Genomic DNA, 120,227 nt, shown 5'->3' with positions numbered 1-120,227 from the left:
TGCTGGCAGCTCAGCAGCTTCCCCCTCGGTGTGTGGCATCCTTGGTGCCCAGGTCTCCTGTTCCCAGGCAATCCAGCCCAGGACACAGCAGTGCCCCACTGGCCACGCAGGAGGTGTCCGGACCCCTGGCACTGCCCGAAGGGGCACCCTCTGGTCCTGGTGAGGGTGCAGCCCTTGCTCCAAGGGGGGAGATATGAGCCAAGGCAGGTGCCAGGAGCCTGCAATGGTTGGAATAACATGGAACAGGAGAGGAATAAATGTGGAGAAGGTAGGTGGGGAAAGAGAGGGAATGAAAGGAGGAGGGGAGGGGGAAGGAAGGAAAGGATGGTACCCAATTCCCTGTCATTGGTCTCTGGGGACAGCAGGGCAGGAGAGACCCCAGGGGAGCTGTGTCCCTTTAGCAGGCATCCAGGACCAGGGTCTGAGATGCTGGCACATGCCAGCCCATGACTGCAGCAGCCTTGGGGCTAAAAACACCTATCACCCAATGTACAACCTGGTCCTCCAGCAGCGGGGGAGCACAGAGAGGACCACAGGCTGGAGCTGGGCACGCCACAGCAGGGGTGAGATGGGGAGAACAGGGATGGCAGGGGCAGAGAGGAAAAGGAGAGAAGGAAAGCAACAAAAAAAAGAGTGCCAGGAAGGAGGCGGGTAGCTGAAGGGATGTCACAGACTTAAAGCGTTCACCTTGATGGGCCATGACAGGTTTAATTTCCAGAGTACAACCATTAAAGTGATGGATGGGAGGCGTTCATCTCTCGCCTGGCGCATACGGGCCCTTCGTGGCTGCAAAAGCGTTTGTTTTGTTGCTGTTATTTATGAGGTTGTTTCTGCAGGAGCCAGGCACTCATCCAGTGCTGGGGGGACAGAGGAGGGGACGCGATTGATGCCGGAGGAGTTGGGGTGCTGATTTATGGCTGCTTAGCCGGATGAGTCATGCTGTAAACATCGACAAATGCCATTAAAGCTGCATCTCCTTCCTGCCTCTGCCCTGGCACCCTCCCCACCCTGCGGGACGTGGCCAGCCCTGCTCTCCGCCACGCTGCTGCCTGTGCACCCCAGAGGGGATCTCCAGGGACACGAGGGTCCCCCTGTCCCTGAGGGACATCCAGGGCACTGGGAAGACGCAGGAGTGACCCACTGCTGTGGTGGTGCCCCATGGGGATGATACCCGGGATACACGATGGGCTCGTGCAGCCGGGGCTCCCCGGCCTGTGTCCCTCTGCCCCTTTGCCGGTCTTGGCCCCATAACTTCTTTTGGCAACGATCACAACTTGTTATTTGTGTCACCGATGCTCCAAGGAGCTCGGGGTGACCTGGCCCCATTAAAGTGCCACCCCATCCCTATGCCAGTCCTCTCCAGCCTGCTGCACCCCACACCCGCTCACACCCCACCCCCCCCAGCATCCCCACCTCTTAGCCCCACAGCCTCCTCACCCACCCATCCTGCGTACCCACGAACTTCACGGCACCCCATCTGCCCATGAAGCTTTGTGCCTGTCTCCCTCCCCTACAACCATCCTCATCACCCCTCTCCCCCATGCTCTCTCCTGCACCCCTGCATCCCCTGCACCCCTTTGTCTGCCACTTGCTCCTCTCCATCTCCCTGCCCCTGAAATCCCCCATCTCCTCCTGGTCCCAATATACCCCTGCACTGCTTCCCACACCACCATCTAACCCCTGCATCCCTCCATCTGCCCCCTGCACCCCTTTCATTTTGACCCCTCGTCCCCTGAGCCCCTCCGTCTGTCCCTTGCAACCCTCCATCTCACCCCTGCACCCCCTGAGCTCCTCCATCTGCTCCCTGCACACCTCCATCTTGACCCTGAACTCCTCTGAGCCCCTCCATCTTTCCCCCTGCATCCCTTCACTTACCCCTGCATCCCGAGCACCTCCATCGGCCCTCTGCACCCCTCCATCTTGCCCCTTGCAGCCCTCCATCTTACTCCTGCATACCCTGAGCCCCTCCATCTACCCCCTGCACCCCGCCATCTTGACCCTGCATCCCCTGAGCCCCTCCATCTGACCCTTGCACCTCTAAGAACTCCCCACCTGCCTTCCGTACCCCTCCATCTGCCACTTGCAGCCCTCCATCTTACCCCTGCATCCCCTGAGCCCCTCCATTTGCCCTCTGCACCCCTGAGAACTCCCCACCTGCCTTGTGTACCCCTCCATCTGCCACTTGCAGCCCTCCATCCTACCCCTGCACCCCCTGAGCCCCTCCATTTGCCCCCTGCACCCCTGAGAACTCCCCACCTGCCTTGTGTACCCCTCCATCTGCCACTTGCAGCCCTCCATCCTACCCCTGCACCCCCTGAGCCCCTCCATTTGCCCCCTGCACCCCTGAGAACTCCCCACCTGCCTTGTGTACCCCTCCATCTGCCACTTGCAGGCCTCCATCCTACCCCTGCACCCCCTGCGCCCCTCCATTTGCCCCCTGCACCCCTGAGAACTCCCCACCTGCCTCCTGCACCCCTCCACCTGCATCCTGAACGCCCCCATCCGCCCCCTGCCCCCCTTTCACTTGTCCCCCGCCCCTCTTCCCTTGCCCCCCGCCGCCCCGCGTCGTCTTCCCCGCTCTGCGCGTCCCTCTGCTGCCCCCTGGCGGCGGCCGCCGGCAGCCCCCGCCGCCGCCCGCGCGCGGACTGACCCCAGCCGGCCACCGTTGTTGCTCCAGGCGCCGCCGCCGCGTCCGGGTCTCCATGGCAACACGGGCCGGGGCCCCGGGGCGCTGAGCGGGCGGGACCGGGCCGGGCTGGGGCCTGCCAGGACCCGAGGTGGGCCGGGCTGTGCTATAGGGAGCTGAGCAGGGCTTGAGGGAGCCGGGCAGGCCCGGGGGGCAGCGGTGGCGCAGGGCCCAGGCTCTGCCCGGGGGGCCGTGTGGGGTTATAAAGGACTGGGCCTTGCCCCAGGCAGCTGTAGGGAACAGGGCCGTGCCATACAGGGTTTTAGAGGGCCAGGCAAGGCTACAGGGCTCTGCTATAGTGGTCTCTGTGGGGCTATGGTGGGCTGAGCTATAAAGGCCCAAGGAGAGCTCTGCCACAGGGGGCTGCGCTGTGAGCGAGGTGGGGGTCATGGTGGGTGCCAAGGGAACTGCTGAGCACAGGGCTGTGGCAGCCTGGGGGCAGTGTGGTCTGTGGCAAGGGGTGGACTCAGCTGGCAAAATGGGGACGCTGCTAGGGACACCGCAGCCCCTGAAAGGAGGTTTGGCACCCTGAGCCCGAAGAGGAGTTGTCGGATATCTGGGAGCACCCAGGTCTCAGCAGCAAAGACTGTCTGGGTGCAGGAGCAGCATGCATGAGGACTTTTTCCACTTGTTTTTCAGATGCTCGCTCAGGCACATGGTGAGCCCCAAAGCCCTGAGGCTTTTCGGAAGCTGTGCTGTGGCTGTGTCAGGAAGGTGAGCGGTGGAGCAAAGGGTGATATTGTCATGGGTGGATTTACTGGCAGTGCAGGAAGAGGAGAAAAACAAAAAAAACCACCTTAGCCTGTGCTTCCCTCGTTCATGACATCCTTTGGTATCTGTTGTTTGGGCTGTGGCCAGGAGATGTCCCCTCTGGACTCCTGGAGCAGGGCTTTTAGTGAATCCTGGAGCTTTGCCGCAGGGTGGCTCCTCCCGCCTTTTTGCCGGAGTCAGAGATTTTTAGCTTAGAGAAACAGCTGTTTGAGTGATTTCTCCTCCCCCCTCCGCTCTCAAAGTGCTAATGTCCTCGTTGCAATTTCCTCAGCTGTCTGCAAGAAAGGCAAAGAAGAAAGGCGTATTCTGGGGCATTGAAGTGGCTGAGACACTCAGGTGGCATGGCTGGGAGCTTGGAAAAGAGATGATCAAACACCTGATCTTGAAAAATGTTCATGAGAAAACCCAGAAGCTGAGCTACAGGTGCGTGGGAAGTTTCTTTCTTCTTTGTACTCCTCATGCTTTCACTGCACACTTCTTCATCCCTCCTGCTGTATCAGTTACATTAGCTCCTTTCCTTGGATTCATCTGCCCCCTCTCCCCTTGGGCTATGTGCTGGACACAGCACATGCACACTTGTGTAGCAGCACAGAAACCTGCTAATTCAGAAGCACAACCCTTGTTCCTGGCAGAAGTATTTTAAATGAAATGCCTTTTTGTAAATTCTGTTTTGCTGATACCTCTGTCTGTGAGGCATTTCCAGTCTAGTGAGATTTTAATTGTGGATGTATGCCAGCCAGTCACTAGTGCGTCCTAAAACCATTGCTCCCGGGAGTCCCACTGGATGTTGAGCCACTCCAGCACTCCCTGTGACCCTCCCTGCTCTGAAACTCAGATGTTTCTGTGCAATGTGTTTTGCTTATGCTGCATGGCCTGGGAACGTAAAATATTGTTCAAGGAAGGGATAGGTACTTAGAGCTGGGAACGGGGGTCCAGGACGCCTGGGTTCTGCCCCTGTTTCTGCTGATTTGCTACCAAGGTACCCTTAGGGTCAGGCACGTAAAGCGTTTCTAATTGTGGGGTTTGGAGTTTTTGATTCTTTATTCTCTTTTCTGCTGTCTAACATAACAACAGCTGTATGCCCTCAGACAAAATTCTCTTGTTTTGATTTCATTATCTAGATGTCCTTCCACGCGATTCTTCCTCACTGTTTTTCCACAGCAGATCACTCTGAGCCCTGGTATGTCCTTAACTCTGCCCATCATTTTCCGGCCCACTGAAAAGGTAATGTGGCAACATTAAACCAGCTCTCAGTGTTCATGAGGGAAGGTTCTAGCACAGAAAGACTGGACAGCGTGACGTCCCTGCTCTCCCCACATCTTCATCACCTGAGGGAGCCCTAACCCCTGACTTCTCTGCAGAGTTTGCTGGTAGTTCCCAGAGCAATCCTCACAAAAAGTATTCCCAGGTTATTCCCTGGCCGTGAGATCAGTAAGACAAAGTGCTTGATCTGTCCACACCTGGTTTGATCCCAGGGAACCTCAGCTGGGTGGTTTTAGTGCAGAAACTTGGGTTGAGGGACTCACTCTCTGCTTTTTTACAGAAGACCCCAAAGCCTGTACGTTGAAGGGCTACTAATTTTCTGTAAGATATATCTCAAGGGCCTGCCTTCTTTTGGATGGGGTGGGTTTCTTTAAGCTTTATTTTTAACAGCAATGGTTCTTTTTACCCAGCCCCTTTTCTTGGTTTTCAGCTTGTTCCTCGTGTCTGTTTTGGCTGAGTGTTGATCTCTGGCTTTTGTCCACAGCTGTATGTCTTTGATGTGTATTTCAGTCCTATTCATAGAGCGTGATCATCGGGCGGATGATCTCTCTGCTCTCTTAGTATCATGGTTTTCTGATGACTGTTCAGTGTTCCCTTTATGAAATAAGCTGCTGGCCTTGTTCCATTTTCAGTGAATAGTTTGTCTGCAGCACATCAGTCCCTAGACCAGGAGGCTCCCTTTCTTAGAGAGAGCAAGGACTGTGTGTGCTGCAGTGCCCAAGGTCTCTCCTTACCTGTATAAGTGGTACACAGGAGACGTGACAATTGGGGAGCACAGAAGACACATATCTTGCAATTCCTTCTATCTTAGCTGGTTAAGCAGATGTCCCGGGGCTCTTCGTACACAGTGCTGTCAACGCTGCATCTTTAAGTTGTGTGTTATCCGCTTAGGCCTCTAGCTGACAAAGCACTTAATCAAAGACTAATATTTCTGTGCCTGTGGAGCTCAAGGAGAGGTTGTACATGCTTCACTTAAGCTGAATTGGGATCTTGAAAACACTGAAAGAAATCTATCTGCGTCAAAACAAATCACCTGAAACAAACGTGGTCTTCAACTGCTCTCCCTGAGGGTATTTGTGTGTTCCCTGACAGAGTGAGGAGTATGCCTGAGTACCTTATTCACTGCCTTACTCAGCCTTTTCTGGGTGCTTCATATGCTCTCCCCTGCACAGAAGCCTTCCTTTGTGCCTCTGTCACTGATTTTTTTTTTTTTTTCTAGCACTCTTGCAGAGGTGAAGGTGGTGGATGTTCATGAGTGGAGTTGCAGTACCTACAAGATGGAGCCAATCTAACTGCTGTCTTTGCTTGCTTTTCTGTGCAGAGGGAGTACAAAGACAGCATCTGCTTTAAGAAGGCTGAGGGTGAGTTCTCTGTCACCCTGCATGCTACGCTTCCAGTTTCCTGTCTGTCCTTCCCATCCGCTGTCCAGTTGCCCATCTGTGCTGTCCACAATGTCACGGAGACAACATTCCCTATGCGCAATATTGGGTGAGTGAGACATGGCCAGGCAGACGCTCTGTTTTGTCAGGTATTTTGGTACCTTCTTGGACTCTCCGATAAATGCAGCTCATCATTAGAACTGATGTCTGCCTTAGCAGGCAGCAGACCTCTGCCTCCTCTGAGGTGACAGCAGAAATGGTAGTACAGGTCAGATCTCACTGTGGGCATGCCTTGGCACCTCACATCTGTCTGTTTCCAGTATATGCTGAGAAACATTCATACACAGGAAATAGGTGAGGATCAGCATGGTGTCCCACTGAGAACATCCACAGGAGAGGCCTGGGCTTCCAAAGGCAGCCTGCCCCGTGTGAGCAGGGAAGGATGAGCTACCAGCTGGAAACATTTTAGTCTTTCTGTGACTTGGCCTCTCTTCCCTCGGCACAGGAATGCCATAGGGATGGCAGTGGAGTTGCCAATGCTCGAGCTGACCTCTTTGGTTGGGAGGCTGGCAATGTAGAAGTTGGAGAGTCTCTCCAATGCCTGCTCTTAGGTTCATGGAGCTGCCCAAAGCAGTGTCAGTATTCCATGGCTTGGAGTCATCATTTAGGAGCAAAGATGCTCCCAGTTACCAAGGACTGTCTTATTTTAATAAGGGTAAGGACAGTAATTCAGGCAGTATTGTAGAAAGGAGTGCAGGGAAGAAGTTCCCAGGCAAGGAGGAGGTATACTTCCAACCATTTACAGGGAGAGCTAAAAAACCTTTACTAGTTGGAAAATGGCCTGTGCTCCCCAAAGCAGTCAGCTGATGCAGTAGGAGGGTGGAAAGGACAGAGGGCACATGTACCTTAAGCAGAGCAAGGTATCAGCTAGAAACCATGTCAAGTGATCAATTCTCCCCTTAGAGAAATCACTTGTGCTGACTGAGAGGGTGGTGGAGGATATGGATGGTAAGACACAGCTTGGAAAGAATAAAATATAAAAAAATTAGTGGTATGTCATGTTCTTTGCACAAATCAAACAAGCAAAAGGAGTTCTGGAGAGCTGAATGAGGTATTAGGAAAATAGCTCAGTCCTCTCTTCTCACCTGGGCATATAACAGAGGAACAGATGTTCATTTGGAATTGAGAGGCAGCAAATTTAGACACAGGAAAAGCAAATACTTCATTCTGAAGCTGATTTGTTTGCTATCCCATGTTGAAGCTGAGAAATTTTATGGCCATTAATACAGTTCTTAGCTATTACATCTAAGATTCATTAAAGTGTGAACAGAGCATTTGCAGAGACTAGAGACAAATTTCTTCCCAGCATGGCATATTTGGCCAGGCGCATTGGGGATTCTGCCATTCAACATTGCTTGCTTCACATCCTAACTGAATAACCCATTGGGAAAGGTCCAGCCTATGCATGATTGCACAGGCAGCAAAGGATCCATTCATCTACTTAAAACGTATCTCCATTTCCCAGTGATCTTGTTACTGTGTTTGCCTGGGAGACACCAAGCCCTTTCTACATGACTCCTGACTGCGGCATGCTGAACCCAGGTGCTGAGTGCGTGGTCAAGGTGGTCTTCCAACCCAAGGAGGCTCTGATGTATGATGTGGCAGCAACGTGCTGGTTTGGAGGTGAAGAGAAACAAAAGAGGACTATCCAGCTAAAAGCCCTCTGTGAGTCTTTCTTACATTTAACACTCAAAGAAGTGTGTATCGTCCCTAACTGTGGAATAGCATTCCACAGAGATGCATGGAGGTGCTGTGCTCTTAAGCTGTGCCACAGATGGTTCGACCCACTGATGAGCAAGTGAACCCCACGGTTTAAAAGTAGCCTGTGAAATCCTCTAATGTACTTTTGTCAATTTGGAAGTGTGATCGGTATGCCCTGTGATATTCTTTGGCCAAACCAGCATTTCTGGAGCCTGCTTAAGTTGGCAGAGAGGAAAAAGTGAAAGGAGTTCATCAGCACAATGCAAAAACCTCCAGAAACTCCTGGTCTTTTCTGCACTCAGTCTTTCCTGTCTGTTCCTGCTAGACAGAAAGCCTGAGGGAAATTTCTAAAACTTGCTGGATGCAAGCTAGAATAAGCAATGTTTTCATTAGCGAGTCCTTGCCTAAAGTGCCTTGTATAGCCACTGACAAACAAAAGATGTGACTCTGAGTTTAGTAAATTAGGACTGTAAGGGAGCTTATTTGGCCCAAAGTAGGGCCAAATTTGAAGGCAGACCCAACTTCAGAGTTATCTGAGGTTTTTCAGAGGCCTGTCCAGTTGAGCATTGAATATTCAAGGATGGAGATTCCACCTCTCTTTCTTAACCCAGTATATTATTCCCTTTAACAGCCAAATACCCCTTCCTGCGGGTGTGTGTGACAACAGAAGAGGATGAAAGCATACAGCCTGGAGAGTTTCGGGATGTGCTGTGCTTTGGATCAGTGCCAGTGGGGACAACGGTGGAGAAGTGTGTAGAAATCTTCAACTTGTCTGTGGTATGTGGAGAGGGAGATGACTACTTGTGAGAAGTTGGCATGCTGGCACATTTCCCTGGGATATGTCGTCCAGAGTATTTCCCTTAATGCTGTGAAAATAACCCAAGTGGAAATGTGAATAAAACAGAGATGATGGGCCTTCCCGTACCAACCAGGCCATTCACCTTTGCCCCTGCCTTCCAGCTACAGTGCTAGCAACTCATCCATTTGCAGCATGGTGTGGCAGTTCCTGCCTTCTTCCTGCTGCGCTTGGTCCAGATCAGGCAGCCGTTGTTGTCTTTCACATCCTGCAGCTCTCCCGCTCACCCTGGACAAGCCCATCAGTCCTATGTGGCAGTTGTGGCAGTCTCAAATTGGCATGCATTTGTCCCAGGCAGCTGATGGATCTTTTGCTGTCCTCAGTGGACTGCAGCTTGGTGAATTGCTCCCAAAGTCAAGCAGGCTGCATTTGAGAACCTTGTTCTCTGTGCCAGCTCAGCCCATCCCAGCCCCCTTAAAAGTTGGATGTACTCAGAGATTGCTGACATGGATGTCGCAGTGCTGGCTCATCCACAGGCTCTGAAACTTCAGAGTGGGGAAGACATACTCGTTTGTTGTACTGTTGTTATTCATACTGCAATGGTGCTCAGCATCCCCAGGCAAGAATGAGGGTCTACTTTGGCCCTTGGGGACACGTTGAGCCATCCTCCCACCTACCAGGAGGAACGCTGCAACCCCAGAGATCATCAGGACATTTTGCTGTAGCCCACTGACATCTGAGCATATGGTGGGAGCTTGCCGCTGGCAGTGCCCCAGCAGGACAGGGTTGCAGAGGTTTGCGTAGCATTTCTCTCCTGGGCCGTAGTAGCTTTGCTGTTCTTGGTGGTGTGCAGCTCTCCTGAAAATTGCAGTTCTTCACTGATGAGTGGTCCTGCATTCAGAGCTATCCTGGCTCCTCTGTTTACCGGTTTCTTTTCTGTTTGGAGGTTGATGCACCATGTAGGATAGAAAGAGCAAAAGATCCTCTGCCTCGAGATCATGTTTTCTCCTGTGATGTGGCCCATGGTGTTGTCCCTGCCAACGGGAAGCTGGTCTTGTGCATACGATTTCAGCCTCAGACTGTAGGAGAGCACAGTACTGACTATTTCACTATCGTATCTGCTGGATGCCTACTGCAGACCGTCCTGAAGGTGGTTGGCTTATGTAAAGGTACCAGACTGAAAGACTTCCCTGTTTCTCCCTGTCTTCGTCTTAGTACTGTAGGGGAAGGGCTAGTGCTTGGGGAAGGAGTAGGGACTGTCACAGTCCTCAGTCATAGACTTACCTTCTGCTGGGATCCGGGTTGTCTCTGGTGCACCGTTTGGGGTTTATACTTGTTTGAGACCAATGTTAGACTGTTGGAAGTGAATGTCCAGCTGTTTGCTAGGACTGGTGTGTTTGCTGATGAGGTGATTCTGGTTGGGGAAGATCGGTTCCAGTGGCTTGTGACATGTTGACAGAAAGAGTCATGACAGGTCCAGGATCTATCTTGCATGTTGTTGTGCTAGGTCCTTTGGTGTCCCTGCACCAATATTCTGTGGACTTCGACTGGATCAATCTCGGGGAAAGTTTGATGCAGACACTGAAAATCAGCAACATCTCGGATGTCCCTGCCTATTACCAGTTTGATATTGATAGCAGAGGGAGTGTGTTCTCCTTGGATCGTCCCTGTGGAGTCTTGGAAGGCACAACAACACTAGCGCTGAAGGTGACCTTTCGACCTACTCAGCCCATCAGCTATCACCGCAGAGTGGTGTGTCTTGTCCACCATCAGGTATGAGAGGCAAAGGGTGATTTCACCACTATGATAGCTCAGAGGGCTGTTCCAATGTAATCCACCAAGGCTGGCCTCTCTCGTTAAGTAGCCCCCAGAAATCTCTTCCCACTGCATTTCTATTGACATCTGTCCTGGGCTCTTGCTGAGTAGAATCCCCATGGTGCAGGTTCCTATCAGCAGTAGACACCTGATGTGGCCAGCCAGCCAGTAATGCCTATGGGTAGGGTAAGGAGCATCCTCAGTGGTTTCTGTCTATTTAGGTCTCTAAATTAAATTTAGCTGCACTTCTGTGCACTGAGTGCCTTTCACACGAGTTTCAAGAAAGTTCTTGGGCTCCATCAAGACATAAAGTAAATGGCAGCCTAACATTGCAGATTCTAAGCCTTTCTCAGGCATGGTTTTAGAAGTGATGTACTAGAGTGGTGTAACTCTCCAAGCAATCACAGAAAGGCAGTTTATTTCTTATAATCCTTTCTGGTGTTTTCCCAGGAACCCATGTATGTGGACTTTTTTGGTACCTGCCATTCAGACACAGCTAAGCCAGCCATTCTTCAGGCAAGACACCTCTCATGGTACCGAACCAACATAGTGAGGGGACTGACCTTCTACCCCCCTGATATCCTGAATGCGATGCTGAAAGATGGGAAGTTGCAGGTGGACGAAAAGGGAGCCCTCATGCTGCCCCCCGAGGTATGAGCTGCCCTCCCTGGTATCTAAGATACTCCTGTGCTGTTCTCTGCAGATGCTGGGCTTCTGTTGCACAGGCCAGACAGATCTAGAATGACTTGTAGGTGCCAGACTGATGGTTTGGGTTTTTTAGTATCTTTGCTATTAACGTTCCCAGCATGCACCAACACTACCTGGGTCTTAATCGAGCTCAGCCACTAAGCCACTTTCTGGCTCTAGCTCAATCACAGGGTCTTCTTTTGCTTCATGTAGCTTCAGATTGAGGACTGGCTTACAAACCAGAGTCTCCTTGAAGCCTAAACTTTGAACTGTCCTGGGAATTGTTAGTGAAAAGTGTCTTGCACACCCTCTTGCTTGTGAAAGCAATCAGGACTGTAGCGCCTGGTGTCTCCCACAGGAACACTTTCCCTTCTCACACTGAGATGTTTCCATCCTGTAGATCCCTCAAGACAAACCTCCCAAGGAATACCTTGAAGCCGACTCCATAACTGAATATTTCCATGATGGTGTAAGCAGCGACCTGGCCTTGTTTCCCCCTCATGTTAGTGTCAGCCCCACGGAGTATGATTTTGGTTGCTGCATGCCGCTCCACAAGGTTGAACCGCTTCCTCTCTGTGTGACCAACCACACCAAAGGAAAGATCACTGTTGCCTGGACTCCAAGCCATGGCAGTGCCTTCCGAGTGAGCCCCGAAATCTGTGACATCCCACCTTTGAAGTCTTCAGCCTTCCGTGTCCTTTTCCAGCCCACTCAACTCAACAGTCTCTATGCAGCGGAGCTGGAAGGTTTTGCCTTCTACAAGGTTAGTAGTAATTACTAGGACCAGTTTCTAGAAAGGACCTGGCAAGAGACTGCAGGCTAAAGGCTTTTGGGGGAGTTAAAATTCTAATGGAAGCTTTTATTTTGAGTTTGGCAAACTGTCATCTTTACTAACTTCTTTGACTGTTGTTTTGATAAACTGGTGGGTTAAAATTTCTTATTCACCTGTGTCTTGGCAAAGATAAATCAGGAAAGCAAGCCACAGCTCATGCATATGGACAGTAACAGTTCCTCTTACCCTCAGCGAATGTGAAATAATGTACACCTCACCAAAAGAGGAATAACTGAATTACTGCACTATTAGCATGGATGGGAGCCTGCACAAGGGTGGTTGTTGTGGCCTGGGCGATGGGCAATAAATTGTTTTTTCTGTTTGGCTCTCCACAAGTAAAGCTGGTGAGGGCACTGTGTATCACTGCAGCCTCTCCTCCCTTGTGGTAAGGGATTCGCATCACACAAGGCTGCAATTACAGGAGGTTTAGCACCCAGAAACTTCCTGGTAGGTGAGAGAGATCTTGATTACACTGTTGATTACTCTTGTTGCATTTTTTTTTTCCCTTCTAAGGCAATGTGGAGGATATCTGGGAGTAACATTAGAGTCAGGAGTTCCTTAGGCTCAGGTAAAGGATAGATGATTATTTTCAGTGACTCACTGTTAAATGCTAACTTTAGCACCTGCAATTATCTCAAACTGCACTAGAGTGTCTGCAGACCCTCCTTCCCTAAGGCAGCTCTTGTAGTATCACAGAATAGCTTGGGTAGGTCCTTCTGCTTGAAAATCGTTCAGTGGTCTCTAGGGTCTGAAATGTAGCTATTTGGGAAAGCAGCGCTCATGTTCCTCATCTGGCACTGGTCAGTCCTTCTTCCCTGAAAAAGTCAATTCCTCAGTCCCAGGGATGCCATTGAAACGAACTGCTGCTTTTGATGACACGTGCACTTGAGGACGCCTTGCCACGCTCCCTTCCTGCATGCACTCTGTTCTGTCTCTTGTGTGCCTGCAGGTGCTGAGGCACTACAGCAATATTGAGGAGGATGCCACCATCTGTCCATCCTGGTGCTTGACTGTGAGGCTGAGAGCGCACACGTATGAAGCAGGACGGGAACACTTCATTCCACAGTACATCCTGGATGTTCCCAAGGTGTGTAACTGTTGACATTTGGATCTTTACAGAGATGCTCAGTGCTTACCTCTGAAGTTTTTACCTTGTCTCCCACTGCACCATCCTGAGATGTGGCTTAGGTGGTTTCTGATGGTGTGAAGACTACTGCTTTGGTAGAGAAGTAGGATGCCCTTTCTCCTGCATTAGCTTCCCAGCCTCCAGTTTGTCAGGTTGCACTGAGGATCTCATTAGTTCTGAGAGGAAAGCTGTTGGGATCTCCTTCCTTTCTGTTTAAGCGGATGTAGGCACTGACAAGGGTGCTTTGTCCCCTCCCAGGTGCCTCAGACACTCTGCATGCACTTAGATAAATGGAGGGCAGCACACAGAATCCACACTTATGGAAGAGAGGTGGTTGCAAGGTAGAGTGGAATTTTCCCGAACTGTCCCTGCTGTTCCTGTAGCACAGGAAAGTATTGTTCCAATGAGGTTAAGTGAGATCAGACCCTCGGAAGTAAGAATTGTCTTGAGAACCTCTTGGAAAATCTCCTCAGCTAGTTCAGGACATGCAGCCTGTATCTGATATGCATGAACTGGAGCAAATTCCAGCCTGTTGAAATTCTTAATCCAGGAGGTCACTATCCATACAGAGACTGCACGTCCCAGCAAACAGCTTGCTTACTGGATGAACAGAAAGCATTGCATAAGTAAAGTACTTTCATTGGTCCCATGAGCCTATGAAAGGTGAGAGCCACTGTGGGAAGGTAGAAGACCATACACACACTGAAGAGAGGCAGTTACAGTGTTCTCCATAGGCTCAGGGTAGTGCTTGGTGGAATCTGGAATTCAACAAATCAAAGGCTTTTTCTTTAAACTGGTTTTCTAAACCCAATGCAAACAACCCTTCTTGCTTGTCTTCCCCAGACTTTTCCTCCTGTGGCTCTTAACACTGATACCTACTGCAGTATGCTGCTCTTGAACACGGGCACCTCATTGATAACCTTCAGTGTGAACGAAGCTGCTTGTCCCTCTGTTTTGGTCAAGCCCCGCACAGGACACATCATGCCAGGAGGCCAACAGATTTTCTTTCTCTTCACTCACCCAGTTAACACAGTCTCACAGCAGCATGTCCTACCTTTGCAGCTGAACTCTTGTCCTGGATACACCAAGGTAGGGAGAGGGAAGCAGAAGATGGTGAGAAAAGTTTGTTCTCTTGTAGTATTTCCTTTTCACAGTGACTTGCGCTGTGACCCCCGTTATATCTCCTAACGGTTAGTTTGGATTTTTCCCTTTGGAAATGGGAACAAAATAACATTTTCAGCATTTAAGATGGGGTCAACACTGCAGATAGAAGGTGCTTGTGGTGCCAGATATCCTGTACCCCTTGTTCCCTTGGGTTTCCATCTTCTGGAATGCACTATTCTATGCCCAGGGCCCTCTTTGACAGCACAACCTAGAGTCCTTCCCGTCCTCCTTCTGACTCAGTTGCTCTTGCTTCTCTCTTGGAAGGAGCAACATCTTTGCAAGGTCCCTCCAGGGGTCAACTGAGACTTCTAACTAATGTCCATCACTTTTCCCTTAATGCCACAGGAGATTGCTCTCTGGAGCTGTGGGGAGTCCCTTCGCTTGCTCTTAGAAGGTGATGGGAATCTGTACTTCAAGCCTGTCTATATAGGGACCTCCTCTACGCGAATGTATACCATAAAAAACTGCACAAGGCTACCCATGGTTTTCACATGGAAGATCCATCAGTCTGACCGCAAGATCCTGTCTGTAAGCCCAACTGCGGGGATCCTCCAGCCCTATGAAGCCATGGTAAGTTCAGGTTCTACCAAACTTGTATTTTGCTCTCTACAATACAGCTGTGGAGTGTTTAGAGTAGAAATGTGAGGACTGCCAATCATTTGGTCATTAATACCAAAGTTGGAGAATGCCAGTCGGTGTCTTAGCTTGGGTTGCTAGCCAGCATCTGCAGTCGTGCTTGTTCCTACAATGTGGATTTGCCCACGCATGATCACATCCTCCTTGATTACAGGACCAAATGGGTCATAAACAGGCACTAGATAATGATACCTCGGTGGGACTGGGCATTAACACAGAAGCAACTTTGTTGTGCACCAGATGTTAATAGATGGAGAACAAATGGGAGCACAAGAGAGTTTATGATGATGTTCTGCTGTTCTTCCACTTGTAAATTCAGGTTCTAAACTTTTACTGTATTCTCTGAGTACTCTTAAAGAGTGGCAAGGACTAGCACATCTCCATAGCCTGGCTTTGAATGTGCATTCCTAAAACGAACCTTTGACATAGGCAGAGATGATGGAGGATTGGAGTGCCTCTGGAGCTGTCTGTCGAGGATTAGGTTAGCTGTAATGGAGGAAAAGGTGGTGCATTGAATGCAGTCATTACGGAATCACGGAATCTTCAGAGTTGGAAGGGACCTCTAGAGATCATCTAGTCCAACTCCCCTGCTAGAGCAGGATTACCTAATTGTGGTGTATGGGCTTGGCTCTGGCCTAAAGCTCCTGTGAGTGCTTTCCTTCCCTCTTGTGATTTCAGGCTCAGGCATGGACTTTTACTCCTGACAAGGAGACCAAGTATCTGCTGCAAGCTATGGTGTTTGTGAGGAGGAAAAACCCAGAAGCTGTGTCTCCTGAAGGTGTCTGTTATGCCTTACAGATTGTTGGAGAGGGGGCACTGGGCACCATCAGGGTAAGGAACTGGAACCCACTGGGTAGTAGGAGTGGGATGGGGGTCTTGGGCTTCTCTTTTTTGCACAACCTCTACTGGAGACAACCAATAAGGATTTACAGAAAAATTCTCAGACATTGCTAACAGTGGAGATGACAGAGATGATTCTGGCAGCCTAATGGCACCAGCATGATGTAAACATGCTGCCAGTTCAAACGTGACCTGCCTGAATCCTCTGAGGTCACTCTCGAATCCTCTGAGGTCACTCTCGAATCCTCTGTTCCAGACTGAACTGAGCAAGCCATTTGGCTCGTTGGGATGCCCAACTTTCTCCTCTCATTCTGTCCGCTCTCCTTCTCCATTTGTTCTGCTATCAGTCTGATTTTTAAGTGTAGTGGACCTAACTGTTAAAGTGGTGCAGCCAGCACACATCCATCTGGCTTTATCTGCAGATCTGTGCAGCCACCTTCATTTGCTGGCAGGTTTCTCAAGGAACCAGAGCTAAATAAAATAATACTCTGTAAGCCATTGCCCCATGTCAATCACATTGTACAGATGCGTGGGAATGTCTTAGAGGTATTTAGTCACTATAAATTGTATGCAAGTGGATGAGCAGTCAAGAGAGAGGGGGACTGATTGCAGTCATGGAGGGACCGGCAGACATATCTCAGCCCTTGTCCCAAGTGCAGCTGACCAGCTATTGTCTTCACAGCCCTGAATGTGCTGCATCCTACCCAGCAAGAAGCCTAAATAACAGCAGGAAAAAGCATTTGGAGGAGGGATTGAGCCCCTTGCAGCCCTGTTCCAATATCTCCCAGGGCGTGCCAGATCCTACACAAAGTAGGGAGCCCTTTGCACTGCACTGTTGTCGATCAACACTCGACCACTACACTCGACGTGTAACAGTGACCTTTGCACGGTGGGTTTGAATTCCAGGCACAAAAGGAGCACCTGGACCTTGGAAATATTCTAGTTGGTGACCTGCAAAGCTGCAGCATTGTGCTGCTAAATGATGGGATCTGTTCTCTGAAGTACATCCTCAGCGTGGAACAACTGATCACCAGGCCTTGTGACCCCGAGGAGGTCTGCAGTGATCCACTGGGTACTGTAAGGAAATTAGCATAGGATGGGGCCTTGGCCTTCTCCTCTTTTCTGCAAAATCGTCATAGCATGAACTCAGAGGTTGGGCTGCTTGCTGGCTAGCTTGCATTGATTCTCGTAAGTGCCTTAAGGTGTCTGTTCCTTTGCTTAGGGATTTGCTACAGGTGATTCTTCTATCTCACTGGAAAAAACGTAATGCAAAGCCTGACAATTGAAGTTAGACCAATTTGGACCTTGAAATAAGATGCAATTTCCCAGCAGAGGAGGGAGCTGAATAAAGCTTTCCGGAAGAAATGGTGGCGTGCACCCTTAGCGGCCTTTCTAGAGGACCTCCTCTGGGGAAGCTCCCTGCTCTTTTCTTGCCAAAGGCAAGCTGGGTAATCCCAATGAGCTGCCTTATGGTTGTAGTCTGGGAACCCCAACTTCAACACCTGGAGCTGATCCTAGTGATTAGGCACGGGAAGGGGGGGAGGGAGCAGGCAGTGCAGGTAGGCTTGGGAAGCTGTGTGCTGAACGCACATGTAGCGTAAGAGAGATCAGTGGTGCCAAGAGCTCATACCATCTCTTTTCTCCTACAGCTCTAGAGCTGGAACACTCCAGAGGAACAGTTGCCGCAAGGTCAAAAGCTTTTGTCCGAATAACTGTCAGGCCAGCCCGTCGGCTGCATTATACCTGGTCAATCAAATATGCTATTTGCACCCCTACAGGTGAGAGATGAGTATTTTGGGAAAATCATTCCCTCCCAACCAAATAAACCATGCTGTAACAGGCTGAGCTGCACAGTGCCCAGTGTATGAGTCCTGCCTGAAGAAATCCCTGTGCTAAACAATTCACCAGAGCCAGATCCTATGTGCTGTCTCCTTTTTGCTGCACCTTTTGGGGTTAGATATGATTGAGCCATGAGGCACAGACAGAGCGAGCTCCAAGTTTCCTGTTGCTGTGGTCACAAGATTCCCTGCTCCTCTGCATGGTCATGGCCTTTTACGATGTGTCCTGAAACGTATTCTGAGAACTTCATGCAACCAGTCCCATGCAATTGGGGTCCTTTTTGCAGATCCGGATTGGTCCCTGTCTGAGAAAGAATGCAGTGGAACTAGAAAAGCATGGAGAGGAATAATAGGGATGTTCAGAGGTGAGGAACAGTATTTGTACAAGAGAAGACTAGGTAGATGAGGAGTTTCCAGCTTGGAAAGGTCAGAATGGCAATGCCACATGAATGGTATGGAAAAGACAAGATATAAAGAACTATTTGTGATTTTTCAGTGTGAAAACAAGGGGCAATTCATAAAATGGCTAGGCTGTAGCCTTAAGTCAAAAAATGGTGTTTTCACATTGTGCAGAAGTAAACTCTGTAAATACACTGCTTAAAAGCACCACATTCATAGTCTTTTGGTGATCGCTAAATGCAGGAGTCAAGGTACAACTAGAAGTCAGTGGTTTAGAGGTTTTCAGAAGCTGCCAAAAAAAAAGACTGTTTACAGGTCCTGTTCTTTCTTTCTTTGGTCTGGGTAGGGCTCTCTCTATTTTGCTGGCCCAGACAGCTGCCCCTTAATGGTGTGTGACTACTTTTTGGTGTTTCTTTCACTCCCAAGCCACAGATCTTGTGAGCACAAAAGAGGAGCAGCAGCCCCTCTGCTGCATCGTAGCAACAGGCGTCTACCCAACTTTCTGCGTCGCAGATGCCTGTTCAGCAGGCAGCGCCAGCGGTATCAGCAAGTTGCACCTCTGGAGACTCTTTTCCTTGGACACACTGAATGAATACTTGGAGCAAGACCCAACTCCCAGTGAGCTCACCTACAGAGTTCCCACAAGGCACAGGTGAGATGAGGAGGTGGCTCAGAGGATCTTTCAGTCCCTCACACAAGCCAGCTTCTCTGCTTACCCTCACTAGAGAGGAGTCACAGAAACGAAGAATCATCTAATTGCATAGGATCTCTAAAAGTCTCTGGTGTAACCCCTTGCACAAAGCAGGGACAATTAGATCAGGTTGCTCAGGTCCTTAATTTCCAATTCAATGATGAATATCTCCAAGGATGAAGAAACTACAGCTTATCTGGACACCTGATTCCAGTGTTTGGCCACTTCGTGGTAAAAACTTTTTTGCCTAGTATCTAATTGGAATACTTTGTGTTTCCACTTTTGCAGTTGCCTTCTCTGAGCCCTTGCTTCATAAGGATGAGAAAACCCAGGTCTCTTAGTTGCTCCTTTTAAAGAAAGTGCTACAGCCCTCCGCTGTCTTGTTGACCCTCCACTAGACCTGCTCCAGTATGTCAGTGACTTCCTTGTACTAGGGAGCTGAAAAGAGGCCTCAGCTAAGCAGGACTCTCAGAGCCTCCATCTATGCCACTAACTCTCACTAGGCATATATAAAAAAACCATACAAAATCCAAAAGCCTTCCTTACACCCAAAAGGGCCGACAACATAAGGTCAGAGAAGAACTATAAAGAAGAGAGCCAGCGTAGAATGACCCTTTCTCCCTTCAAGCCCTGCCAACCCTTCCTCCTGTCTAAATTTAATCTCTTCTTTCTCTTCTGTGACCAGCACATGCCTGATCCCTCCAGTGTACACCCCGCTCCTCCTGGACTTCAACTTTGGAGCTGCCCCAATAGGCTCAGAACCTACCCTTGTGATGCTCCTGCTGGTGAACAAGGGTGTTGTGCCTGTGGAGTGGTAAGTGGTGCTTGCTGGAGCACAGCCTTCTTTCTGGGGATATGAAAATGCTCACAGGGGCCATGAGACGTTTGTAAATTAATAGGGTGGATTTTGTAGGTGCAGCTTGTGTTGTGGAGCTGCGACTGAGATCTGTTGGTCGGTCTGAGGGAGAAACAAGCAAGGGATGGCAGACAGTTCTGCAGATCAGATCTAATGAAACATGATGTGTCCACCAGCTGGGCTAAGCCTGGCTGGACTGAACATGCTGGCCATGGCCCTGGGAAAGTTGTGTGTCCCGGTTGCTGACCAGCTGACTGGTTCCCTAGGGCCTTCTTATTTCCTTCTGATCAGAAGATGGACATTGAGCACTGGGCAGAGGATGCTGAGTTTACTCCCTATGAGCTGCATCAGATGAGAATTCAAGATAACCAGCTCTTCAGTGTTTCCCCAAAGTCAGGGAAACTTCTTCCAGGACAGGAGGAATCAGTCCAGCTCTCACACAGGTGACATCAACTACCTGTATTTCGGGGCCTCATGCTGCATGCCGGGACAGCACATGCCATCAGTCCCCTGTGTTTCCATGCTGGATCCTTTCCTTTCACATGGCCCTTGCCCAGCAGAGATTGGGCAAGTAAAAAGTTCCTAAGTATGCCCAGTTTCTGGACCCCCGCAAAGCTTGTCTTCCTTAAGGGTATGTTGTTAGTGTGCTTTAAAACTGCAGCGCAAGAGACATTTAGTGTGACATGCTGGGGAGACAAACAAGATGCTGCACTTCCCATGTTTTTGGCTATAGAGTGATATTCTTATTTTTGTCATCTACTAGAGCTGTTAGCCCTTGTGTGCCTGTGGAGGTTATGAAGAAAGCTGAACACAACCCCTTTCATAGCAGGTCTGATCTGTGAAGTACTGGCATTTCAAATGGTGTTGGCCTAGAAACTTGGGTCCCTAAATTGGTGTATGAGTAAATTAACATTGCATCAATTGTTCCCGCCCAAACACAACTGTCCCCCTCCCTCTCTCAGTGGCCCTTACGCAACAGTGACTCTTTAGCTGGGAAGTGAGTTGTCTCTAATGTATCGTGTGACCCTGATTCTATCATCCTGGGCACAAGGTGCATTTCTAATGTTTTCCTCTCTCTCCTCTTTCCCTGCTAGACATGATTTCATTGGCACTGATCACCTCCCTGTCCTGCTGAAGATTTCCTACGGCCATGAGATTCTGGTAAGATACCTGCTATCTCTTGCTTCTGTTTGCAGAACAGCAGCAGGTAGGAACTGAATTACAAGGGGTTTTCCCCAGGAGCTGCAAGATGTGCAGGGGCTGTGGCCTTCCCCTGGAATCTACACTGGCCAGACAGACACAGGGCCAAGCAGAGACATAAAACCAGCATCCTGACAAACTCATGGTTCCAGCATGGTGTGATGTGGCACTGCATTGGCTAAATGGCCCTTGGATGTAGCATCTGCTGGTTTTCCCAGCAAGGTGGTTCGGTTTTTTTATTGTTATTATTAACCTTTTTATTTTATTGGTGGTGTTAGTGCAGAATTGCTTCCTCCTCCAAGTCCAAAACAGCCCTCCTGGGTTTTACAGTCCCTGTGTGCTTTCCACACTCAAGTATATCTCATGGACACGATTTCTGTGCTTGCTTCCCTGCATTTCACCTGCCTCACCATGAGTTCTTCCTCACAGTGATCCGGGAGTTCAGCTCTGCAGCCCATCCGATTTCTCTCATATGCAGCTTTCCTGAATCTCTTCATCTCATCAGCTCTCTATGCTCATCAAAACCCCCTGGAAAGCGCTTTTCCCAAAAGTACCACATAGGGACATACATGCTAGCAAAGCATTGGCAGAGCATCCTCCACCTCTGGAGGTATGGAGGCAGCTGCTTCCCCAGGCCCAGAAGGTACTCCCTGCGTTCCTGGTTGGCTGTTCCCGCTGCAGCCCTGATGCCTTTGTCTACACACCTATTTCTCCTTGAGGAGGTTCCTACTCATTCTTCCTGCTTCGCTGCTTGCTAAGATCCCAGATCCCAGAGCTGATCTGTGGTGTGTTTTCCCTGAGTATTTCCTCAGGCTTGGAACTAATTTCTCTCTCTCCCCCTCTCTAAAACTGTCAGTTAGAGTCAAAGTCACCTTGTGCTCTGCCGGGCACAGCTCATGCCCGGCTGAGCTGTCCAGTCTGTCTCTGAAGTTTCCTATGAGACCATTGTGTTCACACATCTCTTTTATTTTTCTTTTCTTTCAGGACTGTTGTCAGCTGAAAATCCAACCCTTTGACCAAGCTGTTCAAACAGTGGCTTAACTGTGCCTTCCCTCAAAGCCCTTGGACAGGCTCCCTGTGCTCTGCCTGCCTGGCACAATACTGAGAGTGGATGTGAGCGTTTCACCAGCTGGCCAGGGAGGGAATAATAGGCTTTGGAGCACCAGCAGCCTATAGGGCACACATCCTCTCTTGCCATATAGCTTTGGTGGCTATGAGAAACCACCACCCTATCCTCACACTGTCACTGCAGAGGGGGCTGAAATAGCACAAGAGGCCCTTGGGACAATAAAAGCCCCCTGGGTGCATTAGAGCTCTGGCAATAGGAGGCCAATCCAGAGACCTGGAGCAGTGTAGGTGGTCACAACCTGCAGGGATGCACAGTGCCAGTACAGAACCGCTAATATCAGAAAGTAAAAATGTCAGAGGCTCCCTTTCTGCAGAGAGGGCAGTGGGTGGGGGGCTGAACGCAGTGTGCCTTCATTCCTTTCAGTCATGGCACACAGAGAGCAGGGCCACCAACCCCCGTGGAAGAGACTGCTCTAGGTGCGCTCATGTGCCGGAGTTGAACAGATCCTCACCTGAGAATCTGGGGAAACGTGCGGAACATATGCTAACCTTAAGGGAAGTAAATGCCATCATGTCACCCCAAAAGTTAAGCTTTGGAAATTTGAGATGGCAACAATAAGCAGAGGTGGAGACCATAGGACTGGGATATTGTCTGGTTATTCTGTTAAATTTCAAATTGCCCGGCTTCGGAGTGGTGATGTTAGCCAGCTGCAGGCCAATGCATGATCTTTTGGGGCGTCCAAACACACCTCTCTGATGGCTTTACCCGTGTGGACAGATTTTGACCTCCCGCTCCTCTGCTTCCCCAACAGAGTCTGTCTGCTTCATCTTCAGGAAGAGCTCCCTCTCCATTACGCCTTCCCCACTCAGTGCCCACCTTTCAGTCCCAAGATGACTAGATTTATAGGTGCTCTGAAGGACCCAGACTGATTTCCTGTTGGCAATTTTTTCTGACTGCGGGATGAAAGTTCTGTAGACTTGTGTGTTACCTACTCCCTTGTGCAGGAGGGAAACGGGGCCTCCCACTGCCTTATGCTCTCACAGGTTGTCCTTTGCCTCATCGCCATAGCCTGCCTTTAAGAGTGCAGCTGTGACCTTGTTCTCAGAGCTCTGGGATAGTTTGGCCAGGCAGAACCTGCAGCCCTCAGCAGTTTTAGTTGGAAAAGCCCAGCTGGCTGCAGGTGTTGCAGGATGAGGTAGGCTGGTTCCCAGAACTCTTTGGAGAGAAAGGCTGAATCCCAGAGAGAATCCCTGAACACACACGATCCATAACCAGGAATTGTTTGCACTTTCCTTCACATCTGCTAATTAGGTGTCATGAGATGTCACCTGCAGCACGTGTTCTCCAGGGAGCTCTCCTCCCTGGGGAATCTGGTGTCTCTGTCCCCTCGTGCTCTAACTCATTGCTGTGGGACAAAGTCTATGCACTCTGCAAGGAGAATGGATTGCAGCAGGTCTTCACGTTTCTCCATTTGTCCCTTTAACTGAGACACCACTAATTGTCGCATCCTGTGTCTATGGAAACTGATGACAGTTTTAACTCGGCAGTTGTGGTCTGGTGCAATCCAAGTTGGCTTTTTGACCCAAGTAATATAAATGGGTGTTTTACTCCCAAAGCTCAGGAAGGCTCCTGTCACTTTTTCCGTTGCAGTTTGAAAGTGCCAGCTTTTGTCGTCCTCCTATTTTGCATTGCATCTGGCTTGCTGAGGCCCTCAGGAGGCTGAATGCTCATATAGTGCCTTAAAAAGTTCCCACGTGGGACTTTGTTAGCATTGTATTTCTAGTCTTCTCTCCCTCCTCCCTTTGCGTACGGAGCTGAACTGGAATGTGTTGTTTGTAGGAATTGGCATTCTCTGCTCTCGTTTAAGCAACTGATACAGTATCTCCTGCAGGTGTCTGTCCAAGGCATCCGCCTGCCATTGCAAACATCCTCTCCATCTTCTGCATATGCACTTAAAAAATAGCCATACTTTAGGCTTAGCTAATTATGAATTGCAGCAACTTATCTCCCTTTGGCCCGTGCAGAAACATTACTAGTTCTGTGGCTGCTTTACAACCTCTATCTCTAGGTAGACAGCTCAGGGTTGCTTTGTAGTGATCCTGCCCAAAATTATTCATCATGACTCATCTCTAGCTTGATTGCAGTTTTCTAAAGTTGCAGAATCCTGTGTCCCTTCCTTCCATGCAATAGCTCTATAAATCTCTCTGCTTTGCTTGCTGTGCCCGGCAGCTGCTCTGCTTAGTAGGATACTGTTGATCATTACTTGATGACTTAAAATTCATCTGGGATCTTGCAGCTTTTGGACTGTTAGACACGTTCTTGGAGCAGGATGTCCTCCAGAGAGAGGACATCCAGATGGTCCTTTCCAAGAGGAGGCCATTACTTACCTAAAATCCTGTCTTTCCAAAGCATTGGCTGTCACACCTGCACACTCTCCTATGTACAGTCCAGACACTTTCATTCATGGAGAATTTCTACCATGTAATTGCAAAAAGAAGCACTGAGTCTGGTACCTGACACAGCAGGGAGAAAAGTGCCACCTTCTCTGAAACAAGATGCAAGTCTTTCAGAGAAGAGCCAACAGTTGAGCAGGCTCCCCATCTCCTGGCTTTTTTCTTTGGACACGCTGTCCTGGTGTTACCAATTTAAATCTGGAGCTGTGTTGGCCTCACATTGCAAAACCCTTCAGAGTCCTTGTGCGGTTGCTGGTGATGAGGCCAAGGCCCTGTGAGAAAGTGACTACATTTCTTTCCACTGTAGCTGAACTTCAGCGGCGTGACGGTGGAACAGGACCAGCGGTACATTCATTTTGCATCCACTAAGCACCTCTTCGCACCCGTTGCCATTGGGACCTCCCAACCCCCCACGCAGGTGAGTATCCTGGGGCCAAACGCAGCAGCAGTGGAGGGAAGGAGCTAGTTTTACTGTGTCCCAAGGATAGGCAGTGTCTGAGACGTTTCCCAGGAATGGCCCCACAGGAAAGCAGCACAGCAGAACAACAGACTAGTAGTAGGCAGAGCCTGGAAGTGGCTGCTGAGATGGCAGCAGGGAAAGTACCTCTCACCATCTCCAGTTTGACAAGATTTAGCTTTCACTCTAGCCGGAATGCCTATGAGGTGTGTTGGGCTGTTCCGCTATTCTCTCATATGGGATCTGAGTGAAAACTTGTCCAGCTGCTCCAGGCACTCTGGAAATAAATCCTAATTAGTTTTTTAGTAAATTAATTAAAGTTCCTTAAACACTTATTCAGCAAAAAGGCATCTTTCATTCTGTTCTGCCTAATTTACTTGGGAAATTAACAAGTCTGAGTTGAATTAAGATCACTTTAATATGAGTGGTTTTGCATTTCAAGTAATCGGCTTTACAGTGATCCCTTTAGCTAATTTGTATTAATTTTCTCTTAGACTGATTTTGCAGGGCACCACTTGGAGAGGCACTGTAGTTATCAATGTACGTGTGTGGCGATAAACCTTCAGCACAGTCTCCTATAAGAACTTCAGTGATAAATCCTGACACTATGAGGTCTCCTCGTTCTTAGGAGACAAGCCGACTAATTAATTATTAATGCTTATCATAGTTCTCTGGGGAAGTGTTAACTAGTTCAACCTGTGCATGGTATAACAGCCACTGCTCGCTCTGACTCGCTTCAGATATATGAACTCTACAATGGCGGTTCTATGCTAGTGATGTTTGAGGTTCAGCTGGACAACGTTGTGAGGACCCAGGAGAATTTTTGGCATCCTGTGTTTCTCTGCCTAACTCCTAGAGGAGAAATCCCCCCTGGCACAACAGGCCACATTGAGTGGATCTTCTCACCACTGGAAGCTAAAACGTACTTGGTAAGACCCTCGTCATGACTGCCAGAAACAGTTTCTTTCTGTTGTTATATGCCTAAAATTCTTTAGATCTCTTATTGATGGTTGGTCCATGTCATGCTACAGCTGAATTCAGCTTCATTCCTCCAAGAAGCAAAGAGACTTGAGAGCAAATGAGTGGCTCATCTGGTCAGGAAACAGAGCAGATAAATTGTTATCTCCTAAGTTTCTTCTTCCCAAAGATCATATTTCTTCCCTAACCAGAGTCATCCCAGTATATGTTTTTTCAAGGATTAAACAGTGAGCAGGGATATAAACAGTGTCTGATCAGATTTGTGGTTCATTATTTGCCTCCAATAACTTCCACCAAAGAGATTGAAGTCAGTATCTTTTATCATTGTGATGCACACTGCTGCAGCCCTCTGGAAACAGCCTTCCCAAAGACCTCTGTCCTAAGCTGCAGCAGGCAGGCAGGGCCAGCGCTGGAGCACTACTTATTGCCCGACTCTGTGACGGATGCATGGAAAAATAAATAAATTAAATTTTAAAACTCCAACTTTTTGCTCCAAGAAGGAGTCCCTGTCCATCTTATACAGTAACTGGCTAATGGAATACTTAACCAACTTTCCTGGGTTAGCAGGGAAGATCAAGGCCTGAAAGAGCAAAAGAGACTGGATTTCTCTTCATACACGCGTGTGGTGTATTTAGACCCATCCATTAGCAAGTACACTAGCTTCTTGCATATCTCTCCCAAATATGACTCTGGACTTAAAACTCTTATCTTGTCCAAGGCAGGTTGATGTTCTCATCCATGTCCTGGGGGGAGAATCAGCTCTGATCACCTTCCAGGGAGAAGGCTATGATCCGAATACCATAGGAGAGACTGACACACCCAGTGAAATTTTGTCTCCTTCAGTCTTTCCAGGTTCTACCCAGCTAAATTTGCCTGGACAGGTAAGTCCAGGTGTGCTGATATGAGCAATATGATTAGTCCATTTCTGGACATTTCTGTGTGAGAGAGACTGAAATATGCAAGTGGCCCCATCTAGCAGTAGGCTGTGTTGCAGGAGAATTCATTTGCCACGAGACAGAGCAAGATGTTTCCCTTTCAGCAGATCATCCAGAGCCTGACTCATAAAAGCAGTTGTTCTTAGAGGTGCTTTCCTTCCAGCTTGCTGCTTTCACTGCCATTAGAACCAAAAAGCCTTTAGAGTTTGCTCATGTTCTGAATTTTCTATTAAAAGTTACCCCACCACCACAGCTACTTCTCTTGTTTGCAGCTACACCATCTTTTTCTTTGGTAATTTATTCACAAAAAGAGCATCATACTCCTGCCATACCCTGTCAGGGCCTGGCTGCCACCATTTCACAGCCAAATGCAGGTGGCACATAACCTGAATGCAGACTGCAGGACAGTCACTAATTCTGGCGCATCCCAAGAAATGCACTTGTTTGACCTGTCGCTGGCTCAGCAGGAGCTTGTTTGGCCTGGCTAGAGCTGGCCTGCCAGCCTGGACAATCTGTTGTTAAACTCAGCCACAGATCCCAGCGTAGTGAATCAGCGTTAAGCAGCATCAGCAGAGGCACACTCCAGGCAGGTAAAGGATTCATCCTGTGCAACATTAGCATGCCTACCTTGGAGCCCAGCCACAGCTACATATGCTCTTTGGCTTCCAGCAGGACCATTGCATTCCTGGGTAAAGCAAAGAGAAGATGATTAAAAATCTGTCTCAGGCTGCCAACGAAGATGCCGTTCCACAGGGCTCTGTTGTCTGTAACCAAGAGTCATTAGCTTCTCTAATGATCAGTGTAATTAATTAGAGTTTGCACCATGCCTGGAGAATGAGACAGACTAGTAGCATACTAGTAGCAAGGTGCAGTAGGAAGCACTTCCCCAAAACTCGCATTCGGGTTCAAGAGGATTTTGCACAAGCACACTCCTCACGCACTTGCTAACTGAAGCAAGAAAAAGCCTGGATTGCAACTGCTGCAGACTGAATCTTGGTGTCACTGGTCCTTTGTGCTCCTGAGATCCTCTCCTCCCCCAGCACCAGCATTACTGTCCATTGCTCACTCAATCCCACTGCAACAGGGCTGTCCTCTTGCTGCAAAGAGTCAGTGTAACCATAGCAAAAATTGGAGAAATACAATACTCCCTCAAGTTGTTAAGATAAAAATAACTAGCTAACGTTATCTATGAATTGCTGGATAACTTAAAGATGACTGTGTGACTGCCCTTCTTCAATGGCCACATCCCATCTTCCCTCACTACTGTTCCTCCTGGTTTCACATTGCTTCCTGCAGGTAGCCACCTTGTCACACCACAGGATTTGCCTTGGAAATATCCCAGACTACACCAAAGCCACTCAACTTGTCTTTCTCAACAATATCTTGGAGTGTAAGGCTGTTGTGTTTGCCTGGCGGATAAACACCTGTAAAGACAAGAAGGTGAGTCCTTCCTCCTCTTTCCTCTACAGCCTTCTTGCCTATCTCTATTATACCACAAAAGAACTTTCCACTCCATTCACAACCAGACAATCAGAAAAGAGCCTAGGTAGCTAGCTTTTGTACTAGCTGATAAAAGGAAAGGGGACAGAAAAGTGAAGGCAAGGGTTAGGATAGCGGGGGAAAGACAGGAATTCAGAAGGGGAATCTGAAGACTTCAGTGAGGATACATGAACCTGGATGCAATAATGAGCCTCGGGACCCTGTCCACCAGCAAAGTCCATGGTCGTTCTTTGAATATATCAGCCACACCTCTCTCGTGCCACATACCTCTGAGAAGGGGAGGGAATTCCCACAATCCTCTCTTTTCTGCGAAGAGAAAGCATATAGGAAGGTCCCAGGACAGTGAAACAGCTCCTCTGTCGCTTTTCTTTTTTCCCCCAGGTGTTGCAGATTTCTCCGGAGTCAGGGGTTGTGCAGCCCGGAGAGAGCATCCCTTGCTTCATCACCCTGCAACCTTCAGGGAGTGTTTCCTTCTACAGCATAGATCTGGTGTGTGAGGTGAGACCCAAGAGGTACCTGTGTATTACCATCACCTGCGCATGTCACTGCAGTTCCCAAATGGCTGGCCCCAGCAGTCAGCTGCCTGCTGCTTCCAGCTGAAGGAATCCTTCTTTGCTCCGTAATGCCAGCCAGCAATTCTTGTTACTGAAGATACTGAGCTTCATCTCTCCTGATGCTTAACGTGTCTCTCTGTCTGCGTGGCTCACTAGATGAGGTGTAATTTTGCAATGTGTGGCTTTGTGAGTTGAACCCAGCTACTAGAAGTCATGGTTTGAATGGGAGTAGCTTTCAGTGGGTGTCAGAGACTTAAATATCTGCAAAAATCAAATCTTGCTTCCTTAGTACTAGTCAGGGCACAGACCTGCAAGTAGTGTCCCTCTGGACACTTCCCAGGTGTCCTTTGGCAAGAGATTGTGTCTTCTCTCTATAAGTCGTATAATAGCACTGTTCTCTCCCCTTCCTGTCAGTGGAAGACATGAAAAGGGAGTGGGCTCTGTCTGGGACCTCCTGGAAGGGAGGAATGGGTGACAGGCATGGACTTGAACCATAAACTGTTATTTGCATCTCCTTTCTAGCCCTCCTCCCTCCAACCGTGGTTTACTTCATAGGTATACATCCAGGAGTCCCTGGTTCAGTACGAGAGGGACCTGCAGGAGTGGGAAAGGGAGAAGGAACGGCAGGCTGTGGAATTCACCATCACAGAGAAGGACCTTGGGACTAAGAAGAAGCCAAAGTCACCTACAGTGGTAAGTGCTGCCAGAACTTTACACCAGCTTAGCTCAGCTCAGAAAGAGCAGCCAGGTGTCATCAAGAAGCATTGTTTAAGAAAATCTAAGCAAGTTGATAAGAGGACATGAGGCTCTGTTCTACTCAAGATCTCATAGCTGGTCTGTGGACAGTGGAAAATGAGATCTTGGTTTCTAGCCAAGAACCCTCTTGCACGCTCTTTAACATTGAGAGAGGGAATAGCAGTAGGAAACTAGGAATTACAATTATTTTTCTGATCACCTTACAAGCTCTGAATTTGCAAACAATCATCTGAAATTTGGAAGTGTATGAGAAGCCTTAAGAAAAAAAAAAAAGAAACAACAAAACAGTGGCTGTGGAAACAGATGGTTGGATTTTTAACTATGAATAAACACTGGAGAGAAATGTGTAACACTGGAGAGAAATGTGTGTGAAGAATGGGAGGATGAGATCACTGACTCTCAGCTGGAGCAAAGTAAAACAAAATCCTGGAGTCTTGTTCTACTCCGTATCTTTCCTACACTGTGATTTCTCTTCCTTTTTTTCTTCTCCCCCCCACACCCCTTTTTAGAAGTCATCAGATTCTGCTGAGACAGAAAATCTCCCTGAATCCTCAGCTGTGATCAGGAAATACAAGGTAAGTCAGGACTGTCTCACCCATAGTAGAATCAAACTGACTGCTTTAGAAAAGATGCAGATGCTGGATATCACAGCGTGGGAGCCTGGACAGAGAGCACAGCAGGATTATTTGTAGCTTCAAGGATTTGGGAGACAGACTGTTTGGAGGAGCCAGAAGAATCAGACTGGCTGTGTCCTGTGTGCAGTAACTTTCCAGCTGAGGTGAATGGGAAGTGAAATTGGAACCAACGTATACCCGTGACTGGAAAAAAGAGGGAAAGCTTTTGAATAAGCAGAGATGATGTGCATAGGCAGGGCAGTCGGTACCTGGACTGGTTTCACACTGGGGCCAGAATGGGATGTATCCCATGATGGAAAGTGGCAGGACCCTGGCATGACGTGGTGCAGACTTTGCCCTGGCCGATAGAAGGGCTGTGCTCTGTGCCTCAGGAGAAGCTGCAGGCAGGAACTGCCTTTATTTAAGTGTGCAGAAAGCTTTAAAGCTCAATTTGTATGGTTCATCTCGGTTTCCCCTCAAGTTTGCCCAACTGTGTGCGCTGCTGGAAAAGACAGTTTTTCCAGCAGGGGTACGAAGTCCCAGTGAATGCTCTGCAGAACTGCCTGGGCCCAAAGGGAGAGCCACGCTGCGTCTACAGCCATCGGCAGCACGTGCTGTGGGAATGAGAGGGCTTGTGGACAACCAGTTAACCCAAGGTGTGGAAGGGTTAAGAGGAGCTGACATGAGGCTGGGCCTGAGCACATTGACGCAGGTAGGAGGCATAACTTGTTATCTCAGGACTGCCACCATAGTAAGGCTGTAGCAGTGCGCGTGGGACACTGCAGAGTGCCTCTGCGTGCCCTACACTGTCCTGTGTGAGGGTATCAGCTCAGGGCAGCTCTAGCTTGGACTGTCTGCCCTGTGCTGTTAGGTGTGATCAGTGATGCAGGTCGAGACATTCACTGGGATGAACATAAGGATTGTTGGGGAAAAGTAAAAAGTTTCTTTTAGTCCTCTAGGGTTTTGGCTCCTAGTGACAATTTGGAGCCTGTAATAACCTGCTGTGTCTGTGTCAGGAGCGGTGAAGGCCTCTGGCCTTATTCCCAGGGGCTGGACAACTATATCTCAAAGGTCACTGAAGTCCTGTGATGCCTGAGGGCTTCTTCAGAACTGGGTGGTGTCCTTCTGGCCCAGGCTCCTGGACTACTCCTGTCTTAAGAAACTTCCCCCAGACTGACTTCTGGTAATGCAACCCCAAACTGGCCCATGTAGTGTGGATGGAGTCAATTCCAGATTGCCGTCTGGGCTCAGAGGGCAATTTCCACATGCATTCCTGCACATCCCTTCTCCCACAGCCTTTCCAGTGTGCTCAGAAGAGCAGAGATGATCTCCCGGAGTTCCTCAGGGATGGATTGGAGTTCAGCAGCCCTGAGTGCCCTGGGGAGACCCTGAAGCCTTGCTGACACTCGGGGCTGTCACATTAGGCAGTGAGGGAATGGACCTGATTTCCAGTATGGCCACTCCTGCCTGATAGCGGTACTGCAGCGCCAAGATTATTTTGACGCTGTCTCCTGTCTGGGGTCTGGTGTCTCTGGCTGCTGTGCTTTCCAGTTCTCATGCCAGTGCTCACACCTACACCAGCCTACCTGTAGCCAGAGAAACAACCAACTACCTGCCATTTCTTTCTCTCCAACAGACATTACCCCCTATTAAAAACCACCCTATGCCCAATCAGCCAGCTGGGCACTTTCAGAGGAGGCTGCTGGTGGACAAAGAAGCCAGCCTGGTGTGGGTCAAACCAGAGCCTCCCAAGCCCATCCTCTTATACCTTGCTGTGACAGCCAGGTCCTACTCTACCGAGGACTTCCTCAGCAACTTCACCTCAGAATTCCCCAAATACTTCTTGTCCCGGTAAGACATCCAGCTTTTTGGATTGGCATCTTCATCTGAGCCAGGGCTGCCCATGCTGTGATATGCATTGTACTTAGACCTCTGCTCTGCTCCTCTCCAGTGCCTCAGTATTAGGCAAGAGGTGCCTCGCTTTCCCCAGCATTAGTTGACATGACCTGTTTCTCTCCCCACTTCAAATGGGAGATGCTGTCAGAGCTCAGTGCTCCTCTCTTATGACAGTGTCCCTGCTGCTGTCACAAATACAGCAGCTCCCACTCTCCGTTGGCCTGTAGTGCTGCTGCTCAGCCAGGGAAGTGCAGGTCTTTGGTAGTTCAGTTCAGTAGTGCTTCCACTGATGGAAAAACTCCTTCTTTCCCAGCCCCTTCAGCAACCAACCCTTGGAGAGCAAGTTTGTGCATGGGAGTAGGGATGGAGACAGGATGGACATGGACCCCAAATGGCTGTCTCTGGCTGCTGCTTCCAAACAGGAGTTGCAGATAGCGACTGATGTACTCACAGGTGTCATCAGGTGCGTGTCCCTTCACCCTCACCTCGTTTGGACCCCACATCCTCCAGGGAAGTGCATGCAGCGTGGCCAGCCCTCTGCTAATCCCAGAGGACTCTGTGCACTCCTGCTGCAACAGAATGGGGGATCCAGCTGCCAAAGGCTGCCCTGGAGACTGGGAGCTCAGGAGTCCTGGTGTGACAGTCAAAGGCAGGGTCCTACTCCCCACCTAGGGGCTGAGCCCATCTCTGCATAGTGAACAGTGTCACTGCCCAGGAACCAGGGCACCCTGCCTGCCATGATCTTGGGAACAGGCTGCATTTGGATTCACCTATTTTCTCTGTCACCTGCAGGAACGTAAAGAACCAGTGCTGGGGGGGTGAAGGTAGTTTTCTTAGCTCAAGCCAGCTTGCTGCCTCCCTTAGGCCCAGAAAGCAAGAAGGGACAGACTAAACATTGACATCAGTCAGGGTTTTCCTCTGATTTGTACTCTCTGGGTCTGTATTGGGACCAGTACTGTTCAATATCTTCATCGATGACAGAGACAGTGGGATCAAGTGCACTCTTGCAGACAACACTAAGCTGACTGGTGCAGTTGACATGCCTGAGGGACAGGATGCCATCCAGAGGGACCTGGACAGCCTTGAGAAATGGGCCTGTGTGAACCTCGTGAGGTTCAACAAGGCCAAGTACACTTGGGTTGAGGCAACCCCTGGTATCAACATTGGTTGGGGGATGAAGAAATTGAGAGTAGCCCTGTCAAGAAGGACTTGGGGATACTGGTGAATGAAAAGCTGGACATGAGCCAACAATGTGTGCTCGCAGTCTAGAAAGCCAACTGTATCCTGGGCTGCATCGAAAGAAGCGTGGCCAGCAGATCAAGGGAGGGGATTGTGCCCCTCTGCTCCACTCAGGTGAGACCCCTCCTGGAGTACTGCATACAGCTCTGGAGCCCTCAGTACAGGAAAGACATGGACCTGTTGAAGCGAGTCCAGAAGAGGGCCACCAAAATGATCATAGGGCTGGAGCACCTCTGCTATGAGGACAGGCTTAGAGAGTTGGGTTCGTTCAGCCTGGAGAAGGGAAGGCTCTGGGGAGACCTTATTGCAGCCTTTCAGTACTTAAAGGGGGCCTACAGGAGAGATGGGGACAAACTTTTTAGCAGGGCCTGTTGCGACAAGACAAGGGGTGATGGCTTTAAACTAAAAGATGGAAGATTTAGACTAGATATAAGGAAGACATTTTTTACTATGAGGGTGGTGAAGCACTGGCACAGGTTTCCCAGAGAGGTGGTAGATGTCCCATTCCTGGAAACATTCACGGTCAGGTTGGACGGGGCTCTGAGCAACCTGGTCTAGTTGAAGATGTCCCTCCTTGTTGCAGGGGAGGTTGAACTATATAACCTTTAAAGGTCCCTTCCAACCCAAACTATTCTATGATCCTCTGAGGTCATTACAGATATCTGATTTGGTGGGACTCATCCCTTATTTTCTTCCTCCCAGAGGCCTCTTGGAGAGCACCCAGTTCCACGACATAGTGAGAAGAAGCCTGGATGAGCCCATTCCATATTTCTCCCAGTTCTGGTGTGAAGAATCAGCAGAGCTCCAGGACGGGAGACAGTGGTCCACAGTTCCCTCCAGGGTCTCTGCTTCTCAAGATCTTTACCCTGAGAAAGATGGAGAGAGGAAAGAGATGAGGCAGGAAAACTCCCCCAGCAATGATTTGCTGGAATGTTCGGAGAAGATGAGTGAGATTTTGCACCACGAGCAGTTGAGGGTGCAGGAGATGATGAGAAGGTGAGAAAGAGCTGACATGTAAAAGAGCTGCACAGGCAGGAAAGCCATGGCAGCACACCACCTGGCCAGAAACCCATTTCTGCTTCTGCCTCATAGCATTTCTGGTGGGGTTTTCTGTGTGCTCCGGGTGGAAATTGATGCTAGCCCACCTAGCCACCCTCTCCTGAGCCTGACTTGTGAAGAGTGCAGGTTTGCTGTGTCTTGGGGCTGAGCCCTGGGCAGTGATGCTGGTGGTGAGTCAAGTCTGCTTTGTGCTCAGACACTCCTGGCTGTATGAGACGTTGGAGTGCAGTGGGTGCTTGCCTTACCTTTTATTTTTACTCCAGTATTTCATCACCTTCCATTTGCTGTGGCTACGCCCCTGCACACTGATACAGGCCATGAGCGTAAGCACAAATACTAACTACAGCACAGCTTGGAGGGAGAAATCAGTAAAACCGCAGTCACCCAGTTCTGTCTGAGGTCAGGGCCTGACGGCAGCTGGTGGCAGTTCTGGGAGAAGGGTCAGCACCCCATTGCTCAAGCCGTTGGTTCATTGGCCCCAGTGTGTAGGAAACAGTGTGTGCTCCACTGCTGTGTCTGATGTGTCCTGGGAGGAGTCACAGCAAGCAGCCTGCCTTATCTGCTTTCTGATAGCTGTCCTCTGCTTGTACTTTTGTCCCTCCAGGCAGCCGGCCTTTGGGACCCTGGTGGTGCAGGTCCTGGAAAACACGCTGCAGAACATCCTGATCGAAGCCAGCCGCGGGGAGGTGGTGCTGACAGCCCGGCCCAGGGTCATTGCTCTACCCCCCAGCCCTTCCCGAAGGTAGCAGAGTGTATCTGTGCTGTGGCAGGGGACAGGACCTGTCCTTAATATCTCAGGCTGAAGCACAGCCCATTTTCTAGACGACGTGGATTAGCTGGATCACTGCCTATCACTGCCAAGGCTGCCTGTGCAAAAGGGGGAATCCACCCCCAAAGCCTCTGTCCCTTCTTGGCTTGTCCTGAGCCACAGAGTAGAGGTGGTAAAGCTACAGCCTTTCTGTGGACCCGAGACCGTCAGGCAGCTCTGGGGCAGGGCCCTGTGATTGAATGGCTGGCAGATGGGGCTGGCCTGAAGCCCTGGAGGGTGTCTTGGGAAAAGGGGTCCAGAAGCAGGCAACACAGTCCCTGATAACAGAAAGGGGGCAAAGCTTTTATGGGCCATGATGGTGGGTGTGGGACCTAGTTAGGTTGAGGGAATCGCCACTGGTGGGGAGGCGGATTTGGAGCTGAGAGCAAAGCATGCGGATTTGCCCCAGCTTGGGGAGAAGTGCAGGGAGATAGGATTAGGGAGGATAGGAGAGAGTTCTTGGATGGAGACATCATCTCCAGAGCTATCTTGTCTAGATCGACAATAGGTGTTCCCTGTGATCCCTCAGGGAGGAATGATTCCCTGGGGGGAGGTGGCAGCAGGCTGCACTCTCCCCACCCCAAATGCAATCTCTTCCTCTTCAGAATTGCCAATCCAGCATCACCACCCTCAAGAGCATAGCTGCTGGGTACTGTGCTGCTTGAGTTCTTCAAGCACATCAACTGACTCCACTCTTCACCCTGTCCTGTGATGGCCAGAGCAACCCTGATCTTCCCACACCATGACCTGAGCTCAGCATGCTGTCTGCCTCTGAGGAGGTACATCCTATTTGTGTCCTCAGCTCCATTTTGAATCCTCTGGCAACTCCACAGCAGAGTTCATGAGATCTCTCCTCTCTGTGGCTGGCCACATCATCGGAGAAGAGCCTCCCTGCGCAACAGGGAACATGTGGACAACCTCTGTGACTGTTCCCACTGCCCCCAGTCTGTACCAGCTGGGAGAGGAGTGGAATGTGCTTTGAAATGTAGCTAAAGAAGGACTAACAGCTGGGCATTGAGGTGCTGAGCCCCTGCTAACATTGGTAGGGGACAGAGTCCTTCTCCCTTCCTTGCTCTGATGGTGGCTGCAGCACCGTCTAGCACACTTGACAGCCTAATAAAAGGAGTTTGGCCTCTGGGCACACGGACACCGGCATGTAACGTATGTAATCTATGTATCTGGGTTTGGGAGCACCCTGGAGGAGCTCTCCCCTTTGCAAACTGCAAGGCTGTCACCTGGGGAAGGGGATGTCTAGGGCTCGGGCAGGCTGCGGAAGGGTGTCTCTGTGAAGGAGCGGGGGTTGTCACAGCCGGGAGGTGGCAGTGTTAGTTGTGAGAAACGGCAGGTGCCAGCGCGGAGCCGCCTGCTCCCTGGCAGAGGCTGCGGGCCAGGCAGCGGGGCTGGGCTTGCAGCATATCCCCTCTTCTGCTACGGTCTCTCCTATGCGGGGCTCACCCAGCCACCCTGTTCTGGTGGGGGTGCAGCTGGTGGCCCCCTCCAAACCCTCCTGCCTGTGTTCCCAGTGCTAGCACCCAGCCAACACTGGAGCTGCACCTTCTCCCCTTGCAGCCCAAGAGAAGACCATGCACAAGGACCTGTGGGGGGCTTTTGCCCTGCTGAGCAGAGGGCTGGTACCTGCTGTGCCCGGGGGTGCTGCAGCTCTCCCAGCGCCGCCCCAGTGCTCCCCTCTGTGCAGGAGCCCTGCGTGCGTAACTGTTACTAAGCCCCAGGGCTGAGCTGTTCCTGTTGTCTGAGATACAGCAAGGCACTGCCAGCTCCTGAGCTCAGCCTGTGCCCCTGGATCCTTCTCAGAAGTGCAGACCCTCTCCTCCGTTCTCAGCTCTCTGGGTGCCAGGTGTCCGATGTCACAGCAGCTTTTCTGTCTTCTTCTGGGCTTTGGCTGAGGCTGAACAGGTGATGGGGTACCACCTCCTTCCTACCCAGCTCAAGGCAGCATCGCGGCAGCTCAGCCTACTTGGGGTGACTCTGCCTGGTCCCGACTCCTCACTAGGATTTGCTCACTACAAATGCTCTGTAGTCCTGTGACAGGCTTCCCAAAGGGGTAACACAGACAGCGACAAGAGCCTTGCCCTTGTCCTAAAGCAGTTTGAATCTATCTGCCTGCAGGAACGCAAGAGCAGCCTGCAGCAGTGCAGATAGGGTCAGTGAGTCTGTCCATCCTCAGACCTGCTCCATGATCTGATGCTCTCTGGACTGCATCACCATTAACTCCTCTGCCTTGTGGGACAGATGGGTCAACGTGGGCAACGCTGGGTGTTGGTCAGGTGTAATACCCAAGAGCAAATAGATGGAGCCTGAGTGCAGACACATGTGAAGGGAATGATTTTTTTTTGTCATTAAAGCACCTGTCCTCTGTCGTGGTTTGGGCTGGACTGGTCCAATGAAACAACCAACACTCCCCACGCTCCTGTGCTGAACACAGACTGGACCTGGAAGAAGCGGAACTCACGCTGTTCTTGCCTGTTGGAGCACTGTCAGTCGTAAACTCATTTCTCTCATTAGCATCTCTCTAGTGGGGGAGAGCCCTGAGGCAGTGCCTTCTGCATCAGGTGAGTCAGGGAACAAGAAGTTTGAGACCTACCTACACATCTCAGAGAGTAATCTTTCTTCTCCCAGCTCTCTGCAGGGGGTGTGAGATGGTGGTGTGTCACCTCTCTTCTAGGTCCCCTCTGGTGCCTGTCGACCAGAACAGCTCAGCATGCACTAAGCGAAGCCATTAGCAGCCGTCACACACTTTTCCTCTTTTATCTTCATCCTAAATTTAAAATACACCAGGGACAGCCCCTTTCCTGGGTTGGGGAAATTCCTGCTTCCTCTTTGCAAGCTGGGAACTAGTTTAGCTCCCAGAGGAGGGGAGAAGCCCTGTCTCTGCTAACCGCATTTGGATCTCAGGCAGAAGGAAGTCTGAGCTTGTCGTACTGGTTTCCAGGGCTGGATTTGGCCCCTGCCACACCACCAGCCACGTTTCTAACGCACATCTCTCTAATGGAGATATCGTAGATATGGGTCCTGCTCCTTCCCACTGGTGTTTGGAATGGGGTGATGTTCCCATGGGGCTGGGGCTGGTGGCCAGGCTGGCCAAAACGGGCTGCCAGCAGGTATATGACCAGAGTGACGATGGCGAAGCGTGAACTTGGCAAGCTAACGGGGCTCCCCTCCTCCTTGTGCTAGTTATCAGGAGTGCTCAGTCATCAGGCAGTTAATGCAACGCACAACAGGCCTTTTCTTCTTGGCTGTTAGTCCTGGCTCCTAGGGAGGGGTGAAATGGCCTTGGGGCAGGTGGGCAACAGAAGCTATCCTGAATCCCATTAAAACATTTAACACCTGCTGAATCGTGCCATTGTCTGGGAGATAAAGGCAAGGGAACAAAGCTGCTCTTGGTCTTCCCTGCCAGAGTGTCTGCAAGGCTCTGCTGTCCGGTCGCAGCTAGGGAGCCTGAATCCCCTGCGAAGACCCGCTTGGCATGGCTCCATGTCCATGTGGGGAAGGTGGCAGTGCTAGGGGACAGTCCCCTGAACACCCTGCTGCAGGTGTACACAGCCCCTGGTTGGAATCAGCCCCTTTTCCCCCCATACTGAGTATTAGGTAGGAACCTGGAAAGGTCCTGCCCCAACTAGCCTGCAGTGTCTGCGCAGGCAGGGCAAAGTCTGGAGAACAAAAACATGAAGGCGATCCTCCCGAAACCCTTGGCAGAGCTAGGCAGAGACCCTTCACCCCTGGCATCCCATGTCTGAGACACCAGGCTTCACTGGCTCAGCTGTGTTGCTTTGGTATTTGGGAATGGGAACTTTCTAGTCCATGCTCAGGTGAGGCCAGGACGCAATGGTGGCTCCCTGGACAGGAGAGGTGCTCCAATGTGGGCTGGTCGGTCTTCATGGGACAGTGAGGCAGCACAAGCCCTTGGCTGCTGCGAGAGGAGGCTGAGGCTGCCTGTGCCAGGGCCAGCCATGTTGAGTGCATGGGCAGGAGCTTGGTCCCAATGCTGCCAGTCTGCCACGGAAGAGCACACACCAGTAGATGCTGCCTTGGAGACGCCAGGGCAGGTGGAAGGTGTTCTCCAAGATAGCTGTCTGGCGCAGGGCTCTCTGCAAGCTCAAGGGACCCACTTTTCTCCCATTTTCCTTAGGGCAGCCCTGCAAGGGCAGTCTTTGCTGTTATTTGGTGCACGGTGGGGCCCTGGGAGAGAGGTTGGGGCGAGAGGGCATTTCTGACAGAGCACATAGCACTGCCCTGGAGATGTCTGCTGGAGCCACAGCAGCAACAGTGTGGTGTTTTTTGGGGGGGTTCTGGCTTCTCCAGGAAGGGGGAGCACAGCCGGGCAGCCAAGGCCAGGAGCTGCTGCTCCGCTCTGCCAGTGTGTGGCCCAGCAGGGAGAGGCAAGAGTCCTGCCCAGCACGTTGTCCACACTGGGAAAAGGAGAAGTGGGCAAGCCTAAGCATCAGGGCCTGTATAGCGCCAAAAGGAGAGAGGACTTCACATTTCCTCTTAGCACCGCAAACCAAGGCAGCGGCGGTTCTGCATTTCCTTTGCTGGCAAAACTACCAGAAAGGAGGATCAGGGCGACCAAGGCCAGCAGGTTGGCATCGCTCCAGCCCCTCTCCATGCCAGGCTCTGCTGGGCTGGGAGCCTGCAGGACCCCAGCCCCAGAGGCAGCAGCAGGCAGGAGGGATGGAGCATCCTGACTTTGAGAGGGACAAGTCCCCAAGGAAGAAGAGCTGGATGGCAGTGGCTGATAAGGATTTGCAACTATCCACTTATATTTGGGAATCCATTTACTGCAAGCTGCAGGCGCACTCCAGCTCTGGAAAGAGCAATGGTGGCAGTTTCTAAAGCACACCCAGGACCAGGATACCGCAGGTGTCCGCCATGGGGGTTAAAGAAGCGTTACCCACTTCCCCACCCGCAAACACACCCATCTACACAAACAAACACGCCAGTGCACTTGCACAAAGGAGCTTCTCCTGCCACCACAGCTGCACTTCATGCTCTGTTATCCAGGGAGCTGCGGGTGCCAGAGTAACCCAGAGAGATAGCCCAGCTCCTGCTGGCTCCGGCTGAGATCAGCTGAGGACTGTCGGGGCTCAGCAACGTGGCTGGGTGCTGCAGGAGAGCGGATGAACAACTTCTGGCCCACACGGGCTCTGGACGCTGCTCTCAGAGCCAGCATGGGGATGACTGCACAGGTGACACCACTGGGCAGTGGCACAGCCTGGATGCGGGAGAGTGGTGTGACTCTGGGATGCAGTGACCCCACGGGAAGGCATGTGCACATGGAGCGAAACACATCCTGTTCCTGCGGCTGCGTTAGGAGAGCTGGCTCCTGGCCCGCGCGGCCGTGCTGGAAACGCTCCCAAAGAGAGCCAGCAGAGGTGGTTTTGTCGAGCTCTGCTTTGCTGCCCGGGCTCAGAGGTCTGTGGGCTCCTCTACATGAAGCGTCCATCGCCCTGGTGTGCCCAAGGGGTCCTCAGCATGAGCTGGGGGGGTTGGCGTAGGGGCAAAGCAGTCCTTGCCATCAACCGGCACCCAGTGTCAGGCTGCTTGGGGTTTTTCTTTCCATCCCTGGGAGCTTACTGCTCCCTCACCTTTCAGCAGCCCAAAGCCTCGCAAGCAAGCAGCCCCCACCCCAGAGCTGCCCAGGTCAGGTACCCCCACACCTGCCTCCCCCAGCCCCCGCTCTCCCCTCAATCCTGGCTGCAAAGTGAGCCAGGCAGGTGGGTGGAAAAGTGACAGCTGGTGTTGTTCCAGTGCAGGTTAATGAATGTCTCCTCCTTTCCCCCCCCCCACCCCCGCCCCCAACCTCCTCCTCCCCACCACCCGACCCAGCACCCAGGCTCCTGGCTCCTATCAGCCCATCAGGCTCCCATTAACAAAGGCAGCCCTGGAGAGTTTGCATAGAGACCTGCTCTGCCTCTAATCTAGGTGGGCTAATCGCCTCCCTTGCCCAGCCTGCCTTCCCTGGGTCAATATTTGCTCTGAGCAAACACAGAGCCGTGACAGGTGTGCTGGGGAGAAGGCTCGCCGCCGCCAGCCCAGCCCTCTCGCCTGTCTCTGCTCAGTCACATCTCTCCGGCCCCCCGAATCACCGGCCAGCCAGCGCTATTTTTATCAGGGCTATAAAAGCCCCATCCAGCCGGCGTCACCCTCATTTTCTGCTCGTGAGCCGGCGGGGGAAGGCGAAGCCGCTCACCTGCCAGCTGCCAGCGTGTCACCGGAGCCAGGTGAGCTGCTGCAGCCCGGCACACCTGGGCTGGGGTCCTGCCTGCCCGGCTGGAAGCAAGGTGCTGGGCATGGGGGACACCCCAGGGGCTCCCTCTGGACAAACATTGGGATCCTGGTAGCATCCCCAAACTCCCAGGAGGGAAGGGGATGGGCTCGGGGGACACTGTCCCGGCTGTTCCTTTCCCTTAGCTCTTCCCTTCTCTCTCACCTGTATTTTCCAGTCCTTTCTGTTCCCCTCCCTTCCTCCATTTAGTTTCTTCCTTCCTTCTTTCTTTCTTTCCCGGTTTTTCCACTCTCCCTCCCCACCCCGCTGTGCCAGTTTAACCTGCCCCTGCTCTGTTTGGCTTTCCCAGGCAGCAGGTGTCAAGCATCCAACCTTCCGGACTTTACCCCCTGGAGGAGCTGGTTTGGAGCAGCAAGTGCAGCAAGGACACCAGCTCCCAGCCTGGAGGGACCTGGCTCGGGAGCAAGGATGGGGAAGAAGCTGCCGGCAGCCCACGGCAGAGCAACCCCTCCAGCCCACGCCATCCAAGCCCGGAGCAACTCTGCACTTGCCTGGCGTCGAGCCCCACGTGCAAGACCTGACCTGAACGTTTTGTTCGTTCGGCTCGCGTTAGGCAGGTCCAGCCCGTCTGCAAGCGGTGCTGCGTATCCCCGCGACCCGCAGCCCGCCTCGGGAGCGCGCACGCTGGCTTGCAACTCCTGCGGGACACACAGCCTGGTCTGGCAGCATACACGCCGGGACCAACGTACGGCCCCATGCATGGGGCTGCACAAGGGACACGCGTCCAACGCGCAACCTTCACCCAAACACATGTGCGCGGCACAGGCGTGAAGCTGTGCACACGTGGTACAATCCGCACGCAGCGCCGTGGGACCTGCACACGCACGGGACATGGGACACGGGACCCGCGTGGCATCGCTACACGCGGCATTTCTGACACTTCAGCTTTGCAGGCTGTGACGTGCAGGACCCGTGCCCATGTGCCCATGGCATGACGGGCACATGTAACATGCTAGGCACACGCATCCCACCCGCCCATTGCTGCTGGGAAAGGGCAGCCTGGCCCCTGCACCCCGGCAGCGCTGCCGAGATGTGGCAGGCGTGGGGAGCCCTGGCAGCGCCACCCTGCCCTGGCACAGCACCGGCCCAGGGTGGAGCTCGCCGGGCTCTGCCAGATGCCCAGGTAGGTCTCAACGGTCTGCTGGCACCAAGGGAAGCTTTAGCTGCTGACACAGCGCAGGCAGCAGGGAAGGGAAGGCAGGAGCAGGCAAGGGGGGAGCAGGGCAGAGGATGCGGGGGGGGTGTTGCATCCTTTCCCGCACACCTCTGCCCAGGTTCTCTCCCAGGAGCTGCACATCCCAGCCCTTCCAGGGTCTGTCTCCCTGGGGAGGTGTTGCCTGCTGCTCTCCCTCACCTTGTGGGCTGGGTACCGGCTCCTGCTGCTGTCAGTCCCTCTGCCTAAGCATGTGGGAGGGTATGGGGGGGTGGATCTGGCAGGCTGAGGGGGTCTCTTCCAGGACAGCCCCACTCCTGAAGCACAGTGCAGCGCTTGATCTGGACTCCTGTCCCATCCCACGTCCTATCCTGTCCACATCCTGGCCAGCACAGTGACATTCAGAGCCCAGGGTGGCTCCTAGCCCCATGGAGACAGCAGGGAGTCACAGAGACCTAGGAGATGGGACAGCAGTGGACCCGCTTTCCTCCCACCCCAGGATGTTCTCTGGGGGGTGTAAAATGCCCCATCCCTCCCTGCCTGGCCATGTCTGCAATTTCCCTGACAGCCCCAAGCACGCTTCTGCCCTGCCCGAGGGATGCTTCTCCCAGGCTCTCCCCAGCAGGAACAGGCGCTTCTCTTTAGCACAGGATCCAGCTCCAGCCCTGCTGTGCTCAGGGATGCTCTGAGTTTACAGGTGGGTCCTGAGCCCTTACAATCGGAGTCACAGAATGGTTTGGGTTGCAAGGGACCTTAAAGATCATGTGGTTCCAACCCCACTTCCTTCAGCCTCTCCACAAATGCCGCCAAGGCTGAGCCCAGCCCCGCAGTGTGGATGGAGCAGAGGCTGGAGGCGAAGGAGCCCAGGAGTGTGCCAAGGGACAGGATGATTCCTGCTGCTTTCCCTCATCCCCATCTGATCCACGCACAGGACAAGACTCACCAAGGCTCCCTGGAGCAGGAGAGCACTGCTCCCTCCCTGGAGCAACCCTGCAAGGGATGGAGATAAGGCACCTCCTGGGCTCCCTGTCTGGGCAGATGCTCGGAAAGTTTCCAACAGGTGGTGTGGGACAGCACCAAAATCAAAGAGCATCTCCAGGGGTGCCGAGCTCCCCCTGTCTCTCCAGAGCCGAGTGTTTGTCCTAGCCTGGGAACAGCCACCACACAGTGGGGTGACTGGTCATCACAGTGACCACGTCTCCAGGGTCTGTCTCCTGCCATTAAGCCTGGCAAAGTTGAAAAGCCGAGAAAGCACAACACACGCCCTGACACACACAAACCCCCTGCAGCCGCCCCGCTCAGGCTGGGATCAAACGGAGTACGATTAATTACACTGAGCAAAGCCAGACCCTGCTGCCTGCGGTGCTTCAGCCGCCGCACGTGCGTCCCCACGGGGGCAGAGCCCGGCGGAGATGGTATCTGGCAGAGCAGGACTGTGGAGATGCTGCCTGGCCACCTGGCTCTCCCTCGGTGACTCCATGCACCGCTGGGCTGCCTTGTGCCCTGGCACAACCCTGCACCCCATGGGACCCGTGTTGCACCCTGTACATGGCACTGATGCTCCAGAAAAGCATTTTTTGGTTTTTCAGAGTATCTGGGCAGCAGTCGGTGAGCCAGACCCTGTGCTGGCACTGGCAGCAGGTCGGCGCTCAGAGTGTGTATCCCCAGCAGGACAAGGGGACACCCACAAGTGGCAGCACTAGAAATTGCTCCCCCTGCATCTTCCCAGTCTGCTCTCCATGTCCCAGCTCTTCCAGCCCAATGGCAATGGGAAGCCGGGACGCCCTTCAAAGCTGGGGGTGGCCCCGGGAAGCCACGTTACCCTATGGGCTGTGTTGCCCGGGGAATGTCCCTTTGGCAGGTTAGCACCCCAGGGTGAGCTGACCCCTGCGCTGGGCACAGCTGGGGACCTTAAACACCCACGTCGCCCACGTCAGAGCTGGCAGCGGTGACAAGGGCTGTGCCAGGCTGGCAGGGGACGAGGCGCAGGGGGGATGCCACTGCCTGTGCTGTGCAGTGCTGTCCCCCCTCACCCTGCATGGCCATTTGCATGGCGCTGGGGACCTGGGGACCTGGGCTGGGGATTTGCATGGTGCAGCTCTGCACGGGGAGGATTTGCATGGGGAGGGCGGGGGGCAGGAGGAGCGCTGAGGAGACGCGAGTGCCCGTGTCTGCATTTGCGTAGAGGTGTAGTCGCGTACGGGTGTGTGTGTGCATATATGTGTGTGTGTGTGTGCGTTTACCTATATGTGTTTATGTGTGTGCCTGCGCGTGTGCGCGCTCCTGCTGAGCTAAACGTGTGCGCTGGCCGTGCCCCTGCCACGCGTGCTGCTCCATGTCCTGGGGGGGGGTGGTGCGTGCACCGTAGGGAGGTGAGGGTGTGAGCAGCGGTGTGCACCGCCGGTGGCTGCCCGCCGGGGTGTTGCCTGCGGGCTGTGCGTCCTGCCCGGCCCGGATGGGGTGCACCATCCATGGGAAGGCACCGTTTCGCCGCAGGAGGTGGCAGAGGCGGATGGCTGCCCTCCGCACCCCAGCACCCCGGGGGGGATCAGGGCCGGGAGATGCTGCTGCACGCAGGGCTGCGTGGGCACCCCAAGGTGGTGTGGGCACCCCAAGGTGGTGTGGACACCCCAAGCCCCCACCTTTCCCCCACCCAGCTGATTCACCATGGCTCTGTCGTGCCTGGAGGAGATTGCCTGGGCTGAGCTGGAGCTCCCTGCCCCAGGAAGGTCACTCTGCCCCAGCACTGCTGTGGGTACCCAGCCGGTTTGACCCCCGTCTGGGCTAAGGAGGCTGAGGCTACTTGTGTCCCTGGGGCTGGGCTAATGTTGGAGGTCGGGGTGCTGCTGACCGCCCTCGATTCTCTCCAGCCCCCCCAACCAGCTCCTGGCCAAGGCAAGAACGAGGGCAGGGAGCACAGGGGACTGTCCCGGCTCTGCTGGGGTCCTGCACTCCCCATGGTCGGGGTATAGATTCAGATACCATTCCCAGACAATGGGTTCATCCCACACATCTCCCCCTCCCAACTCAAGTCCATGGGGATAAGCAGACTTTGGCCCAAGTGGCTCCAGGACAAGCTTATTGCTCTTTGGCAGGCAGGGTGGAGGGAAGGAGTGGATTCCAGGCACGGAGCTGCATCATGCCACAGTCAAACAACAGGCAGCTCTGCCCACCCCCAGCCCGTTCCTGGCCATGGGGAACATCGGGCACAAGGTGGGTCCCCGCCTGGCTTCCCCCTTCCCTGTATCCACAGGCCATAAGGGTGAGGGGACGGGTTTTTCCATTGCCTCAGGAAAGGGCTCTGGACCTAAGGGGATAAGGGGGGGCCCTGCTGAAAGTCTCAAGGTGCTGGGGGGAAAACCCCAGGGCTTGCACCAGTCCTGAATCTTGTAGGGCTTCAGCCCCATCCTCCCATGGGGCCTCCAGGGAAGGGGTGAGCAATGGGGGTCCTCTCTCCCAGGCCAGCTGGTGGCACCGGGGAGCGTGTGGGCAGCCTGCCCAGGGGATGGACATTGAGCAGGATGCCAGGGCAGCTGCTTGTGGTCCAGTTGTTGCCGGCTTCAGGAGCCCTGAGGCAGGATGTTCTGTTCCGGCCCCAGCGGCTGGCTCGGCCCCCACCTGCGCTGCCTCCTTGGAGCTGCTGGAGGAGGGGAGCTGCCGCTGCCAGGCTTTTCATCTGCCTCCTGGACAAGCGTCACCCTGGCTCGGGGCGCCTGGCGCTACAGATGTTGCCGACAGGGGAGTGGAAGAGCACCGGGGTGGAGTGGGACCTTGGCCAGGCGCTGGTTGAGCTGGCATCCCCCGGCTATGGGGGCTGAGGGAGCTGGGGAGGGGAGGTCCAAGGACCACCCCACCTTCCCCAGCACTGTCCTTTCACCCTGCACCCCCATAGCAACACCCCGGGTGCTACAGGTAAGGCTGGGACCTGGGAAGCTGTGCTCATCCCATGATGCCCCTCCAAATATGAGATGAAGCACTGGAAGAGGTGCACCTGCAACTGAATCCAGGGTGGGCTGGGTGCAGGGTGGGACATGCTCCCCCTGTCTCCATCACCGCTCCCCTGGGACTGGTCCGTGCTGGGCACTGTGTGGGGACAGGCATGTTTCTCCAGGACACAGTAGCTATGGGGTGCCCTGGGGGTGCCAGGCCGGGGTCTTCTCGGGTAACAGGCAGGAGGTCGCAGTTGCTGGCACCAGCGGGCTCCATTTCAGGTCAGAATTTGGACCCGAGGACCAGATACCATCTCCTCTGCCCCAGTGCCTGGCATCCCCATCTGGGTAGGGTATGACGGATGGGGGACATACCAGAGGCTGTGAGGACCTGCCACCCTGGCACCCCTTTCAGAGCAGCCCATCTGGATTTTGTCCTGCCGTCAGTCCCACGCAACGGCTGGGCCAGCCTGGGGACACATCAGTTGCCACCTGCTCACACCCAGGCTGTAATCCACAGGCAGGAGTTGAGCAGCTGGTGAAGCCTCCCTGACCTTCAGGTGGGATTAGTCCCCATGGGAACAGTGGGGAGCAGGCAGGTGAGGCCACAACTCCCCCAGCATCTCCTGGGGACCGAGCAAGGCTGGCAGAGCCGAGGGACTGAACAAGCCCCCATGCTGGGGGCAGCCCGCCGCCAGGGCCAGGCAGGGACCAGGCAGGAGAGGTCCTGGACGGGTGGCAGGGGTTGAACATGTGTCCCCTGGGAGTATCCTTGTCTTTGCGGCTCTTTGCGGGTGCATCTCTGGAGCTGTGGGTGCCATGGGGCAGCGTGAGCACTCACGGTTCTGCAGGGAGGGCGTGAGAAGGGTGCCCAGGGGTGGCCAGGGTGCCGGTGGGGTCAGCGGGTGGGCAGGTCTGGAGGGCAGGTCCCAGCAGGGGTACTGGTGTCTGGCTGAGGGCCACGGGTGCGTGGGGGGAGCGGAGGCTGGTGCTGTGGGTGTGCTGTGTAAAAAAACACCTCAGCAGGATGTTTGCAAGACCCGGCTGTGAGCGGGCACACGTGGGTACCCCTTGCACTGCAGGTGGCTGTGGTCTCCACCGTGTCCCTGCCCTTCTCCGGTCATTGGAAACGGTACCCAGAGACCAGTCAGCATCTCGGTCCCCATGGGGGACCTGTCCTGTCCCCATGGGCATCCCCTGTCCCTGTGGGGGCTCCTGTCCCACTGCCTGCTCACCGCGGGGACTCATCCTGCCATGGCTGCAGCAGGGGCTGGGGCAGGTACCCGCCGAGCTCTGCCTCGGGGAGAGCCCCAGTGCCTGGGACCTCTCCATCGCCTCCAGGCACGGAGCGGCTGGCAGCCCCCAGCGTGCGCGTGTGCCTGTGTGGGAGCTAATCCCGGCAACATCTGCCAGGCTGTTTGCGATGCCGGGAGTTTCCGGCTGCGTGGAGGGGACGGCCGGGTGCGCGGGGGACACGTGTGTGCGGGGCGGCTGGCGTGTGCCGGGGCTCCCTGTGCAAGGCAGCACCTGTGCAAGGAGGCTTCTGCGGCCGGTGTGTGCCTGCACACGTGTGTCCTCTGCGGCTAGTGAGGCCCCGGGAGGGGACAAGTGGCACTGGGGACTCCAGCGAGCCCCTCAGCTCTGGGATTTGGGGAGCCGGCAGGTGAAAGTGGGGGTTTTGGCTGGGATTTACCCGTTCTGGTGTGGCCATGTTCAAAGCAGCACCGAAGGGGAGATGCCTGGGGAGGAAAGGGGGGTGTTTGCATCCTTGCCGGGGAGGATGATTTCCCAGGGAAATGATGCTGGGGGAGAAAGGGGAGGAAAACGGAGCTGTGGGGCTGGGTGGGGGGAATGACATGCTGCCCCTGATCTAATCAGCCAGACCCTGCAAATAAAAGCCACCTGTTTCGGCCCTGGCAGCAGGAAGCCATCTCCAGAACAAACAGAGCACCAGGCAACTGGGAGAAAGACAAACAGGATCCGGCACCAGCCTCCATCTGCTCCCACTCGGCCCAGCCTCTAGACCTCCAGCCCACTGGGGTGATGGTGCAGCCCCCAGCAGGGCTAGGGGCAAGAAGAAAGGGGCTAGAGGGGCTCGGGGAGGTGGTCAGGGCTCAGACCACAGTGTCAGCCAGGCGCAGGACCACACACAGCTGTGCCGACCCTGTCGGCTAGCCTGGGTACTCATAACAGCAGTGGGAAAAAACAGCATGCTGCCATGAGCCCCAGATGTGACCCAGATGTGGCATCAGCATCAGGATGCCCCGGGCCACGCCTGCCTCGCCTCCCTCAGTGCTGCCTTTCAGCTCGCTCAGCTCCCTGAGCCGTGCACCGTCCCGGTACCACTGCCTGCACAGGGGTACAACCCCACAGCCAGGGACCATGGATGGCAAGGTCTGGGCTTGGCACGGAGCACTTGGGCGACCCTGTTCTCCCGTCGTGCCTCGGGGGCTGCCGGCCGCCCGCGCTGTGCCCAGTGGCACTGAGAAACCCGATCTGTTTTGCTAGCACAGGGAACAGGCTGAGCTGGGAGCGATGCAGGGCCCTTATTAAATTAGACTATGCAGGAGGCCCTGGGCGAGCGTTAACCAGCTCCCAGAGCCAATATTAGCAGCTGCCCTTGAGCAGAGTGGCTGCCTGCCCCCGCACCAGCCTCCCCCTGCCCGTGTCCCCAGCTGGGGGCTGGCAGGTGACCCAGCCACGGGGATGCTGGCTGGTGACAGGGACTGCCTGGAGGTGCTGGGAGATGCTACAGGGAGGACAGGCTGCGTCAGCGCCCTGGGGTGCAGTGGGGAAGGGCCCTCGGCACAGCCCCATGTGGGTGACCCCCCTGATCCACCGTCCCCAAATGCGGCTGTGGCTCCCATGTGGCTGCCCCGAACGTGCCGTGCTGGAGGCGAAGCACATCCCAGCGTGTGGGACATGCTGAGAAGCGAGGAAGGGGCACAGGCTGTGTCTGGGGGTGGGTTTCTCCCCTACACCTCCCCCGCAATGCTTTTATCCAAAGGGTTGTAGGGGGATGACTGAGCCACCTGCGTGTCCCTCGCGGCACAGCACCAGTGCCCCATAGATCCTGTGGCACACTATGCAGCACCCCACGCCCCCCATACGCACACCCCATAACAGCCCGCAGCATCCCACATATCCTGCAGCGCCCCACACGCCCTGGGGCTCTGTGATACACCCCATAGTGTATCCCCCTGCATCCCATAACCCCAGACTGCCCTCACACCTCATAGCGCCCCAATCTAACCAGTGCCCCATGCCTCTGCTCACACAGCCCAGGTGAGGGGCAGCAGTGGTGGTGGGGGGGACACTGGCTCTGCATCTTCCCCCACCTTCCCCAAGGTGTTGGGGCTGCCCAAACCTGTCCCCCGGCATTTTGAGAGATGTCCCCAGGCCACCCTGAACAAGCACCTCCCTGGCCAGCAAGCAGGACAGTGTCACCATACCATGGCCCACACAGAGGAGTCACGCTCCCGGGACTCAAGCGTCATTTGTGCATCCAAAAAAAGAGTCCATGGCAATGCCACAGCACACAACTGGTAGCGATGGGGACACATGGGGTCATACAGGTGGACAGGTGGGCAGAAGGGTGACAGGACAGGGGGGCGGACAGAAGGGGGATGTGTGGGGAGCTGGATGTGCCCTCTCCAACCCCATCGAGGTGGGGTTGGGTCTTGAATGCTGCATCCCGGGGTCTGCTTAACCCCATGCATCCCCTTCCCTCCCTGGGGAACATCCCCATCCCTCCCCCCATCCTCTGCTCCCCCAGGCAGCTCCCACGGGCCCTCCTCCCTTGCTAGGAGCTCCCAGGGCGTCGCAAATGGGGGGTCCCCTCCCCAGCGCCTGTCCCCGGCCAGGGCCACCAATGTCCCTTAGCTGGAGCCAGCTCCAACCGCTGCCAGGCTGCACCCTCTGCTGGGATCTGCAGGCATTGGCGCAGCCCCGCAACGAGCCCAAGGGCTGGGAGAGAAATGCTGCCCGGTGCCTTCTCGAGCGGTGCGGGGGGGGTCACGAAAAGCACCCACGAGTCCTACCCCCAACCCATCCCTGCTGTCACCCCTCAGTCCCCAATTCTTGCTGAGAGTGGGGCAGAAATGCCGGGCGTCCTAACACCCCCCTGCAGCTGCCCACACTGCACCCTCCATCACTGGCACTGCCGGCCTCCCTTGGGATGCTGACCTTGTGTGCTCAGGACACCCAGGAAGGCTGGGATCTTCCTGGGAAAGTTTGGGGTGCTCTGGGCCAGCCCTTGCCCGGAGGCCAGCGTGGCTCCTGAAGATGGGGAGCGCCTGGCCTCACCACAGGTTGCGCAGGGTTGCTGCAAAAAATGCTGCTGGCCAAGAGACCTGGGATTTCATGGCTGAGCTGGGCACCCTTCTCCCTTTCCAGCCTGCGTTGGGCTCATCCAGCTCAGGTGCTGGTCGGGGACATTGGGGATGTCTGCATGGCACAGTGCAGTCCCAGGCAGGGCTGGTCCTGCTGCCCAGGTGAAGGACAGAGCTGTGCCCCAGAGCTGGTCCCCTCCCGCTGTGCACGGTGTCCCCTCCCGGGGTGGGAGGTGTGCGGGGAGCACGGGGGGCCCTTTGCCAGGCCAGGGGACATGCCCAGGGCATTGCAAGCGAGGAGCATGTAACACGCTGGGGTCCATCAGTGCCTGGTCTGCAGCCAACAGGGACCTCCACAGGGTGTTGCACATCTCCCAGAGCTTGGACTGACCAAGCTGTGGCTGTGCCAACATGTCCTCCACCCCTCTCGCTCTCCCCATACCTTCTCCCACCCCACATGGATCTCTGCCTGTGGAGCCCGAGTCCCTGCCCTGCCAGCTCGGGACATGCAAGGCAGAGCCTGGCCGGAGGAGGGACCCGTGGTGGCAGCCCCACAGGCGGAGGGGGCAAATGCAGCCCCAGATGAGCCCTGCATCCCAGTCCCAGGACATCAGTGCTCAGCGGCTCCCAGCTGGCAAATCCCCGCTTTGCCCTGGCACCTCCTTCCCACCAGCCTCAACCCCTGGCAAAGGCTGCGGGTGCCCTGGGAAAGGCTGGCTCCCTAATCCCTGGGCCAAGCGGGGACATTGTCCGGGGGCAGAAAGGAAAGCAGTGCGTCAGGCCCTTTGCCCATTGTGCCCTGAGCCCCTGCGCAAACACAGCCCAGCACTTTCATTGTCAGCCCCACGGGGTGCGGGGGGGCCGCTCTCGCCACACTGCCTAACTGGAATGGACAGCCGGAGTCTGGGGTGGGTGCCCACCCCCGCCACCCCCCCCATCCCCTGCCTGCTGACACAGCTCCCTGCCCGCCTGCACCATCGGCACTTCGGCACCCGCCTATAAAGGGCGAGGGGAGAAGCCGGCGTCGGCACCGCCACCTTCGCCTCTGTGCCCTGCCGACCAAGTAAGTACCAGGCTGTGAGCCCCCAAGCCCCGCCACTGCACAGGCTCTGCCACGCTCCCTTCAGCCCCCCCCACACCAAGCTCCCCCACCCAACGCACACTCTGGGGAAGGGCAGGCCACAGGGTGCTGCGTGGCACAGCCCGGGTACCCTGTGTGGGCAGGGGGATGCTGGCACCCATCTATGCAAGAGCTGGGCTGCTCTGCCCCAGGGCTACACCCCACACCCATGTCTGAGTGGGGGTCACTGCTGGCCCCCCACTCCGGGTATGGTGCTACTGCACCTGGCCGACCCCAGAAGTCATCGCAGGGAGCTTTGGGAGCAGAGAAACTGAGGCAGCCCCCAGGATATTGCATGGAGAGATGGGGAATCGCAAATGCCCCCTGCAACTTGGGGGTCAACAGATGGACATCCCACAGCACCGAGGGAAGGGGAATGGGAAGCGTCCCCCGTGCCAGCCTGGGAGGGTGAGAGGCCGGTGGCATGGGATGTGTGAGGGCAGGACCACTGGTGCCCCAGGCTGGTGGGAGGCAGTGGGGACGGTGGGGGCTGATGGTGGGCACCTTCCTGGTGTGATACGTGGGGGTCTACCAGCAGCTGAGCGACCTGCATGACCAGCAGTGAAGCCATGGACACCCTGGGGCAGTACAAGATCACGGTGTGGGAGGAGGAGAGCTTCCAGGGCAAGCGCTGCGAGTTCCTCATGGAGTGCCCCAGCATCATGGAGCGTGGCTTCCGCAAGATCCGCTCCATTAAGGTGGAGTCTGGCCCGTAAGTGCCCCGCCAGCCCCGCGAACCCACTGCTCCCAGGGGACTGTCAGGAGCTGCCAGGGAGCCAGGACACCCGGGTCCTTCCTCAGCTCCGACGCAGCCTCATCGTGCGACCTCCCTCCCTGCGCTCTTTGTATGGTGCCTCAGTTTCCCCATCTGCAAAGCAGGGAGACCCTGCCGAGTCGAGGTGCGGGTCGGAGGCAACGGTATGGCCCTGGGCAGAGGGGTCCCGCTCTCAAATGGGACATTTGCTGCTAGCAAGGACCCCAGCCTCCATGACAGACCCATACCCTGCCAGGACATCTCCATCCCCTGCGCGGGGCAGAAGCTGGTCCCGGGCTGAGCCCCGGGGCCGTGCTGCACATCCCTGAGGGTTTTCCTCCTCTCCCCTCCAGCTGGGTGGGCTTCGAGTACCCTGAGTACCAGGGGCAGCAGTTTATCCTGGAGAAGGGTGACTACCCCCGGTGGGAGGCCTGGAGCGGGAACAGCGGCTACCGGACCGAGCACCTCCTCTCCTTCCGCCCCGTCAAGTGTGCGGTGAGTTTTGGGGACCCCACTGCAGGCAGAGCCTCCCCCCAGCAGCCCAGCACGGAGGGAGAGCTGGGATGGAGGGAGGATGAGGGACAGACAGGAGAGCCTGTTAGGTGGGATGGGGGATGGAGGGGTGAGGAGTGCACGGAGGTGCCGTGGGGTAAAGGGGTAGCTGCACCCACTGGCTCCCACCTCCCTGCAAGGATCCTGGGATGCCTCTCAGGCTTAAAATTTATCCTGAAACACTGCCCCAGCTCCTTCTGCTTTGTGCGTTGCAGACCCACCTCCCAGGCCTTGTACCCCTCCAGCCTGGATACCCGGGGATGGGGTGAGCTGAGCGGAGCCGGCAGGACCGTAGGGATGCTTGGGGTGCGGCGTGCGTCCCCCTCCCGCCTGGAGTACCCGAGCGAGCAGTGCCCAGGCAGATGCAGCCTCTATCGCTCCATCTGCAGAGACGCTGGTGCTCGCAATAGCGGCACGTCTGCGCCTCCGAGCGGGGGGTCCCCCCCCAACTTTTAATAATCACCAGGCAGATATGCTTGGGCTTTAATAAAGGGGATGCGATAAGATCACTCCTTACTGGCAGGACTGCTCCTCGGTGCAGATAGATGCGTGTGGGGGCTGGGCACGGGGGACAGTGCCGCATCGCTCAGTGTCCCAGCAATTAACCCCTCGGTGCCCAGCACCCAGCAAAGCCCCGCAGAGCCCGGGGGACCGCTCTCAGCAGGCTGCGTTGCCCTGCGACCCTCCTGCAGCCTCGGGAAGCGCAAGGATGCTGAGGGCAGGAGCCCGAGTAGGTGCAGAGGATGGGGCCGTTGTCACCCTCCCTGCAGCTGTGCATGGGGACCACAGGGACATGAGAGCAGCATCCTCTGGGCAGCCCTGGGGTGTACCGGTGAGGGGGTTCCAGGCTGAAGGACACCCCCAAGCCTTGCTCCAAAGCGTGGCACGGCCCCAGGCCTCCCACTGTGCCTTGGCATGTGTCCCCATGATGCGACATCCCCTATCCCTGCCCTAGCTCTCCGTCCCTGCTGACCCCCATCCCTCTCCCTCCACAGAACCACAACGACAGCAAAGCCATCCTCTACGAGGCGGAGAACTTCCAGGGCCACAAGTTTGAGCTGAGTGACGACTACCCCTCGCTGCAGGCCATGGGCTGGGGCAACAAGGAGGTGGCATCCATCAAAGTGAACTCCGGAGCGTGAGTCCCACCAGCAGGGAGGGGGGCATTGGGGGCCAAGAGCAAGGGTTCAGCGAGCACTTCCCTCCGGCATAGCCCCAGGGATGGGGAAGGGGGACCCTAGAAAGGAGACGTGCCTGCCTGTTCCCCTTCCCTTGAAAATCCAAGCCATGGGGTGTTTTCTTTCCCCCCACCTCCCAGGCCAAGCAATGGGATGGGATGGGATGGGATGGGATGGGGTGGGAGGGGGTGGGAGGGGGGTTTTTGGCTTGGGGGTCTGAGCCAGGGGTCTGCCTGCAGGTGGGTGGCATACCAGTACCCAGGATACAGGGGCTACCAGTACGTGCTGGAGCGGGACAGACAGAACGGCGAGTTCAAGAAGTACAACGAATACAGCAGCCAGGCCCACACCAACCAGATCCAATCCATCCGCCGCGTCCAGCACTGAGCAGGGGCCGTGCGCCCCGCAGCCTCCAAGCTGCTGTGCAATAGACCTCTGTCTGGTAGCAAATAAAGGCATTTGTCAAAAAAAGGGGGGACTCCTGCCTCTGCTCTGCTACTCGGGGGGCTGCCAGGCCCAGGGGACCCACTGTGGGGTGGGAGGTAGGGTGCCATCTCTCGGCAGCTGGAAGGAGTTTCCCCTTCCCTAGTCGGGTTTGGACCCACGGCCATCTCCACGCTGGGCTGAGCTCTCTGCACCCCACCTTGGGTCCATGCATGGCGAGTAGAGGGGATGCAGGACAGTTCCCACCCCCACGATGTTCCACCTGGGGTGATGGAAACTTACTGGGAACTTACTGGCCTTACTGGGCAGAGAAGGGGCTAGAGACGGGAGGGGGCATCCAGAGGGGGTTGTGCCCTGGGTCCTCCTCCCAGTCTGCATGCTAGGAAAGCTGATTGCCACAGAGCCTGTGAACACGAGATCCCCTCTCTCCGCACCCCAGTTTGGAAGAGAGAGGGGGGTCCCTGCCCACTGTGGGCCTGGGGAGGAGGCAGAGCATCGGGGAGGGGGGACCACAGGCTGCCACAAATGGGATGGCCACAGTCGGGACAGGCTTGGGGGCACTGGCTTATAGAAGGGGTGTACAGGGGGTGTGTGGGGGTGCTGGGGGTAGGGGCAGCAGGTCCTCAGGGCAGTGTCCCACAGCTGGCAGGGGGCTCGGCTTGCTGCTTCCAGCACCCTTAGGGTCCGTGCCCCATCGTCCGTCCCCCCCCCCCGCCAAAGCCTGGCCACGCCAGCACATCCGTGCCAGCATCCGGCTCCGGCTCCACCCGGGCACACCAGGAGCCCCACCTAACTTCCTCCTCCTCCTCCTCCTCCTCCTCCTCCTCCAGCACCCTTTCCCGACCTCCTTCTCCATCCTGCTCTGGCACCTCGAGCCCTCCTGGGGCACAGGCCTCCGGTCGGTCCGCCGAGGTGCTCCCCGCACCCAGGACATCCCCTGTAGAGCCGCAGGATGGTGGAACAGTGCTGGGTGGCTTGGATGCCGGGGTGCCCGCCTGCCCACCCTGCTACAAGCACGCATGGCTGTGGGGCTGCGGGTGCCCCACAGCACAGAAGGGTGCTGGGACACTGGGAAGGACTGGGCTGGGGGGGTCAGTGTGTGCATGTCCTGCACCCAGAGCTGCGCAGAGACCCCAGCCCTGGCGTGTGCGCGAGCGTGCGAGTACGTGCGCTGCACACAGGGGCTTGCACACACACGTGCACACAAGCGTGCCCATGCACATCCCCACTGTCTCCCTCCTCGCACCCCTCCAAACCCCCCCAGCCCCTTGTGCCACCCCATCCCGCTGCACCCCAGCCCTCCCCTTGTCCCCTCCATGTCCCCGCTGGCCCCACCCCGCCACGGCCCCACGGAAGCCGGCCTCTCCCCCTGCACAAACACATTCCTGCACACCCGGCCGGGCTGCAGCCAGCGCAAGGCCACGTCAGCCTCGGCTCTTCTCCACGCCACCCCGCCGGCACGCACAGGTGAAGTTGTCCCGGCCACCTGCGCCCAGGGCTGCGATGTGGGGGGGAGATATGGGGGTCACAGCTAGATGTGGGGTCCTTATTGCTGCATTTTGGGGGAGGTGGGAGGATAGCGCTGGGTTGGTGGGTGGAAGGCAAACTGCCTGCTTGCAGCCGGGGGGACCTTATGCTGCTGCCAGCTGGGTGCTCCATGTGTCCGGTCTCTGTCCCCTGGAGCCCCATGGAGCTGAACCCTCATCTCCCAGATCCTCCATGGACCCAAAACCCCATTCCCTGGCTCCCCCATGGACCTGGGCCCCCATTCCCTGGATTCCTCGTGTACCCTACCCCCCCATGCTGTGGGTCTGCCCCAGCTCCCCCATGTCCCAGCTCCCCCATGAACCTGGGATCACATCGCTCACGTCCCCAGAGCTCCCCACGGGCACAGGGCTCCCCAGCCCCTTGGACCCCACACTTCCCGCCCCTCTGCACCCCTCAGCCCCCAGGGTCACCCAAAGCCCCCAGTCCCCTCACACCCCACTGCAACACCCCCCACACCCACTGGCTTTCCCAAGGACCCAGCAGTCCCCATCCCCAGTGCCCCCCGCAGCCCCCCCTCCCACCATCTCCAGCTCCCGCAGCCCTAACCCTGCTTCTCAAGCTGATCTCAAACTGCCCCCCCCCCCTCTGGGCTGATGCATTGTCCCTCAGCCCACAGCCCCCATCCTCCTGTGCAGGTTTCCTGGAGGAGAATCCCGGTCACCTGGACTGCTGGGGGAGAGGAGCTCGGCGGGTCTGGCCCCCTCCCCACCTCACCCCACTGTCTCCGGGGCTTGTTTTCTGTTGCCTGCGGTTTGTTTCAGTGACTCAGGCAGCGAAAGCAAGTCTGGGAGGCTGCGGAGCCGCTGCCGGGAGGGCTGCACTTGGGGGGCTGGGGAGGAGAGGGATGGGGGGAGCAGCCAGGGCTGTTGGGCTGTATCGAGTTGGAACACCCCGTGATGGGGTACAGGGGAGCTCAGGGCACAAGTTGGGGAAGAGAAGCTTTTGAAGGGCTGTTACATCCAAACAGGATTGGTGGGCTCTGCTTGTGTCTTCCCCCCACCAGCGTCAGCCCTCTGTTCCCGATGGAGATGGGCAGCGGGGTGGAGCACTCGGAGCCCAGCTCAGCACCCATGGGACCCCCTCTTTCCTAAACCCTTTGAACACCCCACCCAGGAGGAGCCACCAGCCCCTTAGGGCTGTGAGATCCCAAGGCACCTGGCTGAGCGTTGCTCCCCATGGGATGCAACTTCTTATGTAGGGCACATTTCGGCTGCAGTATAAACAATATCCATGGGTCTGGTGCGACCGTATACTGGTTTCTATTGGATTCATGACTTGTGATGACCACTTTCAAGAAATTCATCTAAGTCCGTCGTGAGAGCTCATCCTTTTACTAGGCATCAACGCAACACCACAGGAGAGGTCGTGGGACGGTGGACGGCTTGGCTGTATGGCATTGGACTCGTGGAGCAGAGCTGGTGCCCGCTGCTGGCATGCTGCCTGGCTGCCTGCAGCTGTGGGGTGCCAGCGGAGGGTGCACTCTTGGCCGCCCAGACAGAGACATCTTCAATGGCTCTGTCCCCTTGCCAAGAGCAGACCCTCCACCTGCACCCTGCAGCTGCATGTAGATGCTGGAGCCATGGCTGATGAGGAAAACCTGGCCAGATGTGTCTTTTGGGATCCAAGATCACCCCAGACCCTTTCCCTGTTACAAGTTTCTCCTCGAATCGCGCTCCCTTCTTCACAACACCCAAGGCTGCCCAGGACAAGCTGGTGGAGATGGGGCCATGCAGGTTTGGGTGGGTGTTGGTGGGGTCACCCAACTTCTAATAAAGATGGGGACAGGGCTGGGGATCCCAGGATGGTCACAGGCTTAACCCTCCCCAAGGCAGGGACTGTCCAGCAAAGCACTGAGAAGCCAGGGAGGTGGCAGAGCTGTGGTACGTCCTGGTGCCACCAATCGCTGGTGCTGCACTTACCCACCCCGGAGCTCTGGGCACTGCAAAGTGACCTCAGCATCGGGGTCCGGGAGCTGGAGGGATGTGGTGGGGACACAACTGACCCACCCAGAGCTCCAAGGAGACCCGAGAACTACGCTGAGGACCCTGCAGCTGGGGAAGGGGCTGGCCAGGACCCCCACGGCCAGCAGTGTGGGTGGCTCAGGGGGATGGAGGCAGGTGGGACAGTGCCGATGCTGTGCGGTGAGATGCAGAAGGCCCAGGCGATGCATGGGGACCACAGTGCCGCCGGCCGTGCGAGCGGTCGGGGAGCGGGATGCTGGTGGTGGGGGTGGAAGGCTGGGCCCGGGCGGTCTCCAGGCAGTGTCCGAGCCCCGCTCCCAGCTGGGATGTGGGATGGCAGCGCCGTGTTTGCGAAGAGTTAAGGAGGCGGAAGAGGCAGGAAGCGGCCCGAGCTGCTCTCCATAGAAACCCGCGGCCGTGATTAAAGTCTGATGCGGCCCGATAGCGGGGGGGAGAGCTGAGGCGGGGAGGGGGGGACATTGCCCGCTTTAATTACAGCGGAGGAAATTGCTGGAGCCGGGGCCCCGAGCCCCTGCGAGTTGCCTGGAAACTCCCCCCCCGCCGCCCCCGCCTCCCCCGTCCCCTGCCCGTCCCCTGCCCGTCCCGCTGCCATTTATTCGCCATCAGCTGCTCCCTGATAAAGTGGAATAATAATAATAATAATAGGGGCAGGAATATTAAAACATGCAGCCCGCGGGCCGCCCCCACAGCTGCCATGAGACACGGCGCCGGAGCGGTGCCACTGCTGCTCAACATGTACCTGCCAGGTACGGGCGGACCCCCCCGGCCGCTGCTCCGCACAGCACCGGCCCCCGCCCGCCCTGCCCCGCCGCTGCCCGGGGCCCTTCTCTGCCCCGTCTCCCTCCAGCACCCACCCTGCCTTCCCCGCTTCCTCCGTCCATCCTCCCTTCCTGCCTTCCAGCTCCCCAGCCATCCCTTCCTCCTTCCTTCCACGCCCGCACACCCGTCCTCCCTTCCATCCTTCATCCACCCACTGCCCCCCTGTCCTTCCATCCCTCCATCCACCTTTCTGTCCTTCCAACCCATCCTTCCACCAACCCACGCATCCCTTGTGCTTGCATCCATCCTTCCACCCCACCCACCTGTCCCTCCGTCCCTCTTTCTGTCCCGGCTACCAGCCATCCCCTCCATCTACCCTCTGTCCCTTCCATCAGCCCATTCTTCTATTGCCTTACCCATTATCTGCCCTTCCTTACATCCATCCACCTCTCGCTCATCCTTCCCTCCTTCTTATCCATCCATCCATCCATCCTTCTGTCCTTCCATCCACCCACCCATCTCTCCTTCCTTCTTTCCACCCACCCACCCATCGATCCATCCATTGATCCATCCATCCATCCATCCATCCATCCATCCATCCATCCATCCATCCGTCTCTCCTTTCTCCAGCTGTCCGCTCCCCAAACACCACCACTTGTCCTTCTTTCCACCCACCGCTCCTGCCACCCATCCTTCCACCCCACCTGCCTCCTCTCCCTCTCCCCTGCCCCGCACCTCTCTCCCTCTCTCCCTCTCTCCTCCCTACCCCAGCCCGCGGGATTTTCTATTCCTATTTAAAAGCTTCCCCGGCTCCGTCGGAAATCGGATTTCCTTTTTCCTGGACGCGTTTCCTGGCTTCGCCGCCGCGGCGGCGGGGCAGGCGAGGGGGAGCGGCCGGGGGCTGCGGGGAGGCTGCCCGCGGGTGGGCGCCGGGGGGTCGCGGTCCCGCCTGGCTCCAGCCCCCCCCCTCCCCGCCTCCACTTCCACCCGCGCCCCTTTTTCCCCCCCAGATCCAGTCGGGGAAACTTTGTTCAAAGACGGCAAGAGCCAGGCGTGGGGGTCCCTCAGTCCGGGCGTGCAGAAAGGTAAGAGCACCGCTGCTCCTTCCCCGGGACCGGCCCCACTCCCCCCCTGCCCGCCCGGAGCGGGGACTCTCCCGGGGCACAGGCATCCCCCCCCGTCCCCCCCGCAGCCATCGGGGACCCCTTCCCGTCCGTGTGCCAGGCACTGCCCACCTGGGACACGGCGACCGCCGGGCCCCGCTCCCCGCTGCTGCGGGCGGCTCGGGGTGTGAGCACCCCGCCGCCAAAACCCACCGGGAAAGCGGCCGAGCCCCGACGGCCGGGCGCCGCCGTCGGAGGAGAGCGGGGTGCCCAGCGCTCCCGGTCCCCCCCGAGCCCCGCAATGGGGCCAGGCGGGTGCGACGTTCCCCCGGCGCTCCGGGGACATCCGACGGGGAGGGAGCTGCCAGCCAGCCCGGGAGCTGGGGGGGCTAAGCCAGGCTCGGGGGACCCGTTCCTGGGAACAGAGGAATGAGGTGAGATACCACCGGGAGGGAGCTGCAGATGAAGGGCTGGCGCTCGTGCAGAGTGTGGGTCGGCTGGGATATCATGGATCCCCGGGGAGCCGGAGCCATGCATCCAGGGAAAACCATCCAGGGTCCCGAAGATGGGTCAAGAGCCTGGAACCTGATGGGGAGTGCAGCAGCACAGGTCATTGGGCAGCTGCGGGGCCAGTGCTGTGGTGTTTGGGCCATGTAGCTTGCCTGTGTGGCAAGGAGACAGGGGCCAGGGCGTGCTCTGAGCGGGACAAGGGGAGCCCTGGTTTAGGGGTGGGAGCAGGGGCAAAGCTGGGACTGGGGGGAGACCTTTCGCCTCTGCACTGCGGATTCTCCCTGAGCCATAGTCTGCGCACTGCGCTGCGGTGAGAAGGACCTTTTTTGCGTCCCTGGAGGTTTCCTCGGGGAGCTGCCGCTCGCTGCAGCACAGCACCCTGCGGCAGGCAGGACTGAGCCTCGCCACCCCACCCCGCTGCACCCCCAACACCTCCCTGCCCTCCTTACATGGAGTGGGGCACCCCATGGGGCAGGAGCCCAGCATGGGGGCTGAGGGATGGAGAAGAGGCAAGGGCTGTGGATGTACCCTACGTAGGAGAGATCCCCTCCTTGGTCCCAGGATGGGGGTTTTGGAAATACAATACTTCGGAAAGATCTGTGCTCTTCTGCCTGGGTTGGGATCTCTGACTGGGGTTTGGTGGAATGGGGATGGATGGGGAGCAGCTGTTCCCTGCTTCTTCCAGAGCAAGAATTGGGGGGCATCAGATGAAATGGGGGGTGCAAAAAAAGCAGGAAAAGGTGGTTCTTTGTGGGAAACGTAGTGGAGCTCTGGGACTTCCTGCTGCAGGGCTCGTGGGTGCTAAGCCTCTATATGGGATCCAAGCACCATTAGACAAAATAGTGGCAGAAGAGCACAGAGAGGAGGATGAAATGCAAAGACACTTCCTCTGCCGTGGGAAGAGCCCGTGCCGAAGGGCTGGGGTCAGGAGAAGGGAGGTGCAGGGGATGCTGCTTGGGAGGGAGTGGGGGGGTGGGGTGGGGGGCTGGGTAAGTGCAGGGCTGCTCTGCACAGTGGCTGGGTCCCAGAGGTGGGACTGATTGCTCATCACCCTAAGGTCCAGTGGTTGTCTCCTCTCGTGACCTCTGGCTGGACTCAGTGGAGCCTGTCCTTGTGCCTCACCATGAGCATGTCCAGGTGTGTGCCAGGCTCCTCTGTGTGCACAGCCTGGCACTGGGGCATCTTGGGCACCTGCCAAGGGTGCTCCTCGGTGCAAGCTGCGGGTGCAATGGCTGTGGCTCAGAGAGGATTGTTTTCCTCCAGAAACAAGAAACACTGGTGCCTGATTCAGGCAGGTTCTGCCCTGTCCTGGTCTCTCCTTTCCCTATACCTGCCTGCGCCTGCCAGGGGTGCAGGTCAGAGCAGTGTTGCACCCCAACTTCATCTCACCGTGGAGACACCCCTCCAGGGCACAGTGCCCCTAGAGATGGGCAAGGGCTGTGCTGTGACACCAGCCCAGCTTCAAGCAGAGCTGGCAGTGGGGAATATTGGTGCTGGGATGGATCTGGGCACTTGCCAAGATACCTCCTTCTTCGGGCTGCAGATGAAAGAACCAGGCCAGATCCTCACACCAAAGCAAATGAGCAGGTATTCAGCTTCAGTGGGGTATGAAGGAGGGCAGGAGGGCTGTGGAGATCCTGGATCCAGACCTACTGCAGCCAGCATTGATCTCTGACCACTCCTACCCCTGTCCAGAGGTGCAGAGGTGTCCTCTTCTCCTCTTCCTTGGGAGACAGGATGGGGTAGGGATGCTGCAAAGGAGACATGACCTCATTACCATCTTCTGTGTCTCTAGAGCAGGGAAAATGCAATGAGATGCATCTGAAACCTGGGTCTGATGGGGTGGGGGCAACATAGCGGGGGAAGGGGGGTGGTCAAGGAGATTGGGGCACATCCTGCCCCACTTCTTGTGTCATGAGAGGGAGCTTTAACCTCTCCGGGGCCCGGCCTTGCAGGCAGCGGGCAGATCCAGCTGTGGCAGTTCCTGCTGGAGCTGCTCTCGGACCGGGCCAACCTGAACTGCATTGCCTGGGAAGGCACGAACGGGGAGTTCAAGCTGATCGACCCCGACGAGGTGGCGCGGCGCTGGGGCGAGCGGAAGAGCAAACCCAACATGAATTACGACAAGCTGAGCCGGGCGCTGCGCTACTACTACGACAAGAACATCATGACCAAGGTCCATGGCAAGCGCTACGCCTACAAGTTCGACTTCCACGGGCTGGCGCAGGTGTGCCAGCCGGCCGCCCCCGATCACACCCTCTACAAATTTCAGGGCAACCTGGCCCCGCTGCCCTTCTCGGGCATCTCCAAACTCAACCTCATGACCTCAGGGGTGACACCAGCCGGCTTCTCCTACTGGCCTGGCTCCAGCCCATCCCTCTACCCTGGGCACGGGCTCCAGCCCTCTGCCCCGTTCAGTGCCATGGCCGCCTCCCACCTCAACAACATGAACAACCATTACCATTAGAAGCTCGGCCGCGCCAGGCAGACCTCCCCGTCCCTGGCAGCATGGGGCTGTGGAGCTGGGGAACTCAGCAGGGAGGGATGGGAGGGTGGGATCGTGCTCTGCTCTCAGTTGCCCCCTTTTAGATTTGGAAGGTGTTGTGGGGGGGCGAGGGGTGCTTGCAGGGTAGCTGGGTTGGTTCCCTGATGCGGGTGGCTGGAGGAGAGAAGCCATCTAAATTTAGGGTGAGGAGGGATCCATGATCCTGGGAATGGACATGAAAACTACAGCAGGGTGTGAATGGAAGTAAAAACCATGGGCTCTCCTCCTGGCAGGGACCGTCCCCCCCTTTCCTTTGCAACATGCTGCCCACCCCATGAACATCCTTAGCTCTGCCCCCAGCCTGTGCTTGCCCTTCCCTCTCCCTGCAGAGAGGAGTCAGGAGCTGGGACCCCAGGGCAGCTGTGTCCCGGGGTGAGGGTCCCACTGGGCAGGGGCAGGGAAAGGGGACCCTCCTTGCTGCTCTTCGGTCCCCCAAAGCCTTCCTTTGGTCTCCAAACCATTCCTTTCCTCCATCCCTCCTTCACCTCCTGTTGATGGTGGCCTCCTCCAGACCCCAGGAGAAGCCTTGCTCTGGAGAGCAGGGGCCCTGCATGGGTTAAGTCCTGCCCAGGGAGGGCTCTGGGGTTGGAGATACGAGGGGCAGGTGTAGAGGGCACTGCCAGCCCTCAGGGCAAGGCCAGAGCTTGGAGGGAGCAGAGCCTGGCCCCTGCAACTCCGCCCTCTCCCCACTGCCCGAGGACCACACCACAGAGTGGGACAGTCCCCAACACCCTGCACAGGAGCCCACGTCCTGCTGGTCACTTTCAAGTTTAATGCTCCAGTTTTACTGTGGCTTTTGCACCTCGCACGCAGGGTTTGGTGGGACACCCTCCATGGGTGGGGACTGCCCCCAAGACAAGGCTTGGTGGGAAGTGGAGCAGGAGGAAGGACGACAGCAGGGCTGGGAGCCCCAAGCACTGAGGGGCAGCCCTGGGTCTCTCCCCCCAGGTCCAGGGAGGTACCCCCATCCTCCGAAGGAGGACATTGGCCCAGTGGATGCAGAAGAGCTGGGTGTGCTTGGTTCTGCACTGGCTCGGGGGCGGGATTGGTCTTCAATAAAACAGAGAGGTGCTGTGAACTGTGTCCTCTCGTGTCTCCAGGGGGCTGGTGAGACGGGAAACCACCCAGCAAACCCCCTCCTATCCAAGCCAGAGCACCCGCAGGGCTGGGATGGGGAGGATGCAGCTACCCTGTTGCATCACCTTTCCTCCAGGCATCACCTCTGGTTCTTGCAGCCACCAGGAGACAGGCCAGAGCTGGAAACCTCTGGGCTTCTTGAAACACCCCTCCAGGGAAACCACATACCCTGTCCACAGGCTGGCAAGGGGATGTGGCAGCCAGAGGCAAAGAGAAGATGCAGTTGGCCTGGCGTGATGTCTGCCACCCTGCCATCATCAAGGGGAATGTGGGATGACAGGAGCCACATCTCTCGTGACCCACAGAGCCCTGTACAACCAGCTCAGAGCAATGCGCTGTGTGCAGCATGGTCTGATCCTGCAGCAGGTGTCTCTGCTGGGCTGAGCTGTGCCAGCAGCGGGGAGATCCTGAGCCATGGGGCCAGGCTTACTTGTGACATTGATGCAGGGGTGAAGAGTGAAGCACTGCTTGTCTGGCTTCAGGAACATGTCCACGGACCCACTGGTGCCTACAGTTGCTGGTGTGGACTCAGAGGCTTCCCTCTGCCTGCCCCCACCCCGTTGGGGCTGTGTTCCCCATCCCACCCCCATCGGGGTCCAGGTTGCCAGGACTGGGAGACAGGCTTATGGCAGGGATCAGACCGGCTGTGTAGGGGGTGCCGTGCAATTATCCAGTCCGTGGAGGGGGTGGCCAGTCCCCAGCCCCTCTCCCTGCACCCCTGAGATCAGAGCAGCCCCCAGATCTGGAGGCTCCGTGCTGCCCCCTCTGCGTTCCTCTAGGGTCTGGTCACTCTCATGGCCTTGGTGGCATCTGCTCAGACGTGTCCTTGCTACCCTAATCAGCTTAAGGGAGGGGGATCTGATGTCAGTGTCTCCTCTGGGGAGGGCTCAGGCTGCGGGGTGGGCAGGGCTGATGCTGCCAGCGGGGAGCCCATGTATGGGAAAGGAGCTGTGGAGACTGGGGGGATCCCTCCTGGGAGGGGAGGGTGTCCCTTCCTCCAGTGTCCCTGAGCCTTGCAAAGCCTGGTCCCCAAGGACACAGTAGGTGAACTGGCGGGGGAAAGCAGTAGTCACCCCCAAGCAGCCAGCACACAGGCTGGAGACAACCCCCCCCCTCCCCCACTTCAAACTTAGCCCTGCAAGGGCAAAATTGGGGGGGTGGGGGCTGGCCACAGCTGGCTCCCTCAGAGCCAGGGCAGGGGCCCTTTCCCCTGCCAGGGGAGTCTGCTTCAGGGCTTAGGTAACTGCGTGACGCAGGGCAGGACATGGATTAAGGGATGTGGGTCACTAGTAACTCCCCCCCCCGCCCCCCGCCATGCCACTCCTGTCCTTCCTGTCCCTCTGCCAGTGCCTGCACCAGGGAAGCCCAGGTGAGTCCAGTTTCCTCCTCATTCCTGGCCGTGCAGCCTGTGGCCTCTGCTGGATCGGAGGCCTGTCGTGCCGGGGAAAGTGGGGAGTTACCTTTTTGGGAGAGGGAGGACCACGGCACACCCGCAGTGTAACAGGCTGCAGCTGAGGGCTTGCTTCGCCCTGAACTCACCTGTCACGGTTGCCCTGCTCTGTCCCCAGAGTGGCACCCCAAAAGCCAGGGACCAGCCCTGCCAGGGGGCCAGGAGGGAAGGTGGAGGACACCCATGCAGGGCTGCACCAGAGATGCTCTTGCCTGCCTGAAGATGCAGCTGGTGTCACCATGGCAACTCGCGATGCTCCCATCCCCAGGCCCCACTGGGAGCAGCCCCCACCACCACCCCATTTTGCGCTTTACCAGAGGTGGGGTACAGAGCATCACCTCCCACCCAACCCAGCCGCCCCCCTCCCCAGAGCCCCACTTGACCCAGCCTCCCGGCAGCGCTGCTTTCTTCAGTCACCGAAACCACCGGCTCAGAGCAGACTGCAGCAAAATCCTGCCAATGGACAAGCAAGGCCGAGACCGGCACAGCTCCCGGCAGAGCATCGTCTCGTCCCTCGCCATAATCGGGGGTGCCCAGCCTGGGGGGCTGATGGGGGACCACCCCCTTGTCAGCAGGATGCACCAGGTGGGTGCAGAGCCTGTCCAAGGTGGCTGGCACCAGCGCACCCCCAGGCTCCAGACCTACCTGGCGGGGAGTCCTCAGGTGCCCTGCCCAGAGTGAGATGGGGGAACACGGTCCCAAAGGGCCTCAGCCTGTGCTGAGAACGCGGGAGCAAAGCACACGGCCTGGCAGCTTCTTCTGCTGCCTGTGATTAAAGGCAGAAGGTTTTTTTCCTACTTAAAAAAAAACACATTAAAACCCTTATGTCTGGCTCTGTTTAGCCAGCAAGAGGGCAGGATTGAGCCCTGACCTCAGCCTCTTGCCAGGATTGTGGGGGGACCCCTCCAACTCCCCCAAAGCCTCCCAGCCCCACAGGAAGGGATCAGAGGGGGAACGGAGTAGCCCCTCTCCTATTTTAGCAGAGCCGCGTCACCACTTGCTTCATTTCTCACACTGGGAAGAGCCTTCACAGCACAGCCAGGTCACATCTGCCCTGGGGGATGAGACCTGCCTCCCTGCCCACCCCTGCTCCCCCTCCAGCTCTCCCAATTCCCACCTATTTCCTCCTCTTCGCATCCTGGCTGCGCTCGCTCCTCGGCTCGGTCCCCCCACCCCCAAGCTGCTGACTCACATCCTCTCTCCAGACGCCACCTTCCCTTGGCCTGGCTCCCTGCAAAGCGCTTCGTGACTTAGCATGGCTCAGCCAGAGCCCACAGGTGCAGGCAGTCGGGCTCTGAAACCCCACATGAAACCCTTCCAAGGAACAATGCTTCCAAGAGATGCTGCTTTCTCCCTTGCTAACGTTCTCGGGGCTGGGGCTGTACTGTCACCGTAAACCCCCCTGGCCTGGACTTCTCTTCCCCCAGGTCCTGGATGCTCCTTGGGGGAGCTTTGTGCACTTTGGGTTACTTCCCTGCTCGCTGCCCCCCCAGACACAGGGATGCTCTGGTGTCCTCGTGCTGCTCCTGCCCAGCTGGACACTGAGACCTTGGGCTGGACTCTGCTGAGGGCAGGGGCTGGGCAGCAGGGAGTACTGGATTAATGCGCTAATGCCAGATTACACTCTAATACAGGACTTTTGATGAGGGAGCAGCACCTAGTCCAGCCCAGAGGGCACTCACTCCCTGGGGCAGGCTCCCCACGACTGCCCCACAGCACAGCTTGGTGCTGCCTGGCTGTCCCCCAAGAAGCACAGTCCTCAGGGGTGACACAGGACCATGAGACAGGCAGGGGACACAGCACAAGGTAACCTCCATGCTCAGCTCTCTGTGGACTGGAGGTAATGCCCCCATCTGGCCCTCCTCTCTGCCAGTCTCCATGGCAGAAGGACGAACCGTCACAGCAGGGCTCCAGGGCATCTAGTTCCCCTTCTCCACCTGCCCCAGCTTCTTGGCACAGAGCTGTCCCCAGTCTGTGCTCCTCAGTCCCATACCACCAGCCAGGCAACACCACAGGCCATGTTTTGGCTACAGCAGGGACAAAACTGGCTGCTGTCCCACCTCCCTTGGTCTCATGCCTGCCACTGGGCCACCCTGGGCACAGGCAGAGCTCAAAGCCTGTTGCAGGTTCCCACCCCAGCCTGGATGCGTCCCCTCTCAGCTGAGACCCAGTGGTGGCTGTCCTGCCCCTCCCTGGGTACACATACCTCATCAGCCAATTTAGTTTAAGACCTCTCATGCTCTCTTTGCCATTTGCTGCCACCTCCCTAGGTCACTTTGTCCCCATATTCCCCCTAAACATGCCAGTTGTGACCAAAGTGCCATGGAGCAGGGAGGGGACCAGAAACCCGCACCCACAAGCCATCCCCAATTCAGCAGAGCAGCACCAGCCTGAAGCTGCAATGGAGCCAGCGTCCGAGTAGCTCCCACAGTGGCAGAAGAGAGACCTCCCACTTCCATCTGCCTTGAAGAACATGTTATCCATCATCCCCGCAGACGAACAGAGAAGGGCTTGCGCAGAAAGCTGGGCTGAGACAGGTCCTTCACCAGCTACGTGGGCGCTGGGTCTGCATCATCCGGAGCTGTTTCCTCCCCACGAAGCAGCTCCGAGTCACTCTGGGGGATGCTGCCAACTCTTAAGAGCTTCCCCGCTGTTTGTCCGGCAGGAGGAGGCATGGCTTGCCAGGCTGGCTGCTCCAGCCGCCCATCACTCCTCCATGTCCCAGTGCCATGGCCGGCACATCCAGTGCATGGATTTTGCTCTACAGACAGAGCAGCGGGGCAAGGGGAGTCCCAGAGAGCAGTTGCTCCACAAGCTCTGGGCAGAAACCCCCCTTTCATGGGTGACTATACACTCCGGGGACCCACTACCACCCAGGGAGCTTCCAGCAGCCCCACGCACCCTTGAGGAGCAAAAGAAGGATGCCATGGCCTAAGAGACCTCCCTGGGGCAGGAGGGGCTGAAAACACTTTCGGCTGCACCATACAGCTTGTGCCCACCTCCCCTGCTGCAAGGTGGGGTGGAGCAGACGGAGCATCCGCTGTGAGGGACAGAGAGGAGACGTGTTGCTGCTGGAGGAATTTCAAACTAGGGAAGAGCTGCGATCCTTCACCAAGGCCCAGTGGTGATGGATCCCTGACTTAGCCCTGCTGCTCTGCCTCTGAGCCCCAAATCCCATGTAAATCTCCCATCCCTGCAACCCCAGACACTGCTGGGCTCTGCGGCTGGCAGTGAGGGGGGGCTTCTCAGCCTCTCCCAAGAGGGTCTCAGCCCCTCACTGCTCCTTGGGAGGCATCGGGGGGCTGCAGGGATCACAAGCTTGGGGACAAGCTCTATCCATTCCCTTCCTGCTGCCCCATAGCTGGCTCCTGAGCCCAGACACCCATGGTATCATGCAGCAGCACTGGGGTCTGGCAAGTTAAAGCAGACAGCTTTTGAGAGGGGAAAATGCCAAGCTGCTAAACCTGTCTGAGGATTCCCACCCTCAGTAACCCCCCCCGTGCTTGTGTCATCCCCCCCGCCTTTGCCTTGGGGGAAGCAGGAGGCTCCCAGGCAAGGTAAGGCTAATGCTCCCCCTGCTCCACTCCCCCCAGCAGCTGTACAAGGTCCTCTGGGGGAGGGAAAACCAGACATGTCTCCCCTCAGTAAGGCTCTGGCTGAGCCGACGATGCATATTTAAATGCACGGGAGCATCTAAGCTCGTCTCTCATTCCTTGACATTTCCAGAGACTCCAAGCTGTCTTCAATTACCAGTCTGCAATTAGCTCTTCCTAAATCCCCCAATGAGGCCTAGCACTCTTAATCAATGAAACACAAGGGAGGAGGGGAAGGACATGGCCTCGCTGCAGCTGGAAGCATTTTAAAAAGCTGGGGCTTGAGGCTGGAAGGACCCTGAGAGTGTCTCTAAGGGTCCAATTCCACCCCTGTTTAAGTCAGAGCTGCTACCTTCCCCAGCACGAGACATGGATATGGCCAAATTTGGGGTGGGTCATGAGTACCTTTTGGCCCAGGCAGCTCACCACAAGGTCACATGAATGTCAACCTAAAGGCAGGGAGAAGAGCACCCATTCGGGACAGGGAGGAAGGGAGCAACACAGGTCTCAGTGGGTTTACGCAGCCACAGAAAAGCCTTGCACAGCACCCTGCCAGGTCACCCCCCGTCACAGGGACATCTGTGCTGTCTTCCTGGCGGCACAGCTTTGCCTGAATGAGCCAGATTGGGCCTAATTAGCAGCTCTGCTGATGCACACAAAGGTAGAGAGAATCCAGCTTACCCTCCATGACCTGCAGAGCCAGCACAGCTCTTCCCAGCTGAGGGGAGCCCAAGTGCCTGGCTCAGGGCGGCTGGGGAAGCACTGGATGCAGACCCCGATGGGAGAACGTGTGCTGTGGATCCTGCTACAGAAGCCCCGTCAAATTCAGTAGCCTGAAGCATAGCAACCAGCCATGAGAAAGGCAAAGCCTTCCCCTTCTCCACCCCTCTCCCTTGGGGGTCTGCAGAAGCACAAGGCTGGTAACTGGGCTAGCAACACAGCTCCCACAGCCTGCTGCTGCCGGGGAAGGGAGCCCAGCCCTGCAGAGCAGAGACAGGGGGGAAGGAGGTGAGAGGGGGTAGCTTTAGGGGAAGGGGAGAAAAAAAAAAAGAAAAAAAAAAAAAGAGGAGGTGACATGGGCTGTGGAATCCTAGTTAAATTCAATGCGGCAGACAGGCATCAGGCATTTCCATCTGGAATGGAGGAGACCAGGAGAGCTCACAGGGAGCCAAGGGACACTCAGGTGGACCAGGACTCGCCTCGGGCGTGACAAACTGGGGTGAAATTCTGACCCCCAACTCATACCGGGGAATAAAACCCCCTCTGAGAACCATCCCCCCCCCCAGTCCCTCTTGGGGAGGAGAAGGGGGCACGACTGGTATCTTGGCGTGCCCCCCCAATCCCCTTGCACCCCACAGCCCAGCAAGTCCAGGGAGCCACCACCAGGCCCGTCCAGGCCGCCTCTTTATTCTCCAGTGAAGCAAAGCAAGAGGAGAGGGGACCCCCCCCCGCCCCGCCATAGCAGGCCCCTTCCCCCCGGGCTCCCTGGGCCTCCTCTGGCACAGACCCCTTTCCCCGCAGAAAGCCAAGGTGTGGGGGGAACGACGCTCACCCCACCAGCACCCCGTTTCGGGGGGCGCACCGCGGGGGAGGGGGAACGTTACCCACGGGGAGAAGGGGTGCCCCCCCCCCCAGCGGCTCGAACAAAGGGGCATGCGGGCGGCTCCCGGGGGGTGAGGGGTAGCGTCGCCCATGCCTGGGGAGGGGGGGAGCGGGGGCATGTCTCCCACGCGGGGAGGGGCGGGGGGGAGGAGGCAGCGCCCTCAACACGAAAGCCCGCGGCCCCCCCGGCCTTGCCCGCCCCCCCCCCCGCCTTTGTCTCCTCAGCCGCGGCGGCTCCAGCACCACGGACAGCTCCGGCGCCCGGCTCTGCCCGCGGCTTGGGGGGGGGGGCGGGTTCCTTCACATGCACCGCAGCACCCAGCAGACCCCCCCGCACCGTCCTGCCCCCGACCCCCAGCTCCATTCCCCCCCCCCCCTTTTTTTTTTTTTCTAGAGAAAACGCATCCAGGAGCATCCGTTCCTCGGCAGCCTTTCCCCCCGCCTCCCCATCGCGCAGGCGGGAGGGGACACACACCCCCCCTCCCTCCCCCCTCCGGTCTTCTCCGCCGTCTCGGTGTCCCGGACCGCAGCCCCCCGCTGGGGTCGGAAGGGGGGGGGGGTGGGGGGGAGCCGCCGGATCCGGAGCATTGAGGGTCCAAGGCAGCGTCTCCGTGGACGGGGGAAGGCGAGGAGGATGCGGGGGGAGCGGGGCGGGGTGGGGGGATCCGGCAGTCCTTCGCCTTCCCCGCCCTTCGGTGCGCGGCCCCTTCCGCCCCCGGCGCCGGGGGGCCCGGTACCTCCCTTAGCGATCCAGGCTGATCGTCCAGTGCTTGGACCCGTCTCCGCCCTCGCCCTCGCTCTTGAGGTCCTGGAAGAGTTGCGTGAAGTAGTGCGGGTCCGCGTTGATTCGCAGCATCTTGGCGCTGAGGCGCTGGATGATGCCCAGGCAGCGCTCCCAGAAGCGCCCCTTGTCGCCCTCCACCAGGAAGGGCTTGAGCGGGTAGGAGATCTCGTTGCCCATGTAGGAGTAGGCGAGATAGAGGCAGGTGAGGAAGGCGGCCTGCAGCTCGGCCTGGCTCCCGATGTCTTCTCCCCGCAGCGCTTCCCGGCACAGCAGGTAGACGAACACCAGGTTGGCCGGGGTGATGAAGCCCTGGTCCTGCCAGCCCTGCAGGAGCAGCGAGCGGTCCACGCTGCGGAACCAGGAGATGAGCTCGCCGGGGCTCAGCTCCTTCAGCCGGTAGCAGCGACGGCACACGAAGTCCCCCAAGCAGCGCAGCAGCTCGCCGGTGGACGCCTGCACCACCACCCGGCGCGGGGAGCCCGGGGGCCGGCTGCCGGCCGGCGGCGGTGGCGGTTTGCCCCCGCCGGAGCCCGGGTGCAGCTCCTGCGGCGCCGAGGGCACGGTGGGCACCGGCACGGCCAGCGGGCCCTGCTTGGCACCGTCGGCCGGCCCCACCACCGACTTGCGCAAGTTCTCGCGGTTGCGCTGCACCACCAGCGGGTCAGGCTGGCCCGGGGCCCCCCCCGGGGCCCCGCCACCGGGCTTCGGCGTCACCTTCTTGGTGCTCTTTTTCTTCTTGGCCGAGGCGGCCACCAGCCGCTTCCAGGTGAGCGCCGAGATGAGCACGCTGGGGCGCTTCAGCCGGCTCTCGCCCTTGCCCGGCACCCTTCCCGGCGCCTTGTCGCCCAGCAGCCCCCCGCCGCCGCCGCCCTTGCCCGAGGAGGCGGCGGGGGAGAGGGAGAGCACCGTGCCCATGCTAACGCCGAGCGGGACGGGCGTGCGGGGGCCGGGACGCCGGCACCGCCCATAGGAGGCCGGGGGCTGCGGGGGAGGGCGGCCCGCACCGGGGCCGCGGTGCCCGAGGATGCTCCGCCGCGCCCGCTCTGGGCTCCGCGCCCGCCGCTGCAGCCAGCCGCGGCCCCGCCGCTCCCCGCCTCCCCGCCGACAGCCAATCGCCGCCGCACGAGTCCCCGGTGCGGCCCGCCCCATCGCCGGTGGGCGGCGGCGGCGGCGGTGCGGGGGGGAGCCCGGCGCGGCTCTGCCGGGCGGCGGCCGCCCCGGCGTGACCTTCAGCCATGGTGGGGCTCGCCCGGTGCTCCCCGCCGGGGCGGTGGGGCTGCGACTCTGCGATGCTGTCCCAGCCCCTCAGTCATCTGTTTTAGGGACGTGGGGAGGCGGCAGGGCCCAGCGCGGGGTGGGGGGAGCATAGAGGACAAGGGGCACAGGAAGGGTCTGGGGGGGTCTTCTGAACTTGGCCGCTCTCCACTGGGTCCTGCTCTGTATTCTACCTACGAGGTGAAGGATGAACCTTCCCAGGCCAGCACCACCACCCCCCCCCACCCCCCAAATGGTGCTAGGGAGACACAGTAGGGAAGAAAAGCCCTGGGCAATGCCAGAGGAGAGGATGAGGAGAGATGAAGAATAAGAACGTGTGAGGGTGTGCTGGGGGAGCAGCAGGAGAAGGCTTGGGGCTGGGGAAAGGCTGGCTGTTACTCAACAGCTACCATGAAAGGGCTAGGCTTGGTAGGAGACCCCCAGCTCTCCAGAGAACCAGCCTGACCCTGGGCACAGCTCTGCAGCAAGTCAGGAAGCACTCAGCCTGGGGGGGGGAGCCCCACCAGCACCTGCTGTGTGAGCACTGGGTCCCCCACCCCTCCTGCCACTTCCCGCTCAGCTCTGGAGGGGAGATTTACCACCACGCTGACAGTCACCAGCATCAGGCCAAAGTCAGGGACCTTGCAGAAAGGGGACAGGGCCTCCTCTGGGTCCCCAAGGCAAGACCAGCCAGCCCTGCTGCCCAGAGGACTCGGGGGAGGAGGGAAGAGATGCTGCACTTCTGCATCATTGCAAAACGTTATGCGATAAACCAGCCATGTGCATGCAGGCTGCTTCTCCCTCTCCGGATCTGAGCACGCCATGGATGAAACCTGCTCTCTCTGCTTGCTGCCTCCCTGCCCCTTGCAGGAAGACCCCCCCCTTGTATTTCTCATGAGCTGGAGGACGGATCCTGCCGCTCTGATTGCTACAGCAGGTGCCAGGCATCCATTAGGAAGAAAACGCCCCAATTGCTGGGACTGCTCCTGCATATAAAGCGCCAGGAGAGGCAGCTGGGAAAGGTTTCAGGGAGAATGTCTCAATGATGCATTTTTATATAGCATTTTATGTGTGAAATGAACACATGTCGGTGCCAGGATGTAGCTGCTGCCGGATGGATCCGGGCTAACAGGCGGTAATGAATTATCAACCGGGAGGAGCTAAACCAGCCCCCCGCCCCTCCACCCCGCTTCCTCCTGCACTGCTGCTGCTGGAGGTGTTTGCAATGAAAGCGCAGGCTCAGAGATGGGTTTCAGGCTTCCAGCTGGGCCTCCCGATGCCTCGGGCTGACATGCCACAGCTGGGGGCAGGGCAGAGGCTGTGCCCTCAACTCTATGGCAGGGAAGAGGGGCAAACTCCCATTCCCCCGTATGCCATGCTCTGGCCAGCCAAGTCTGCTGTTTCCTTGCAGGAGGCTGCAGTGAGACCTGCAAAGAACATGCCCATGTGCACACAGAGCCCCAGACACAGGGGTTTGCTTTGGGAGTGGCCAGAATCAAAGTGGATCTGGACCAGCATCATCTACCCAAGGCCAGCTTAGGCTGGGCTGAGGTAACCAGGAGGGTTTGGTAAAGGGGTACAAATACAGAGGAAGAAAATCAGGACAAGGTTTCTGCCGACAATTAAGTCAGCACCTTTAGATATACAGAGCTGGCTTCAACCCAGCCAAAAAGATGGAGGAGCCCTAGGGAGGGGATGAGGAGCCTGTGGTCTTTGCTTTGTTTTCATGTTTGACGATGGACTGATTTTTTTGGTGCTCAAACATGGTCTCGTCAGAAACCCACAGCTGAATTTTGCAGGTGAGGCAGCAGAGATCTTCCCACATATTGCTTGCTCCTGACAGAGCAAAATTGCTCTCAGATCGCTCCATCTGGAACACATGAAGCCACCCCCGCCCTGTGTGAGCTCTCCCAAATTGGCTTCCCCGAACTCATTAAGAAGGGCTATTTGTGTTCGGCAGACATGAGCTGGGTTTTGCAGCCTTTTATACAGAGGACCAGGGCAGAGAGAGCTCCCTGGCCTTTCCCAGCCGGGCTTGCAGTTACCAGCACCAAGCAGCTCAGTGCGTGCGCACCTCCGGCCACCCCCAGGAGGGGAGATTTGTCTGAAGCCTGTTTAAAAATCCAGCCCAGGACTGTTCAGTGATGCAGCTTGAGGCCTCATCTATGAGCAGTAGAAGAGCTCCAGGGACAGATATTCCCTTCTTGCCTGCAGCTGCCTGTGTCCCTTTGCTACCTCTCCAGCGCAGAGGAAGTCAGTGAGCCCACATTCCTTCCCCAAGCCAGCACCGCTGGCAGCGGCAAGGGCTTCCTGCAAGCACTAGGGAATTACCCAAGCCCTACAAGAACAGCAGGATGTTTCTTATGCAGGTAAAGAAGCTGCTTTGCAGCTTACTTGAGAGGCAGCTGCTCTTCCACGTGAAAGAGGAGGATCTTTTCCCCCCTCTTCGGTTTTACTCTTCAGGCTCCAGCCCTGAGGCTGGCAGGCAATGATATAGCACAAGCTACATCCTTGGAGCCATCTCTGCTTGGCATTTCCTTTGTAAATGGTGAGTTGGCAGGGAAAGGCACAAACCATGAGGGGAGGGCAGTATTTCCCTTCCCCAGGGAATTGGGGTTCCTACCCCAGACAGTTGGAATGGCATGCCCTTGGATGTAGGGGAGGAATGGAGTAGGACTCCAGGCACTGTCAGTCTCAAAGCTGCTCTCAGGCTTCTGCCCTTGGCCAAATCTTCAGTTGCTCGTGGTGTGGCTTTACTGGGACACTGTTGGCATACACAGATACCCTGCTACTAAGGGTTACTCTGGCCAGGACAACACATACATCAGCTCTGTGCTAGCACCAACAAAAGGATGGTTTGCTTGTCCAGGCTCCTAATTTGGGCGATGTAAAGGGGTATGTCTGTCCTGAATCAGGGGTGTTCCAGATGGCGAGTTGGGGCACCCTGGTACCCAGCGCAGCTGGCTGGGCTCCAGAGATGGAGACAGGCAGGGAGACAGCAGCACCAGGGCAGAGAAGCAGGGGTAAAACCGGGCAGTGCTGTGCAAAGGCTCTAAAAGAGCTGGTGACCTGCAGGAACCACGCCGTTCACTGCAGGTGCCTGGCAGCCAGTGTCCCGCTCTGCTCCACCTGAGTCCAACCTCCCGCTGCACAGAGCTGTGTGGCTCTGCCTGCCTGCTGCAGGTGGGAACGTGGGGTCAGGTCAGGCCTTAGTGAAGCCCACGCCAACCCTCGCATCCCCTCCAAGCTGTCTCTGCATGATGCTGCCGTGCTGGGGCTGTGGCTCAGAAACGCACAAGCTCCCAGCCTGGGGCAGGACAGCTCTCCCAGCACCCCCAGGATGTGAAAAGGTATTTTGGAGGGTCCTGGACCCCCTAGTCTGATCCCAGCTCCCCTCCAGGCTGCCGAGCTATTGGGCATGGGCTTTGTGAGGGGTGCTGGCTGAAAGCAGCTGGCACATCCCCCTGCCTGCTCCAGGATGATGAATGAGCTCGTGTTTGCTGGCTGGCTGGAGCTGTTCTTTAATAGCTCACTTGCTGTGCCGTGGTCTGTCTGCACTGGCAAAGACAGGCAGGGAAAAGGACTGTCTCCCTGGCAGCGGCTGGCCAGCCAGCTCCTGCACTGAGCTGCTTTACCCATGGAGACGGAGCTCACAGCCTTGGTACATCTCCCAGTGAGCAGGTCTGACAGCCCTGGTGCTCTCTCTCCCAAGCCTGTACAGCAGGTAGACAACCTCTGGCAGAGCTCCAGCCTGAGCTGGGAGCCCTGGGGCTGGGATGCCCCAGAGGACCTGGCTGGCAAGTTGTCTGCAGCGCCCAGGGAGGAGAAACCTGCTCATGCTCCCGAGTGCCCCAGCCCAGCCACCTCTCCCTTCTTCATCCCTGGTCCCCCTCCATCTTTCCCCTTCCCAGTTCTCAAGGGAGAGGGGCTACAGCTGTGGCTCCACAGACACAGAAGCTGATCCGTGCTTACCCTGTGATACTCCCTTAGTGTGGCCCAGGGTGGCGGCAGTGCCTACCTAAGATGGCTGGAGGAGCTTGTGCCATCCCTGCTCCGAGGTCAGCCCTGGTTTCACACAGCGGAGCGCAGCAGAGCACAGCCAAGGCAAGCAGCCCTGTTGCAGCCCCTGGAGAGAAGCTATTTTTGTCCTGCCATTTGCCAAATGGCGGTGCTGGGAATGCCTTGGAGAGCTGGAGAAACAGAGCTCCTCTGGGTGGAAACTGTGCGAGGCAGAGCCAGGCCTTGAATCGACGTGGAAACACATGTCTGCTTCCTGATCCCTGGGCTGAGAGAGGGGTCCTGGCACTGGGCAGCCCCCGGCTTCTGGTGGGGAGGGAAGTATCCCTCGCTGGCATGAGGGCAAGGATAGGGCTTGCTGCTGACGCCGTACTCACAGCCCACATCCCTCCCAGGACTGTTGCCATTAAAGCCCTTAAGGGAAGAAGGTGTTATGTCTGAGTGGGACAGGAGGGTATAACTGGGAAGTCCCAAGCATAGCCACGGGCTGCTTAAACGCCTGCTAGCACATCCCTGCGCTCTTGTGGCAGGAGGAAACCCACACAGCCACAGGCTGGCAGAGGCTAACGGGGCTGATTATCCCCCCTGCAGACAATTAGGGCTCTTTTAGGAGCACGGGGAGGCGGCGGGTGGTCCCTGAGCCCGACCCTCTAAAGCGGGGAGGCGGGGCTGTGCCAGCCCCTGCGCTGCCCGGGCGGGCGGGGTGGTGGATCCGGGGGTCGGGTGGTGGTGGTGGTGGTGGGGGGGCTCCGGGGTGTCCCGGTCCGGGGCTGTGCTGCCCTCTCGCGGCGGCCGCCCCCGCAGCTCCCCAGGACGGACCCGCGCTGCTCTGGGTCCCCTCCGCCGCAGCTCCAGGTTGTCTGCAGCTGCAGCGGCTCCGTGCCCAGCCCATAGCCGCAGCTCTTTGCCCTCCCCCCACCCCCACCACCCCGGCTTTGGGGAGACTTTCTGGCTGTCCGGGGCAGTGGCACAACTGGAAGAAGCTGCCACTTCTCTGAGGGAAAGTGTCTGGTTGCTGTCCCGGTAGTGGCGGTTCTTCTACACCACCATTGCCCGGCTGTGAAGAGCCAGTAGCTCCCAGCCCGTGCAGAAGCGGGGGGCCATCTCTGAGGCAGTGAACGGGCTGTGGGTGAAGGGGCTGAGGTCTCCATGCTGGGCTTTGATGGGATGGAAGGGGAGCCACGGGGTGCTGCGTAGCTGGGTGATGAGGGCAGAGGGAACCACAAGGCAAGGAAAACAACTTTGCAAGTGCTCCACCGTGTCAGGCAGCAGGGATTTGTCCGGGGTCACGTAGGATGCTGCGTGCTGGCCCAGGACTCCTGGTTTCCACGTCAGACTTGTTCCCACACCTCTCCGGCTGTCAGGAGCTGAGCAGTCCAGCCCCTCAGGATTACTTCCATCTGGCAGGGAGGCAGCTCCCTTCATTTAACCTCCTCCTGCAGGCACAGGGGAGCCTCAGCAGGCAAAGGCCAGGTCTCAGGGGCATGGCTGGCCCTGCACCAGCTGTCCCGGTGCTCACTGCACGGGCTGTGTTTGTGGGGGGATGCATTTGTGTCCATGCAGCGGCTTTTGCATGTGCATCCACAGGCTGACGCCGCCCCAGCATCCCTAAATGCCGGAGCAGCCCAAGCCCCGGGGCGAGGCTGCTGTCCCCTGGCTCTGTTTCCTAGTGGTGACAGGGAAGGCAGGGCCATAGGCTCCAGTTCTCAAAGCACCTTGTCCCCTTGCAATGGCCGGAGGGACCTGGCGACACTTGCAGGGGAGGGGGGAGCCTCGCTGCCCACCAGGTGGAGCTGCATCCCACGTTTTGCTGCCGCTGGGGTGGCCCTGAGCCAGCCCTCATCTGCTGTTGCTTTTCCCTGCCCTGGCAAGGAGGGATCCTGTCCTTTCCCAGCCCTCCAGGTAGTGCAAAGATGAAGGACAAGCATGCACGTCCTGTACAGCTGCTCTGGTGACACGTCCCCCGTGTTGACCCCCACTAGCTCCACCTGCTTGGCATCACAGGGAAGTCGCCTGCTTGCAGGTAGATCTTGGGTATTCCCAGTATTTTGGAAGTCTTCTTCCCAACAGCCACACAATGGGAGACTCAGGAGATTGTCCTCAGTGGTGTTCTGGCCTCGCACTTTTCCCGTGCTTGGGGCTGACAGCATTTGCTGCACACACAAGGATGGAGTTAGTCCCAGCCCCTGCCAAGCCCTCCATGTAAAGCAGACCTTGCCTTTTCCAGCTCTGTGGGGGTCCCCGAGGACCCCTCACCCTCTGGGGCTGCTGCAGACCATGCCACTGGCTCTTCTGTGGCCATTCCTGGGATCCCAGGCTGTGCGCTCAGTGATCCTGAGCTTGGGGTGCCTCTGCTCAGGCACTGCAGCCCTGTGAGATGCAAAGGGCTATGAGGATAAATCCTTCTCCTGCCTTCCTGCTGCCTCCAGGGGCCTTGGCTCAGGACTGGCTGCCTGAGATCCAGCTGCCCTGTACCGTAGCTTGGAGGGATCCAGGGTTAGGCATTGCTGTGCTGATTCCAGGGACCCAGTCTGAGACCCACCAGCTTCCTCTCACAGCCTTAGACCTGACCCATGAAGGTGGGACCTGGAAGACCCCCTGGTCAAGCAATTCACTGCCTTTCCCAGCCCCTTGTCTCCCCTGATGGCTGTCAGCCCCACACAGGGGTCCCATCACAGCCTGTCCTTCCTCTCCCCTCCCCATGGCACGACCAGTGCATGATAGGCAGGGGCAAGGGGACCGGGCAGGCAGCGAGCTGGAGAAGGTCTCTCTGCCCCCAGTTGTGACCAGGCTGGGGCTCTGGAGGAGGGTCTGCTCCTTGCCTGGTGGGATGCTGTCAAGCCTAGTCTGCGGTGGAAGCGAGGGAGGCAGCTGTACAGGAAATAATCACGGCTTGTTCCAAGATTAAATCACTGGCGGGAGCAGGAGAGAGGATAAAAGGAGCCGTCTGTCGTTAGAGGGAATATTAACCCGGCAGCGGGCTGGGAGGGGGGGAGAATTTTATTCCCTGCACTTGCTGGCTGCCAGGCCTGCCGTGCACACAGGGCTCAGCGCTGACAGCATCTATCAGCGGGACACACACCCTCCCTCCCCAGCTCAGCCCTCGACACGGGCCCTGCTCGAGGGAGGGATGCTGCTGCCAGCAGGGGCAGAGGAAGGATTGTGGGAGAAGTGGGGAAACTGAGGCAGCACGCTACAGAATCCGTCTGCGTGTCTGGCACTGCATGGAGGCACTGAACCACTTGGTCCTTCCTGCATCGCTCTTGCTCTTCCCAGCCCAAGTCTTTGTCCAGCTCCTCTGGATGAGCTCAGCATGGCACAAAAGGTTCTTGTTTGGTCTGGCCCTTATCAGGGACCTGCCTTGAGGTCCTTCAGCACAGGAGCTGGGCTGGAGCTGGAGCAGGTGGGGCTGGGGAGCAAGGAAGAGGGCAGAGGGAAAACAAGAGACCAGCTGCAGAGGGGTGAGCCGGCGGGGAGATAAGATAGAGGGAGAAATGCAAAATATGACGGGTGGCAGGCGGGAGGGAACGTGGGAAACTGTGGGGCACCTTGGGTCAGCCCAGCTGGGAGAGACACTTGACGGGGCAGACCCTTTGGGTGTGCTAGCCAGCCATGGTGACAGGCTCCCAGCACTGCTCCTGGCCCCTCATCTTCGGGCTGGGACCTGCTTTCAGATCTGGGAGTAGCTGAGGTGGGACTCCAAGACCCTCCTGCCTTGGTGGCCCTCAGCCGCTCCAGGGAGGCTGCGTGGGGACTGAGCATGATGAGAGAGAGCTGATGGGAGCAGAAGGGCTTGCTGATGGCTCCAGGGATGGGGACACCTTCACGGCAGCCCAGCTGGGTGATGGCCACGCACCAGCCAGGCTTGGCAGCCGTGCCCAGATGGTGTCCCCCTCCCTGCCCCTGGCAGGCTGTCCCAGCCCCACCGCTGGGACAGCAGTGTGGAGGAAAGCCATGCTCCGCAGGCCGGCTAAGGGTTGCGGTTTATGGGCTCTCCCGTGCCAGGATAAACAGATCCATGGGGGCCGGGATTTGCAGAGAGCGGTTCATGAAAGCCTGTGGCCCTGCACCTAGGGCTTCCTTCCCTTTGATGGAAGAGTCCCAGCGGTTTCCCAAGCAAGATCTCGGCTCCTTCCCCCTTGTCCTCTTTCTTTCCCTTCCCCAGTCCATTCCCTCTCCAGCTGAGGCCTGGGCTGAGATAGACAGGAATGTGAGCCATCCTTGGCTGCCTCTTCCAGCCCAGTGGTACCCCACAGAGCCAAGCCCTCCCCTCCATGCAGGATGAGGCCCCTGGAGCTCAGCCTTCCCACATGGGGGATGCCTGGCTGCATATAAACTGCCTCAGCCTGGCCTGATTTTGCCCAAGCAACTTTCTTTATCAGCCTGCTCCCTCTCTGGGGAAGTCATTTCAGAAAAGCCAGCGCTGTTGGGAATGGCCAAGGCAGCGATTTCTCCCACCGACACAGCTGATGGAGCTGAGCGTCTGGGCAGAAACACTTGTTGCACCCTCGGTACGCACAGCCGGTGCCAGCGGTGCCAATGGGCGCTGCAGTTCGCTGCCCATCCCCTGGGCCCTGAGGTTTGCCATTCCTGCCATTCCTCACTAAGGAAAGGCTCCCATGGGACCAGCTCCATGGGACTAGGCTGAGGTCTACGGGTGGTTTGCACTCACGTCCCCCAGCACTGCCCAGTAGCTCCCATCCACTCCACTCCAGACAGAGGACCTGGAGCAGATGGAAATCCTCAAAGCTCGACTGGATCCTGGAGATCTCTGCAGGCTTACACCTGGGAAAGGTCTGGCCCGGCTGCACACAAACCCCAGCAAGCAGCCGTTGCCAGGACGCTGAGATTTCCAAGCCGACATCAAAAAGCAGCTGGGGATTGGCTTGCGAACGCTCCCACACAGCACATCCTCTGTGTTTTATGAGTGATGTTTTACAACATAAGTGCTGCTATATTAAGCCACGCATCTAACTGGAAAAACAGGAGACGGTGAGGCAAGCGCAGCTACCTCGGTGCCGGCTGCTTTAATGCTGCATAAGTGAGTCCTTCTCTTGCTCAGGCTCTCTCCTGCCTCTCTCCCCCTGCCCGGCCCCGCTCTGTGCAGGCAGGAGGCAGGCACGGGCACCCTGCCATGCACAGCTGGCCCTTGGGCTTTGGGATGGGGCGTTTTCCCACCTGCTGCAGCCCCCGTCCCCCATCCCCGCTCCTGAGGTGGGCAGGAACTGCAAAATGGGGCCAGTCCTCACCCTTTAGGGCAAAATCCATGCTGGCAGCGGGATATCGGTGGCATTTGCAGGTGTTTGGCTTCAGCTGGGGTGAGGGTGGTGGTGAGGGCAGGTGGAGGGAGAAGGGGGTCTCCTTCCCCGCAGTCCCAGGAGAGGGTGCTCTCAACCCGCGGCTGCGCTGGGCCCGCACCGGCACCTCCGCAGCATCCCCGCACCCGGGAAGCAGAGGACTTGGGCCAAAATAGCCCGTGCCCCCTGGACCGGCCCCGCTTTTATCCCTTACCACCCCCCGGGGTAAGGATTTGCACGGGGAGGCTGGATTTTCGAGAGCTCCCATCACCGGACCCTGACCTGCTTCCTGTCCCTCGTCTGTGGGGATGGATGCAAAGAGCGTGGCCGTGGCATGCCCTACCTGGGGACGGTGGAGGGAGCAGTCCTTGGCAAGCCAGGACCCTTGCAAGAGAGCGGTGGAGTTGATTTATGCTCCTGACATCTCTCTCCCGGTCGGGCAGAGCTTTTAATAAAGAGTGAGTGATTTATAGCTCCTTTTAAGTGCGAAGGAATGTTACCTAAGGCAGTCTGCCCCCGACACCCCCGCCTCGCTGTCTCGCTGAACCCCCAGCATCTGGGCTAGCAGGAGGGGAGCAGAGACTGTCTCTGCCCCCATCGTCCCCCGAAGCCCTCCCCACAGCTGAGGTGGCCCCAGCATCCTGCCCCATTCCCGGCAGCAGCCTCCCTGTCCCAGTCCGGGGATGCGCTGGTATCCTGGAGGGACCGGTGCTGTATTCCCTCCAAACTGCCCCAGGCCTCGGCAGCGGGGCAACGCGCAGCCCACATGCCGCCCCACACGTAGCAGCGATTCAAGGAAAGCTTCTGCCCCAAGACCCCTCTGCTCCCCTCTGTGAGGACCCCTGTGGTAGCTGGCCTGGGGACAGGATGACAGCTCCACGGCAGTTGTCATGGTTACTGGGTATTAATGGATGCGGGTATGAGCGCTTCCTGGTGATGAGCAGCTCCAAAAGGGAAGGCCTGCCCTCAGCCCACACAGCTTCAGCTTTCCCAGGCGGACTTGGTCATGGAGCCACCTCTATCCCCCTCCTCAACCCCTCCAGACCCTGAACGGTCACTGACCAAAGCCAGCTCCAAACCCAGAGGTGTCAGTATCTTGCAACTAAAGGGGCTTCTTGGCGCCTAAAATGACTCTTGGACCTCCCAAAGCAGATAAGGAAGGGGACCTGTCCCCTCCCAACCCAGCACTGCTGCCTGGAGGGGGCTGGAGAAGGCCCCAGGGCTGGGGGACATGGTGTCCAGCAGTAATGGAGATGCATCAGAGCCACAGGACCCTGCCAGCCAGCCCCTTTCCCCTCTGGCAAGGGCTAATGAGTGAGGACAGGGGATAAGAGCAGGGGCGGAGGGAGCATCGCCCAGACAAAAGCCGCCCCAAGAGGCTCCCAGCTGTTAATGAAGATAAAGTGCCCGGTTCCTTTTCTTCTTCCAGTGAAATCTGGTGGCTAAGGGGGAAAAAATGCTTTCAAGTGTATTCATCTATAACATGGCCTGGGAGGCAGGGATTCCAGCAGCCGGAGCGGCGGCCAGCTGAGACACTGATCTCACACTTCACATACGTGCACGCACACACGCATGTGCAAACACACACACACGAATATCCCCGCAGGCATCACACAGCGCGTGTGAAACACCCGCAGAGCACACACGCACGCACCCAGACATCAAAAGCCCGGCCTTTCTCTGCATCAAAAAACCGCAACCGTAGATGAAGGCGTGTGTTGAGCAAAACACCCCCCTGCCCACGCAACGTGCCCGTGCCGGGCTGCCAGATCCCACACGTGCCCTGGAACGCACATGGCAAGTGCAGCGCAAACACAGGCGCGCGGCACGCCAAGGGCGCCTGCCTGGCACCGGCGCGTGCGCACACGAGTGCACACGCATGCACACGCGTGTGCGTGTGTCCTTCCCCCATCCTCAGGCCTGGCAGTCATGGAAACGCAGCCTGTATCCTGTGGCCGTGGTGGGAGAGGGCAAGTGGTGCCCAGCAGGGTCCCGGGGTGGGAGCCCCTTGGGGTCATGGCAGTGTTTCAGTAAATATGTGAATAAACCTCGTTGCTATTGATGTATGGGGGAGGCAGGTTGGGGAGACGTGGCCTGGGGCTCTTCCATGCTGAGGGTGGATGGACTCCCCCCTCCATCCCACCCACGGGGTGTCTCCCAAGCCGTTCCCCTGCCTGCTGTCCCACAGCCCAGCCCTTGAAACTCTCCTTAACCTTCATCCCATCCCTGAATGCACAAGATCCGCAGTAAAGAGTCCCACTACTGTGCCCTGCCTGAGAGCTCCTCTACCCAGACAGCCTTCCACATGCCTGGAGCAGACATGCCAGGGTCAATGGGACTGTATTTCAAAAGCCCCCATCAGCAGGCTCTCTGGGAAGGATGCTCTACAGCCCTATACTAAGTTAAACAAAACCAGGGCTGTTCTCTGGCCCTGAGGACCTCTGCCATGGACCAGCCCACCTCCAGCCTGTGAAACACATGCTGCAAATGGGCAGCCTGTGTGCCAGATCCTTCTGGGACTGTCCCTGACCCAGGATAACTCCTAAACCACAAGCAAAAATTGCCTGGATCAATGCGAGCTGGCCCAAGCCAAAATCACACCAGGGCAGCGCTAAAAATTCCCATGGGGACAGTCCTGCTGCTGTGCCTGGGAATGCCCTGGGACTGTTTGTTTTACAAGTGCAGACGTAACTAGAGATTCCCCCCTTTTTTCCCCTGGAAGTTTTGAATTAAGTGGCCTGTTTACAGAGAGACAGCGAGGGAATAGACAGCATGTGGGGAGGGGGAGCAGCTCCTCCCCAGCACATCTGGCAGCTAAACCTCAGACCCACCAGAGACCCTCCAGGCAGCAAAGCATTTGCTTGCAGCCCCCCAGGCAAGTAGAGGTGCTGCAGAGGGAGGCTGGATGTGGCCCTGCTGACAACCTCCTGCCCTGTGGTGACAGGTGACACCCTCCTGCTCTGTCTCAGCATCAATGGGGACCATGCCTGGCCAGACCCCACTGGCTAGTTGCAATCAACTGCCATATCAGTTGGGTATGAGGGCTGAGAAGAGTTGCCCCACACCTCTGGGGCAGGGTGAAGGGGTGTGTGGCTGCTGGAGGCAGCTCCAGCACCATTCGGCATGGCCGGCTTGGGCAGGCACATTGCTATCCCACCGCATCCGGCTGCTGACAGCGGGCTCCTTGGTACCTCCCGGCGTCTGGTTATTAATTCATACGAATCTGTTTGGCTGAGGGAAATAAAAACTAGCTGGGTAATTGGACATACAGCGCCAAGCAAATAATAGGAAGGGGGAAAGAAAGGGACCCCGCTCAGTGAGAAACTAGGAAAGCTACGGGGAGGGGAACCCGGGAGCAGCCGGGAGCAAGACCTCAGAGCCAGGCGTCAGGGGACTAGGGACAGAAAATAGCACCGGGTGAGAGCTGAGAGGTCACCTTACTGGCGTGGAGGGGGACAAAACCAGCCCCTCCCAAAGCAGCCCGTGCCCGTGGCCGGCGGCATCGCCCGGCGCGGCCCCAGCCCCGGTGCCCGGAGCCCCGCGGCGGGTGAGCTGCCGGCGCTCCCTCGGCAGAGGGCGGTGGATGCACACGCACACGCCCGCACACCTGTGGCCACCCACCCACGCCTGTGTGCCCGGGACACGGAGGGACACAGAGGCAGGGACCGGTTCTCGCTGCTCCCGATGCTGCCGGCGTGTGGAAGGAAGAACCTGGCACCCTTTTAGGGGAGAAACGGGTCCCCGGGGCCCCGCAGGCGACAGGGGGGCAGCGGGGTGAGCGCTGACCCTGTAGCGCATCCCCGGGGACCACTGACTGGCGAGGGTCTCTGCCTGCACCGCCCCAGCCCTTCCCCATGCTCTGACCTTGTCCCCAATCCTGACCCGGCTCCCTGTCCTCTCCCTGCTTCCCAGAGGAGGACAAGCTGTCTCCAGCCCAGGTGGATGAGCCTCACACTGCTCTGCTCACCTCTGCAGCTGGCCACACGCTGGAGATCCCTGTCTGCCTTCCGAGGCTCCCCTGCCCACTGGGGTGCTGGAAGCTGCCTCCCCGGCTTATTTTCCATGGGCATTTACCATGGCAGTGATTCTGAGCCCTGGGCAGCAGGGATGAGGCTATAAAGGCAGCCCTGAGGCCTGGAGGCACAGGGGAAGTGTCCACAAGATACTGTTAAACTGGGACCCCCACCTCTGTCTCTGGGCAGGGGGAGCTGAAGAAGTGCCTGGGTGCACGTGGGCAGCCTCCGAGGTGAGAGTGGTCCCTGTCAGAGTATAAAGAGGTCCCCCATAGCTGTGTAACTGGGGGTCCCTATATTTACATCAGGAGGGGCACTATAACCATATAAGCAGGACCACTATAGCGGTGTAAGGCACATGAGAGACAGACACAGGATCCCCCTTCCAGCTGCAGGATGATCCCCAGTGCCAGCCCCTCCCTGTGGGAAATGAAGTACCATCCCCTCCCGATGCATCCCAGCCTCTCCCAGTATCTCTGGCCTCACCATCTTGGTGCTGCCTGGCCCAGATGTGCTGGGAAGAGGGAGGGGGCAACCCCGGCAGCTGCGGAGCATTCAGGGCAGATGTGGAAGGTACACTTTGCGACAGCAAGCCATGCGGAGGCTGCTGAGCTGGAGGCCTGTACTTATCCAGCCGCGACATGGCACGGGAAGAAAGGACATTCCTCCCTTAGGAACAGCTTGCACACATGGCGTCATCCCCTCGTTATTAGGAGGGAAGCCACAGGGAGGGTGTTCCCAGCCCCACCGCCCCCCCTCCACAGGCCGGGCTGGCCCCAGGAAGGGTGGTGGGAGCCAGGCAGGGAGTGGGGGGCTTGTGGGATGCTGCCTTTGCCATCCGATCCGCGACTCTGGGTCGCTCTCAGCCTCCCGGCTTGCTGCGAGGGCAGGAGCCATCCTGGCCTGGATTCAGCCGACTCAGCATTTTGGGCTGAGCCTGGCTGTCACTGAGCCCAGGCTGAGCATGCTGGAGCCTCACCAGATGTTCGGGTGCGTGTGCCTTTGCTGGCCATCCCCTCGTGGCTTTCCTGGGTGATGGAGAAGCATGCAGCAGCACCGGCTGGAAGAGATTCCCAACCCATCTCGACAGAGGCTGCTGCCTGCCTTGCCGGGAGAGGCCCGGTTTGAGGAGCTTGGCTCAGCATCGTTTCCTTGGAAAACCCTCCCGGGAGACGCCCCTGCCCTGGACCAAGTCCCCAAGACTCTAGCTGGGTGGAAGAGCCCCCAGCTGGGGCATGGCGCTGAGCCACTCCATGCTGGGGATGGGACATGCTCTCTGTCCCTGCTCAAAATCCCCAGGGCCTGGCCCACCAGCCCAGCTCTGCAATGGGCACAGCTGACACTGAGCCTCCAAGGATGGTTTCCCAGCTAAGGGACCACGGCACAGGGGAACCAAGCCACCCCGCCAGCCCTGAGCGAGATCCTCCTTCCCAAGCCCTACGCAATGCTCACCCAGAGCCTGATATGCGGCATGGGATGCAAGAGATGGGACAGAGCGGTTTGGCTTCAGTGCCGGGAATTAAAAGCTCAGAGGGATTTGCGGAGACCAGGTAAACCTGGAAAGCAGACCAGAGGGTTTGTTCCTGGCTCTGTCAAGGAAGGCTATCAGCTACCTGAGTGGCAGCAGGAGGCAGAATCGGTGATTCAGAGCAACAACAGCTTGGGTATACGACAGGACTTGCCTAAAGCCAAAGGGTGCTCCGGAGCAGTGGGACAGAGGGAAGGGCAAAGCATCACTGCTCCCTTTGGAGCTGGTTTTGTCCTGTCTGGAGTCAAGCTGCCTCGGTAATCTTTGCAAAAAACCTGCGTGTTTGGTGTCTCATGACCTGTGTTCTGGGAAGGGCAAACCCTGAGCTGATACCCACCTGTGGACTCCAAGGTCTCGGAGAGAAACCAACCCAACCCCCCCGCCAGTGTTTCCAGCGACCACAAGCCAGCAGCGATGCCGGGTGTCGGGAAACATCAGAGCACGTGTCTCCCGTCCGCACAGGCGAGAGCGGCGTGTGGGCGTCGGGACACGCCTGGCCAGAAGAATCCCAGCAAATTACTTCTCCTTGATGTCTGCCGCTTCGTCACGGCAGAAACACGGCGTGCAAAGGGCTTGGTTTTGAAGGAACGCCGAGAGATGCCGGAGCCGGGTTGCTGCCAACTCACCTGTCACTCCTCGCACGCTGCCCCGGGGCTCGCAGGCTGGGGGGAGGCAGGTGCTGGGGAGCCAGCTCGGCCGCCGAGCCGTGGCCGAGGAAGCCAGCAGGCAGGGAGCTGCCTCTCCTGCTCCTCGGTACTTGGCTGCAGAAAGTGCAAGGCGCTTCCAGCCTTGGATATATACATATATATATATTTTTTTTTTTCCCCTATGGCTTTCATGGAGGGCTTTACAGTGGTGTCACTGGGAAGCTTGTCCAGAATTGGAAGCACTTATTAGGGGAGAGCACAGGACTGAGGGGCTGGGGGAGACCTGTTCACCCCCCACAACCAGCCCGAAAGCCAGGGGCTGGGTGTGTAGGGAAGGACGAGCAGGCAGGAAACCCGCAGATAACCCCATCCCACTCTGCGATCAGCTTTGGGGGCCAGGCAGAGATGCTCACCAGGCAGTGAAGAGGCCAAGGGGCTGCACCTGCAGAAGTGGGGATGGTCAGAGACCGTGGGGTCCATGGCAGCGGCTTGGGGAGGCATCTGGGTGCCGTGAGATGCTGTGCAGCCTCTTGCAACCCATGAGGCCATTGCACAGCGCGAGCCAGACCCTTGTGCTTCTCCTCCACCTTGCGTAAGCCAGCAAAGCCTTAGGGCAGGCAGGCTCGGCAGGGCTGACGTACATCCCCTGCAGCCAAGCAAGGAGCCTGGCTCAGGCTGGCTTTGAGCACAGGACCCTGCTCAGCAGAAGAGCCCAGGGGCATCTCTCTCACACTGGGACCTCCCCTGGCTGAGGAGCAGAGGGGGACTGGTGGGTGCAGACCCAGGGTGAGTGAGAGAGGAGCCATGCTGCTGTGAACCTGAGCCCCAGCCTGGCTTGGCGGGGGTAAGCGTCTGAGCAGGCCGGTTGCTTGTCTTTTTTTTTTGCAGCTTTTTAGTACAGAGACACACGGTGTGTCTGGTTGGTGGCAGGGGATGTGCTGGGGGTGTGCAGTTCAGGCAGGGAGGTCAGCAAGGCAGAAGGCAGGGATCGTGTGGGCAGGGAGATCCTGGCAAGTCCTGAAGACACTTGCTGGTTTGATTGAGGCACCTGCAAGCAGGGAGGTGGCATCACTGCCGACCAGGTTTGCAGGTGACACACGGGCTGGAGAATGCTGGCGGTGAGCAACACAAAGCCCAGCTACGTGGCTGAGCACAGCGTGCGCGAAGTGGCACTGGGACGAGGACAAGGGCAGGTTATACCTGCAGGACAGGAGGCTCCGCTTCGGTGACATGTGATGGTGGAAAGGGCTACGGGTGGCCAGGAGCCAGCTTGGCACCATGGGCACCCCATGGACGCAGCTGGGGCACACACAGGGAGGCTGAGGCTGCCCATGGGGAAAGGTTGTGCTTTAGTGCATAATCCAGGTGTCTGCTAGACCTCAATGCCAAGGAGATGTGGCAGAAGAGAGATCTGATCTGTTTGTCCAAAGCAGCGATGGGTCTTCCCTTCTTGGCTGGTAGCACTGCAGGCAGCAAAATCTTCCCCTGGCAGGGAGGAGCCATGTCCCAGCACCATTAGCCATCAGAACATCATCTGCAGTGGCCACGGGCATGTACTTGGAGGCCTGAAGGCTAAAGGAGCTTGTCCCAGCAGCAAGGGCCTGTCTCCTGCCAGACCAGGGGCATCTTTCACTTGCTTGGTGTCCTTCCAGGGGACTGCAAGCTGGCCCAGTGGATGCTGTTAGCTCTCAGCAGCCCTGTCCCCTGGGTGTGAAGCCAACATGGACCAAAACTTCTGCCTCAGTTGCTTTTGTTGGTAGTCAGGACCATGATCGAGACGAGTGGGTTACGTCCTCCAGCCCACTGCTGCTGCCCTCAGCCTGGCTTCCAGGCAAAGGCTGCCCAGGACACGGCCAGTCTGTGACCACCATCCCCCAGTTCAGACAGGGAGGCTTCACCCCCTCCCTACTCCCCGCACCCTGTGCTGCTCTCCCAAAGGTTTTCGAGGCCGCCGTATCGCAGGGGGTCTGGCACCAGTGTTTGGGATAGACCTGAGGCAGCCCTGCCGTGCCCCTCTCCCCTCACCGCTGCGTCTTGCCGAGGCACGGCTGCTGCAGAAGGTTTTGCAAGGCTCCGCAAAGCAGCCGCCCGGCTCCCTGTCGTCAGAGGAGCAGCACAGGGTGGTACCTCCCAGCCACGAAACCCCGGGGAGATACTGAACAAAGCCCAACTTGTGTAAACCACGCCAGCCCTGGTGAGGTGTCTGCCACCTCCCTGGCCTCCTGCCCTCCCCTCTCAGCCTATCTCAGCCCACATTTAACAATTACCTCCTCTCCGCACGGCTCCCCAAGTGCTCCGAGTGATGTGGGCCAATTCCCCGCTGGCAACTCCCGTCTGCCTCCCAGAAGTTACGTCAACGGGGAGTTGGACCATGCGCATCCTCCATGCGGCACCTGGCAGTGTGGCAGCCAGCACCTCCCCTGGGCCTGCCAGGGCTGACGCCGGGCATCGGCTGAGCACTCCCGGGAGGCAGCAGCATCTCTTCTCCCCCCCCAGCAATGGGAAGATGGTGCCCTGCTCTCGAATTGCAGGGAAGGGGGCTCTAGCAGGTGCAGTTACCTGAGCGGGAGGTGGTCCAGAGTGATGGATTTAACACCCCGGTTATGGATGTAGGAGGCAATCAAGACACCGGGGCATAACAGCGTTTTGCATCCGGTACTTTCATTAATGATCCTAACACATGTCAGCGCCCTTGCCAGGGTGTGCTGAGATGGTCTGACCCAGCCATAGTATTCCTGCCCTCGGCTAACAGCCTAGCACTGTGCAGAGTCAACCTGGGGTGCCTGGAAGCCACCACCCATGTGCCCAGCGCTGTCCCCTTGCTGCTGGCACACACAACTCGGCACCTGGTATCTGGGCGTTATGGCCAGAAGGAATCACTCCCTCAAGAACAAGCGTCTCTCCAAGCATTGCCACTGCCTGTCCTGGGAAAGCCGTGCCCGGAGCCATGCCTGTCTGGCGTGCCATGGTGCTGGACTCACCAGCGCTCAGCCTGGCATCACTGTGGGGTGGCTGCGGCAGCGTGGGATGTCCCGTCCCTCCCTCTCCCTGCACGGCTGCTGGGCTGGCACCACGGGAGAGAGTGGCACTCCTCCCTGCGCCGGCAGGACACGTGAAACCTCCTTCCCCAGAGGGACCCGGCTGCACCGGGCTCGGCGCAGGAGGCTGCTGATGACACCGGGCTGGGCGAGCTGCAGGAGCTGGACACAGAAGAGGCGCACGGTGACGGTGAGCCAGTGCTTGGTCAGAGGGGACCAAAGCTCAGGAGCATCCGTGCTCAGGGCTGCGTGTTGGGGAGCACTGGAGGGGCTGGGAGGCGAGGCAGGGAGTGAGGGTTTTCTATACCCACCTCTCCTAACTGGGACAGTCCTCCTTCACTCCACCACTTCTCCCAATTCTCTTCCGTCGACACAGCCTCTCCAGCCCCTGCCCTCTGCTCCCCACACACCTCTTCTCCTCTTCAGTAGTACCCAAGGTAACTCCGGGTAGGGCTGAGAGACAGGAACATGGGACAGGACTGGGGACACTGCAGGGATGTAGCATCCTCGTGCACAGAGTGGAACATTCACATGTGATAGTCTGGGCTTGCTCTGCAAGAGGTGACATCACCAGGGATCTTATGGTCACCTCTTCTTGGGGGCAGCCACACCACTCTGATTGGTATCGAAGGGTGCCCATCACTGAGGTATCTGAATGCTCGCTCTTGGTCCGTTGGCTCTGGAGCAGCTGCAGCCCTGGAAGCGGGGATGCGAGGAAGTGAGATGGGTAGTGTTGTGGCCGCAGGGTGGTGTGGTGGCCCAGCCATCCCTTTGTGCCTCTGGCTGACAGCCCTTCTGGGCACGAGATGGCTCTTTTAGCTTCTGGATGACTGGTGCCAGCCCTGGCCTGGCTCTTTGAGATTCCCTGTGCCCTCACCCATCCTGGTGAGGAAGATGGGGTCGGCAGCTGTCCCAGGGGCTGGGAAGGGCAAGGAGACTCAGCTACCCACCGGGAGGTGGAAAATGGCCCAGAGCAGGCAGTGCAGCTAGGTGGGGTGTTGCCAGCTGCCATCTATTATTCCTGCCCTGCATCAAAAGGCCGAGATGAAAGTCTCCAGCACAGCCCTCTCCGCAACGTGGACCCCCCTCCTGAAATTACTACTCCCCTGAAGGAGGTTGCCTTTGCCGGAGCGGCGGCGGAGAAAGCCGTGTTTACACACCAGGTTTCAAGTGCCGATCACCAGCTGCCTCAATGTAATTACAGTCTGAGCTGCTGGGGCTTGGTGCTGGGGTGTTTGTTTGTTTGTTTGCAGCCCCAGCGTGGGGCAGCTGGTGAGGGAGGGCTGCTCTGCCGGCAGCTGGAGAGCCAGGCTCCCGCCAAGCCCGGCTGCCTGACCGAGGGATGCTGTGGTCCCCGGTGAGAGTGGGGCCAGGCCAGCCCCAGGCTTTGCAGTGGCACGGGGAGGAAGGTGCCTGGGGGGAAAGGGCATCTCCCCCAGAAGGGCAGGGATGGAGCTGAATCCCTAAATCCTAAATTGCTGTGGCTGCCGCAAAAGGAAGCCCACAGCAGGGATGGAGAGTGAGAAGGCTCCAGGAACCACAGCCACCATGGACCGATTGTGGCTGTGGCTCGCTGCCTGAGCACGCCATGAAGTGTGCATGGGCTGAGCAGGGACAAACCTCCTCTCTCGTCCCCTCTCCAGTTTCTGTTCCCTAAGTCAAGTGAACAAAAGTGCCTCACATCCCTGCCCGCACTCAGCCTTGATTTAGCACTATGCTTTGCCACAGGGCTCACCCGCCACGGGGGATTCGCATCCTGAGATGGCTCCAGGGACATCTCTTCAAGGCATCTCCTCCAGCTCCCTCCAGCAGCAGCAGCCAGCTACAGAGACAGCACGAGGATCAGGCTCCCTCTCAGTCTGCCTGACATGTGTCCTGGAAGTGGTACCAGGAATTGGACTTCTGGGTCCTATTCCCAGCCTGGCTGCTCATTGTTCATTATCCACATCAGTGTTTGTGCACTGGCACCAGAGCCGACAGCATCCATCTTGCAGGCAGGTTGCAGGGCTGAGCTGCCAGCTGCCGAGTGCTTCTAGGGAAAAGACCACTTATCGTCCGGCACTTCCCAGCTTTTCCATTGCTGCCAGGCTCTTCTTTCAGCCCAACCAACACCACTTGACGGGGAGCCCCTGCAGTATCTGGGTTATCTGCCCTGCAGCCAGGGCTGCTGCCCCGGGACCTTTCAGGAGTAGTTTTAGCAGGCAGCCACATCAAAGCCAGTCCAGGAGGCTCCATCCCACCACAGGCTTCAGCACCCATGAACGGTGAGCATGACGCACCGTGACAGCACAGATCGCTTCTTCTTGTAAGGCTGGGCAGGGGGGAGGATGTGAGGGGCCAACGACAGTGCTGCCCCTTCCACTCCACAGCCACCTTGGGCTTGCTCTGGGTCCTACAGCTGGAGGAATGTGGCAGAAGTCTTCTGATTTTACACGTCTCCTCTCACAGCCCCCTCCTCATGAGGACAAATATCCTCAAAGGTTACCAACCTGCCTGACTCAAACGCCTCCAGTACTCCAGACTCCCCAGTCCTGGCCAAAAGCGCTTTAGCATTCTGGCTGCTGGAAATGTGCCTCCTGGTTAGCCCAAATGCAGAGAGCCTGAACTCCCAGCCCTTGGCTCCCAGGAGGTCTGGAGTGCACCTTTAGCCAGCACAGGGCTACCAACACCAGTCCAGACCTGGCTTTGCTCCGAGATGTCACTCAGCAAAAGCCCCTTCTTCTGGCAGGGATTTACCCCAGCCGGTCATGGCAGAGGATTTGCACTAGCAGTGTCATGGTGCAGTGCATCCTTATTATTAGACAGCTGTTGCAAACAGCTGGAGACTTTGGCTTTGGCTTTTTTTCCCATTCTCTACTTGGAGTCAGCCCTTTAGGGTGTCCCCATGGATATAGGCATCGGTACCTGCGCTGAGCGAGCAAAGAGTCTGGGAGCCTCTTGGGATGACACATGCTCCTGGGCTGGTGCCAGCAGTGTGACCGATGGAGTGGCAGAGGGGTGCAGCCTGTCCCGAGCAATAGGATCCCCGCGGCACCAGGGGCAGGGTGAGCTGTGCGTGAGCAGCAGAGAGGAGGCTCACATGGACGTGTCCCCACGCATGTGACAGGCATGCTCTCCACCTCCATGCAAGCAGCAAATGACAGCAAGTCTTCAGGCACCGCTACTTGTGCTTCTTTTTATTCTATTTCACTGCCTTGCACATCTCCTGATTTCTGATCCGCGCTCAGCAGCTCCCTTGGCAATTCATTCAAGCAGTGATGGAGGGACTCAGCCAGGCCACCCAGCCCACCCCCAGCCTCAGGCCAGGCCCACTCGCACCCCCTTTGCCAGGGAGAAAAGGGGTATTTCCCCCCGGCAAGACCCGTGCGCTACGTGCAGAGTGTGATGGGGAAGCGGGTCGGCTGCCGGGGGGGTGGCTCACTGTTCACCGGCACGAGTAGGAGGGCGAACTGGAAAGAGCCTCCTCTCCCGATGGAGCACCACCGCCCAGGCTTGACGAGGCGTGTGCTCCTGCGCCACCCATACACGCCTTGGGTGCCTCTAACCGCCTGGGACAGGTATTCATGGTCCGGCGGAGCGTGCCCTATCATGCCTTCATGCCACGGCGCTCAGCAAGCGCCTCCCCTCCCTGCAGCTGCAGCCGTGCTGGAGCATTCCTCTGGGGAGGGCTGGCTTGTACCAGGAGGATGGGGGGGCTGCGCATGGCCACCCCCTGCTCCCCAAGGGCACTGGGCTCTTCCCCACTGCAGCACCCTCATCACCTCTCCAGCTCGGTCCCTGCAGCGAGGGCCCACTGCGGCCATGGAGGCAGCACTCCTGGCCAGCACAGGGAGATATTCCCAGGAGCAATTTCAGGGCTACTGTGGAGGCGTGGGGAGCACGCTGGGGTGGCTGCGTCCCTTGTTTCATGTGCGTGTGGCTGAGGGTGGTGGGACCCTCCCCAACCGGTGCAGAGCGGGAGCCAGATGCGGCAGGGGCAGGGAGAGTGCATTAGGGCTGGGATCTCCTTGCCCCAAGGAGAGTCCCCTTCCAGCTCCTTGCTGAGGGTGGATGGGGCTGCAGGGAGGATAGCGTATTCTGGAGGAAGTCAGAGCACTTCCAGATGTAGCCAAAAAGATGGAGTTAAGTGGCATCTCCCCAGAGGATCAATACCTGTGGAGCTGACACAACCCTGGTCCGTGAGAGCCCTACAGAGCGACACTCACCAGGGTCTCGGAGGAGCTCCCTGGCCATGCTGCCAAGCACCAGTCCTCTTTTGTCTTGAAAGTGGGTCTGGGGAGAGGAAAAGCCCTGAGACAGCAGGGCAAAGGCAGCTTCTGGTGCTGCCCAAGCTTGGGCAGAGTCACTTCTAGCTGAGCCCACCAGGTTCGCATAGGCACACAAGAGAATGGTTGGCACAGGCAAAACTGAGATGAGGAGGATGGGAGACATATGAAGGTACCAGCTCTGCCCCAAAGCTGAGAATCCCCAAAGCCCAGTATCTCTGCAGAACCCAGCATCCCTGCAGAGCCCAGTATCCTTGTGGAGCCCAGCATCCCTGCAGTCGGCAGTGGTGAGGAGCCTGTCCAGCAGCAAGGTCATCTGCTATGGGAAAGAGCCCCGCTCCAGTGGTCTGAGCTGGGCATGGAGAACAGACATATCCCAAGCCACAAGTGCCTTGGAAGTGCTGCTTCAGTATCCGCTGTGGCCTGGCTTCTTGGTTTGATTTTGAGCAGTAAAATAAGTGACCCAGTGACCCATCAGGATGGGTGCCAACTTCATCTGCCAAGCAATCCTGCTGCATCCCTGGTACCCAGAGCCAAGCCCAGCAGGTAGGAGCCGTGAGTATGGCACTCAGCAAAGGGAACCAGGGAAGAGGGACCGAGCCCATACGGCTCCTGCACCCCCAACCTTCATGCCCTCAGGGGGTGCCCCTAAGAGATCAGCTGCTGTGCTGTTTGATCCAGGTTCTCCCAGGCTCAATCCAGCTCTTGTGTGCGTGTGTAACCACCTTGGAGCTCTGCCCATCAGCCGGCCGGGCTCATACCCCTTTCACCCTGCTCTGGGCCACCTCTCCCCAGAGCAGAAGGGACCGTGCCTGCCGGCTGGCCCTAGCCCCAGTGGGTTACAGCATCCCGGGGCGTGCCGCGTACCGGGGTGCCCCCAGACCCCGCGTGTGCCGGGGCCTGGCAGGCGCTGGTTAAGTCATGTGTTTTGTGTTGGGTTTCTCCCCCTCCTGGAAAGTCCCAGTGCGGAGCGGTGGGGCTGAGCCGACCGCACACAGCTGCGGGCCACCACATGAGAGGAGCCAGCTCCCCGGGGATTACAGAGCCCCGGGAGCCTGGGGAGGAGGCAGGAGCACCCGCGCCGTGGCCCTTTCATCTCTCCCCTGCCTCACTCCCCCTTTCATGTCTGCCTCTCTGGCCACGCTCTCTTTTCCTCCGCTGCCTTTGCTCTCTTTGCACTTGGCCTCTTTTCCCTGCCTTCCCCCCAGCCCTTCCCGCTGCACCTGGCTGTGCTGGCTGCCTCTGCACCCCTCCTGTCACCCCCCCCACCAGGACCCTGCGCTTTCATCCTCCAACCCCCAGCCGCCTGCTCCCACCTCCCCTGCACTGGCGTCCTGCCCCTGCGCCAGGTCTGCCCCTCCATCGTCTCCTTCCCCAGCCAAAAACCTCCCATTGCCACGGGGGGAAGAAGAGGGGTGGCACAACGAGCTGGGGATGCTGGTGGACCCCGATGTCCCTCCCTGTCACTGGCACCCACCTTCTTCAGCTCCAGCTGGGGGACAAAGAAAAGGCACCCACTCATGCAGCAGCCAGGGCTGGGCACCATCTGTGAGAGGGCTCTGGTCAAGGGGTAAAGGAAAGTGGTGGGTGCCCTACTCTCATGGGTCATATGCCTGTGCCAGGGACCAATGTCCCTCACATACTTCTTGAGAGGCCTGGGGTGTCCTTGGTGTTTCCTGGGGCAGGGGACCACAGGCAGAACCGAAGGAGTAAAGAATATTTGGGTCCAAACCTACCCACAGCCGTTGCATCATAGAGCGCATCACGAGCCAGGTGGTCTAATGGTTAGAGCATTCCCGCTGAGGCCATAGGCTCCCTGGGGAGACTTGGTGCCCATCTGCTTGGTGGGGATCTCAGCCATGAGGGATTGGGCTGTGGAGAACCTCCACATCACCCCCTTCCCGGACACACTACCAGCCTCCTTTCTCCCACGTCTCCCACACCTGCTCCCACTCTGGTGCCTTCCCACCCTGCTCCTCTGCACCCACTGCCTCCACTCAGATCTTCTACCTGAGGGGCTCAGTGCATTCTAAATTCTGCTCCCAGCTTGCTCAGCCTCTACCTTCCCCATCCCTTGTCCAGCCTCCCTCAGGAGCGCTTCCTACCCCAGCCCTTGGAGCTGCCCTGGCTCCACCACAGCCTTCAGCCCGAGCCCTGCCTCTGTTCTCCATCTCCACATCCCATCCATTTCCAGACACTGCTGGCCCTTCTGCAGGCGCGTTGCAGCCCTGTATCCAGGGGCACCCAGCCGTGGAGCACCAAGGGCTGGTGCCACTGCGGCTGAGCAGGGAGGCCACAGTCCTCCCAGGCAACGGGGGCGCTCCTGCAGAGCGGAGCTGCTGCTGGCATGTCTGGTCACTCAATAAGATCAACACAGTGGTGGCTACAGCCTCCTCACCAGGTAGGTGACCCACCCCTCATCATGGAGGGCAATGCCAGCAGGATGCTGTGCCAGGGGTGGTGAGCAGGAGCTGGGCCTGGCAGGGGGAGCACAGGACGCCTGGGCTCCTCTCCCGAGCCAGCTGCTGCCTTGCTGTAGGTACTTCGCCTTGCCAAGCAGGTCAGTTAGGGCCAAACTCTTTTTTTCTTTTTCGAGGGGTTGCACGGGTGCTGGTGCCAAGCGTGACATGTTGGGGCTGAACTTCAGGAAAGCCTCGGAGCACCTCTCTGCAGCTCAGGTTGCAGCACAGTGCCAGCTAGGCTCTCGGGAAGGGTCTCAAGCCATGGCCACCTGCTTCTCAACCAGAAGAAGCATGGAGGCCAATTGCCCAGACCAAGGCAAGGAAGGGTCTGCTCTTTTCTCCCCTTGGACCAGCAGATTCAATGAGACTTTGCTCTGCAGTGACTTCCAGTAGCCCAGGTGCATCTGGCTGCTTTTGTGGGTCAGCAGCCCACCAGGCTCTGCCAGCCAGCCCTGCCAGCCCTGCCCATGGCTATGCTCATGCCACCCCATGGGATGGGATGGGATGGGGGGGTACCAGAGAACTGTCCCCTTGTGGCTCTGCTTCACATCAGCTCTGCTGGGAGCAGGAATGGAATTTGGATGGGGCTGGGCGTTCCCGTGTAGAGATTCCCCCGGGCAGGATCTGGCTCTGATGACTGTTCTGCGCGGGGAAGAAATACCAGAGGAGTTACTCACGGCTCATTGGGGCATGATGTAGCAACTCCTCACCGGTTCCCCCCACCCTCCAGCCAAAGTTCCTCCTGTGATCTCCTGGGGAAAGTCCCAGCCCCCCCACTCCCCTCCTGCCACCCCCAGAGACCTTCCCCACCCTTGCTGGAGCTTTCCAGAAGCAGATGAGCTGGGGCTTTGGGTGAGAGGAGAAAGGACCAGAGCGACCTGCCGTGCTGGAGGGAATCCACTGTCCCCTTGGCTATTCCATACTGTGTCTGGTGATGGGCACAAGGCCAGGGTCTGAGTGAGAGCACCAGCCTGGGTTATCCACATCTGGACAGCCACACATCTGGCTTCAGACCTGGCAGAAGTGCAAACTGATCAGGCCAGCTCACGTCTCTCTATTGCCTTTTCAGCGGTCACACGCAGGTCAGGTTTCCCCATCGCTCTCCACAACCACAGGGGCAAGAAATGAGATTTACTTTCGATTTGCTGGAAGGAGCTGAGGAGCTCTCCTGCTCCTGGGGCTGGCAAGTTCAAACTTTGAGAAAACCACTGGACTTCACACGGCTCCAGCAGAGCCACCAGGCTAGTAGTCCCCTCTGCAGCAGGGACCCTCAGGGATGGAGGAATCTCTAGAGCTTGGGCCAAAATACTTAATGAAACTGGACTAAGTTCCACCTGGTTTTGGCAGCATGGACTTGCTGCCATCTTTAGAAGCCTTCACTGCCCTTTTTATGACATGCATATGAAAGAAACGGCCTTTTATTTTTAGTTTTGGAACTTCCTTGGCTATTTGCCTCTGCAGAGAGATGATGGGAGAACGCTGGGAAAATCTGGTCCCCTCTGCTGGAAACCTTCCTCCATCCTCTGCCTGGGCTGTTCCACCCTGATGCACATTCGTCTTTCTTGGGTGAAGTACCTTGAACCTTCCCACTTCAGCCCAGCCCCGTGTAGGGTGTAGGGTGGAGGTGTCCCTCACAGGGTAGGTGGGGGGCATGCACCAGAAGGTGCAAGGCTGGAGCAGCTCATCAGGCTCGGATAGTCCCTCCATGTGAGGAAACATGACTCTGGTGGGAGTGGGACAGATCCCATCTGTGGATCAGGGAGGCTGCACTCAACGCTCGTGGAATAGCAGAGCTCTGGGATGCCCAGACCATGGGGAGCCAAGCCCTCACTGGCAACTGGTTCTGGAGGCTCATCAGTGGCCGTGGAGAGAGGAGGTGTCCTCCACGCTCTCTGTGCCCAGCAGCGCGATTGTTAGGATGGCTGCCCAGCGGCTGGTTCCCAGTTAGGGAAGCATGGGGACACTGTTTTTGTAACCACAGGCACACTGGCGTCTTGCCTGTGGCTCCCAGACGCTCAGCGAGGGAAGCCACGGAGCAGATCTTGAAGGCTGGTATTGCGTAGGGAGCCAGCTGGCCCCAGGAGGGGATGAGCTCCTGCAACCAGGAAGCCTGTGCCCTGGAGCTGCCTGCGCCCACGGCATGCTGCCTGCAGCCCAAAGCACCCCCTACACCACAGCGCCCGCACTCCTGACCACGCCACCCGCAGGCCCACCAAGACCAAGGGATCTTTTTCTCTTTTCCCCTGAATGTCCCAGAGTCCCAAGCTCAGATGGAGTCTCTGCAGAACCAAACAGAACTGTGGCTTGCCAGGCGCGGTGGCCAGGCTGTGGTGGGCTTCTCACCCGGGCTGTGCTGGCAGTACTGGTGTGCAATTCCACAATGTTACTTTCCCAAAATGTTGGGGGGGTGCTCTCCAGCAAGCTGCAGTCTTTGCAGCTCCAGGATGCTCGGAGCCCGGTCCCTTGCAGGGGAATATGAGATGTGCTTGGGGGGAACAGCCCTGCATCCCCTCTCTGCATCATCAAACACATCTTGTCCCCACTCTGGTCCCCTCCCCAGCTCTTCCCGGTCAGGGGAGCTGTGTGCTGGGATGCAGCTGCTGCAGCGCAGGTGGCCTGGGATTAGCAAGCAGGGGAGTGAAGGGGCCGCTGTGGTGCGGGGAGAGCTCTGTGGTGAGTCAGTCATCACCCCAGGCAGCCCTGAGATCACAGGCGCCTGCAAAGGAGCCCCTGGGAGGTGGGAAGACAACGCCACCTACAAAGTGCCGATGCCTGATCGATGTGCAGAGCCCTGGGCAGCACAGCCCTGGGGACACAGGGGTTTGGCTAGCCTGGGAGGGAGCAGGGACATGGGGTGGCTGGGGGACAACAGGGAGTCCGACTAGTGCTTGGGGCAAAGGGCAGAAGGCAAAGGGCTCGGGGATTTGGAAAAAGATGTTGGAGATGGATGTTGGAGATGGAAAAGCAGGACCTCAGGAGGGAAAATGAACTGCTGGAGCAAACTCGCCCCATGGGAATACTGCTGCTTTCATGCCCCACAGGGTGAGCCTGGGTGCCCTGAGCCCCAAGCAGAGATCCCGTCCCTGCGAGGTCACCAGCCCCAGGTCTTTGCTGCCACTGCAGCGGCCCCGTGCCCTGCTGTCCCTGCTGCGTTGGCAGACGGAGCCACACCTGTGCCGCAAGGTCACAGGAGCTCCCACACTGCCCTCCATCACCCTCCTCTTCTTCTCAGCCCCTAAAACACACCTGGCTCCAGGAGCAAGGACCCCATCCACCCAGTCCCTCCTGGAGGGACAAAGCCAGCCCTCGTGCTTGGGGTTGGCGAAGGGCAGAGCATCCATTCCAGCTGACCCAGCTTCCCGCCGCCTGCGGGAGCGTTATGAAACGAGGACACGGGCCGCTCCCCACTGGGCCTGGGGCACTTGCTTCCTTCCAGCCTGGTATTTTCCTCCTCGATTTTTTTTTTAATTCTTTTTTTTTTTTTTTTTTTTTTTTTTTTTTTTTTTTGTAGCCCCAAGGGGCACGCAGCCGTGGGAGGAGTGGGGAAGTTATCAGCCGGGAGATACCAGCAGCATGATTCATTGCCTGGCCCCTGCAGGCTGCCGCAGCCGGATGGGTGCCCTCCCTGCCACCGTGGCGAGGTGCTGTTTGCGGACCCCCATCGCTTGGCCCGTCCTTGCTGCCTCCCCCGCTCCCTGCTCTCCAGCCCCACCACCCCTCCCCAGGAGCCTGGGGAGCAGCGGCGCAGCCCCCAGCCCCAGCATGACTATGGGCATGGGGCCAACAGCTGGAATTCCCATGGGATGGATGGGGTCCAGCGTGCGTGCAGATGGGCAGGAGCCTCCCAGCAGCCACCTTGCAAGAGTTTGGGGTGGCCACGGGGGGGTCCCCCCTCTCCTGCCAGTCTGCAAACAGCTCTTTGGGCTGTTATTATGGGATGGCAGCAGAGTACCAGGGAGAAAGTCTCACACAAGTGAGCACCTCCATCCTTCTGGCATCCCCTCCATCCTTCTGGCACCCTGTAGGAGCAGAGAGCCCCAGGAAGAGCAGGGTGCTGCACCCTGAAATACCCCGTGCTGTCTCCAATCCACTTTTATTCACAATCAGAAAATAACTTACCATACAATAACACAGGCACGCACAGCACAGCCCCCGGCACCCTCCCCTCCGGCCATGATGCTACAGCCCAAGCCGGCCCAAGCTCTGCCCCGGCAGAGGTGAGCCCCAGCCCCGGGGGCTGTGTCCCCTCTCCATCCCATGGGATGCTCCATCCCCATCCCGCTCAAAGCACAGCCTCCCACGTGGCTGCAGGACCCTGTGCACGGTGCCAGTGCGTGTGTGTGTCCCCCCTCCCCTCCCACCCTGGGCTCCCCATGCCCTGCTGTCCCCCACCCCACCCTGCCCCGTCCCGCTGGGTGCCAGCGGGTGCTCCCCCACCCCCATGCCCACCCTCCGCCCCCCCGAGCGGTGCTGGTGTCGGCGGTCTGTACAGCATGGCCGTGTGCTCCCCGGGGCCGGGAGCCATGGTGCTCTGGTGTGGGGCCGGGCGGGTGACGACAAAGTGCTGATTTCGGAGGGTGCCGAGCATCTCCTCTCCCGCTCCCCTCGGAGCGGAGGGAAGCGGGTACCGTGGCTCCATCTCCCCCCCTTGCCCAGCGCCGATCCCCGTCTCCCTCCCCCCCCTGCGGGCAGGCGTGCTTGTCCCTGGCACCCTGGGGTGGGCACCCATCCCTGCCCGGCTACTTGCAGACACTGACCCACTCAGTGATGCGACACTCCTCGCAGGCCACGAAGCAGCACCAGTGGAACTTGCAGTTGCAGCGCTCGCTGCGCGTCTGCCGCAGGATGTTGTGCCCGCGGCCGCAGCACAGGCTCTCGCAGTTGTCCATGCCCGGGCTGGTCTTGTTGCACAGGCGCCCTTGGGTGCCCAAGGAGTCCAGGGCCGGTTCCCGCTCGCAGAAGTCGGGCGACTTCTCGAAGTAAACCAGCTCGCTGATGCCGGCCCGGCGGCGATGCCGAGCGTGGCCCGGCTCCAGCTGCCCGGCGTTGCGGTTGTGGGGCCGGATGAGGGTGGCCCCGTAGAAACGGTCCTTGAGCAGGGACCCCACGAGGCGAAACTCGGGCGTCACCTGCCAGCACGTCTTCAGCTGGCAGCTCCCCGAGGTGCCGTGGCATTTGCACTTCCTCCTCATGTTGTCCATCACCACCTGGTGGGGAGGGAAGGACAGAGGAGTTAGCATGGAGGACATGATTTTTGAGCATCGGAGAAGCCATCATGCAGCTCTCTGTGGGTTGGGAACACCACGGGCTGGCACAAGCAGCCATCAGAGCGCTGGAGCTGCAAAGCCCAGGGAGGCTGCATCCTATTGCTGTGCCCAGTGTCACCCATGTCTCACACCCTGTCCCTTCCCATCCTGGCAATACCAACTGGCTTTTACACTCTGGCAAAGGATTGGCACCTAAAGGAGAAGGTGAGCTACCTGACCACAGGGAGGAGGAGAAGGAGCCTGGATCCCCCGTTCCACTGCTGCTTCGCTTCAGCAGCATCAACTTGACCATGGACCCCAGTTTGAAGCTGGGATGGCAGCATCTCTGCAGCCCTACTGGGACCTGCCAGGGCAGGGGTCCCCTACACATCTCACCGGCCAGGAGCACTGCCAGCGGGGCATGTGGGAGGGATGCTTTCCCCTTCCCAGGGCTGTCCTCCCAAAAAGCCCCAACTCCAGGAGTCCCGGGAGCAGCTCTGGTTTCAGCTCTTGCCTGCTTTTTGCCGGGAGCCCTGGGTGCAGCACTGGGGGGCTGAGGCGCTGCCTCCCACCATCACCCGAATTTCAAGCAGGGATCGGAGACGCTCACAGCCCTGATTTGTGGTTTGGGGAGGCTGCGGTGAGGCCGGTGCCACATGTCCGCCCCCCACAAGGGCCAGAGTACGTGGGCTGGGCTGCGGCTGCGGTTTGGGCAGGCTGGGGAATGCGGCTCGTGCAGAGGCTAGGGGCCAGGGAGGGGACAAGGAGGACCTTGGGCTCCCTGGGCAATGCTGCTGAGCCCCCAGGCTGCGTGCTGGGGTCCCCCCATCCCTGCAACGGATGCTGCTGTGTCCGTGCCAAGGGAAACAGCTCATGCCCAGCAATCTCCCGGGGCACGGAGCGGCCGCACATCCCCAAACAGCCTGGAAAGAGGCAGTTCGTACCATCCTTTGCTCTGCCTCAACAGGGATTCCCTGTTGGGTCACGTGTCCCCATGCCCACGCGCTCACACAGGCTCCAGCAAATCCCCTTCCCATGGGGACACCCAAGCCCCGCCGAGAGGCAGGCTGGGGCTTGCAAAGACTGTCACAGGCTGATCCCCCCCACCCAGGGCCACGCGCTGGGACTTGGGGGGAGCCCGGGGACACGTGGCCCTGTGCAAGGTCCAGTCCCACGATGCCAGCCCTGCCCGGCCACCCGGCTTCACGCCTGACGCGCGCTGCCTGTTCCTGTCCCCTCCCTGGGGGGGACGCATGTGCGAGGAGAGCCTTGTTTTGGTAGGGGTGGGTAGTTTTTACTCCTTGTTTTTTTTGTTTTTGAGTAAATCTCCCCGTTGCTAAGCAGTTATGGTAATGAAGACAGGTCAGGGAAACACGCCTGGAGCTCGGGGCATATGGCGGAGAGGTCTGGGCTGGGCTGGAGTTTGGCTTTCATCCTGCTGAGAGTCCTGTCTCCTGCTGGGAACAGCCTCCACCTCACAGGTAATGAGCTGCCCGGCCTCTCCGCCGTGCCCTGGGTGTGCCAGCCAGGAACACCGGCTCCTCGCCACTGTCCTTGCCACCATCCATGGGAACACTCTGGCACCAGGACTCCATCCGCTCCCACATCCCCTCCCCGCTCCCTTGGCTGGACCAGGGAAAATCTGCTCATAAGGCTGTGGCTGGGATGGTCACTACCGGGATGGAGGGGACAGCGGTGTGACAGCTGGACAGGGGTTCATTTGGGTCTATGGCTGGTCACAGCAGGGCCTGGAGAAGGCAGCGTGTGCATGCCACCTCCATCACACAAGCCACCACCGCTGAGCATCCCGAGCCCCAGCACCACAGCACCCATCCATCCCTGCCCATAGGATGGGAGCTTGTGCTCCCTCCTGCATGGGCAGCGCAGGGGGACAGGACCCTGCCGGAGCTAGGAGACCTGAGAAGGACCCATCCGAGCCTTGGCCCCGTGATTTTGCCATCGGATCTCCTCCATGCACCCCTACTTGGCCACGTCCTTCCCCCATCTCACAGACACCCGGGTTCAGCACATGCCTGGACTCGCTGGTGCTTTCTTTCGCACATTCCCAGCTCCTCCCAGACACGCTCATAAGAGCTTTATCGTAGGTCTTTGTTGTGAGGGTAATGGGTAGTTCCTGGCTGCCTTTCATCCTCTCTTGCTCTCTGATCTGGCGGGTTAGGAGGACCTGCAAAGCCTCTTGCATGCTCCTGCTGCTCCTGGCTGGGAGCTTGCTCCCTCCCAGGGATGCAGGACACCCACCTCAGTCTTGAGTTGGAATAGGAAGCCCCGGGTCAACCAACGGTTGCCTCTGTGCCTCCTATTCCAACTCAAGACCAAGGTGACCACTGCCACCGTCAGAGGATGCTGCGCATCCCCTGCAGCTGCAATCCCCTCCCCGGCTTTGTAGCTGAATGCAGAAAGAGGGAAAAAACAGGGTGTTTCTGCCTGGTTTCGAACCAGGGACCTTCCGCGTGTCAGGCGAACGTGATAACCACTACACTACAGAAACCCACACCCCATGGTCACTGGATGTGGCCATCGGTGGCATTGTCACCTCCCCCCAGCACTGCAGGGTCTGAGTTGGGAGATAAGCTTACCCAGGCACAGAGAACCCTTGGAACACACAGGGACCACTGAGAGGATGCTCAGCATCAGTGAGATGCTGGAGAGCCCTGGGTGCTGCAGCTGCTCGATGCATGGAGAGTGACAGCATGTGGCAGGGCACGGCAAGTGGCCTGCGTGTCCACATCACCGCTCTGCTCAAGGGGTTCCAGCCTTGGGACTTAGAGGGGAGGACCATGGAGCTGCTGCAGCCAGCACAGCCACTCATTTCCTGAGAAATCCCAGCAGATTGCTCCTTATTACAGCAGAAAGATGGGCCTAGGAGTGAGGAGGGCTTGGGTGGTTATGGCACCCATGGCGTTGCTAAAAGAGCAGGATGGGGAGATGGAGAACACATCCAAAGGCAAGGTGGATGGCCAGGTCCAGCCCCGGCAATAAGCATGGCACCAACAGGCACAGACCAGGCACAGAATCATCTCCTTGCTCCAATGCTTGGCACCCACAACCATCACAACCGGACCTGCACATGGGCTCACACACTCATCTCAACAGCATCCCTGAACTGGGCAGCCTGTCTGGCCATCACTTCCCCACCCACAGCTGGTACCATCCCCTCCTTTATCCCTTCGGTCCTCCTCTGCCTCTGCTTCCAGCTCCCAGGCTTCTTCCATCACGTCCAGCTCTTGTCTCTGAAGCCACCAAAAGCTGACAATGCCATTGCCAGTCCCGTGCCTGCGTGCACTTGGGGACAAGCAGACCCCAGGCATTTTTGCTGTTGCTGGCTCCTGAAGGCACCACATGATGACCTCCCCCCGGTACAGACGTCTCTCTCTCACCTTCCCCTCCTTCTGCAGGGGGCTGTGGGGTTTCCCTTAGGAAATGGGCAATACAACCCCAAAATATTTGAGCATTGCCAAGAGCCCCAGTGGTTCGGCGCATTCAGAGCTGGAGGGGAGACAGGATGAGCCCTGCAGCCAGAGGTGGGACAGGGGTCTTGCCTGGCTTGGGGCAGAGCAGCCTGTGGAGGATTTAGCTGCCTAACACTGAACGAGCCTTTACCACACGCAAATAAAGCCAAACAAGCAAAAAGCTCTGGCTTTCCCCAGGCAGTTACAGCTTGGCCAAACTAGGACAGCTTTTCAGGGCCATAAAGCTCAGCTCCAGCACCAGGGAAGGGCACACATCAAGGTCCTGCTCTGCAGCGTCCCCATCGCACAGCTGCCTTTAAACATGCTCGAAGCAAGAGACGCATCCACACGTCTGAGCCATCCCGCGGAAACACTCCCTGTGTCATTCTGATCTTTAATTACTTATTCCCACAGCCACTTCGCACCCCCCTGTGCTGCCCTGGCTGTGTGTGGCTGGGGTCTTGGGGACAAACATCCCACTGGATCCATGGGACGCGGTCTCCCTGGCACAAGGCAAGCAGGGAAATGCAGCCGTCCCCCCCAGCCCCTCCTGCCTGCGTGCATCTTGTCTCCCATGTCAGGCTGCTTTTAAACACCAGCTTCCAGAGAGAGCGAGCTACTAATTAGCACCTTTAACGAGACCTGACATCATGAGAATGGAGGGGAGGCTGCCCTGCTCGCCTGGGCAGGCTCCAGCATCCCCCAGGAGCCGGGGGACAAGGTTGTGGGCTGTCACCTCTGCTCACAGGGGGGTGCTGCACTTTCCAGCTGGCACAGGCGCCCGCTGCCTTGCTCAGTCCCGCTCACATCTGCCTCCTCGGGACACTGGCTCCTTCTCCAGAGGCAGAGCCATGGCTGGGTGCTGTGGGGCCTTGTGCTGTGTCCCCTCGCTGGGGACAGTGCATGGCAGCATCGGCCTTCTCGCATGATGCCAGTGACCTTCTCCTCCCTGACCATAGCGCTGTCATGCTGCAGCTGCCCGACACCGGTTCACCCAGTCCCCGAGAGGCAGGAGCTGGTCCCATTGCCATGCCACCGCTGCAAGCACAGGCAGGTGGCAGTGGCCTGGGGAAGTGTCCCTTGGCTGGGGCACAGCAGCGATGCCTGGAGGTGCCCCCCCCAGCAGAGATGCTCAGCAGCAGGGCTGCACCACTGGGCAAAACTGGGGAGAGGGGGTGCCTTGGGGACAATCCCCATGTGTCCCACCACTCGCAGCCCACCCAAGTGTGTCCCAGGGACCCTGTCCCCACCACCATCGTCCCGCAGCCCTTCCCAGCGCCCCACTCACCTGCCGGCCCACCCGGTTGTTGTGCAGCCTCATGCGGGAGTGGATATCCCTGTAGGTTTCCCGGGAATCAAGGAAATCCTTGGAAAACTTCTCCCCATAGTCCACATCGGGGCTGCAGCCTCCCCATTCCCAGGAGTCCTGGAGGCCGGGGGTCTCGGCCGGCATGTGCTCCATGTGCACCCCGTGCACCATGCCTTTGCCGCGGTTCATGGCCTCCAGCTGCAGCCGGTGCAGCTTGCGCCGAAAAGCCTCCTCATCGCCCCGGCGCTTCTGGTCGCAGCCGCAGGCCTGCAGCTTGCCCAGGGCGCAGGCGTTGGAGACGGCGTGCACCACGCCAGCGGCCGCGATGGCGTAAGCGAAGGCGCTCTCACGAAAGCCTGCAAGGGAAGAGAAAGCGGGGCTTAGGCTGGGCGATGGGACCCTCACGGGGGGCTGGGGGAGCCCAGCACCATGCCAGGGAGCCCAAGGTTCAGCTTGTGCCTCGCATTGTCCTGATGCACCAGCTCCCCACCCGGACCATGAGCAAATCCTCACTCGGTGCTCTCCATCCCCATCCCCACCAGGACACGTTGCTGCTCTGAAGTGCAGCACTGCCCTGGCCGGGACCCCGGTTCCCACTATCACCCTGCTCTCACATTGCCCTGGGAGATGCCACCAAGCCACTGCTCAGGCATCAGCGTTATGGCTCTGACGGGAAAGGCAATATCTCCTCCCTACGCTCCGCTCAGACTTTCCCAGTATATTAAATATAATGCTGGCTGAGGAACACTTCTGCTGAGGAATGGGCCATTTCTGCGTACCCACAGGGTGCAAGAGGAGGCAATGACAGGAGCAGGCTGCGCTGCCTGGCCAGCCCCATCCGTCTGCCCCATGGCCCTTCCCTCCCTGAGCCCCTGCAGCTCCCAAGAAGCTCTAAATGCGATACCACGCTGGAAAAATCGAGCATCCCTAGTTAGTTAGAGCACGCCACAACCGCACCGCGCGCTGCCAGGGCCGGCAGCTGGTTGTCGTTAAACGCCGGGGAGCGAGGATGTCCACAAGTGTCATTAGCTGGGGATGGGGCGGATGGGGACAGGGACGGGTCCCACAGCGGGGGCTCTGTGGGGCTGCAAGCGGGGGCTGCCCAAGGGCCGCTTGGTTTCGCTGCAGCTGGGTGAAGAGCTTCCCCCACCTGGGAACTTCTGATTTTTTTTTAAATGCAAAGTCATATTTTACTTTGTGGGTTCCGGGCCAAGCGGGGAGCCCACAGTGCCCTTCGCTTGGGTGCGCAGCGACCGGCCCCAGCACGAAGGAGGGAGAGCCAGACTTTGTGCTGTGGCTTCACACGTGAATAAACAAATAGCTGGAGTTCGCTGGCCTCTCTCCCTCTGTTGGACAAGAGCAGTTTCATCAGCCCTGCCTTTGCTACGGCTGAACAGATTTGGGAGCGTTTTTTTCCAGCAGATCTGTGACATCAAACGGGGCGGGGGGGCTTGGGTGAGCACCCCAAAGCACAGATCCCGAGCAGGGGGGGCTCTGCCAGGTCCCTGCCTGCCCGGCCGAGTGAGGAGAGGTGAGAGCACGACCGCTCCCCGCCGCCGTCACCCGTCCTTGGCCATGCTCCCCATCACGCACATCTCCTCGGCGGTTCGCTGCCGCCCACCGAGCGAACGCTATGATCTTATTAAAGGGAAATGAAACGCCGCTCGGGAACCTGCATTTAAAGTCACGCTGCTCTTTTTGTGTGTTAATTTGACACTGGTGCGTTTAAAAAATTAACGAGGCGCTGCTTAAAAGCCAGCGGGAGCCTCTCCCAGCTTCCCCTCGGTGTGGGACAAGCTTGCTCTCTCAGCCTGCCTCTTTCCATGCACAAGTTGAACAACATTTTTCAGCGGGCAGGTAATGGGGCTGCTGGTGTATACGCTGCGCAGCCTCCCCAGGGAGAGCTCGCGCTGGCAGGCAGCGCCTGCAACACACCCACGTCGCTGTTGAGAGCAGGACAGCACAAATTCAGGGAACTTCAGCCCCTAGCTGAGCGATGCAGGATGGAGAACCAGCACGGGAAGGTCTCCAGGACCCCCAAATCCTCCCCGTGTCAGTTCTCCAGCCCTGCAATCTGGGCCAGCTCCAGCCCTTCACGAGCTAAACCCGGGCACAGCCCAAGAGCAGGGACCTGTCGCTGCCACCCCGCTCGGCGTCCCCAGCTCCTCACACAGCCGGTGCCCTGAGATGGTGGCAGCAAACCCTCCACCCGGTGTGACACTCTCCTCTGGGCCCTGCCTTTCCGTTAACCTCTTTCTCACACATTTCTCCAGTCTAGCAAATAACTTCCCATGCAGCATCTCCTTAAAATCCCTCCTGGAGCCCAGACAGAAGCTCTACCCCACCCAGTCCGTCTAGCAAGCCCGTCACCTTACAGGTAAAGAGGCCGGGTTTGTTTGGTACCCTCCACGGCTGGGGAACTCCTGACGTCAAGCCCCAGCCCTCCTTCTTCCTCCGCTGCTCACCAGCCACGCGTGAGCTGATGGATGAGGCACAGGTCCTTGTCCCTGGAGCTGCCGTCCCCCAGGCTGCAGGCAGGGGACAGGCTGGTCCCCAGGACTTCTCATCCCAGCACTCTGGGACTCTTGTCCCCATCTCACCATGGTAATTTCCCTGCTCAGTATCGCTCCGCCTGGCCCCAACACTCCTCCCTGCCTTATCACCTCCTTCCCTTGCCCCACACTGATGGGGAGCTGTGAGCAATGGGGAGAAGGCGACCAGGGCAGCGCCGGGACCGCAGCAGCCATGCCAGCACGGTTCCGCTTGGAGGTTCAGTTTACATTCCTCGCTCTACCTCTGCCACACCAGAGCCCGGAGGATTGCAGCAAAGCAGCGAGCAACGTGGCTGCAGGCGACAACCGCCAGCCTCGTGGGCTCAGCAAGGGTGGGAGCTTCCAGGAACCAGAGCCAAGCACGGCATAGGGCAGCCAGCCCCGAGCCCTTTGGAGGGAGGCTCTCCGGCTATCCCAGCCACCTAAGAGCTCAGTGGTGATGTTTGAGACACCAGATCCCTCCAGAGACCGCAGAAGAGGTTGTAGCCATGGGAGGTGCGAGGAGAAGTATTGCATCCTGCAGGACAAGTACTACATCCTGCAGGGAAGAGGGAATGGAGGACACCACCCTGACACCACCGCCTGATCCAACCTTCCATGTACTTAAAGGACTGTGCTGGGCAAGGAGGATGGATCTGAAATCTCAGCCCCAAGTCAGATGCCAAAGCAGTTTTCTTAGCAAGGGAAAATTTTCCCTGTCAAGATGCATCTAGGAGATGCCTTTTAGCAGGACTTCAGCTGGCACTGGTTCTGCCATGGATGCTGCAGTTTCTCCATCAAGTATGTTGATGTAGTAGGAAGGCAACGGACCTGGGTCAGGCTGTGGGCTCCATGATCTGCTGGGGTAGGGAGAGCTGGAGTCATGGTCTTCCTCCCATGGTTCACCATCGCACCCAGGCAGCAACAGCCTCCCAGCACCCACCACGGTGGCACTGAGGGAGGGAGCAGGTGGGACAGCCTGGTCGAGGCACAACCTGGGATGCTCCACTGCCGCCTCCATGGGCAGCACTCCCCATAACGCCGGCAGCACGTCGCCCCAGCCCCGCTGGCTGGCGAGGTGGAGGAGAGCTTCTCCCGCCACCTCCTGCGAGGCCCGTGGAGACGGCCAGTCCCGACACGCTGCCTCTCCCCCAGCCCCGCTCCCTCCCCTCCCCTCTCCCTAATTAAACTGCAGGTGAACCTGCCAGGGTCTGGCCCGGCGCCAGGCGCTAAACGCCTCCCTGCAGATCCTGACTTGTCTCCCTGCACCTCCTTGAGCGTGCCGGGGACAGCCTGCAGCCCTCGCTCCCCATCCACCCGTGGTGCTCCGAGCCGGCAGCCCGAGCCCCTCTGTGGGCTGCAGGGGTCTGGGCTCAGCCCCGCACCTCCAGGGATGCTGCCCTGTCCCCAGGGTCTCGGTTTGCCACCATCAGTTAGGGGAAGGTCCATGGGGGCACACACAGGGATGTAGCCGAGCATCTGAAGCATCCACGTGCACTTCGGGGCCAGGTGGGCAAAGCCCTTGGCTTGCCTGGGGGTACCAAAAACCCTGCCAGCAGCCCAGCTGCAGCTGTGCCGGGCCAGGCGCTGCGGTCTGCGGGCACCAGAGCTTGGCTGGGGCTCTGCAGAGCTGGGTGCCGGGGTCCTGAGCTTGGCAGCATCTCCCTGGATATCCACAACAGCACCTGCCTCCCTCCCCACACGGCAAAGCCTCCCCAAGCTCCAGCTCACAGCTGGCTGGGCCCCAGGACCTGACGTTTCCAACCTTGCAGGGAGTTCCCCCCTCCTTGCTGTATGAAATCAAGGGTTGGCCATGGTCATGCAGACCCCTTGGCACCAGAGAGCCCTTCTAAGGAGGGCACGGGGCATGCAAGCATCACTGGTCCCTCCAAAGGCTGCAGGAGGAACAGCGGGATGCTGCGCTCCAGAGCCATGTCTCCTCCAGCCACACGCCCTCAGGGGCCTTCAAGGACACCCAGTCCAACCGTGGGGGTCCCATTTCTTTCAGAGCTCCATATAGGTCAGGCTGGGCTGAGCAAAGGTGACCGTTCAGGGAAGAGGGATCCCTCAGCAGACCACAGACAGCCCCTGCCTGGCATCTGGACAGTCCCAACCCTGCTGGCATCACACCCGCCCATGGGTGCACGCATACCAGACAAGGACAAGGGCTCGGTGACCCACCACCATCCACAGCTTCGTTTTTGGCACGCACCCAAGCACAGTTCAGCCCAGCCAAGCCACACAGTGCCCAGCAGCGCGTGGATGCTGTGGGGGGACTACATACGGGGGGGGGGCATGGTTGTGCCGCTCACCCTTGGAACAGGACCAGGGGACCTGTCTCAGTCACTGATGCAGATGCAGCCACCTGCCTCCACCTCACTGCTCCATCCTCCTACATATGCCCCTGGGGCCAGGAGAGAATGTCTCTGCCAGCACTTGGAGGGAGAGGGAGGGACAGCAGAGAGGGATGGGACCAGGGATAGGACTGGAGGGTGCTAGCAGTGGTGACAGCACGAGGGAACGGGCAGGAGGGTGGCGAGGACGTAGGCAGCCAGCTGCAGAGCCAGGGAGGACAGGAGGAGGATTTGCAATGGCAATGCTGAGCCTGGATGCACATGGAGAAGATGTGGGCCAAGGAGGATGGGGGTGCTGACGGTACTGCCGACGCAGTGAGGGGTACAAAGGACACCACACATCCCAAGGGTGTACCACCAAAAGATGAAACCAGAAAACCCACAGCCCATGGGGGTGTCTGACCAAAAAAAACTAGAGAGGCTCTGTGAGAGCAGGAGTGGTAAATCCCTGGGCACCCCCTCTGCTCGCCCTCCGCTAACCTGTCGTTCTGCCTGGCAGCCGCTGTGCCCTGCACCCCGGGGATGGCTGCACCTCCCTGCGGTGCCCAGCAGGTCTGTGCTCTGCCCAGGATGCTCTCAGGATCCCATTCCCCAGCTATGCCGCCCAGAAGGCCTGCCAGATTCACAGCCCTGCATGATTTGAAGTCTGCCTTCTCCTTCCTGGCTCCCCAGGCTCAAACTTCTAGGATCAGATCAGCGGGATGTGGGGACAGGCACTTTCTTGCTACTGTCCCCCGCTCTGTCCCCTGGGTGTAAGCCCTCCAGCTCCACCAAGCACTTGGATGCCAGGCAGAGCATGGGACGGGTGACCGGCAAGCACCGGCGCTGCACCCTGGCCAGCTCACACCCGCGCTGGGCGAGATGTGAGGGATGCAGGAGGATGGGGCGGAGGTGGGGAGCGGAGCCAAGCGGGGAGAGCGGGAGGGAGAAGCCAGCTACAAATAATTTAAAGTGAGATTCACGCACGGCTGAACTGATGGCAGAAGAAGTGGGAAAAGGAATGAAAGATTAAAGGGGTCTGTCACTTCGGGTTACAAACAATGATCCTACGAGCACGTTGCGTTCCCAGGCACAGCAAGGATGGGGCAGGGCGCAGAGCAGAGACCTGGTCCCCGGAGGTGAGATGCATTAATGCCTGCGGCACAGAGCCTGCACCCCTCGCTTCCACCACTCGCCTCTCCTCCAGCGCTGGGGATGCACCCAGCACCCCCGCTCTGATGGCCCTGTCCGTAACAGCTGCAAGGCAGAGCTCAAGAGCTCCAGCTCCGTTATTGAGGGACACGAGTGGGCTGGAAGCAGGCCAGGGCGCCAGCCTCAAGGCTTGCTCCATGCCAGAACGGCTCTGAGCAACCGCATGGGGTGGCCTGGTTGCTTGGGACTCATCCTGTGCTCACTGCTGTCAAGAGAGGAGTGCTGTGAGGTGCCCGTCTGTTCTGCTGCACCAGTCCTACCTCCGTCCTTCCATGGTGCTGGGTCTCCATCCCAGGGGATGGGATCCCACTGGTGCTGGGAGCCTGGGCTGAGCCATACGCAAGAGCTCAGGACTGGGGCAAGAGCCCAGGGGCTGCGGGAGTCCCCGAAGCCATCAGTCGTGGCCCCGATGGTGGGAAGGGCTGCGGTGGCACCTAAGACATGTGAGCTGCAAGTCACCGGCCACCACCAGACTTGGTGGGCTGAGGGAGGGATGCAGAAGGTCAATGCTCTCTGCTGCTGAAACTTCTCACCCAGGCTGGTGGGACCTGCAGCAGGGAAGCTCACCTGGGTGTGTGAGCAACTTGAGCCAGCAAGTCAGTGTCTCCCGCCGCCCGAGGAGACTAGAAGTGAATCGCATTCCTCAGAGGACCTGGAAATACCTCGATGCTTATCAGGGCTGACGGTCCCCACCCTCCCTGCCAGGCCCTAACCTGGGTGCTGCTCGCGGAGGAAAGAGACGCTGCCCTTCTCCAGGCACCATCAGCTGCTCCACGGCAGGACCACAGCCCTGATGCCACACATGCTGCAAGGTAGCATCCCCTCCAGCAAGGCTTGGCCCATCTGCCCTGGACCTGAGGGACCTGCCAGCACCAAAACTCTTCTGTGCTCCCCTCTCCAGCCATCTCCCCACCTGCCTGGGTGCTCCTGACACCGCATCCTCTCAAAGGCATGTAAGCCTCAAGCTGCCAACCTCTCCTCTGTGAGACTCTCCTTTCCATCTCCCAGAGAGAGATGTTGCCAGGTGTGGAAGGATGTTTGGGGAAGGGGGAACAGAGGCACCTCTCTGCTGGGCACCAGGCTAGGAGGCTCCCAAAGGGGGTAGGTGAGCAGCATCTTTGGGAGTTTTCTCCTTCCTCAGGGACTGGAGGAGCAATGTGTTTGCTGGGCACCCTGCCTGCCCTCAGCACGCTGCCTGCCTGCCACTGGCACCACATAGTTCCCTCCTGCCCACAGCGTGGGGCAACGGGACCTTCAGCATGTGCCAAGACCCAGGCTTCAAGAAGGGTACTTAGATGAGAAGATACATTCAAGTCCTTCAGAAGGTCCCATCAGGTCACAACCCTGATCTGCACTGTGCAGGGCAGCCCCTCTGCACCCTCAGAGTCCACTCCTGAGGGAACCTCCCTCCTGAGGAAGGCTCTGATAGATGCAGGGCCTGCGGGGGAGACGAGAAGACCCTGGCACCAGGGCTCGGCAGACTGTGGAAGGCTAGGAGAGCTCTCCCAGCAGTGCAGGTGGAGGCTCTGTGGGCAGGCGAGCTCCCAGGACAGCCTGTCTCCCTGCCCCGCCATGCCACCATGCTCCAGGGTCCCACAAAACAGAGAGCCCTCTGCTCCCTGCACTGGGGAGCCAAGACAAAGGCAGGACACCAGGATGATGGGCTCACAGAGTTACGTCCCATTAGCTAGGGGCGTTTCTGCTCACCATGATGCACTGAAACACCATCCCTAGAGAAGGAATAAGCCAAGATGCTCACTGTATCCACCAAATCGAATCCCAGAGCATGGCATCTACCTTCAGAGCCACCAACTGTGCTGCACACCCATGGCACCACCCCAAACACCAGCCTACATTTCATGGGAGGAAGACACCAGAAAGCAGTGGGGCCTGAAAAGAGCCTTGGGAGCAGCTGGGGCTGGGCAGGGAGGAGCAGCTCAGAACAAGGGCCAGCACAGGTACAAAGGTGCATAGGGAAGAACCCATGAGGGCTGCTGAGAGCAGGGACTGGGCAGAGGGAGAGGGAGAGGAAGGTGGCCATCCAGCCTTTACCTCTGCTGAAGATGATGCTCTCGTAAGGGATCTTGTTCTTGGTCTCGAGGCTGGAGCAGTTCCAGCGCTGGTCCCGGAACTGGTGCTGGCACTCGTGGATGGCGATCTGGATGCCCTGGATGGCCGAGGCAGTGACGTCAGGGTGGCGCACGCACACCTCCAGCTGCCGCCGCGTCAGCCCCGGCAGGGTCAGGCACACCGTGTTGGCGTTCAGCACCGGCTCCGACGGCAGCTTCAGGCCCAGGATCTCATTGGAGCAGGAGCTGGCAGGGAAAGGGAAACAAACCCTTGAGCTCAGAGCAAGCAATGTGCAGACCGCTTGCTTCCCCTTCAGGAACACACCAGAGGGAAGATGCTCCTCTCCCCACACCGTGCCCACTGCCTGCAAGGGTGACACACCAGGGCAGGCTGGGATTGGAAAGGAGGAGAAAAGACGAGGGGCACTGGAATGGGTCAGCTCTAAATCTAGGGGGTCCCTCTCCCTCCTACCCCTGGGCACAATGGCAAGCTCAGCCAGGCAGAGATGCCCCAGTGGCACTGGTGCTGTCATCCTCTCCAGCCATGTCAGCACAGCCTGGACCTGGACACCCTGGCAGTCTGTGCCCAGCACCAGCCCAGCATCTCCCCAGGCTACATCCCCCCTGCATGGTCCCCTGGGGCTCTTCTGCCCCAGCCATGCAGCGCAGACTCTCGGGCACAGACTGCCCTGGCTCTCCTTACCCAGAGCGTGTGGGTTTCCCCCTGGGAGAATCCAGGAGCAGGAGATCCATCCCAGGTCCAGCTCCATCCCTGTTGCTGGCTGATCCCCTCCCTGCATCTCCCAGGTGCCCCTGGCACTGCCAGTCCTTACAAGGAAGGTAACCAGAGGGACCAGCCTTTTCCTGACAGCTCAGATGGGAAATTCGGAGCCGAGCACCCTGCTGAACACCCTCAAGCTCCCAGCAACCATCCCAAATCCACCACCACATCCCAGCCCCACCGGACCTGATGCCTGTCACCACCGAAGCACAGAGACCAGCAGATGGATGGGTGCAAGGGGAAGGACACGGTCCATGGCAGGGGTGCAAGTAGAGATGCTGCCTGGGGAAACAGGGAGGTAGATGGAGTGTGGGGAGATGGACAAAGCGTGTCCAGAGAGAGGTGCCTGGAGCTAAGACAGTGGTACACAGGACAGACAGATGTGGAGAGGGAGACAGAAGGGGAAAAAGTGTCTGCCCAGCTCCAGGGAATGGCTTGAAGGATCCTGGGATCCACAACGTCCAAGAAGAGGACCTGCAAAACAAGCAGTAGGCAGCGGGATGCCCAGGAGCATCCTGCAGCTTGCAGCAGGGTCCACTGGGAGCTCAGCACCGCCCCACTCCTTGCCCAGGACAGCTCGGTCCCTGCTAAGAGCTCTCTCCAGGAAGGGCTCCCTCTTCCCCAGGACAGCCAAGAGCTGGGTCCCTGGGAGGAGCAAGGAGCTGGAGCCCTTTGAACCTTGATTACAGAAACGAGACTTGGAGGAGGATGCTGAAGGAAGGACTGCAGCTGCCTTATGGAGCAGCCAGGTCTTGGGAAGAAGGGTTACTCCCCCTCCGCTCCCCCAAATCCTGCAAGCCTGGTGCAGGTACATGGACAGAAGCAGCTCTCGGGGATCAGGGACTGACTTCCCCAGCTCAGCGCTCACCCAGCTCTGGAGGAAGGGCTCAGCCCCAGCATCCCTGTCGAATTACAACTTGCTCAGGGGGGAAGGGGAGCTGTCAGGGTCGTGCTGCTGCTTTCTCCAGCTTCTCAAGGGTGTTTATACCCACCCCACCACTTCCACGAGTGACACGTCGGTCTGCCCCCGTGCAAATCCACAGTGACTCCAACAGGGAGAGTCGGGGGGAGGGGGGGGAGCAGAGAGAAGGAGGGTGGAAAGGGCTGCATCCCTCCAAAGCCCCTACACAGAAGGGGAAATGCTCTGCCCAGCTCCTGCGCTCGTTCACACTGTCAAAGCAAGCCCTGGCTGAGAGGAGATGAAAAGTAGGTCCAGAGCTACCACCAACCCCAAGCCCAGCAGCTCCTGCCCCAGGCACTGCAGGGACCTTGTCCCATGCCTGTCCTGAGCCAGCCACAGCTCCTGACACCTTCTCCCAGGGCATCCCAGGGGGGCTGTTATGCTCCTCTCCCCATTGCACAGCAGGGAAACTGAGGCAGGGGCCCTTGTCTAGGACCCCAGAGAGTGGCGGGCAGGTCCTTCTGCCTCTTGCTCCACCCAGGGCTCAAGGGGGCCAGGGAGCGGCAAGGAGCTGTCACTGTCACCCTTCCTAGGAGGACACAGCACTCCCCCCAGCTCTCTTCCCCCTTGAAATCTGGATTTAAACTTGATTTCACGGTGACAAGCCCCCAGGTCACAGGCTGCAGCGGCTGCTGCTTTAATTAATACAAGTCCCAACGTTAACAAATTATATTTAAAGGGGCTGGAAGGAGGGGGAAGGGCGGGGGACCCCCCCCGACTCACACCAGCACCAGGGTTAACCCCTGGCTGCCTGCAGTGCACAAATTTGGGATCGGGCGGAGGGGAGCTGCCAGCCACCCGGGGGAGATGGAGTCGGACAGGGTGGTGAGTGTTGGGGGGCCTTTTACTGGAAGGCAGGCGGCCCCCTCTTACCCGCCTCGCCTTGGGGATCGGTGGAGCCGGGGAGGGGATGCAGGTGGATCCCCTGCCCCGGTGCGCACCCCTGGGGTGCGGAGCCCAGAGGCCCCCATCCGGTGGGTATCGTCCCCCACGACAGTAGCATCCCCGCCATCATCCTCCCCGGCCTCCAAGGTGCCCCCCCGGAAGGAAGATCCGTCCTCCGCCTGCGGAGAGCGGGGAAACTGAGGCAGGCAGGGCGGGCGCTGGGGCGGCTCCGGCCGGGGAGGAAAGGGGACAACCCCCCGGAGCTGGGGGAGCCGCGCATCCCACCGGCGCTCCGCCGGGACGGGGGGAAGGCGGAGGTGGGGCAGCGGCCCTGACAGCGCCCTGGGCGGGGGGCTACAGCCGTGCGGGACCGGGCCGGGGCGGCGGGACCCCCCCGGAGCCCCCTGGGCAGCCCGCCCCCGGTGCGGGGCTGGGCGCGGCGGCTTCCCGGCGCCCTCCCCATGGGGCCGGGGCGCTCGGCGGCGGCGGTGGGGCTGGGGTTGTGGGGGCAGCTCCTACCTGGGTACCCAGAGGCTGAGCAGCAGCGAGCAGAGTCCGTGGGCCAGGGCCGGGCGCATCTTCGCTGGGGCAGCGGCTGTGCGGGCTGCGGGCGGGCGGGCGCCTTTGGGGCAGGGGCGGCGGGGCTCGGCGCTGCTCTCTGCCCGCTTTGTTTGTTGTGGGTTGTTTGCTTGTTTGTGTTTTCCCCTCTCCTCCCTCTCACTGGCTCCCTGCGCGCCGGGGCTCGGCTCGCCGGGGCGGCTCTGCCATCCTCCCGGGATGCCCCCCCCGCCTCCCGCCGCCCCGGCGCCCGCCGAGCCCGGCGAGGGCTGCGCGCCCCCCGCCCTACCCGCCGCCGCCCCGCCGCGCTCAGCCCCCCGGCTCAGCCCCCCATGGCGGGACGCGCCGGGGGGCCGGGGGGGCCCTCGGCCCGCGGGGCGCGCTCCCCCGCCGCTCCCCAGGTCGCCCCGGGGCTCCGGGGCCGCGGCGGGTGTGGGCAGGGCTCGCCGGGCGAGCGGCGCTGCGGCTCCCGCGGGGCCCGCAGGCACATGGGGAGCCGCGGCCCCCCCGCCGCC

The 120,227-nt window shown here is 58.1% G+C and overlaps 5 protein-coding genes and 1 non-coding gene across 7 annotated transcripts; 3 read left to right on the top strand and 3 right to left on the bottom strand.

The window, feature by feature from the left end:
* Positions 1-2,692: 2,692 nt before the first annotated feature.
* CFAP65 (cilia and flagella associated protein 65) lies at positions 2,693-36,178 on the top strand. Of its 2 annotated transcripts, XM_063342145.1 has the most exons (33): positions 2,693-2,777; positions 3,326-3,400; positions 3,729-3,880; positions 4,579-4,681; positions 6,042-6,208; positions 7,625-7,824; positions 8,492-8,637; positions 9,603-9,825; positions 10,164-10,429; positions 10,922-11,122; positions 11,559-11,921; positions 12,940-13,077; positions 13,960-14,205; positions 14,626-14,850; positions 15,595-15,747; positions 16,663-16,828; positions 17,406-17,534; positions 18,420-18,645; positions 19,370-19,498; positions 19,807-19,983; positions 20,635-20,701; positions 24,570-24,680; positions 25,460-25,648; positions 26,420-26,578; positions 27,929-28,072; positions 28,514-28,630; positions 29,242-29,379; positions 29,952-30,017; positions 31,693-31,907; positions 32,266-32,415; positions 33,894-34,187; positions 34,855-34,992; positions 35,664-36,178. In XM_063342145.1, exons 2-33 carry the CDS (start codon positions 3,326-3,328, stop codon positions 35,698-35,700), a joined length of 5,310 nt encoding a protein of 1,769 aa, XP_063198215.1. In that variant the 5' UTR covers positions 2,693-2,777; the 3' UTR covers positions 35,701-36,178. The 2 variants fall into 2 exon arrangements, with proteins under 2 accessions (XP_063198215.1, XP_063198216.1); XM_063342146.1 differs by lacking the exons at positions 2,693-2,777; positions 3,326-3,400; positions 3,729-3,880 and having other exon boundaries at positions 4,634-4,681; positions 6,042-6,081.
* Positions 36,179-51,798: 15,620 nt separating this feature from the next.
* Positions 51,799-54,766, top strand: CRYBA2 (crystallin beta A2). Its single transcript, XM_063341718.1, has 5 exons — positions 51,799-51,838; positions 52,434-52,607; positions 53,003-53,144; positions 54,197-54,339; positions 54,619-54,766. The coding sequence occupies exons 2-5, from the start codon at positions 52,447-52,449 to the stop codon at positions 54,764-54,766; spliced, it is 594 nt and encodes a 197-aa protein (XP_063197788.1). The 5' UTR covers positions 51,799-51,838; positions 52,434-52,446.
* A 3,649-nt stretch (positions 54,767-58,415) lies between these two features.
* FEV (FEV transcription factor, ETS family member) lies at positions 58,416-64,305 on the top strand. The gene is made up of 3 exons (XM_063341351.1): positions 58,416-59,099; positions 60,123-60,197; positions 62,681-64,305. Exons 1-3 carry the CDS (start codon positions 59,048-59,050, stop codon positions 63,190-63,192), a joined length of 639 nt encoding a protein of 212 aa, XP_063197421.1. The 5' UTR covers positions 58,416-59,047; the 3' UTR covers positions 63,193-64,305.
* Positions 64,306-70,897: 6,592 nt separating this feature from the next.
* Positions 70,898-72,934, bottom strand: CDK5R2 (cyclin dependent kinase 5 regulatory subunit 2). Its single transcript, XM_063341435.1, has one exon. The coding sequence runs from the start codon at positions 72,749-72,751 to the stop codon at positions 71,795-71,797; it is 957 nt and encodes a 318-aa protein (XP_063197505.1). The 5' UTR covers positions 72,752-72,934; the 3' UTR covers positions 70,898-71,794.
* Positions 72,935-103,096: 30,162 nt separating this feature from the next.
* Positions 103,097-119,935, bottom strand: WNT10A (Wnt family member 10A). The gene is made up of 4 exons (XM_063341443.1): positions 119,674-119,935; positions 116,511-116,773; positions 108,362-108,738; positions 103,097-103,564 (listed from the first exon to the last, which is right to left on the bottom strand). The coding sequence occupies exons 1-4, from the start codon at positions 119,730-119,732 to the stop codon at positions 103,097-103,099; spliced, it is 1,167 nt and encodes a 388-aa protein (XP_063197513.1). The 5' UTR covers positions 119,733-119,935.
* Positions 106,040-106,112, bottom strand: TRNAV-GAC (transfer RNA valine (anticodon GAC)). Its single transcript has one exon. It is a non-coding gene; the product is annotated as a tRNA-Val (tRNA).
* Positions 119,936-120,227: the final 292 nt, after the last annotated feature.

Source organism: Chroicocephalus ridibundus, chromosome 7, assembly GCF_963924245.1.
Source record: "Chroicocephalus ridibundus chromosome 7, bChrRid1.1, whole genome shotgun sequence".
Taxonomy (NCBI): domain Eukaryota; kingdom Metazoa; phylum Chordata; class Aves; order Charadriiformes; family Laridae; genus Chroicocephalus; species Chroicocephalus ridibundus.
Note: the sequence above shows the minus strand (reverse complement) of the source record. Positions and strands in the feature narration are given on the sequence as shown.

Bases quoted from the DNA above. Each gene is read 5' to 3' on its own strand.
- CFAP65 (XM_063342145.1), top strand. From the start codon at position 3,326: ATGCTCGCTCAGGCACATGGTGAGCCCCAAAGCCCTGAGGCTTTTCGG. The intron at 3,401-3,728 runs GTGAGCGGTGGA...CAATTTCCTCAG, and splicing joins GCTGTGGCTGTGTCAGGAAG to CTGTCTGCAAGAAAGGCAAA. The intron at 19,984-20,634 runs GTGACATCAACT...TTTCCCTGCTAG, and splicing joins TCAGTCCAGCTCTCACACAG to ACATGATTTCATTGGCACTG.
- CRYBA2 (XM_063341718.1), top strand. From the start codon at position 52,447: ATGACCAGCAGTGAAGCCATGGACACCCTGGGGCAGTACAAGATCACG. The intron at 52,608-53,002 runs GTAAGTGCCCCG...TCTCCCCTCCAG, and splicing joins ATTAAGGTGGAGTCTGGCCC to CTGGGTGGGCTTCGAGTACC. The intron at 53,145-54,196 runs GTGAGTTTTGGG...CTCCCTCCACAG, and splicing joins TCCGCCCCGTCAAGTGTGCG to AACCACAACGACAGCAAAGC.
- FEV (XM_063341351.1), top strand. From the start codon at position 59,048: ATGAGACACGGCGCCGGAGCGGTGCCACTGCTGCTCAACATGTACCTG. The intron at 59,100-60,122 runs GTACGGGCGGAC...TTTCCCCCCCAG, and splicing joins GCTCAACATGTACCTGCCAG to ATCCAGTCGGGGAAACTTTG. The intron at 60,198-62,680 runs GTAAGAGCACCG...CCGGCCTTGCAG, and splicing joins CAGTCCGGGCGTGCAGAAAG to GCAGCGGGCAGATCCAGCTG.
- CDK5R2 (XM_063341435.1), bottom strand. From the start codon at position 72,751: ATGGGCACGGTGCTCTCCCTCTCCCCCGCCGCCTCCTCGGGCAAGGGC.
- WNT10A (XM_063341443.1), bottom strand. From the start codon at position 119,732: ATGCGCCCGGCCCTGGCCCACGGACTCTGCTCGCTGCTGCTCAGCCTC. The intron at 108,739-116,510 runs GTAAAGGCTGGA...CTTCCCTTGCAG, and splicing joins GAGCATCATCTTCAGCAGAG to GCTTTCGTGAGAGCGCCTTC. The intron at 103,565-108,361 runs GTGAGTGGGGCG...CCTCCCCACCAG, and splicing joins ACAACCGGGTGGGCCGGCAG to GTGGTGATGGACAACATGAG.